The sequence below is a fragment of the Hemicordylus capensis genome, chromosome 6 (assembly GCF_027244095.1).
Source record: "Hemicordylus capensis ecotype Gifberg chromosome 6, rHemCap1.1.pri, whole genome shotgun sequence".
Lineage (NCBI taxonomy): Eukaryota > Metazoa > Chordata > Lepidosauria > Squamata > Cordylidae > Hemicordylus > Hemicordylus capensis.
Genome location: NC_069662.1, coordinates 19,713,024 through 19,847,851, shown reverse-complemented (window position 1 = coordinate 19,847,851; position 134,828 = coordinate 19,713,024). Strand labels below are relative to the sequence as shown.

The following is a 134,828-nucleotide window of genomic DNA, read 5'->3' as shown; positions in this document are numbered from 1 at the left end:
TCAACCAGGATTGCCCAGGAAATCTGCATTCTCACAACCAGTTCTATGGGGCTTCAGCAATCTTGTTTATCACTTTAAACAGGATCCCTGTAATTGTGAAAAAACAGTCCTAAGCAGTTTTCTCTTAAGCTGCTTCCTCTCCAACACTCTGATCCATATCCCCTTTGCCTTTGGATGCCATATCTTCCCTTTCCCTTCCCTTTCCCTTTACTGCAACTAGGCACCCCAAGCACACTCATGCTGCCACCCTAGTACATAAGATCATAGGGAAAGAGCTCCACTGGACCAGATGGTGTCACTCTAGTCCAGCATCTTGCTTCCCATGGTGGCCAACAAGCAGGACATGAAGGCAACAAATCTCCCCTAGTGTTTGTCCCCTAGTAGCAGGCATTCAGTGACATAAGGTGTGCCTCAGTACCTATTACTGTTGTTCTGCAGCATACTGCCCACGTCCAATCACCTAATTTGGCTATCTGGGAATGAAGAGTGAGAGGGAGCACTCTGCAGATGTACAGGCACCAGAGGGCCTATGCTAAAAACTCTTTGTTAGAGAACTCAACTCTCCAGTTCCCAGGTTCCCTCAGGTGAAGGAATGACTGTTAAGCAGGCCCAGTACATGGCCTCTTTGGGCAGCTGCTGGGGCTCCAACGTCCTGGCAGGGCCCACTTTAATCCTCATATGGGGGACTGAGCCCAACCCCATTTTGCTTGTGGCTATCTCCCTCCACCCCCCACAATACTCTGGAGCAATTAATGTCTGAAGCATTATGGAGGGCGGGAATGATGGCCCTGTGGAAGAGCAGAAGGGAGCCATTGGCCATTGCTGCCATCCAGGTAAATACCAGGTTTGTGATACGTGTGGCTGCCTTCCACCTATAGAAGACACTGGAGAATATCCCACTGGAGAACATCCTACCAAAAGCTCCCTCAAACCTGGGGCCAGCTTTGTTGTTAATCCATTATGTATGCAGTGCAGATGTGCCCTCAGAGAGAAAGAGAGATTGAGAGAGCAGGAAGGGGAGGGTGACATATACATTAAAATTAAAACAGGGCCCCATGCTGTAGACTGGGATTAAAGTTGGGTCTCAGGTCTGAAAAATTTGAAACCTGCTGTTCTGTGCTATTATCGAAGCTGCAGCAATTTACTATGAAAGCTACACAATCTTGTCCTCAATAGCAGCCATGGTCAACTGTGAATCCATGGCCAATGGTTTTGCCTAGGAGATCATGGTATTGTGAGTCTAATTGCAGTTCTAGGTAAACCATGGTTAAGAATATAGTTCTGGAGGAGGATGTACTGGGGTGCATGCCACCTTTGTCCACCAAATGAAGTGCAAAGCAGTCCCAAGCCTTTGAGTGCACAGGTTCCAAAGGATCTTGTGTGTCTTTCGGAACCTGTGCACTGCAAGGCTTAGGATGGCTTTGCACTTCACTTGAGCCACAGTTTGCAACCATGGGATGATATTCCGTGCAACAGAAAGAAAGCCGGCGTTAGGGGCTTGTCGAGGCTTCTGAGCAATGTGAAAGGCAGCCCTGACAGTGTTGCGTGACAAGGCAAGTTGCTCAACCAGGGGGGTAGCAAAGTTGGAGGGGGCTGGGACAAAGAGTAAAGATGAAATCCTGCCCTCCACCTTCTTTTTCAGAGGACCACAAGGGAGAGAGCAAAGAGCAAGCTGTCACCCAGTCGATGGGACACCCTCTCTTCCCTCAAGACCCCAGTGACATTTGACATCCACACACACCCCTTGTTCAATTGTAGTTACTCCTTTGTGCTCAACAACTTAAAACATCATTCAGGCAGTTGTGCAATGCTGTTTTGTGGGGGACAGCTGGTCTTGTGGTAGCAAGCATGAACTGTCCCCTTTGCTAAACAGGGTCTGCCTTGGTTTGCATTTGGATGGTGAACATGTGAGTGCTGTAAGATATCCCTTTTAGGAATATCTGGAGCTTTAGCTCAGTGGAAGAGCATCTGCATGCTTGCATACAGAAGCTCCAAGGCAGGTTCACTTAACAGCATCTCCAGGGAGGGCTGGAAGAGACTCCTGTCTGAAACTCTGGAGAACCACTGCCAGTCAAAGTAGATAATACTGAGCTAGATGGACCAAAGGTCTGATTCTGTGCGTGTGTGAAGTACAAACACATATATGTGCTTCCACTGGATGCTGCCAATTGTTAGAAAACGGGGTTTGCAAGCTGTTGTTTCAGCGAATCACGATCTGCGCAAATGCCAGCACAGACATTAACACAGCACCAAGACAAAAAATAAATATAAAAAGGAGGGTGGCTTTGTGTGACAGGCAAGGATGAAGTGTGTAAGCATGATGGTGGTGGGGGAGGCTTCGGCGATCAGGCATGTTGGTTCTGCGCTAGGCTCCTATGTGCTGAGGTAATAGCTGATGCTCAGTGCACATTACCATTTAATTAACTGGGCACCAGCTGCTGGGTTCTAAAGAACCCCCCCACCCCCCAAAAAGGAAGTTTAATAAGCCTACCAACTATGGCACTCTCCATACCTTCACTGCTTGCATTTGTCATATGGAAGGCATCATCAAGCAATTACTGCTGCTACCACGGCTATTACTATTATTACTAGCATTGTTATTTCCCCAAATGCAGTCTCCTTAATGTGCTCCGAGACATCAGCTGCCACAGTACTTCTGAGGCACAAAGAACATGCTAGCTTGTTGCTAGGGCAACATGGATGGCATAACTTATCTCACAGCTTCTGCAGGTCCCTCAGGCCCAAGGTATACCCTGCGTTTGGGATGCGAATATATTAATAAAGCCACACACGCAGAGACAGAAAGAGCACTCCGTCTGGCCCTTCTTTCCAGCAGCATGGCGTGTCTGCTCAGCCTGCATCTCACTACAGTGCCCCGGCGTACCCCACCCTCCAAAACAGCTGTCCTTCCTTGCTAACTCAGGTTGTTTTCCTCCATCAGCTTGTGCTGAGCTTTCAACTCTGCCCCCCCCCTTCTGAGTGGGGGGCAGTAGCACCAGATGCTTCAGCCGGCTTGTAGCTGCATGGATGAACATCCTAAAATCACCACTTTGCCCTCCACAAATTCTCCTTTCTTCCATTCCCTCCAAACCATAGCTCTGTGGGGAAATCTGCCCTTTGGCGACCACCAGCGGGGGGCCTTGGGCAATCCGGGGACAAGTGCCCCAGTATTGTTGCTAAGCAACCACGAGGCCCTTCATTAAAACAGGAATAATGCCATGTTTTCAGGTTTTGAAAAGTAGCCACTGTGACACAACAGACACTCATACATACTGTATAAGTTGACACCTTCCCGGATCTCATTTCCCTTCCAGAAATCCAGGAGTAATTTCCCTGAACTATGCCTGTGGCCTACATAGTATTATTATCCTACAAATAACTGAAAAAGCAGACTCTACCAAAGAAAAGAAAATACAAGCAATGAAAATCTCTCTGCCACTAGTGAGTCGTGACATAACACCTTCACAGGCAGGGTGCTTGGTTACTCAAAATTTTCTTAATTCAGATCAATTATTCCTTTAGCCTTCTTAATTCAGATCAATTATTCCTTTAACCCTCTAGGTTTACAGAGAGAGCTAAAAGGATGGAATCCTTTTTGTTTTGTTTGCTTATTTATATACATTATCAATGTTTACAAGAGGCCAGGTTCTTCCTGCCCTGAGGAGCATACAATCTAAAAGTTGAAATGCTAGAGGCAACAGAGGAAGGGGAAGGAGATGGCAGTGTGGTAAACAGGGGAAGTATCTGCGTTTAATTCAGGGATTGTATGTGCTAAAGACTTCATGGGAAAAGTGGGTTTTTGAGGTAGGATTTGATGGAAGAGAGAGGAGCAGCCTCACAAAAAGGGGTGAAGGAGCATGAGACCTTTAGGGGCTGCTGGCCAGCTCTTGCTTCCAAGAATAACCTATCCTTTTCCCCAGTCACCACAAGAATAGTAATGAAAAGGCATGGGTTCCCCTCAGAATTCAAGAGACATCCAGAAGGTGTGCAAAGTCGCTGCTGGGCGTGTGTAAGGTTGCACTAGGAAGGTGTGCTGCAGCCTGCAGCCGCATGTATACAGGGCGTCAGGTCTCGCTTAGAACGTGTGCGAAAGCTTGGCAAATCCTGCACTTTGTTGCCATCTGGAAACTGCCTTACAACAAAGTATGTGGAATAACTGCTTTCTTTGGAATGAGAGTGCTTGGAGTTATCATCAGCTTTCTCCGGAGTGCTAATTATTTTTTGTTGAAAAGCAGTATATAAAATATTGGTAGTCGCAGCAGCAGCAGTAGCAGTATAGCCCTGGGAACGGGAGGGAAGTGATTTGGTGCATTTTCACATGTGATACTAAGAAGCACCTCTTTCATCAAGCTTTTTCGTGCCATGCATATAAATCCGCCTAAGTAGGGCAGTGAATTCAGAAAAGAGGCACGGCCTGCACTCCACAACCATTGCAAGTTTTACAGAGTGAAAACACCTTTGGCTGCTCCAGCCCTAGTGGGGGGCAGGAATGTAGGAAGCTGGGACAAGAGGCCTCCTTGTTGCTGAGCTGGTGAAAGAGAGTTCAGTTCCAGCCTCTGCATCTTTAAAACCGTCAGACACACACACACACACATCCAGACTGCCTATGCACCCTGCAGCCTTAAAATAACCCTGATCGCCTGGATGAAGAGCGGCAACAGGTGCTCCACATAGTTGCCAAGGCCGCTGGAGTGGGGGTGAGGTAGCCTGCTGTTCCATCCCCTGCCTCACCCTGTCAAGCTGGGGCATTGGGTGGAGAGGTAGGGGTGGGGTGAGAGTGGTTGAGAAACTTTTCAGCACGGCTAGCCAGCAGTGCAGTGACCTAGATAAGACCCAGGAGAGAGCTGTGAGAAGCCCTCAAAGAAGACCAGGCTTAAAGCTTCGAGGGGGTTACCGTTAGGATCAGGCTAGCTACTTCTCAGGCAAAATAGATCCCCTAAAAAACCCTGGGGCAAGGAAAGGGGCGATGATGTGGCCTAATTTTTTCCTTCAGGATGAGGAGCAGCGCATGGCCATGCGCGGGCGGGCAGGGGGGAAGCGGCGCAAGGTGCTGACAGATGAGCAAGAGGGCAAGATCAAGCTGGCCTTTTTCGTGGCCATCGTGGGGATGACCCTGACAGTGCTGGCTGTGGGCACAGAATTCTGGGTGGAACTCAACACCTACAAGCAGAACCACACGGACGTCTGTGAAGCGGTCCACTTCGGCCTCTGGAAATTTTGCCACAAGAAACTCTGGGTGGAAGAAATAGAGAAAGAGCGAGTGACCTGTGGTCCTGCGGAGCTGCCTGGAGGTAAGAACAGATCCAATCATCCCCCAATTTCTCTTTCTCCCCCTTGTGTCCCCCCCATAAACACACACACACACACACACACACACACACACACACACAGAGTCCACAATCTGCATCCTATGATTCCATAGGGGGCCCACGGGCTTTATTCAGCTTGCCCAACCCCTTTCACTAGCCTGCTGATCCCCTTCCTCTGCCCTGCTCCCCCTCCTGCCCCATGTTTATTTGTTTAAAATATTTTTATTCCGCCTCTCCAGTACAATGCTGCTCAGCGTGGCTCACAGACAATAAAACTAATAAAACAATATAAAACAAATAAAATGAAGTTAAAAACAGAATGTAGTTAAAACCAGATCTACAAGTTTAAAACCCTACTAGAAATAGACAAAGAATAAAAAAAACTAATATGCCTCTCTAAAAAGATGGGTTTTTAAGTGTTTCTTTAAAATTCTGCGGGCTTAAATTACCCTCCACATCTTGATCTGCTGTACTTCCAGGGGACACTGGTGCTAATCCCTTTGACCATTTCTCCATGAGATACAACCATGGAAAAATACTGCTGTGCTCAGTAAGTATCATGCATAGCATAATAGAGAGTGGCATGCACAGGATGATAAGGAAAGATTATGGCAAAAACAGGGGCTTTTGCAGCTATGGGCAGGTATGGGGCACGGCCCACCCTCCCCTATTTAACTGAGTAACTGTGATCTCCAAAATCTGGAACCCTTCTGGGTCCATTTACATATGCTCCAACTATCTTTGTTGACCAGAGATGGTCCTCATATACCAGTTTCTGCCCCTGGCTGGCAAATCACTGCCCCATTTTTGTCCCTGTATTTTGCTTCTTGTTTAAAAATCGGTTATTGTGAATTGCTAACATTACCATCTTTCTGGGTTCAGCTCCTTCCTCAGGGTGTCTAACAAGGGCTCCCAACCCTGGGTCCTCAGTTGTTATTGGACTACAACTCCCATCATTCCCAGCCACAAATTGCAAAGGTCATTGTGGCTGGGGATGATGGGAGTTGTAGTGCAACATCATCTGGGGATCCAAGGTTGGGAACCTCTGCTCTATTACTGTAGTTAAGTCTTGGTGTGAGCAACTAGAGCTTTTTGTCTGTAGTGTACACAACCATATAAATGCACATGAATGAACACCAGGAAGTTTTTCACACAGGGCCTTTAAAGCCCTTTAACTTGTATCTCCTCTGGAATGGAGGGGGTGCGTTCACATATTGGCCAGATTTACCCTGAAGTCCCTACAGGTTATCGGGGAGCAGTTCACACAAAATTTAGGCACGTGAGTGTAGCCTAATTTATATCCGGGATTTAAAAATCCACTATTTGCATCGATTTTGGGGGACAACTTCGAGTTCACACTTAGGCTCCCAGTCAACCCGCTGTAAAGCCTATTGTGTGTAATAGTCCCAGGGAGCTCACAGCTTTCCATTCCACACTCTGCAGTTGCCCAGGTAGATTTTGAACTGTGGATAATGGATTGTAGGTCAGTTGCAGCTTTACTAGGATACCTTTCACCAAAAGAGATGTGGATCAATGGAAGGCAGGAAATTGGAGAATAAAGGGATGGGGCATACAGAATGTGAAGCAGAACATTAAGCATTATGTGATAGTGCAAAGGAGTGGGCTACGGCAGTGATACTGCGGCGTGGGCTATGGGGTGTGTGGGCTATGGGGTGTCACAACTTAAAAGCATATTCCTGGTTTTGTCTGTGCAGTGTTGGAGGGTATCTTAGTAGACACCTCCTTGCATACATTCACGCACCCCCAGCAATTGATCCCTTCTTTCTTTTCATCTGTTTTCACCCCCACCCCAACAGTCTTTCTTTCTTTCTTTCTTTCTCTCCCCCCCCCCCCGCGCTCCACCACATCTCCACCACTTCCACCAGGGCTTTGTATGAGTCAAGGTTCGCCACTGGAACCTGTTTGAAACGTCAGGCTTAGCCCAAGAAGTTGCAATGCAGAATGCCAATATGCTGGATATCTCCTGCTAATGAAGGGATAATCTCCTTGCCTCTGCTAGCATCTTTCCCAGACTCTCATTCCAGAGGGATACACTACACTGGAATATAGAATTCTTGCCCTGTCGGTTATACTAAAGGAGTATGCTGTCATTAGAAAGAGAATCCTCTGTTTGACATAATGCAGGGGCAGCAGGGGATGATGGGAGTTGTAGTCCAACAGCATCTGAGGGCCAAAGGCTGAGCATCCCTGACATACTGATCACTTGGGAGCCTGCATACAGCCCCAGAAGCTGAGTCTTCCCTTCCAAAGTATTTTTTGCTTATATTATATCAAAGATCATATATTCAATATATTTAGCTATATATGCTGAATTATTATTTTGCTATATATGCAACCTGACTACAAGAAAAGAATGCTTCTGGTTTAGTGTCGAGTGCCTGTCCTTCAGCATTGTTAACACAAGCAGCCCATATGCAATCGAGGTTAGGGGACAGGGTGTTTACAAAAGTCCTGTAGGGTTCGGGACTCCAGGCCTTCAATTGGTTATTCTTGGGCCTTCTTCTGTATGTGCAGTTTTTTGTTTTTTGTTTTAATAGTAACTCTCTAAACCTTTTACTTGGGGAGAGAGAAGGGAAAGTGTGCAAATAGTGTTCTGACCAACTGCATACTAAGAAATAGTAGTATTAAATAACTTTGGATGTATTAGGCTACTTGTATTGATGTGCTGGCTGTTCTACAATGATTTTCTGACCCGCTTTGGTCCCGTCACCAGAAAAATGTCTGCCTAAAGGTCCATGTAGCTTCCCTGCAGACATTAAAGTCTCCCATTATAGAAATTCAGAGATGCGTCCATTCATCTACCCGTCTAGGGGCCAAATTTCATGTTACGTTGGAGCTCCATTTCTGTAACTCCTGACATGATTTTCTTCTTGTAAAACCAGCTGCTTTGTGGTGGGGGGAGGATTTGAGTTAGGGCAACAGCACAGGGGGAGGAAGGTCCAACCCTTTTCCCATGCTGATTTCTTATCTTAAATTGTACCCTTAGTTGCAGAGGGAAAACTGACAGGCACTATTTTGTGCATGCAAATTTCACCATTCACGACTAATCGCAGCATGGAGGGGATTTGGACTGGGGCCCCACAGAACACAGGGAAACGGCCTGAAACCCTGCCCCCAACCACCGCACTGTGGCCCTGATTCAAATGTTGGATGTGGGGTAGGGAGAAATTCAGCTGCTTTTCAAGAAGAAGTTTATATTGAAATTTCCAACTACAGAGCACAGATGTGGCATAGGAACATACGTAGGAACATAGGAAACTGCCATATACTGAGTCAGACCATCGGTCTATGTTGCTTTCTCTGTCCATATACCCACCTTCCATTTTTCTTGGGCATGGCTTATCGTTAGGGCTGTTCTCACTACCCTGATCAGGGACGGAAGAGAACCCAGCCAGGATAGGAGAGCCGTGTGTGCTCCCAATTGGCAGTGGTGTGTTTTCAAAGGTCAAGGCAGGAGGAGGGGAGAGTGATCGTGCAGGAGCTGGGTAGGATGGGCATGGCCGAACTGCATTCTGTCGCCAGCATTTTTATCAAGAGTGGCTAGAAAGAGTCATCTTTCCCAGCTCCCTCACGATCACTCTTTCCTCCTCCTACCTCGATCGTTGCAGAAACATGACCACTAACCAGGAGAGCACCACAACTCTCCTACCCTGGCTGGGCACTCTTCCGCCCTCTTTTGCATCATGAGAACAGCCCTACGAACTGTTGTTGTCTCTGTTCAGCTCTGGCATGGGCCTCCTTTCTGACTTCTTCTTACACTATAATATGAATGTTGTCATTTAGTTTGATTTGGAAACTGACAGGGCAGGATGATGTCCTGCACAGATCTATTTTCTGCTTCTCTTCAGCCTTCTTTCCCCCTCTCCGGGTGCCCATGTGAAACAGAGATTTGGAAATAGAGATGCATTTCATACTGGTTTTCTCGTATGGCTGCATTTGGGCTACTGGGGCAGGTCATTTTCAGGACCTAATATGAGGAGTCGACAGTGACTCAACAGCACAATCTTTCAATATAAGCTGAGGCTCACCGTGGCTTTGCGCTGGAACCTATGAGCTCAGCCCCAGGTTTAGAAACCCTGTTTTTAAAAACCAAAGTTGAGATTCTCAGGAATTTGTATTGGATTCTTCATCTACAGACCAAACCCTCCATTTGACCCCCACCCCCACAAAACGCCCCCATATATATAACCCTTATATACAAAACAGCACATGTTCTGATTTTGTTTGCTAAGCTCTAATTGGAGGCATGGGAAGCTTAGAGTCACTATTTCTTCCAGAAAAGGGTGGGCGGGAGGGCACTCTATTGCTTATTGGCACGTGCTACTTAATGTAAATCCATGCAAGGTTTTCCATTGCCTGGTTTGGAGTTGAACGAAAAGAGGAACAGATGGCAAATGACAACAACCGTCAAAGGAAATTCTAAGCAAAGGCATATGCACTCAGAAAATCCCTGCTACTACAGGGGAAAAGTTGTTTGGGGGCGTAAGATGAACAAACTACATGGTACGCATGGAGATCTGTAACTGATGTCTTGACTTTTTTTTTTACTAAAGGCAGCCATGAGTGGCCAGGTGTGGGGGCGGAGCTAATTTGATTGGAGAATATGGTTGCCAGCCCTCCAGGATTGGCCTGGAGTCTCTTGAAATGGGCTTCAATCTCCAGGAAGTTTTTCACACCCAGCTTTTAGCTCCCATCTCCTTCAGAATGGAGGTGTGCATCCACATATCAGCCAAATTTACCCTGAAGTCCCTGCAAGCTATCAGGGATCACTTCACACACAATTCGGGTTTTTCATTGTGCATTAGAGTGTTGCCCAATTTATATACGGAGTAAAATATCCACTTTTTGCATCAGTTTCTTTGGGCAACTTCGAACTTGCAGTAAAGACCCCTGCTAACTGGGCAAAGAGGCACCTTTTAACGTGGTGATTCTCTTTATTTAGCAGGGGGAGAGTAACTGGCCCTATCCACCCCCAGCACAGTATCTCCAGTGACTGTTGCTGGCGTCTATCTTATGTTTCTTTTTAGATTGTGAGCTCTTTGGGGACAGGGTTCCATCTTATTTGTTTGTTATTTCTCTGTGTAAACCGCCCTGAGCCATTTTGGAAGGGCAGTATAGAAATTGAATTAATAATAATAATAATAATAATAATAATAATAAAGCGAATTCTAGGACATTTCCAGAAAGCAGGCTTTACCACAGGTTTACTGCAAGGCTTTACTAGTGCAAGTTCAAATTTGCCCCCAAAAAACCAACACAAAAAGTGGATTGTTTTACCCTGGACATAAATCGGGCTACACTCTTAACGTGCAATGAAAAACCCAAATTGTGTGTGAAGTGCTCCCCGAAGGGATTTTGAGGTAAATCTGGCCGATATGTGAATGCACACACTCCATTCTGGAGAAGTAAGCTAAAAGCCCCATCTGGAAATGCTCCAGGGAGTTATTCTCACATGGCTTCATGCTGCAGGGTAAATGTTGAGCGAAGCCACTTCGAATTACAGTTGCGGCATTGAGGGAAGCAGCCCCTCTCCTTTGCTCTCGGGTTTTGTTTTGATTCAAGTTCACATAGTGTTTTCCTTCTAGCCAATGAGGGGGCGGGGAGAGATTACTAAAGAGCTACATCTGTATTTGTAAAGAAAGTAGCCCTCTTATCATGCTAATGGTTCTACCATCAGTGCCTCTCCCTGTTTGCTCTTGTTTTCAGAAAAAGTAGCTTAAAACCAGCATTTTAAAAACCTGGAAATACCTCGAGATAAGCTAGAATTAGCAAGACAAAGCTTGTGTGTAGAGTGTGTGTAGAGTGGTGTATAGACTTGTGTGTAGAGTGGGTCCAAGGATCTCGAAGGGACTTCAGGGTAAATTTGGCTGGTGTGAGGACACACACGCTCTATCCCGAAGGAGATTCAGAGTAGAAGCCCTGTCTGTAAAGCCTCCTGGTGACTTTTTAAAAGTAATCCTTCAGATTTTAATGGCTTGATATTGTGAAGAATTTTGCCCCAAAGATACTATTCTGCTCTCCTCCCTTCACAGACTGAGTATTCCACAGGGCTCTGACAATGGGCTACTTTCTTAGCAATAGCAGGATACTGGAATAGATTTCAACACAAACCTAGTGGGGTTTTATGGAGAGAAACCTGTGATTTCCAATAATTCCTACCTCACTTGAAACTTCCAAACTGCACCCAAAAATCTGTCAGAGTCACCAACCTTCTGCAGCAGCCCTAATGAAATGAGACAATTGTTGCCATGTCGTTAGCCAAGAAGACAAACAGGGATGCAGCATTATCATCCTGCCTTCTCTGCATTCAGCGGTGGGAAGTTCCGGGCAATCTTTCCTGTTTCCTTGAGAGGAGAAAGAGTGCCAAAATTGTACAGCATCTATGTCAAAATCTGTTTATTTACAGCTTGAAAAGGAATGGACAGTGAGCCCAGGAGGCAGTTCCAAGGCAGAATAACTGGTGGGGAGTAATTTATTTATTTATTCCCTTGCTCAAGTTTCTACATCCTGCCTTTCTGTCCTAAAACAGGCCCCTTGAGGGGTCTAGCTAACAACCATAGTAAAAAAAATGGTAAAGGATAAAACATCATAAACTGTATGGACTGAAACAACAGCCGCAAGAATAAACAGAGCTGATATCAAATCATACAAGGGTGCCCTCCTAAAAAGCATTTAAAAATAATAATAATAATAATAATATAAGGCATAAAAAGCAGGTGTCAGCTGGATCTCATGTGGCAGGGTGTGTCACAGCCTGGGTGCCACCACAGAGAAGACTTTGTCCTGTGAGCCCACCAGCCTTAATTTAGATGGTGGTAATAACCTAATGGTGCAGTGGGGAAGTATCTTGCCTAGCAAGCCAGAGGTTGCTGGTTCAAATCCCTGCTGGCAGAGGCAGAACTATAAAGTCACATGACTGACTCCCCCAGCCACACACCCACCCGGGCTTCCTTCAGTTGTATTCATCCTCCGAAATCGATTGAGTGTTAAGACCTGGAGCTACCAGAAAAGCATGTCTTTCTCTAGTACCATTAAATGACTTGCATCATCCACAATTTACAAAACCTTTAAAAAAATAATTTAGGATGATGTTCTATTGTGGCACATAGGCTATATATAGGTATCTCTATCTCTATCTCTATCTCTATCTTACTATGCTTTTTGTTACCACTATACCACTATTCAGCCTCATTTAAGATTTCTTTACTTCATGAGCTAAGCTTCAGTGAGGGGGGCCCCATTTTAAAATCTTGTCTCTGGGCCCACTCCAACCTTGCTACGCTCCTGCCTGCTGGTATGTTTCCCCAGACTATAGGAAACACCGATATTGCTATGGGCAGCAGCAATATAGGAAGATGCTGAAAGGCATCATCTCATACTGCACGGGAGCTGCATCCACAGGAATTCCTTCCTTTCCAGAATTTTTAAGGATTGGAGCCCCATGCTCCATTATGTTTCCTTTGACATACCAAAAGGGTTTCTGTAACACTGGTATTGGCCTCCCCTGCTCTAGAGTAGTCTGAATTTCAGATTGGGTGGGGGGTAGGGTCCTGACCAGACAATGCATTTATAGATATTTCTTGGGAAGCTAGGAGAGTTTTGACAAAATCCGTCAAATTTCTTTAGATATCCTGCAAATCTCCAGCACTGATGAAGACAAGGGGCTGATCTCTGGAGCAGTTCTCATAGTCCACTGAAGAAACGTTGATTTCAGTGAACTTCCACTTATTTGTTTTCCACCCTTACTCCAAGAGGACCATTTGGGTGACTTTCAGGGGCAAGAGGCTGAAATTGTGATGAGGATATATTGGTGGTGCTCTTCATGGCCGCCATTATTTTTATTTCCCAGAAGCCTCTTCAAACTGAAACTATGTAGTGATGTAGAATCACTCTCCAAGGGATTGTGGAAAACAAAAGTAGTACCTGCAGACACCAGTTGGAGTACCACCGCCATGAACCAGGCATAGGCTAAAAACGGTACACTTAGGGGGCCAGTTTCAGCACCCATTGCACTCTCCCCACACCAAGCCTTAGCAGCCTTTCGGCTCAGCACTAATTGCCCTGCCCTCAACATCTCATCCCCATGCATTCCTGTGCTGACTTCTGGGGACCCTGCTGATATTTCACTGTGCTGCGTTTCTTCTTAGTCAAGTGTGAATTAAATGCTGATGTTTTAAATGGTCTCTTTGTTACTTTGCAGATCTACCTTTTGCAACGCCCGGTGCTTAATGCAGAGGGGGGCAGCTCGTGACCTTTGGTCCACATTTAGCCCATGAGACAATTTTATCTGCCACCTCTAGCAGCCATAGCAAATTGTCATCAAGTTTCTCCACAGTTTTAATCATAAGGAAAAGAAAAATGTTTTTTTTAAGTTTTCAGAAGTAGAGATATTGCAGCATTCAATGTGACTTCGGTCCTTAAGATGTTGGATATCATGTGTAATTAATATGTTAATTTGCATATTTGTGTGTAATGCTATGCCTAAGCGCCTGTGCTTCATAACTGTGGGGCCCTTATTGGTGTCAGCTTTACCACGGGGGTGGGTTCAGTTGCTACAGCAAAATACACTTCTAGCCCCCGGACTTCCCTTTGGGGGATAGAATTGCCCCCCACCCCCCACAAATATAGAAACCATCCCTCGTCTAATGTCATACCTCTGGACTAAAGATGATCTCCTTTTTTTCTGGAAGATCACATTCAATTTTGTTTGTAAGTCACTCAGAAATTATTGCCAAAAAAGCATGATTGCGTTTTTAAAAAAACAAAACCTGCCTGTTCATCAGCACTGTCCCCTTTGCAATTGTTAATGCCTGCCACCAGTCCCAAATTCTGGGGCAAAGGTGAGGAGTAGGAAACAGCTTTCCCCTCCTCACTAAAACCAGTCCAAACATTCGAACTGATTAATTTTTAAAAGTCTGCCTTACGCTTGTCTAAATGTATGTATATTTGATTATTTTTAATCAAATATTTGCTCCGATTATTATTTTATTTATTTATTATTTCTCTGTGTAAACTGCCCTGAGCCATTTTTGGAAGGGTGGTATAGAAATTGAATAAATAAAATAAGTAAGTAAATATTTTGCTATTGAATTTACATGAGATTCTTTTTAAGGATATGTGTGGTTTGAAGAGTTTTGAAAGCAAGGATAAGCATGAAATTTCTTCAGATTTTATGGATCATCTCTTTCATAATGTCTGCTTCTTTAAATGCAATGAATTTTTTGTTGGATGGTATATCTATATTATAAGCAGAAAGAGATTTTGTAGTATTGGCAAAACTCTGGCTGTGATTGGCTCGAGCTACCCTAACGTCACAGAGGAGAAAAACAGATCTCGAACTGCAATTGGCTGAGCAGGGGCGTAACTACTATTAGGCAAGGGGAAGCGGCTGCCTGGGCGCCCCCATGCCTCGAGGGCCCCCCCAGAGGCAAGTCACATGACTATATATTGTGAAGTGTGTGTGTGTATATCAGCGAGGGGCCCATTTTAAAATTTTGTCTTTGGGCCCACTCCAGCCTTGTTACGCCCCTGTGGCTGTGCTAGTCTGATCCTAGACTGCATAAGGGAGATGGAGGTACCCAGGGAAGAAAGAATGGATGTTGCGGAGGCCTAGGAAAGGAGGAAGCAGGGGCCTGAGAATGCAGCAGGGAAGCAGAGAAGACTATGAAAGATGGTGTGGTCCAAAACAATGAGGGGAAGAGGCAATGGCCAGAAGTAAAACCCTGAAAATGGGAGGAAAAGTGGGGAAGAGAACGTGCAAAGAGGAGTACATGATGAGAAGCTCTAGGCTGGGAAGCTGAAGTTTACATTAGGTGAACGGTATTATACCAGCTGAATCTTGGGCTGCAGGCCTCTAGGCTAGAGGTTCCCAACTTGGGGTCACCAGATGTTGTTGGACTTCAATGCCCATGATCCCCAGCCGCAAGGGCCTTTGGCCACTGCATCTCAGGATCCTGGGAGTTTAGTCCAAAAATATCTGGGGACCGAAGCTTGGGCAACCCTGCTCCAGCTAGGGCTGCCATACACTGGCTTTCCAAATCCAGGTACCTAATTTGCATATTATGTAAATTGGCTTGAAAATAATTTTTGAGCAGAATAGTGACTGCGTGTTTTGCTCCATAACTCCGCTTCTACAAGCGTGAGAGCTTAGCTTTTGGGGGGGGGGGGATGAAAGCTGAAATCCAGGAGAATCTGGGTGGGCTAAACAATCTGGGTGAGATGCTTAAAGTCCAGGTGAAACCCGGAATTTTGAGGGGCATGGCAACTCTAACTGCAGCTCACTTTTAATGCAGACACTTGAGCGGATTCCTGATCTACCTTTTGGGTAGGTGTAAGGGCCATTTCCCTCAGTTGTACAAGTGCTTCTGCCTAAGCACACATCCTGGAATTGCTACCACCAATCCACACATTAACATTTATTTACACAGTCAGGCAGGTGTTATTGACTGGTTTGTTTTATCCAGACATCGAGTCCTTCCCAAGGACCTGGGATGGCTGAATTTTGTTGTCAATGTTGTTGCTCTTGTTATAGATATCGTCGCAGAATATAGGCTGTTCCCAGTAAAGTTGCTTTTTGTATTTGGCTGATGGTGATTTCTGTGGCCCCTATGGTGTTGAGGTGCTCTTCAAGGTCTTTTGGAACTGCACCCAGGGCGCCAATGACCACTGGGATTATTTTGGTCTTTTTCTGCCACAGCCTTTCAATTTCAATTTGTAGATCTTTGTATTTTGTGATTTTTTCTGTTTCTTTTTCTTCTATTCTGCTATCCCCTGGTATTGCTATGTCGATTATTTTAACTTGTTTTTCTTTGTTCTCAACATTATTATTATTACATTTATATCCCGCTCTTCCTCCAAGGAGCCCAGAGTGGTGTACTACATACTTGAGTTTCTCTTTCACAACAACCCTGTGAAGTAGGTTAGGCTGAGAGAGAAGTGACTGGCCCAGAGTCACCCAGCTAGTTTCATGGCTGAATGGGGATTTGAACTCGGGTCTCCCTGGTCCTAGTCCAGCACTCTAACCACTACACCACGCTGGCTCTCATTATGCAGGAGATCTATGATAAGGTCTACAGACATGTTCTTTTTAATGAAATGCAGTCACAGGGAGATTACCAATCTGATCAGAGCAGTAGTGCTGGGAGGCAGTGTTCCCTCTAAGACGTGCACATGTGCATGCACTCATAAGTTTTTAATGTCTGTTCAGTTAAATTTAGATTCCGCTCAGATTGAATCAGGAAGGCCCCACTCTGAATGCATGTGCGTACACACTGCCTTGATACTGCCTCCCAGAACAAAACTCACTTTGTACACAAATGAAAAAAAATAGAGAGAACACTGCTGGGAGTTGTTTAGTCCTTTACTCCCCTCTCTCCTGATCAAAGTTTCTCCCTCTAAGCTGCTATTTGCCCCACACCTTGCATGTGTGAATGAGCCATCACAGTCCAAAGACTGTTTGGAGGATGGCAAAAAAGATGGTGAGGGGTCTGGAAACCAATTTCTGTCAGGAATGGTTGAAGGAGCTGGGTATGTTTAGTCTGGAGAAGAGAAGAAATAAGGGGAGGTGTGATAGCTGTCTTCAAATATCTGAAGGGTTGTCATGTAGAAGATAGAGCACATTTTGGTGCTCCTGAGGGCAGGATTAGAATAAAGGGGCTGAAATCACAATGAAGCAGATTTAGACTACTAGGCATCAGGAGGGATTTCTTAACTGATGGAACAGTGCAGTTCCAACACTGTTCTCAAGTGCATTTCTACTGTTCTCAGCAGTAGAACAGTCCATCTCGTGCATAGTAGGTTCTCCATTGCTAGTGGTTTTCAAACAGAGGCTGGACAGCCATCTGTCAGGGATGACGTAGCAGTTTCTTGCACCAATTGGAGATTAAAAGACCTACATGGTCCCTTCCAACTCTAACATTCTATGATTTTATGACTGCAGATCAAACATTTCTACTACCTCGTGCTGCAGATAGGGTTGCCAACATTTCAGCTGGCTGCTGTAGTGTGCATTTGACAGAAATTAATGTGCAGGATTTAGCAAATACTAGTGTTTACTCCCATGATGTGAGAAGCATCACCTGCTGATTTTTGGACATCAAGCTGTAGTTGTAGTTAAATAGCAATAGCACTTACATTTATATACCGCTCTATAGCTGGAAGCTCTCTAAGCGGTTTACAATGATTTAGCATATTGCCCCCCAACATTCTGGGTACTCATTTTACCAACCTCGGAAGGATGGAAGGCTGAGTCAACCTTGAGCCCCTGGTCAGGATGGAACTTGTAACCTTCTGGTTACAGGGCGGCAGTTTTACCACTGCGCCACCAGGGGCTCTTTAAAGGCACAAGAGCAGTTAAAGGCACAAGAGCAGGCCACAACTGTTCTTTCTGGTCAGCTGGCGATTTGAAGTAGTAAGTTCACACTAGAGAAATCAAGTTTTGTTGATGTGAATAGGATGACAGTGGCTCAGCAGGGGAGCTCATTTAGAGGCGTACCCCATGGCCCTACGTATGAAAATGTTCCCAGTCATTACATCTTCTCAAACCCAATATCAGCTGCTCAATTTGCTGCGTTGACACTCCAAAGGGGTGATCCAATCAATCCTATATTATTCTGAAAGGCTCACCCTTTTCACTAACACCGAAAAATCTTTCTGCTCCATTTCCTCATCACTGAATGGCTTTTAAATGCTTCCAAGCTAAATGGCTGCAAGTTCCAGGTGCAAACCTGGAGCGAAAAGGATGAAAGGGATCCTTTGATGGATTAATCCTTATCATTATGGGTAATCCTTTCCCTCAACTCCCCCAGCCACAATCATTGTTGACAAATTGGAGAGAATTTAGAATGCCAGACCAATGGAGGAGGAGGAGAGAGATGGAAGAAGCAGGACATGTTTAGTGTGGAGAAAAGAAGATTAAATGGAAGCATGATAACCGGTTTCAGATGTTTAAAAGGCAGCTGGGATGCATGAAGGAAGATGGAGAAGAATGATCCTTCCCTGGTTCTGAGGCTGTGAAAAGAAGTCTGGGCTTAGCTACAGAAGTAGGGAGCTTGGATAGTTGGGCTTCCCTACCCCCATCCCTGTGAACCTAAACTTAGACAGGTTACAGCAGCCACAAGACGGGAGGCAGGTTTGGGGCACCACTAAAGGGCAACCAATTGTCAGCTGTTATTGTCATTATATTTTCTTGGTTTACAAATACTTTTAAGTGGGGGGAAATAACAGCAATAGATTGGGGCAGCCTTCCCATGAGGCAAAGTGAGGCAGTTGCCTCACACAGCAGATTATTGGGGCACCAGCAAGGGGGCAAGATGCCCTCCTGCCCCCCATTTTTTAAAAAAGGGAAAGAGAGGGAGGACAAGAGGGCAACAGCATTTGGCACCCTGTCTCAGGTGCACTGGGCTCTTGAGTCTCCACTGTAATAGGTCTTTGCCTGGAGGTTCTGACAATATACATTTATCTACATATACACTTTACTTTCTAATGTCATGATTTCATGGGTTATAAAACTGATTTGGGGGATGGGGGCGTCAAGGTGATGGGAAGGGAAATAGTTCCCTTAGTCAACAGCCACACGTGGTTTTCTCTGCACCAGCAGTGTTTTAACCTCAATTTTTTTTTTGCTAAGATGGCCCCCCAAGGCAGCTTACATATTCCATTAAAAACTGTATTAGAAAATTATAATGAAAACACAGCAGTCACACAATAAAATGGTAGAATGCAACAACTATTGAAACAGCAATGAACCAGCAGGGAAAAATAACCACTGAAATCAGCAGCAAAATAAACCAATCCAATCAATCAACCATGCAAGCAAGCGATAGAGATCCCACTGATAAAACTACTAACTACGTGAAGCTCAGGCAAATTTCAGGACAGACATCGCTTGGCACCTGAAAGGTAACAAGAAGGTCGCCACACAAACATATCTAGGGTCGGAGAGTTGCTTAATTGGTGTATAACCACTGAAAAGGCCTCACTCTAACAGACACAAGCCTAAGGCAGTGGCACCAAGAGATAGGCAAATCATTATCTTAACAGGTGGACATAGGCGACAATGGGTGGTTTGTGGAGAACTGGATCACGGAGTATATACTGTTGGATGCACTCAGATTTTCTACCTCAGGGCTAGCCTTGACTGGCAATCGGCAATGCCATGAACTCATACAGTCTTTGTGTGCACACTCATTTGCAACATTAGCTTGCTCTCTTTTGCAGTCTATTTCATACAGTTGATCATCTTTCAACGTGCCTTTCATCAGAAAGTTCCCCCAAGCCAGTACATAGACACATTCAAACACAGCATGCCCCACACAAAGAACTGAGACGATGTCCATGGCAAAATCCCAATTTCTGCTGACCCGCTGCCAGGGCATCCTTCAATCGCACGTGGAGACAATTCATCTGAATGGTTCCTAAACAGGCATTCCAAACCCTGTTGAAAAAGAGTAGCGCATGTTTACGGTCCATTCAAAGGAACAGCCTCCACACACAATTGAAGGATGCCCCAATAGCACGCCTGGATATGCTTGAGTGATGTCAGGGCAGGCACACTCTTAGCACATCCCTACCCCTCTTCGTGTGTTTGGGCCATGCTCATGCGAACCGTTCCAGAGAGACTTGTACATAAGGAACCACCACAAATACAGACTCACAAATGACATGCAGCAGTGTTGATAACGCTTGTCATTATGACATGCTCTTGAGCCGCAGCCCCACAGCTCAGCTCAGGGCCGAACAAAAACAAAAGCCTAACCCTCAAGCAAAAAGGCTGAGGGGTGTGTGTGTGTAAGGGGGTAGGTTTCCCAGAGAAAGCCTTGGAAATGAAAGAGTGTCAGTTCTATCTGGACACTTTCCAGATTAGAAATAAGGCACCAGGTTTTCACAGCAAGGGGTGGTGATTGGGACAGGCTGCCGTGGAAGTGAACAAGTTCTCCATCAAACTGAAACCAGACACCCACCTAAAAGAGAAGCAGACAGGACACAGATGGACGGGGTTGGAGGTCTCTCTTGGCCTTCGTCTTTTCTCTTATATATACACACTTCCATTCTGCATTCAGCTCTCCGCACAAGGTCAGCATGGCCATACAGGCTGACCAGGGAACTGGCGAGGGTGGCACTAATCAAATTGATGATGATGATGATGATGATGATGATGATGATGATGATATTAATAATAATTGTTTACACAGTCAGACAGGTGTTATTGACTGGTTTGTTTTATGCAGACATTGAGTCTTTTCCAAGGACCTGGGATGGCTGAATTTTATTATCAGTGTTGTTGCTGTTATTATTATAGATATCGTTGCAGAATACAGGCTGTTCCCAGTAAAGTTGCTTTTTGTAATTGGCTGATGGTGATTTCTGCGGCCCCTATGTTGTTGAGATGGTCTTCAAGTTGTTTTGGAATTGCACCTAGGGCACCAATTACCACTGAGATTATTTTGGTCTTTTTCTGCCACAGCCTTTCAATTTCAATTTGTAGATCTTTGTAGATGTTATTATTTTTGTAGATTTTATTTTGTAGATGTTATTATTACTTGTTTACACAGTCAGACAGGTGTTATTGACTGGTTTGTTTTATCCAGACATTGAGTCCTTCTCTAGGACCTGGGATGGCTGAATTCTATCATCAATACTGTTGGTTATTCTAGATATTGTCGCAAAATATAGGCTGTTCCCAGTAAAGCTGCTTTTTGTAATTGGCTGATGGTGATTTCTGTGGCCCCTATGGTGTTGAGGTGCTCTTCAAGTTGTTTTGGAATTGCACCTAGGGTGCCAGTGGGATTATTTTGGTTTTTTTCTGCCACAGCCTTTTAATTTCAATTTGTAGATCTTTGTATTTTGTGATTTTTACTGTTTCTTTTTCTTCTATTCTGCTATCCCCTGGTATTGCTATGTTATGTAGCAATATGTAATCTGGTGTGGCAGACGTTTGTCTGTTTGTAGTCGGAAGTCCTATAATATTTTTGCATCTTCATTTTCGACAACTTTTTCAATTTTATGGTCCCACCAATTTTTGGCTACAGGTAGCTTGTATTTTTTGCAGATGTTCCAGTGTATCATCCCTGCTACCTTGTCATGCCTTTGTTGTAGTCAGTCTGTGCGATCTTTTTACAACAGCTGATTAGGTGGTCCACAGTTTCATCTGCTTCTTTACAAAGGCGGCACTTGCTGTTTGTGGTTGACTTTTCGACTTTCGCTCTTATTGCATTTGTTCTTAGTGCCTGTTCTTGTGCAGCCAGTATTAAACCCTCTGTTTCTTTCTTCAAGTTGCCATTCTTAAGCCATTGCCAGGTCTTGGTGATGGATGATGATGATGATGATGATGATGATGATGATGATGATGATGAATATACTGCTTTGCCACAAAAAGTGTTCTTAAATCAGTTTACAAGTTGCTCACAGTCTAAAAAGAAACAGGCAAGAAGCACCAGAAACAGCCACCAGTGGGACATCATGTTCAGATGAATAGTGACAGCAGATGTTCTCCCCCCGCTAAATATATGAGAGCCACCACTTTGAAAGATGCCTCTTTGCCCAGTTAGCAGGGGCACTAGCTAGTCTGGGTATATACTCTTAATTTGCATGGGGAGGTTCCTGCCTCACCCTGGTAACAAAAGATCTTAAGCCAGTCATGTCTAGGCCTTCCACTCACCCACTCACCCACTCATCCATCACTTCAGTTCTAAAAATAAAGATGCCAGGACTTGAGCCTGCCTGGAAACCATAATATCTGATATGGGAGCTCATTCCCCTTTGTCCCTGGTATTTGAGCACTCCCACAGCTCAGCTCAGCCTTCCCCAGACAGCAGGCTTTGCCGCAGGGTTAAGAGGGTTGAAATACTGGGAGTTACGGGGCATGTCAGATATTTTGAATTTGCCCAAAAACCCGACGCAAAAAGTAGAATTTTTTACCCCAGACATAAATCGGGCTAAGCTCCACTGTACAATAAAAAACCCAAATCGTGTATGGAGTGCTTCCGATAGCTTGCAGGGACTTCAATGTAAATCTGGACAATATGTGAATGCATACCTGCCCTTCCAGAGTATAATCATCATCTGGCAGGGCTCATGGTTAAACAAATGCATTTTGCACTTGCCGTCTTCTTTCTTATTCCACATAGTCCAGGGTTTGGGCCTTGACACTGAAAACAGATGGAGCTCTGGTGAGCCATGGCACAAATGAAATTAATCTGGGAGCATTAAAAAAAATTAATACAGGTTTTTAAAAGAGGTATTCTCTGCCCTCTTGTATGAGAAATAAGGGAAATGCTTCATCTTGGAAGATATTTGCTGCAATACATGTGCATCATCTAAAAACAGAGGAAGCATGCTTTTTTGTTTAGAACTATTTCCCCCATATGCAGATTTGGCTAATTAATCAACTGAAACACATACAAATAATTTACTAAGATTAATCTTAGCCCTGCAATTTAGCTATTACATTTACATTCCTGCCTAGTCAGTTTTCTTTTTGGGTTATCTCCACATCTATACTTCTCTTTTTCCTTCTCTTTATATATTTTAATTATTCCCACCGTTTAAACCGTTGACTCCAGTTTAAACCGAAAAGTACTTCTGGCTGAAATGAGTTGCTTTACTAGCCCTCTTTTGTGATGTGATGTCTTTCTCTGTCTGGCACTTTGCACTGCATTGCTTGCTCTGATTGGTGGCGATTGGTTCTGCCTTTTCATTGGTTGATCTAAGTGGAGGTGGATGGTTCTGCCTTGCTATGGGTGACAGGGCGATGGTGATGGTTGTGTTGATTGGAGCTTCGAGCTTCCTTCTGAGCTTCAAGCCTCCTCTTTGCATGGAATGCAGAAGCATGAGGGAGAATGCATCTATGGGTGATGTATTTTCATGCTTCCTGTCTCTTGTGCAAACCTGGACCTCTCCCCTCACCACCTGCGGCAAGATGCACAACCTGTTCCCAGTGGCTTTCCTGGTTGTCAAGAAAGATCTTCCTCAACCTTGTTACCTGACATGCTTTTAAAACAGAGATGCCAGGGTGGAAGAAGCTGGGATTATCCTGCATGCAAGGTATGTGCTGTGTCACTGAGCTATGGCCTCCTCATGTGAGAATCGAGAGGCCAGAAACAAGGGATATTGTGAACATTTGAGGAGAGGTGCTCACAAAAGCGAATGCCTTTGCTTGAATATCCATGATCACGGTGGACACAGGTCTGATCAGAGCCTGCTAAGACCCGGGCCATGCTTGCCCAGTCCTGCAAGCCTCTGTTGCTTTCTCCTTCTCCTTCTCCTTCCCCTGTGCAGAGTGCCTCCCTCCCCCGGAAACTTACCTTTGGGGGCAGAGGTGTCAGCAGAAGAGGGCAGCTACAGATAGTAGGAGACCTTTTCTCATCAGAAACTGGACCAGAGTTGTAAATCCCAGCATCCCCTGTACTGTGGGGAAATGTGATGAGCTTTCTCAGCAGAAATGGTGTGCAGAGCAATATTTTCTGCCCCAATCGCCTTTTCTTCTCCTCCTCCTATTGTTGTCTATTTCTGCCCACCCCCAATCGACAGGCACGAGTTACTGAGATCACAACCTAAAAAAAGAAGAGTCGGAGGAGGAAGCAGTGGTAGAGTTGAAAGAGGAGAAACTCTGCAAGGAACAGGAGATTTTTAAAAACAGAGCAAGTTCAGGTAGGAGATCAGTGAGAATGCCTATTATCAAAGCACAGACAAGACAAGCAGAAAGCTGTTCTTTTCAAGGGGATGACTTTACTGTAGAATCGATGGGCCTTCTTGTTACTGTGGGAAGTTTCTGAGAGAGGATTTGACAGAGCTGTAGAGCTTCCTCACTCCATAAATAGAATACACTTTTGGTGTTGGGTGAACTTTTCAATTCATACTAAGATCCTTTTGAATATTTCTCTTTTAGGACTTTGAAGCATTGCTTGGATTCTTTGTCAGATTTGTCTTCTTTATTGTTCTGTTGTTCAGTTTAAAATGTTTTAACACCAATTCCTTTTAACTTTCATGAGAACTTCATTTGTACATCGCAACAAATCAGACAAGTCTAGGGATAACTAGCATATAATAGCAGGAGAAACAGCAGCAACAGAGCAATGATTCAAAGCAGCAATAAAACCACCAGAAGCCATTACAAACTGATGCAAAACCGTTTTGTAAACTGGCACCTAAAAGCCATCTGATTCAGCAGCAAGTGAGTAGATAAGAGCTAGTAGTCCCACAGATCAGGCACCACTACCTGGTTGCTCCCCTCTCCTCTGATGGTTAGTGGACCCAGAACCAGTCTTCTGATGACTATCTTGGGGCACGTTCATCTGAGAACAGGTTGTTCAGCGAGCCAATGTGGTGTAGTGGTTAGAGTGTTGGGCTAGGACTGGAGAAACCGGAGTTCAAATCCCTGCTCAGCCATGAAGCTGACTGGGTGACTTTGGGCCAGTCACCTCTCTCTCAATCTAACCTACCTCACAGGGTTGTTGTGAGGATAACCTTGTATACCACTTTGAGTTCCCTGGAGGAAGAGTGGGGTATAAATGTAGTAAACAAACAGTAAGAAATCCTGCACTCGCACCTACAAAAAGTTGGTTTTGGAGTTGACTTCCTTTCACAACAATCAATGAAAGTTTCATTAAGAATCTGAGGTTGGTTCAGACATCATGTGGAACCATGTTAAAGACCGGCTCTGGGTGATGTGCTTGAGTCTTGGGAGTATGTGCTTCCTTGCCACAAATACCTTCAAGGAATTCTATTTCCAATCTAGGCTAGAAACAAACCAAGATTGGTTGTGACATCTGAACTGACTAATCTTGGTTTATTCTAACCAACTTCCCTATATTAAACTGCGATATGAATCCAAAATTTGAAGTGGGTTTCATATCTTGGTTATTTTAGGGAAGTTGATTAGAATAAACCGTCAGTTTAGACATCTCACAACCGATCAGTTTATTTCTAGCCTAAATCAGAAGTAGAATTCCTTGAAGGCCTGTGTGAGCAGAGGAGCACATGCTCCTGAGAGTTGAGTATGTCATACGAAACAAAGCTTTAACTTGGTTCCACGTGACAAGTGAATCAGCCCAGTGTTTAACAAGAAAGCATTTCTGCACATCCAAAGCAGTTGTTTTCGGGCATTTGGTCTACAGAATACTGACAACGCAGCCACAGAATCTGTTCTAACATTCTGAACCAGAGAAGAGATGCTGGCGGAAACGATTTAGAATACAACCAAGTATTGCAAGTGAGACAGATTCACATACTGAATCAGGTAATTTCAGTGTCATCACTATATGAAACTTGATTGATTAAGTGCTGTCAAGTCAGTGTCAACTCCTAGCAACCACATAGATAGATTCTCTCCAGGATGACCTGTCTTCAGCTTGACCTTTAAGGTCTCTCAGTGGTGCACTCATTGCTGCCATAATCAAGCCCATCCAGCTTGCTGTTGGTCATCCTCTTCTTTCGTGTTCTTTCCTTCAGCTTTTCCCAGCATTATGGACTTCTCAAGGGAGCTATGCCGAAGTACGATAGTTTGAGCCTGGTCATTTGTGCCTCGAGTTAAAATTCTGGATTGATTTGTTCTATGATCCATTTGTTTGTTTTCCTGGCTATCCATGGTATCCTCAAAGGTCTTCTCCAGCACCAAAGTTCAAAAGTGTCAACACTCTTCCTATCTTGCTTCTTCAAAGTCCAACTTTCGCATCCATAGAGTGTCACAGGGAAAACCATTGTCCGAACTATTCTAATCCTTGTAGGTGTAGACATGTCACGGCATCTAAATATCTTTTCCAAGGCCTTCATTGCAACCCTACCAAGTGCTAGTCTACAGCATATTTCTTGACTGCTGGATCTTTTACTATTGACGGTCGATCCCAAAATGGCTCAACATTAAACAGGATCAACATGAAACTTACTAACCCACAAAAAGTATTACTAGTCGACCTGCTCACAAATAGCAATATTGGTGCCAAAGCAACAGCTGGGGGTAGGGGAGCCCTCATTTTCATACAGTTTTCACAAGCACCCCTTCCTGCTTGCTTGGAAGTAATTCTTTCTTACAGCAATAGGCAAGTGGTTATTCACTACCCAAGAAGGTCATTCCCATGACCATTACTGGGGTGAAGAGGGCTGTTGGAGGGGAAGGCAGGTTTGAACCTACCTTCTGCCAATCAGTCATCCTCTGTGTGTGGCATGTGTGGCTCGCCAGCCCACATGATTCGATCTCTGGAGGCTGGGAAAATGAAGCCTGGCCTCCAGGTACCCCCAAATGCACCGCACAAGGGGCACAGTGCATTGAGGGATTTCCCCACAAGCCAGGCACTCTAGGCCTCTGGCTTTGTGTCTGCTCAGGTTGTGTGCAGCCTGAGCATACACACGACCCCATACCTAGGTAAAAGGTGCACTTGCACTCTTTTGCCCACGTAAAAGGGTGGCTAAAAATCCTGGGCTACCTGGGAAGGCAGTGCTGGAATTGGCCTCAATCCCAGTGCTTCACACAGGGGCGTAGCTAGGGGAGAGGGGGCCCGTGTTCATCCCTCTCTCAGGCGGCCCCCCCAGAGTGACAGAGACAATGAAGAAAATAGGGAGGGATGGAGCTGGAGGGCCCTCAGGAGCTGGGGGCCCGTGTTCTTTGAACCCTTTCGTTCAATTATAGCTACGCCCCTGGCTTCACACTAGTATCCATACCCAGGTAGTGCTGCCCAAGCCTGGGTAGGCTGTTTGTGTGAACAGCCTCCCTGTCTAGTTGACATGCACAAGCACTTGATAATAACCCGTCTCTGTGAATGCAAGTGTTGGGTGGCTGAACCACCCTAATGGCATTTTTACAAGTCATCCCAAAGTCATTTTAATTTATTGTCCTCAGATCTTTGGTGATAACACTGACACTCCAGCAGATTCAAATTACAAATCTGTTCACAGATGAACTTTCGACCGCAATAAAGCTTGCAACACCCCCCCCCCTCCAGTGTGTGAGGAGGGGAATAAACACTCCCATTTGCCTATTTTTGAAAGCTTATAGGTCTGTAGTGATAATGGTACATGGAGGGCCATCAACGGAATGCAGCCGTAGCTCAGTAGTTACACTTCCGTTTTGCATACAGAAGGTCCTCACATTCAGTCCCTGGCATCTACAGCTGAGGCTGGGAAAGACTCCTGCCTGAAACCTTGGAGAGCTGCTGCCAGTCAGTGTAGACAATACTGAACTAGATGGACCAATGGTCTGGCTCAGTATAAGGCAGCTTCCTATGTATGCTCCTATCCACCTTTCTAGACAGCCATCAGGCATTTTAAAACCTGAACTCCTGCTAATTCAAAAATGGTATTTCAGGACCAATTCACAGATACATGGTTATCACTTGATTGCTGTGCAATTTAGCCATGACTTCAGCCAAGTACACATATCATCCAGTGTTGCCTCAGTCATTTAATCATGGATAATTACTATTACACAAATTGTTGGTTGAATCAAATCACAGACATTCAGCTGCAAGTCATCAAATATTAAGTAACTGAATGATTAGAAATCCAGTGGTGGACATTGATGTGTGACCCAACATATACTCTGCAAAACCAAGATGCAATCTAAAAATGCAGTGTAGTACTTTAAAAAGGATGGTCTGATAATGCACACAAATTTCAATAACTCTCTTTAATATGGTATCTATATGCAAATATTCACTTGAAACTATATCAGATCTGTCAAGTAAATGGAGGGGGGGGATTCAAATATGAACCCTGTAGCAATAATTTACAAGTCAAAGTATCTCAAATTTATTCAGTTTTAAAGTTAATACAATTCAGCAAACATATTTAAGCACCTGTCTTCACCAGCACCTATTGGACAGTGTCTTGGCCTTCAAGTCATCATATTCAACATACATTAATTAAGGATCATTCATATCTTCTCCAGGGTGTTTTTCAGACACGGCTTTTAGCTCATATCTCCTCCAGAGTGGAGGGGGTGTGTTCATATATCAGTCAGATTTACCCCAAAGTCCATGTGAGCTATCAGGGAGCACTTCTCACACAAGTCAGCTTTTTCATTGTGCATAAGAGTGAAGCCCGGTTATAGCTAGGATTAAAAAAAAATCCACTTTTTGTGTCGGTTTTGGGGGGCAAGCTTCACAGTAAACTCACGGTAAAGCCCGTTGTGTGGAAAACGCCCAGTAGAAGAAAGTGCTGCTTCTCACATTTTCGAAGCACTCACATGAAGCTTTGAAAAATACTGGGATCTTCCAGCTAAAGCATAAAAACACTTTCTAAACAAAATGTAACTCAGATCTAAAACTTCAAGTGTTCTAAGAGCAGGTTCTCATCAAAGTTTCCAAATAAGACACACAAATAAGGGAGGCTGAAAGGCACTTAGTGTCTCATTAAGTAGGTACTAACCTCCCCACACTAACCCTTAGCCCTAACAATGGCCATTGATTTGGGCAAATGTTTAGCACCTCTCGACTTCCTGGCTGTTGACGTATTCCTGGTCTACCATGTTTATCAAAGCTTTTGACCTTTTTGATTGATTGATTGACCTGGCTTTTAAAAAAATAAATAAATTAACATCCCGCCTCAAATAAAAACACAGCTACATGACATAGCCAGACCAATAGCATGACCAGAGAAAATGACACTAAAGACGCAGCTGTTACCAGATTCGGCTGTTTTGTGAAGAGAAGTGAGACGGTTGCCTCAGGCAGCAGATTATGGGGTGCCAGGATGGCGGCAAGAAGCCCCTCTGCCTTCCCCTCACTTTAAAAAATAAGGGGGGGGGAGAGAAAGGAGGGTGCCTCAGGCACCCAGAGCTCTTGAGCCATCACTGGCCGTTACCAAAGAAGAAAAGAAAAGAAAAACCAAGCCAGAGTTAAATAGCAGATGAAAACCCATTCAACCAAAAGCCTTGCTGAAGAACCAAGTTTTTGGTGCTTTCATAAAAGAAGTCCTAAATGAATGCCATACATTTCATAAAATCAGTCATAAATGAGTTCATAAATGAAATCTGGCCTAGTGGATCTCTCCAGGAAGGGTGTGTTCCACATATGCAGCACCTATCGAAAGGGTCCTGTCCCTGGCCACTACCAAAATGGTGGGCCAGAGGGAGAACAGGGTTTGAAAAGCTGACCTTAAGGTCCAGGCAGAGTCATGTGGGCTTAGTTTGCCCGTAAAGCCATCACACGATGTGATGATGGGCACTACCTTAGAAGGCTTTAAAATGGGATTAGAGACATTCCCAGAGAAGGAGAGGTCTTTCAAGGGCTAGGTAGCAATTGCCTACTGAATGCCCCTTGCCTTCACGTTCTGCTTGTCAGTTTCCCTGAGATATCTGGTTGGCCACTGCCAGAAGCGTGATGCTAGACTACTACTATTACTATGAATATTTAAAGTGTGCCACCGAGTCGGTGTCAACTCCTGGTGACCACAGAGCCCTGTGGTTGTCTTTGGTAAAATACAGGAGGGGTTTACCATTGCCATTTCAGCGCAGTATGAGATGATGCCTTTCAGCATCTTCTCATATCGCTGCTGCCTGATATAGGTGTTTCCCATAGTCTGGGAAACATACCAGCAGGATTCGAATTGGCAACCTCTAGTTTGCTAGTCAAGTAATTTCCCCACTGCGCCATTAGGTGGCTTTCATAAATATTTACATACTGCTTTTCAACAAATATATCTAAAGGCAGTTTGCACAGAAAAATAACTAATCAGTCAATCAATCAGTAAGATGGTTTCCTGTCCCCGAAGGCCTCACAGTCCAAAAAGAAACACAAGGTAGATACTAGCAGCAACAGTCACTGGAGGGATGCTGTGCTGGGGCTGGATAGGGCCAGTTTCTCTACCCATGCTAAATATAAGACAGTCACCACTTTGAAAGGTGCCTCTTCTGTTCAGTAAGCAGGGGACTAGTTAGCAAACTATTAACTACTGGCTTTGGATCCAGCAAGGATGTTCTTGCATGGCTGCACCTGCTGTCCCCCTCACCAACGTCAATCTGCCCTCCAATTCCGCCTTCCCCCACATGTTGTTGACTCCCCTTCCACACGTTCAAGTGAACACAAGGATACATGGCCAGACAACCACACCAGCCACAGGGGGCATGGTCAGTAGGCACAGCTGCACTTCCCTTGCCATGCAAAAGACCATCCAAACCGGGAAGGTGATTATATTTGCATCCTGCAAACGTTATCCCATGGAATGGAGGATGGGTGCTAGAGCATCTGCTTAGCATGCAGAAGGCCCCCGTTTCAATCCCTGGCATCTTCAGGTAGTGCTGGGGAAAACTCCTGCCTGAAACCTTGGAGAAACTGCTGCCAGTCAGTGTAGACAATGCCTTGCTAGATGGACTAATGGTCTGACTCGATATAAGGCAGTTTCCTATATTCCTATGAATTCAAGGCAATGTGCAATATGGCAGTAGTTCCTGACCTTGGGTCCCCAGATGGTGTCGTAGTGCAGCTCCCATCATTTCCAGCCACAATGGCAGCCATTGTGGCTGGGGATGATGGGAGTTGTAGTACAATAACCTCTGCTGACCCAAGGTTGGAACCCCTTCACCACAGTTCCCAGGAAGTCTCCCATCCAGGCACTGATGAGATCCAGACTTGCTTAGCTTCAACAAAGATGCTGCGTCATCTGCCTTCAGGCCATACTTTTAGACCATGGATAGACCTGTGAAGCTGGCTTAGGAACTGCTGTTAGGCAGGGTGAGGCAGGCAGGAGCATCTGGAGGATCATTAAAAGTCAGCAAAGTTTTTGTTCTTTTTTGCTACTTCCATGGGGAACAACCATCATTCGGAAGTTCTATCCCAAGGTGCTTTCCAGTTAGCCGCTCAACAGCAGCAAAATGCTGCCATTCAGGCAAACCGCATTCAAAACATAAACAGCAGGGGGAGCAGTCTCGTGAAAACGAACAACCCAAAGAAACAGCAACTTCTTTACGCTGGATATACGATGTCATAGCACTATATCGCAGCAATTAAATTCGAAACAAGGCATTGGAAATATGAACGCCACCCTGCTGTCAGCATAGGGACTGCAGTGTCACAACACAGGAAGTGTGGAAGCACACTTCAGAGATACGTCCTGACCCTGTTGCAGGGTCTAATCTGGAAAGCGCCCAGGAATCAAAAGGTCTGGGGCATGGAAGCAGGGGGACAACTGTATGGCCCGAGTGAAACTGTGCAGCTTGAAAGGACTGAATTCAACAGCTAGAACATGCCCCACACTAAATGTACTTCTTTTTAAATTATTATTTTCAAAGGTTGGCAGGACACTTTGATCCCCATGAAGCAAGCTGGCTGTACAAGATTAGAAAAGATTGTCAGTAGTGTGTGAACAAGAACTCCTAGAGCATCTTGGAAGTGTGCTGGTGTCCAATGACACTATTGTGTATCCATATCATCACCACTAAAACAGTGCGGTGTAGTGATTAGAGTGTTGGGCTTAGGCCAGGAAGACCTGGATTGAAATTCCAGCTCCACCACAAATCTGAATGGGTGACCTAACCTGTCTCACAGGTGAGAATTAAAGAGCCATGTTCTCTTGACCAGGGGTCTCAAATTGCAGCCCTCCTGCAGATGTTGGCCTACAACTCCCATCATCCCTGGCTGCTGCCCATTGTAACGGGGGGATGATGGGAGATGTAGTCCAACATCATCTGGAGGGCCGCCATTTGAGACCACAGTTTTTGACACTGAGCTTTGGGGAGGAGCAACAGGATAAAAATGTAATGAATACATAAATAATGGATCAGAGGGTTACACAACTTTGACCTTCCAGCTGTTTTGGGATTACAGCTCCCATCATCCCCAGACACAGTGACCAAATGCCAGGGAATATGGGAGTTGTAGTTCATCATCTGTAGGAGGGCCAAAGTTGTGGAACTCTGGAGCAAGTTTGCAACTTGACAACTTGAGTAAGGGGAACCCAGGATTCCCGAGTTGTTTGGGAAGGGAAAGAGAATTCTGCAGTGTTTCAGCAGTCTTTGATCCGGACTCCTGGGTTCTCTGGGAAGGAATCAGGTGTGACGTAATGGCAGTGCCAAGAGCCAGGGCCCTTCTGTTCAGCTGTCTTCCATGGTTGTGTCCAGGAACTAACGGGTTTCTTTCTTAACTCTTCTTTTTTAGGGTTGGGTGACTGGGCAGTAACTCAATCATCAGCATGATCTGATGGACAGCTTGGAGCAGAGCCCGGGAAAAAAGGGATTGGAGCCAATTACTTGGCTAATATGCTTGGCTTATCTCCCTGTAACTGGAGCTGCCACTGCCTTTTGCTGAGCTAGGCCCAGCTTTGAGTCACTAACTAATAACCACTCCCTTTACAGGCCCCACTGGAAGATGTGTCTGGAAAGTGTGCAGACTCTGTGGCAAACTGCAGGGTGGCTACCACATAATGTGGGAAGCAATTCTCAATAGCCTTAGGGAAGGTACTTCCCTTCAACAAAGTCTGCATCACAGGGTTGTTGTAAGCTAACACTCTGCTCTGAGCTCTCTGGAGAAAGGGCAGGAGAGAGTTAACAAACGCAATTGGTGGCTGAGGAAGGGGAGAGAAGAGGTTTAATATGTTTTTCCATGTGCTTAATCTATGGTCAGTTTATATATTCCAGACCAGCTTATATATTCAGTAGAATCAGATAGAAACATTTACATAGGGACATAGGAAGCTGCCATATACTGAGTCAGACCATAGGTCCATCTAGCTCAGTATTGTCTTCACAGACTGGCAGCGGCCTCTCCAAGGTTGCAGGCAGGAATCTCTCTCAGCCCTATCTTGGAGAAGCCAGGGAGGGAACGTGGAACCTAGATGCTCTTCCCAGAGCGGCTCCATCCCCTGAGGGGAAGATCTTGCAGTGCTCACGCATCAAGTTTCCCATTCATATGCAACCAGGGTGGACCCTGCTTAGCTCAGGGGACAAGTCATGCTTGCTACCACAAGACCAGCTCTCCTCTCTTTCCTTTGGACTGTATCATTTCAGACTGTAGGTGAAGGGGTAAATATTTGAATACTCCACCCCCACAAAGAAAACATCCCATAGAAAAGTAGCAGGTCAAGGAGAAGGGTTCAGACCTTGAGATGGTATTTTTCTGTGGGCACAGAGGTGCATTCAAAAATGTGACCACACCTGGAGCCTTTCCAGATGGGGCTTTTAGCTCACTTCTCCAGAACAGAGGGTGTTTATTCCCTGCAAGGAGCCCATTGCTCCACCACCACCGCTGCTGCCGCCACACACAGCAGGGAGAGAAGGGGCACCCTGCGTGTGCGGTGGGAAAAGGGTGCTGCTGGGGGATGCACTGCATGGGCAGGGTCGCCACCAGGTTGGGGTGGGTGGGCAGCCGGAACACGGGCCACCTGTGCCCTCCCTATGCTACTGGCCAGGGCTAATAAAACTAGTCTCTAAAATGTGTTACAGCAGGGGTTCTCAAACTTGGGTCCCGAGATGTTGTTGAATTCCCATCATCCTTGGCCATTGTGGCTAGGCATGATGGGAGTTGCCAACCAACAATATCTGGGGACCCAAGATATTCCCTTAGGGAATAGAAAGACTTTCCAAGCCAATCCAAAGAGAAGAGGGGCTTGGTGACACTCTCCCCAGGGAGAGAGTTCCACATTGGTAGCCATTGTAACTCATGTAGGATTGGTATGATGCGTGCTGATCATTTTGTGCCTACTAACAACCCGATGGGAATTTTAAAACCAACCGTATTTTCCAAACTTTCTATGAAGGCAGCTCCACATGGAAAGCTTTGCAGTATTCCAGGCTGTATTTAAGTAGTGCATGAGTAACCAAGGTCAGGTCCACTTTCTCTGGGGAGGGCCACTGTTGACAAACCAGCCAAAGCTGGTAAAAGATAGACCTGGCTACCAACATCACCTGGGTATCCAAGGATAATGCAGGATCCAGGAGATATCCCAAACTGCATGCCTGTATACCACAGACCCATCCAAAGTAGGCCACACACCTCCTCAAGATCAGTAGAACTCCCCAATCACCATGCCATCATCTTGTCTGGAGTCAGTTTCAGGTTGCTCACCCTCATGCAGACCAGAACTGCCTCCAATACCAGCTCAGAGTTTCCACCACCTCTCTGGGATTAGCTGGTGGAAATGAGTGCAAGTGGCATATTGGTGGTAGTTCAGCCCAGATCTTTCCCAGCAGTTGCATGTAGTGCATGGGTGGCAAAATGGAACTGACGAACCTCACAAGTCAAAGACACTAATTCTGCAATTCCCACCAAGGGTATGGACAGGATAGTGCCTAGTCATTAGGTCTATATACGACTACCTCTAGCTTCAGAAGCAGGATGCCTCCTAATACCAATTGCAGGGGAGTGCTGTGTCCACTGCAGAAGGGGAGGGAGGAGGGAGAAGACCCTCTTCCTCTGCTCCTGATTGGATGGCTTCATGCTGAAGCGCAGCATACCCCTCCCCTCAGTCTGATTGACAGGCTTCAGAAAATTAGCACTGAGAACTTACATTGGAATTAATAGGACTTGTAAACTTGTTTCATGAATTACAGTGGGAGCACTCGTGAGTAACTTAATCTGGATGTGAGCCAGTGACTGGAGCAGCTTGTCTCATAACTAGTGTGTGTGGGGGGGGGGGGAGCGGTATGTGAGCTGAAGGTTGGCGACAGAAGGGGTGCACTTGTTTTAAAAAGTTTGGGAACTACAGAAGGTACCAGAGATCCTTGCCTGCTACCGCCTCTCGCCGCCACTGTATTGTTTGGTGTATTCTCAGCTGGGTTTCAGAATTGCATGCAGGGACTGTGTTTGCAACCACAGTTTAAAAGTAAACTACAACCACTGAGTTGGGCACACTGTGCAGAGCATGACGTGAAAACCTGTGCGTTACTAGCAATTGTAGTCCCACTGCTACAGTTAACTAACATTAAACGACCGGGAGCTATGATCAGATTGTAGTTTCATGCTAGTTAATCACGGTGGTGGGACTACAATTCTTGGGGCACTGCAGGTTTTCACAGGATCACCCAGCTCGGTGATCATCGTTAACTCTAGCCAGTCACAAGAATAGGCCAGCAGTGTTCCTTTGGACCATAATAATGCCTTACCACCACCACCACCACCACCACCACCACCACCCATTTCACACATTTAACTTTAGAGGGCAAAAACCATGGTAGTTCAGGACTGTAAAGTGGAAGCATTGCTTATTGAGGGAGCCAGCCATTGATGGGGGGTGGGGGGAGGAGCCTGCAGTCTGTAATTATAGCATATTTTTGTGCAATGATCTTTCATACAAATATCTTCCCCCCACTGAATTCTTTCTCTCTCTTCCCCTCCCTGCCCTCCCCCCTCACACACGCGCACACACTGCACTTGCTCTTGCTCTTCACACCCTGGGGCTACCTGGAATTTGTCCAGCTGCAGAGACTGCAGTAATTGCTAACGCTTCTCTCTCTGGGGACACAATTAAATCCACTCCACTGGGCAACATAAGAACTCAGAAAGGATGAGCCCTCAGGACTTCGGTTCAAGGAGTCTCTTTTTCTGCCAGCTACCCTCTCCCTCATTTACCAGGTTTTAGAAATTGCACTCGCATTACCTCGCTATGAACCAAGTTTGTGCTACTCAAACTGGTCTGCATGGAGACATGGACGGCTTGCCGAATCTTTGCCTCATCTCTTCAGTTTCTCAATTTGTCTGCTATTAAACTGAGAATTAAGATACACTAGCAAATAGCATGGAAAATTGCAGCCTGTTCACAAGTTACACAATATTTTCAGAACTGGGCAGCTCCACTATAAACCTCAAGCTCAGATTTTATTCCCCCCCCCCAAATGAGCAAGTTTATAGTCCTTAAGACTGCTTTATAGATTCCAGAATTATTCAGCACACTGCAGGTATCACATGTGTAAGCCTATCACACAGGGGCAGCCATTAGCTCCTAGTAACTCCTGGCCTTATCTGAAGTAGCTGTCCAGATGTTTAGACTTCCCTTCTCCCTCCCAGCCAATATTGCAAAGCCCGATTGGCTGGCTGAGTAGGGGCATAACTGTGCCACTTTTAGTTTCTCTCACTTTCGAGTACTCAGGGTTGCTTTTACTTTCTCTCCCACACATTTCTCTTAATTTTCTTTCCCCACAAATGTGCTGTCAAGTTGGTGTCGACTCCTGGCGCCCACAGAGGCCTGTGGTTGTCTTTGGTAGGGGTTTACCATTGCTTTCTCCCGCACAGTTTGAGATGATGCCTTTCAGCATCTTTCTCTATCGCTGCTGCCCAATATAGGTGTTTCCCATAGTCTGGAGAACATACAAGTGGGGATTCGAACCAGTAACCTCTGGCTTGCTAGGCAAGTCATTTCCCGCTGTGCCATTAACTGACTCTGCCTCCCCAAGCTGCCATTTTGTGACTGACTCTGCCTTCCCAAGCCACTATTTTGTGCTAGCAGATGGTTTAAAGCTGTGGTGGTGTAGATTTGCCCTAAGTATTTTACACTCCCCTCTTCCATGTGGAAAGTTGGTAAAATATGAAGCATCCTTGAGTGAGAACAGGCAAGTATTTGAACCTTTTAACTTAATTATTCTAGCTTCTCCAATACTTCAGAACAATGAGTTTGCAGTACCTACTGTTCTCTACACCCAGACACCCATCTTGCTCTGTGAACAAATGCAAATGAACAGAAAATACCAGACATAAGAAAAACGTATTATGCAATTAAAACAGAGTGTGCAAATTAAGCACACAGACAGATATTTCATCCTATCTGCATAGTTCGTCCATTGCACATCTTTCATTATCTCTTTTTTCTTTTTTATGACTTTTTCTGGGGGTGGCTGGGGGTGTGGCAAAGGCTGCAATCCTATACCCACTTACCTGGGAGTAAGCCCCATTGAATTCAATGGCTCAGTCGGGGAGGGGGGCACAAATGCTTCCCTTGGACCCCCCCCCCCCCACGATACCCATGCACAACAGCTTCCCTCTCTGCTTGTGTTTGTTTTAATTCAATTTTCTCCCTTCATTTCAGAAGCCAACTGTTCTTATTTCAAATTCTTCACCACCGGGGAAAATGCCCACATCTTCCAGAGAACTACGAAAAAAGGTGAGATTACCTTTTCTTAATAGATCCAGGAAAAAAGCTGTGTTGGACCTTTACCAAAAATCCAAGCAGAAACAGATAAAACCAAACCTCCTTTATTAGGAATAACTATGGCCCAAACTACATGTGAAGACAGCAGTAAGAAGCTAAAATGTCATGAAGGTGTTGGACTTGGACTGAAAACTTACTCTGGCTGCATTCATACATAACACGAAACTGCAATGTAAGGGGCCCATGGTTCTGCGAGCATTATATGGAAATGCAGGCAATTGGAGGTAGGCTTGGTGACAAAACTGAGGGTTCAGATTTGGAACTCCAGTCTGTTCCCTTGGGTTGTAGCAAGTTTTGTTGACTCGACCTGAGGTTGGATGTAGCCTGCAGTATGTCTGAATGCAGAACCACAGGCTATGTCCTCTGGAACAAGCAGTTGATTGGCTGTTTGGGCTGTCTTTCAGTCAAGAAGGAAGCCCACACAGCCAGTTCCCCCTCCGCTCCGCAGTATCACTGACTGCAGAGGGAGCTCCCCCGTCATCTGAATGCGGACAGCAGAGTGGGGGGGGGGGGGCACGGAACCGCAGTTCCATCTGTCCATTCGCACTACATCCGAATGCGGCCTCTGTGGGTTTTTTTCCTCTGCAGCCCTTTCTCACCCCTAGTGCTTCCACCCAACCAGATTCAATTCTGTTTTTTAGAGTCTGCCTGGCAAAAAATCACCTGAAGAGATGACCTATGAAACCTCAAATATCTTAATGGCTGTCATTTAGAAGAAGGCAACAGACGTGCTTTAGGTGTTTTAGGTCTCCTTAACCTTTTCAAGTGCAAAAGTGGGATGGAACAGTGCAGCAGGCTGCAATGGCCCAGGCTATTGCACTTTATTAACCCCTCCACAGCCGGAATGGTGTGAAAAAGCCAGAAATAGTCCCCTAACAGTCAATCTGCATCCTCAAAACAGATATATGTGCTGTAGAGACTGGAGAATAATATTGTAGCACTCAAATACTTACAATATTACAGTTTTATGAACGCTTTCAGTGCCAAAAATGGACCGGAACAGCAGAATTGCCTGAAACAGCCCAGAACAGTCACCAGACTGTCAATCTGCATCCCCAAAACAGTACAGTGGGCTGCAGACACTGGAGAAGAATATTTCAGCACCAAAGTATTTTCAATCTTGCATTTTTATGAACCCTTTCGGTGCCACAAATGGACTGGAACAGCACAACCACCAGAAGCAGCCCAGAATAGCACCAAAACTGTCAAGCTGCATCCCCCAAACAGTGGAATGGTCTGCAGACCCTGGAGAAGAGTGTTGCAGCACTAAAGTATTTCTAATCTTGCATTTTTATGAACCTCCTCAATGTCAAAAATGGACTAGAATTGTGCAATAATCTGAAACAGCCTGAAACAGCCCCTTAATAGTCAAGATGCATTCCCAAAACAGTGGAATGGATCGCAGAAATTGGAGAAGAATATTGTAGTACTGAAATAATTCCAGGTTTGTACTTTTATGAATGCTTTCAATACCAAAAATTGACCGGAACAGCAGAATGGCCTGAAAGAGTCTGGAATGGTACCCTAATAGTGAAGCTCCATTCCCAAAACAGTGGAATTGGCTGCAGACATTGGGGAAGAATATTTTAGCACTGAAATATTTCCAAACTTGCACTTTTATGAACCCCTTCAGTGCGAAAAATGGACTGGAATGGAACAACCACCTGGGATAGCCCAGAACAGACTCCTAACAGTCAAACTGTATCCCAAAAACATTGGAATGAGCTGCAAGTCAGAACCAATTTCAAGACAGCCATTTCCAGAAATGCACGTCAGGGGATATCAACTGCTATCAAATTCCTGTCTTCCACTTTGGTATTTGTGGTCCTTGTGCTTAATGGAAAAGCTGAAGTTCCTTACACAATATACAAATGTCCAAAGTGTTGTGACTGACATACGTGACAAAGGAAATAATCTTTGTAGAAGGCTGCACTCTTTTCCTTTACACAGCCTTAATTATCATGAAACTTAATCGTGGTGCTAACAGAGGAGAATTAGAAATGCTTTGTTTTTAATAATGCTAAGAGTAAAGATTTTTTCAACACAAAAATGTAGTTGCTGACATAAAAATATATTCCTTGATTCATGTTTTCAAAAGAATGTGGCTTCAGATACTAATATGCTATATCTTTGGAACAATGAAAGATCTTTGAAATATATCAGAGCATGTATTTCTTATTTGTAAATAGAAACATACCTCATAAAATATATAGCACTTAACATAGTCATAGAATCAATAAATGGGTTGAAAGACAGTTGTGTGCTGTTCTGGGCTATTTCAGGCCGTTGCACCGTCCGGTCCAGTCTTGGCACTGAAAGGATATATAAAAGTGCAAGACTGGAAATATTTCAGTGCTACAATATTCTTCTCCAGTGTCTGCAGCCCATTTCATTGTTTTGGGAATGTAGCTTGACTGTTAGTGGGCTGTTCTGGGTGGTTTCAAACCATTCAATTGTTCTGGCTGTGAAGGGGTTAATAAAGTGCAATAGCCCAGGCTTTTGCAGGGTATTCCAGGCTGTTCCAGCCCATTTTTTGCACCGAAGGGCTTAATAAAAGTGTTATATTGGAACTATTACAGAGCTACAATATTCTTCTCCAGTGTCTGCAGCCCATTCCACTGTTTTGGGGATGCAGCTTGACCGTTAGGGGTCTGTTCTGTGCTGTTTCATGCCATTTCACCGTTCCAGTCCATTTTTGGCACTGAAGGGGGTTCATAAAAGTGCAAGATTGGAAATATTTCAGCGTTGCAATACTCGTCTCCAGCGCCTGCAGCCCATTCCACTATTTTGGAGATGCTGCTTGACAGTTTAGGGGCCGTTCTGGGCTGTTTCAGGCCATTGTGCTATTTCTGTCCATTTTTTGCACTGAAAGCGTTCATAAAAGTGCAAGATTGGAAATATTTCAGTGTTATAATATTCTTCCCCAGTGTCTGCAGCCCATTTCACTGTTTTGGGAATGCTACTTGACTGTTGGCGGCTGTTCTGGGGTGTTTCAAGCCATTCTGTCTTTCCAGCTCTGAAGGGGTGAATAAATGTGCAATAGGCCAGGCTTTTGCAGGGCATTCCGGGCTGTTCCAGTCCATTTTTAGCACTGAAGGCAGGGCTGCACAACTCAAATGCCCTTGTGAGCCAGAACCATCCACAACTTGGCACGCAGGGGCTGAGATAAATGCTGCTCACATATTACATTAAAATTAAAAATATTATTAGTTACCTGTGGATCTATTCCACCTGTCAGTTGACCCATAGTTGTAACCAAGGATAGTGGCCAGAAAATAGGTCCTGTCCCTACTCAAGCAGTGTGGGCCCTGGAGTGCATGCCAGCCCCAAACAAATGCCAAGTTTTCCCTAAATTGGCATTGCTTTCAGGCTCCAATCTTAAGCATGGTTACATGGGAGTAAGCCTCACTGGGTACACCATGGAGCATATTACTGAGAAAACATGCATAGGATGGTACTATAAGGCAGTTTCTAGCTCCTGTGTTGCTGCAGGATTCCTGGGGGCCAGTAAAATAGTCCCTGAGGGCCGAATCCAGCCCCCAGGCCTTATGTTGGGCAGGTCTGTCTTAAGGAGGTAATAAAAGTGTAATATTGGAAATATTTCAGTGCTATAATATTGTTCTCCAGTGTCTCTAACACATCCTTCTGGTTTTGGGATCCAGCTTGATTTTTAAGGGGTTGTTCTGGCCCCCTTGTTCTGGCCCCCTTGTTTCACCTTGTTCCATTCCAGCATGTTCTGGCTTTCACCCAGACCCCAAACAGCCTGCCTCCTGTAGTGAGGGGCTCTCCTTCTCTCAGTTTTCAAAGAGAGGCTAGGTGGTATTGCAGGGTCCCTGTAACAGTTTCCTGCTCTGAGCAGGAGGTTGGACTAGAAGAACTCTCGTGTCCCACCCACAACTCTAAAATTTAACGAATGAATCAAATGTCCATGGTTTTATTTTTGTGTGTGTGATGAAGTGGTTAGAGTATTGGATTAGGACTGGAGGAGTTCCAGATCCCCATTCAGCCATGGAACTCACTGGAGGACCATGGGCTCACCACTACCTCTCAGCCTAGCCCACTTCACAGAGTTCTTTATTATTTATTTAGTCTATTTATATACCATCTAATTATTATACCTCAAGGCAATTTAAAAGCGTTGTGCGGATAAAAGAAATGGTGAGGGGGATGGGGGAACTACAGACATCATCCTCGGTGGAGGAAGAGCAGAATATATGTGTAAGAAAACAAATGAAATTCAGTGTTAGGACAGAGGCCTGATCTACACCTGCAGTGGAATGAGAGAGGATGTCTTACGCCAATTGGCTGCAGTTGTCACAGAACCTGACCCTTTTCTAGAGGCAATTTTGTAGTTAGCTATTGATAGTGAATACAATTTTTTTTTCTATTATTGAAATGTTGTTGTTGCTTATTTGTTCTGAAATGTGGTGTTTCTCCCTATGAACCCTTAATGCATTGTTTGATATATTGATGTTAATCTTTTTGCAGTGCATTATTTCTGTTACTGTCTTTCAACTTGTAAGGCACCTTGGGCACCATTTTGTGGAAAGGCAGCATATGAACACCTTTGACTGAATGAGGTGGTAGAACCCTGATGGAGTGGCTGTACCACTTTAGGAAGCAGGTGGGGAGTGCCATTTTTGAATGCACCCTTACATAATAAATTCCCTTCACAATTTTTTTTAAAACCTAACAAATCAGGGGGAAATGTTCTCGCTCAGTCCACTCTCTATTCAGTATGTTGGGTTTTTAATATGCAGAGAATATATTTTACGGAAGAATTTTAAAATTGTGTCATCTACCCGTGTCCTGAAGTGGTGTAGTCCGTTCTACCCTCTCAGGATCCTACCATTTCATTCCCACCTCATTTTGTTGCATATGAAGTCCTACCATGGATTGTGGGGGTAAGAGTGGCGGGGGGGGGAGATAAAACACCCTTACCAGTACACTCCTTTGGCCCTTTTTAAATCATATTCTTCACCCTATCAGTATATGCTGATAGGGAAGATCCACACACTGAAAGATGCAAGTTCGCTGCCGTCACATGTAGTTTGGGCCTAAGAATTTGTTGGGCGAGTAGTCAAGTCTCCCTTGACTTGTAAAAAACTCAACAAAAATTTAAGGAATAAAATATGTGTTCAAAGTAGGGCTGCCACTGGATTAAAAACATATTTGTCATTGAATCATATGTTTATTTTAGCAAAAAGAACAATTCTGAAGCTTTTCAGTACAAAGTTTTTCAGATGATGCACATGTGCATCATGCAGGCATCACTCCAGAACAGAGGTTCCCAACCTTGTCGTCCCTGGTGGACTACGGCTGGTGGACTACAGCTCCCATCATCCCCAGCCACAATGGACTCTGGATGATGGGAGCTGTGGTCCTATAACATCTGGAGATCTATGGTTGGGAACCCCTACCATAGAATAATTATTCTTTGATGTGTGCGAGAAGGAGGGAATGTGAGAGGAGGGAATGCCTTTTTGAAGCTATTCTCTCTCTCTCTCTCTCTCTCATAGATAGATAGATAGATAGATAGACACACACACACACAGCCTAGTTCATCAAGGCACTCTTTTAGTTGTTCAAGATGTCCCTTAATAGCTTTCTGTAACCTATGAATTATTGCAATCCTAGTTTAAAATGCTGTGCTGCTCTGCTCTCAGTCGTAAAACAGTGATAAGCCCCCTGCAACTAATTATGTTAAGACCTGCGTGCCTTGTTCAGAAGGTCTTGCATTACACCGGAAGATGCTAGGGTAGTTAGTGGAGGCTCTCCCTTTGAGAATATAAGCAAGCCGCTATTGAAATACATCTCCAGCACTTTCCGATACACAGCCCAAGGCCCACCAGGCTCCTGCCAAGTCTCTCCAGCAGGGCAGCCAGATTCCCTTGGCCCCTTTCCCTTTCTTTGTCATCACTACTGGACCGATGCCCGTCTCTGCTACGCACAATGGCTGACAGTGTTCCACCTTTGGCCATCGCCACACTGCTCAAGACACAGCAAATGACATTGGTCCCGCCCCGCCTTGAGAACAGAGCCAAACATAGGAAGCTAAAGCCCAGAGTTACCACCCCTAAAGTGTCCTGAGACCATGCCCTTTTGCTATGGATGTCACTGTACTTGTGCTTTGGGGTGTGTCTGGATGGGAGGGGGGATTGCTCAGAGCATGGAATGTGGAGGGAGGGAGAAGATGCTTGGAGGGTGGAATCTTGGGGGCAAGGAGTCCGGATCGGACTGTTGGATTGTTGGTTGGGCTGAGGGCAGATAGGATTCTTGGGTTCGGAAACTGGTCTACTCATCCAAAACTCTGTCAAAGAAAGACTGATTGATTAAGTGCCATCAAGTCAGTGTCGACTCTTAGCGACCACATAGATAGATTCTCCCCAGGATGATCTTGTCTTCAACTTGGCCTTTAAGGTCTCTCAATGGTGCATTCATTGCTGTCGTAATCGAGTCCACCTACCTTGCTACTGGTCGTCCTCTTCTCCTCTTTCCTCCAACTTTCCCCAGCATTATGGACTTCTCAGGGGAGCTGGGTCTTCACATAATGTGTCCAAAGTGTGATAGTTTGAGCCTGGTCATTTGTGCCTTGAGTGAATATTTTGGATTGATTTGTTCTATGACCCATTTGTTTGTTTTCCTGGCTGTCCATGGTATCCTCAAAAGTCTTCTCCAGCGGGTGGAGGCTTCAGTGATGACATTATTGCACACTCATCCTCTTCTGTGTTGTGGATTTTGGTGGACACAAGTATAGATATATTTTCCACAGCAAGGCTGTGGATACAACCCCTCCACAACGCATTACAGTGGTGTTGCTGGATCAGAGTGCACTCAAGTATGGGCTAAGGGGAGAAATCCTAGCATTTTCACTGTCTGGAAAGGCCCACAGGATCAGCTCCAAACTGATGTACTCTCAGTTTGGAGCACAAGTCCAGTTTCAATGGCTGGCAAAATGACAGCTACTCTAGTGGTTCCTATTTCCCAGAGACTAAGTTCCTATATTCCAACTCCATCCCTGGAAACCAACGTCCTTCTCTTTGCTTTTAGGGAGCTGCCTTCTTAAATGTTGACAGAGTAACCAGCACCGTCATTTTTCATGGACTCCCCTCCCCTGGCTCCCCTAGAAATAACATTTCTTTCTGAGCGAAGAGAGTAGCTGATTCTTGACTCTAGTGCACATACACATACACTGCATGTGCATGACCACTAAGGGCACCATGGAGCAAACACCACACCCCACCCTGCACCTGCCATGGTTTATTTTGGATGGTGATAGCATGTTATCAGATAATTGGCCGACAATCTTGACATTGCGCATGCACAAGGATGTTGCCCTAGTGCGAGGCTGTTGCAATAGCTGCTTGCACTAAGTCTGGAGCTTGTGTTCCAAACTAGTGTTGTGCTAGTGCAAGTATGTTTGCATGTGGCATGCCTCTGGTGTTTTAACAGGCTATTGCAGAGTAAATTAACACAGCAAATACTTAAGCTATCAGAAATGCGCTGGGAGGATGGAAAAGGAGTGCTCAGGCAGCAATCTTTGGCCCGGCACTAGAGGTGCTACAAGTCCTCATTTTAATCTGTGAAAAAAGAGAGACAGAATAGCATAGTGGTTAGAGTGTTGGACTAGGACTGGTGGGAAGACCCGAGTTCGAATCCCCATTCAATCATGAAACTCACTCAGTGACTCTGGGCTGGTTGGTTATGCATCTCTCAGCCTAAACTACCTCACAGGGTTGTTGTGAAAATAAAAATAAGCATGTACTCTGAGCTCCTTGGAGGAAGAGCGTGATATAAATATGGGGGGAAAAATAATGTTGGAGGGTATGTAATGACTGCTTTTTCTCCCCGACCTGGCCACATTGTAGAACTGAACATCACGGCTGCCGTTGTGTCTCTTCTCAGTGTCACCCTCATGGCCATGGGATCTCTCTGCATCATAATGGCTCTGAGCAAAGAAGTCGAATTCCTCCTGAAACCAGCATCCATATTCTTTATTATATCAGGTAAAAACATCTTGCAAAATGTTCCTTCCTTCCTCAGGTCTGCCCCTCTCGATTTAGGCCTCCCCATGCCACTCCAGCCTGAAGCAGGCTGAGCATTCCTTTAACCACTGTGTTCCCTAAAACAGAGGTAAATCATGTAGGCAACAGTTCCAGCTGCTGGTAGTGAAAATAAACCACACAATGCACTTCTGTGGGGTCCAATTAACTCTAAGGCAGTGTCCTTCCAGGAAGCTTTCCATATTCCTGGTTTGTGTCATAGTTCACAATTAAATGTTCCGGAAGGAAGGAAGTCCCAAAGGAAGGGAGGGGAACCTGAGCTTAACTCTTAGCACCATCTCTCTCTCTCTCTCTCTCTCTCTCTCTCTCTCTCTCTCTCTCTCTCTCTCTCTCTCTCTCTCTCTCTCCCCGCCTCCCTTCAGGCGTTATGGTGCTAGTCTGTCTGGAAGTGTTCCGGCACTCAGTACGGTCCCTTATCACCTCCAACGAGAGCATCCCACTGGAGTATGAATATTCCTGGTCTGTAGCTTGTGCATTGGCAGCTGGGTCGATCCTGATCTTTGGCGGAGGCTGTTTTATCCTATTGTCCATCCCAAGCTTGACCAAAAAGCCATGGGAGTACTGCATCAAAGGCAGAAACAACAGCAACGGTAACACTTCCTAGAAACCATGTGGGAGTGCATCCCAGAATATCTCTTTTTTTCATTCTGTAACACACACACACACAACACAAACACACCACATTCATACCTCCACCCACTACTAGGGGGCAGAAAGAACCGACCTTCCACCTCCTACGCTTCTGCCCTCTTTCTCCATCTGGACTCAGTTTTCTTTTCCTGTTTTGTGACTTGTAAATAGAACCTCTAGTGCTTGTTTTGTTTTAGATTGGGTGTGGGGTGGGGAGGGAGGGAAAGTAAGGAAATGGGTTCTGTTTGTGAATGAAGAGACAGCTGTGTTAATGAACTGAGAAATTACAGGGGGAGGGAGGATAAAGGGCTGCAGTTATAACCCAGTTTTTATAAATGGCTATTTTTAGCTCAATTGAGGGGCTGTGTGTGTCTTGGACTCTGTTACACCTGCACCATTTGGTCAGATCTGAACTGTCATCTCCATTCCCTCACTGGTGAAATTCTACACCAAACAAAACAAAACTCAGTTCTGCACTCAGAAAACTGATACCCTGAAAATGCAAAGGTATAGTATACACTATACTATATACGTGCATACATGGTCTTAATTTGTCTTCTCCATACTATTCCTAGATACAAAAATCTAAGCATCCTGCCCCTGGTTAGGCCTTACAGGGTGTCAGGGACACTCCCAGGTTATCAGGCCACCTGTCTAGACACTGATTGTGGGAGAATGTGAGGTGGCCGAGTGGATTGTACCACTTTTCAGTCTACAAGGGGTGCATAATTCTTTTGGCTGCTTTCCCAGCAGTAAAAAACAAATACTCTTTGCAAACAGAAAACTAACACAGCAGGAGGAAAGGTTCTAATCTAGACTTGTGCTTTCTGTCTTAGTTTTCTTTTGCATTTATTAATATTGGAGAGCCAAGGACGGCCCTTTGATGAGGCCAGGTGAGGCAGTCAACTCAGGCAGCAGATTATTAAGGCGTGGCAAAATGCCCTTCTGCCCCATGCAAAATGCCCTTTAAGGGGCAGAATAAGGGGAGGAGGGTGCACACAAGGGGGGCAGTATTTAGCACCCTGCCTCAGGCACACGGAGACCCTGAGCCACCACTGCAGGGCGCCTTCAGAAATTCAGTTTCTTATCTGCAGTTGGAAATGGCACAGTCTTTTCTGTTCTCCCATTCACCTGTGAGTGTAGACCAGGCCTCAAGCCTCGACGTTCCATAGTATTATGGCAGGGTACTATCATGAAACCCAGAGAAATTTGTTGCCAGCAGTTCCAAGAACCTAGGACAGATAAAGAGGTTCCGTACATTTTGACAGGTTTATTTCTGTCCGAGGCCTCTCCAGCCAGGCAGATGGCCTTGAACCTCCTTAACACAGATTTAGGAACAGAAATGCTCAAAACTTGAATTTGCTTTGCTAACATTGTCATTAAAATGATCCTAATGTGGAATGATTTCTTTTTTTAAACAACATTCCCAGTTATTTATAATGTTGGAAGTAACTTTTAAAGAAAAGAACGGTCTGGAAAATAAAGCAATAAATTCCAGGGGCGCTCAATCCAAGACATCTCTCCTACAAGCAAACTCCTCTCATAGAAGAGATGCCAACAGGAAGAGGAATCAGTGGTAGGAAACTCCCATTTGAAGAGCAGTGGCGAAAGGTTTTGTATGGAGAAGGTGTGAAGAGCTACTGGATCATGCCCTGATTTGGGAATGTCCATACAAAACAAGATTGCCCTTAAAAATTGCCAACAAGAAATAGAAGGAATTTGGCAAAAGTTATGAATAAGGTTTTAGGTTTTTTTAAGGAGGGGAATGTTTTTAAGTGCTTCTTACAACAATTATTTCAGAATTTGATATTTTAAAACTAAAGTCCTAGAAATATATTAACTTTGAATCTGGGCAATGTTTTTGGCTCTAGCAGAAACCACATAGAACAGCTGTTGGACAGTCTTTCATGAAACCATGAGTCCAGATAATTTGTACTACAGTCCTGTTATATCTTACAGTGATATCCCAGAACCAAACCCTGTGTGTCCTTAACTCTCAAGTCCAATCATTAAAGTTTACCCTCACAAGTTAAAATAGTCCACCAGATTAGTCAACCCGATTTTTAGTTGATTATTCTACTGATTAAGCCTAGAGATCTTTTTCATCATCTTTGGCGCCTGAACACTCCTAGTTGTACCAGACCAGTGCAGGAACACTTGTTTGGGGATTTGTATCAACAAAACTATCACTTCTTCACAAGAACCAGTTTTTTAAAAATAGCTTTTTGGCTATATGTTTCTTATTTCTGATGCTGGAGCACTTACCCGCATATTTAAAATAAAACAAACATCCTCCGATGAACCACACACACACACAACCAAGGTTCTCTCTCCAGTCATAGTATGGAGCCATTAAGCAACACCACTTTAATGGGGCAAGCATGAGCACTTACTAGTGTTGGGGGAATCATCTTTTCTCTTTTCCTTCCCACCATCACCTGGAAAAGCCCCAAATGTTCTTATATTTTAGGAATTTACTGACCGAGGGTTTGCTGTGAAAGAGACTCTAAGAAGTCATTGTTGAGCTGTCTGTTCTGCTTTGCATCTTGTGAATTTCTCCAAGAAAGATAGGAGAAGCCAAATTCTTCTCCTTGGTTCACTCCTGTGCCCCGAACATTCGTGTGTTGGCTTTGGTTGATGGAAAGAGACGACTGTCAAGTCCTAGCATCAGTGAGCCAGGTGATGAGCAGAATGCAAATCTAAGGGCAAGAAACCAAGCTTTGAGAGAGAGAGGGAGTGTTTCTGCAGTGGAGAGAGGCCGGAGACAGCAAGGTAGGGAGCTACCCAGAAAGCATCCCATGGAGGGAGATTCAAGTCCAGTACTGCGTGTGTGTAGGTCATGCCCCTGCACTCACTCCATGCAGAATTTAGAAGTGTGAGATTCAAAACGGAAAAACAAGATTCATTCTCATAGTCAATGTAAGAAGAAATGAAAGCAGTCATGGGAAAGGTATATATTCTTTTCCTCATGGCTTCAAATTTCCAAAGGCCTCTCACATCTCTCCCCTTGTCCACTATTGCATACCCTCTACCATTTCACCAATGAAAATAAAGGCATACCTTTGAATGCGTCAGCAAGCAACCAGCAAGATATAGTTTAGAATTTTCCGGGGGTGCCCTCAGTTCACATGGCTATGATGAGGCCAGGCAAGCCTGGCTGACAGGACAGGGCTAGGGTGACTAGGCAGAAAAGAGGATAGAGTTACCATACCTTTAACAGATACAGAGAAAAAGTTATTTCAGCGGGTGCAGCCTGTCACGAAGATGGAAGAGTTTGCCTTGCACAGTGGCTGGCTCCCTTTCACTGGAGGGTTTCAAACAAAGGATGGATGGCCATCTGCCAGGATGGCCAACCTAGGGGAGAGGGGCCTGTGTTCATCCCTTTCCCTCAGAGTGAGGGAAAATAATGAAGAAAATAAGGAGGGGTGGCCTGTGAGGCCCTCAGGAGCTGGGTGGCCCAGGTTCTTTGAACCCAACCGCTTAATTGTAGCTAAACCTCTGCCATCTGCCAGGGATGCTATAGCAGTTTCCTATACTGAGCTGGGAGTTGGACTGAAAGATCTCCAAGGTCCCTTCCAACTCTCAAATGCTATGATCCAATGAAAAGCTGCACCTGCTGAAGTTCCCTCTTCTGTGCATTTGTTAAAGGGACAGGAGCCCTGTCCTATTTTTCCCCGCTGGGGCTACCCTACAGCACAGATGTGCTCAAACTACATCTTAGAAATATATCCTAGTAGACTCTTATACACACTGGGCCCATTCACATGTAACACCAAACTAGAATTGAATGGGGCAGAAGTTGGAATTTGTGTATGTCCAAATGCGTGAAACCACAGTTTCGTGGCAAAGGCAGCCCACAGTTTTCCTGAACAAACTTCAGTTTGAAAGTGAGTTTTGCTGCTCACTTTGAAGGTGGTTTGAAAGCAGCAGTGTTATGTCTGAATGCAGATGCCACCATAACGGCAGTTTCATGCTGTTTGTGAATCAATAATCATAGAGAGGGCAGCTCAGACCCGCCCAGAAATGTGCCTGCTCCATGCCTGCTGCTCTTCTTGATGGCCTCCTCTCTGAGCACCTGCCCACCCTGTCTCTGCGCTCTTCAAGCTGTTCCCCAGCAACACGGATGCTGCCTTGTTCCATCCCAAGCCTCTAAGGCTGTCAAAGGGAAAAGTCACAGTGGGGGATGTGACACTTTACACTGTGTATCTTATTCCCCCTTCTGACAACCAGAAGAGAAAGGGGACAGGATAGCAAGACGGGCACTATGTGTTTTGTTCATCAAAAACAAACCAATAAAGAAGTATGTTCACAAGCACATGAACCACAGTGCCATAAACCAGGCAAACCAAAGAGATCACTGCAAAGATAACACATGGCAGGGCAGCCCCACCCAGGAATTCCTGAATGGCTTTGCTCTGTTTTTTGTACAATCAAGTTGGGCCCAGCCCCTTCTCCTTGGGTGAAGGCATATACTCTCTGGTGTTGCTCATGAGAAGAACCATCCAGCAGGATCAGTATTGCCTCCAGTCACATGAGCGATTCCTCCCGTGTGTTGATGATGGACCACTCTCTCATGAGAGGGAAAGGCCATGGAGACACCCATGCACTACTCATGAGAAGAACCATCCTGGGGTACACAGGGATGGGGCTGAATCACTAATAATGTGCCAAGAGAGCCCCTCCTGCCAAGGACCACTCTCTCATGAGAGTCAAAGGCCATGGAGACACACATGCAGCAGGGACGGCAGATGCTGCTCAGCCTGGTTGCTTGACACAACACTTTCCCTGTCTTAGTGACTGCCGCAACGAAGCATTCCAAGCAGGCCCCCCCCCCAACCAGGCCGGTCATCCATTGGCACACATCCATGTGTGGTTTTGCCCGAGACGGTGGCCCTACTTTCCTGGGAGTGCTTATAATCTGGGGTCCCGTCTCCCACAAGTCTCCGTGGTGGCCAATCTGCATACGCCAGTCAAAACCCAGGAAATCTGAATGAGAGTAAAGATCTATCCCCGGTCCCTGTGTTTCCCCAGTCTGCCCACCTGGTACTGCCTGGACACATGGGGCAACCACCACTATCCCTTGGGAGTATGAAAGAGTGGCCTGGAGAGGAGGGGGATCTGTGTACAAGTTCTTTTATTTACCAGAGAGAACGGAGGCCCCATACTAGTGGGGGGCCCTTGATTTGGATGCCCTACCTGTGAGAGCTTGGAGGTCTTGGAGCCTCTGGTCCTCCCCAGTAGACTGGCCCTCTCATGAGAGGGCTAATCCCCGGCCGACAAGCCAGCACGGGAGCAAGGGTGTGCTTGAATGTTCCTGGACTGCTTTGCTGGGGTCAAGAGCATCCTTGGTCACAATAGAACAGACCCCAGGATCCTTTGCCCTCTTCTCATATACATATTCGGTCCTAGGAAGTCATCATGATCCTTTCCCAGAGTAAAAGAAAAATAGGGCCCCTCAGCATCCCGCATTGCCAGAAATTGTGCTTGTGCAAAACTGTTTTGGTCCGGGGCTTTTACATGGGCAGATGTGCAATTGCAGTCAGAATACAGGTTTGCATGTCATTTAAAGGGATTTCAATGCCCTTTCCCTGCCAGGGATGGGTGGTCTGTTCCGAAAAAGCATGATCACGCTTGGCACACACCCTTGAAAATAGTGGCCAATGGTCGCTGCCCTGCAGACATTCTGACGCCATGCCCACGGTCTGGTGATGCAAGCGCTATATAACTTGCTCGGATGCAGCCTCAGCATACCAGGAAAACGGAGTGGCTCCCCTACCCTGAAACTGGAGGTCGCCAGGCTTTGGTTGGACGGACCTTTGCAATGTGATTCACGGTTGCAAAAATTAACCTTGGGTTCGTCTACCCATGGTTTGCTGTTACATGTGAATGGGCCCAGAAACTCCCTGGAAGGTGGGTGGAGGTAGTGGTGTGCACAAATGGTTTGTCGCCGAACCATTTATCTGTAAAGTACGAATGGTTTGGCACTGAACTGGTTTGCCTTGAACTGGGTCGGTTCAGCAGTTCAGTCACAAATCCAACCAGGGTTGGTTCAGTCCACGACTGAACCGAACCAAGTCTGGTTGGGGCAGACCAGTTTGGTGAAGAACAGGCGACCAGGGGGCAGCAGGAGGGGTAGCTAAGGACTTCTTAGCTGCCGCAACCACCACTTCCGCTTGCCCCAGCTGCCACTCATCCCGGCATCCGCTGAGGCTGGAACCGAGCCGCCACCATGTGGGCAGCTTGGTAAAGGAAGAAGGATTGCGCATGCTTCTGCTATGGGCAGAGACTTGTTTGAGGCCTTTAGGCTTCATAGGGTCAAGGCCTAGGGCTGAAAACAAGGGGTCTGGGGTTTTATGGGAGGAAGATGCCCAAGTTATGGAGAGGAGTGACTTTGGGGAGCAGGAGTCACTCCTTCATGCGTGGCTTCCCTCAGATGGATGCGATGTCAAGAGCAGAGACAGCTTTCATTCCTCCTTGTCAGCATCTCAGCCCGGGGACAGGGCGTCCCCACAGGAGGGAGAAAGGGGTTCTCCAGCAAGGCGCACAGCTCTCTCCTCGGTTATTCTGGTCCTGCCTTCAGCCTCTCCAGTTACACCCAGAGAAGTAAACAGGGCAAAGCAGCTTTTTCGGTCTCAGCAGAGTCGTCTGGAGCGAGGGACGGAGAGGCAGATCAGGAATACCACCCAGGAACCCTGCTTCCTAGCAACACCCAGGAGCCTTAGATTCGAGCACACCCACTGAACGGGGCTTTCTTATGAGCGGGGCTAGGAGACTGGGGCCTCCTCCTCCACCCCACTTCTCCAGCCTCACCCTATATTTGCCACTGCTGCACAGGGCCGTCCTTAGAGAAGCCTAACAGGGTGCAGGGCGTGGGGCAAATGAGCTCGCTAATTTTAATGGCAGCAACAAGTGTGCGGGAGGGGGGCCCTCCAAAGAGCAGGGCCGTGGTTAGTCACCCTGCTTGCCCTGCCCTAAGGACAGCCCCGTCTGTGCCTTTAACCGCTGCAAATATTCAACAGGATAGGTTTTTCCATGCACAGAGAAAGACAGCTGTCAAAAGGTACAGAGCCACACAAGAGTGTTTTTTTTTTTTTAATGTTATATAAGAACATAACAGCCCTGCTGGATCAGGCCCAAGGCCCATCTAGTCCAGCATCCTGTTTCGCACAGTGGCCCAGCAGAGGCCGCTGAAAGCCACAGGCAGGAGTTGAGGGCATACTCTCTCTCCTGCTGTTACTCCCCTGCAACTGGTACTCAGAAGCATCCTGCCTTTGAGGCTGGAGGTGGCCTTTAGCCCTCTGACTAGTAGCCGATGATAGACCTCTCCTCCATAAAGTTATCCAAACCCCTCTTAAAGCCATCCAGGTTGTTGGCTGTCACCACATCTCGTGGCAGAGAATTCCACAAGTTGATTATGCATTGTGTGAAAAAGTACTTCTGTTTGTTGGTCCTAGGTTTCCTGGCTATCAATTTCATGGGATGACCCCTGGTTCTAGTGTTATATGAAAGGGAGAAGAATTTCTCTCTATCCACTTTCTCCACACCATGCATGATTTTATAGACCTCTATCATGTCTTCCAGCAGTCATCTTTTTTCTAAACTAAAAAGCCCCAGGTGTTGTAGCCTTGCCTCATAAGGAAGGTGCTCTAGGCCCCTGATCATCTTGGTTGCCCTCTTCTGCAACTTTTCCAGTTCTACAATGTCCTTTTTGATATGTGGTGACCAGAATTGTATGCAGTACTCCAGGTGTGGCCGCACCATAATTTTGTATAAGGGCATTATAATATTAGCCGTTTTATTTTCAATCCCCTTCCTAATGATCCCTAGCATTGAATTGGCCTTTTTCACAGCTGCCACACATTGAGTCGACACTTTCAATGAGCTGTCCACCACGACCCCAAGATCCCTCTCCTGGTCAGTCACCGACAGCTCAGATCCCATCAGCATATACTTGAAATTGGGGGTTTTATGGTGGTAACCCTACCTCACCTTTTCATGCACATTCCTCTCTGAGAACCCAGGTGTCCCGGCTTCCAGCATGATCTGTTGAATGCCACTAAAAAATATTCTCTCCCTACAGAATAAGGTTGCCCACACCCCAAGGGGGGAAACCTGTTCTTATGCCTAGAGTTGCCATGGAAGAGAGGACAGGACACCTCTATACCTTTAAGAGATGCACAAAATAGGGAATTTTCTTTCCCCCGCCCCCCGCATGCGCACACGCGCGCACACACACGACAAGCTGCACCTGCTGAAATTCCCACTTCTGTGCATCTCTTCAAGGTACAGGAGGCCTGTCTTTTCCATATGACAATCCTGCGTATGCTTTTAACAGACACTGGATTTGCAGAAATCAGCAGGCAATGCTTTTCATGGCATGAGGGTGAACACTATCTCCTGCCAATGTCTGCAGATGAAACTGCTGTTAATGAGACAGGAGCAGAGGCTGGTTTAAAAATGCTGACAATCCTACTAAAAAATCCCCAAGACCTGACTTTCAACTGCACCCAGCCACTGTTGTAACCCATTATACCTCCTGCCTATACTTCATAGAAACACAGGAAGCTGCCTTTTACTGAGTCTGACCCTTGGTCCATCTAGCTCAGTACTGTCTACACAGACTGGCAGCAGCTTCTCCAAGGCTGCAGGCAGGAAGCTCTCTCTTGGAGATGCTGCCAGGGAGGGAACTGGGAACCTTCTGCATGCAAGTAGGCAGGTGCTCTTTCACTGAGCTTTGGCCCCATCCCCTGAGGGGAATATCTTACAGTGCTCACACCCGTAGTCTTCCATTCCAATGCAACTAGGGCAAACCCTGCTTAGCAAAAGGGACAATTCATGCTTGCTACCTCAAGACCAGCTCCATACATACCAGAGAATATTTATGGATATTTCCTAACTGTCACCCCTTCAGGGACACTATTTAGGGAAGACCGGCAGCCATATCTCAGACCACATGATAATTCCTCCACAACATTCATATCACACTTGCCAACCTGCTTGTTCTAGACACTGACTGGCTGTTATTAATTAAACAGGCCTGTGTCCTCCTAGCTACAGATTCCTGTGCATCAGCGGGGAAAGGGTGAAGGCTTTTTGTCTTGCAGTGATTACATTGCATGTAGATACAAACTATTTTTAAAAATCACAATACATATTTTTAGAAGACACACGCTGCCTTTTCTACAATTTAACTTGGATTTGTCCAAGGACAGATCTGTAGACTTTCCTAAATGCCGCCTCCCGCCTGCACCTCTGCTGAGAGATGAATGGGCTTCCCTCCAACTTCCTCTCCCACAGTGACTCTCTTGCATCTTAAAATGCTTTTGCAGGGAAAAGGGGGCGGGTCAGGGGTGCCCAGCTGTCTCTCTGTAGATCGAGGACTCGGTGACTAGAATGAGAATTCCCAGCCACTGCAGAAAGTGACGGCACGCCCTCAGAAACACACCACTCTGCCCGTCTCTTTCCTGCTTGCTCTCTCACTCACACAGATATCAGCTTGAACATCTGGACAAACATTGTACACCAACACACACCAGCCGGTTCGTAAAAGACACCACATGAACACACACACACCTCAGCCCGACTTCAGAAATATCCATTGGCCATGCAGACGCAGACAGTCAGAAACCCACACAGGCCCCCGTGAAACGATGTATGAATTGGCTTTCGCCACAGGCCATGGCTGACACACAAACACCAAGAGCTGATACAGCGGAGGAGCTACAGTAATGCCGGCTTTCTGTCATGGAAACCTCACTCAGGATCAACGCTGACTAATACTGGAATCGAAATGAAAACCTCTCATGGCTGAATTGCGTTAGCCTTTGCAAACTGAAATGTAAATCTGAGATGCAGCTGAAACATCCAGTGCATATCAGGGCAAGACAGACACAGTGCCCAAACAAAAGGCACACATAGCTAGGCTGCACGGGAAAATGCTCAGCGCACGGCATGCAGCATGATCTGAAGCCTGTTCCACCGGGAGTGAATCCCACTGTGTTCAGTGAGGCTAAGCTGTGTGACTGAATAAAGCGGCTGCTGCAGGACCTCTATGGCCATCTCGCTGGCTTGTCTGCACGCCCACATTCCTAGCCCACAGACTCGATATCCACCTGGCTCAAATGGCCCTGCCATTTCCCCTTCCAGCCAGCCCCTTCTGAGAGGCATTGTTTGCCAGAATTAATCTAGTGCTGCCTCTTTACCGGCCAGAGTCCTACAGCTTTTGCTCTCGCTCCATGAGGCGCTATAATGAAGCGGATGGGTTCGATGAACCCGGGCCCCCCAGCTCCTGAAGGCCCGCCAGCGCCACCCCTCCCTGTTTTCTTCCTTCTCTCTCTCACTCCAAAAGGCCACCAGGAAGAGGGGCAAACACGAGCCCCCTCTCCCCGAGCTCCGCCTTCTCTGGCTGCACCCCACTTGTCTGGGGCCTGCTGTCTTAAACAACCCTGCCCTCTCCCTTCTCCCCAGTGCACTGAGCATCCAGGGAAGCAGTTCCTCACCCCCCCGGTAGAGGGACCCAGAAAGACGGCCAGCAGCTTGGCCGGTGGGCTGCAGTCGCTGCTCCTGCCACCCGCCTGCTTTCACCAGGCAGTGAGGCCTACCTGTGTGGGATGGAGTGGCACGCTCAGCCCCCCCTCTGTGCCCGCCGTGCCCTTTACGCCAGCCTCAGAAGCACCCTGACGCAGGAGGCAAGGCCAGCATGAGGGCACAGACATGCTGCCCCTTGCCCAAGCAGTGAACGCTTTGTTTGCCGGCTGGGTGCCTTGGGTGAGGGGAGAGGGGAGTGGGTGAGGGGGCCCCCAGGTGGCCCCCAGACACTGGCAGCCAAGGGACATTTATCCCTGCCATTCAAGAGCTACTGTGCACCTGCTCTCACCTAGCCGCTGACTCCACCTCTCCCTTCTCCCCCCCCCTTACCTGGTGGGGCAATGTCCTGTTCCTCTGTTCCCCACCCCCTGCCTTTTCAAAAGACAGGGAGAGCAGGTCAATGAGCAGCTGCCAAGCCGTTGTGCAGGCCCAGGGAGGCAGGGCAGTCCCCCATGGCCACCTCCTCCCAACTGCCAACAGAGGTACCACCTCACCAGGCCTCGTGGGAGGGCATGTTATGTCAATCACGTAATTGGGAATAATGTGCTTGCTTTAAAAAAAGAAAGAAAAGTAAATAGAGAGACAGATCCCGATCAAGTCCACTGCATGGGGGTAGGGAGGGGGGTTAACTCTTTAACACTTCCGTTGATATTTGATCTGGGAGGCAAGCTCCCATTTAGGGATGTGCACGAACCAGAACTCATGGTTCGTTTCAAATTCGAACCAACCTGCATGCTGCCAAACTTCTTCGATCGAACCGACCGGCCAGTCTGGTCCATTTGACTGAACCAGTTCAGCTGTACTTGTAAAGGGGAATCCACTCGAACCGGGCTTGTTCGCAGACCAAACTGGCCCTGGTTTGGTCTGTGATCGAGCACCAATCCGGTTCCACATCGAATGGTTCCTACAGATCCCTACTCCCATTGGTGTCAGTGGGAGCTTTTTATCCTGGGCCAAATAGCAGGTAAAGATTTTCCTGGGAAAATACGACACCCAAACACAACTCTGCAAAATCCTTAAAAGAAGCGCTAGTCTGTGTGTGTGTGTGTGTGTGTGGAGGGGGTTAAGATTTTTCCTGAAGAATTTTAAGACATGAATGTTAAGCATTCAATACTTTGACATCTTGTTTCCCCTCAGTAAAATTCAGTATGATCCATATCTGGATGGACACACACACACAACACACACACACACACACACACACACACACCCCGTGTTAGGATGCATTGGTTTAGATTCTAACTAGGGGAACCTGGCCACTGCCCTAGGTACTGAGAAGGCCAGTCTCAAGAGAGGGTTCTTGTCTTCGCCAGTCTCCCCAAATGCAGACCTCTGGGGCTCCACCAAAGATACTCATTGCTTCTCTTCCATTCTGTCCCTGCAGGATCCTTGTCACACTGGGCTTCTCGTGTGTATATACAGGTGAAACTCGAAAAATTAGAATATCGTGCAAAAGTTCATTAATTTCAGTAATGCAAATTAAAAGGTGAAACTGATATATGAGATAGACGCATTACATGCAAAGCGAGATAAGTCAAGCCTTAATTTGTTATAATTGTGATGATCATGGCGTACAGCTCATGAAAACCCCAAATCCAGAATCCCAGAAAATTAGAATATTACATGGAACCAATAAAACAAGGATTGTAAATAGAACAATATCGGACCTCTGAAAAGTATAAGCATGCATATGTATTCAGTACTTGGTTTGGGCCCCTTTTGCAGCAATTACTGCCTCAATGCGGCGTGGCATGGATGCTATCAGCCTGTGGCACTGCTGAGGTGTTATGGAAGACCAGGATGCTTCAATAGCGGCCTTCAGCTCTTCTGCATTGTTTGGTCTCATGTCTCTCATCCTTCTCTTGGCAATGCCCCATAGATTCTCTATGGGGTTCAGGTCAGGCGAGTTTGCTGGCCAATCAAGCACAGTAATCCCATGGTCACTGAACCAGGTTTTGGTACTTTTGGCAGTGTGGGAAGGTGCCAAGTCCTGCTGGAAAATGAAGTCAACATCCCCATACAGCTCGTCTGCGGAAGGAAGCATGAAGTGCTCCAAAATCTCCTGAAAAACGGCTGCGTTGACCCTGGACTTAATGAAGCACGGTGGACCAACACCAGGAGATGACATGGCTCCCCAAATCAACACAGACTGTGGAAACTTCACACTGGACTTCAAGCATCTTGCATTGTGTGCCTCTCCATTCTTCCTCCAGACTCTGGGTCCTTGGTTTCCAAATGAGATGCAAAAGTTGCTCTCATCAGAAAAGAGGACTTTGGACCACTGAGCAACAGACCAGTTCTTTTTTTCTTGAGCCCAGGTAAGACGCTTCTGACATCGTTTGTTGTTCAGGAGCGGCTTGACAAGAGGAATACGACATTTGAAGCCCATGTCCAGGATCCGTCTGTGTGTGGTGGCTCTTGATGCACTAACTCCAGCCTCAGTCCACTCCTTGTGAAAGTCCCCAACACTTTTGAATGGCCTTTTCCTGACAATCCTCTCCAGGCTGCGGGCATCCCTGCTGCTTGTGCACCTTTTTCTTCCACACTTTCCCCTTCCACATAACTTTCTATTGATGTGCTTTAATACAGCACTTTGGGAACATCCAACTTCTTTTGCAATTACCTTTTGAGGCTTTCCCTCCTTATGGAGGGTGTCAATGATGGTTTTCTGCACAACTGTCAAGTCAGCAGTCTTTCCCATGATTGTGATTCCTAATGAACCAGACTGAGAGACCATTGAAAGGCTCAGGAACCCTTTGCAGGTGTTATGGATTGATTAGCTGATTGGAGTGGGACACCTGGAGCCTAGACTGTTGAACCTTTTCACAATATTCTAATTTTTTGGGATTGTGGATTTGGGGTTCTCATGAGCTGTATGCCATGATCATCACAATTATAACAAATTAAGGCTTGACTTATCTCGCTTTGCATGTAATGCGTCTATCTCATATATCAGTTTCACCTTTTAATTTGCATTACTGAAATTAATGAACTTTTGCACGATATTCTAATTTTTCGAGTTTCACCTGTACTCCCTGTGAGATAGGATGCACTGCACTGGAAACGCATGGAGACCAAGAGATACGTCAGCATGTTAGCACTGATATACCTCTCCATCCCTTGTTGTAGAAAATGGTGCTGAGACAGGAAAAGCGTTTTTGTCCTCTTTTGCCGTGATCATAAGAACAGCCCTGCTGGATCAGGCCCAAAGAGGCCCATCTAGTCCAGCATCTTGTTTCACACAGTGGCCCACCAGATGCCTCTGGGGAGCCCACAGGCAAGAGGTATGTGCATGCCCTCTCTCCTGCTGTTGCTGCCCTGCAACTGGTATTGAGAGGCATCCTGCCTCTAAGGCTGGAGGTGGCCCATAGCTATCAGACTAGTAGCCATTAATAGACCTGTCCACCATGATTCTGCCCATCTAGTCCAGCATCCTGTTTCACACAGTTGCTCCCGTGCAACTGGTATGTATGTATGTATGTATGTATGTATGTATGTATGTATGTATGCATTGTTAAATTTATATACTGCCTTTCATTAAAACAATCCCAAGGCGGTTTACAGCAAAATTTGAAAACAAGATTGTAAAAAAAGACACAATTAAAATATTAAGCTAAAGATATAAAACAAATCTGATTAAAAATTTAAAACAAAAGCATAAAAGCAATACAGAGTACAAAGAGCAGCAGCAGAGACAATCATATAAAAGCCTGGGTTGAAAGCCAAGATTTGGCATACTTTCTAAAAACTGTGATGGAGGCTGAGGAGCAGATACCCACTGGGAGAGCATTCCAGAGTCTGGGGGCAGCAACAGAGAAGGCCTTGTCCCGCGTGCACAACAACCGAGCCTCCCTCATTGTCAGCACCCGGAGCAGAGCCCCCTCAGATGACCTTGTCAAGCGGGCAGCAACCCTTGGGAGCAGGAGCATCAGGTATCCTGGGCCCAAATCATTAAGAGCTTTAAAGGTCAAAACCAGCACTTTGAATTGAACCCAGAAACAAACTGGTAGCCCGTGGAGCTCTTTCAAAATGGGTGTGATGTGCTCCTATCGGGCAGCTCCAGATAAAACCCTAGCTGCCATATTTTGCACTAGCTGCAGTTTCTAGATATTCTTCAAGGGCAGCCCCACGTAGAGCGTGTTACAGTAATCCAGCCGTGACGTGACTAAGGCATGGTTAACTGTGTCCAGATCTGCCTTCTCAAGAAAGGGATGCAGCTGGCGCACTAGCCGAAGCCATGCAAAGGCACCCCTGGTCACTGCCTCCACCTGAGCTTCCAAAAGCAGAGCCGGGTCCAGTAATACTCCCAAGCTGCATACTTGCTCTTTCAAGGGGAGTGGAACCCCATCCAGAACTGGTAAGATCTCCTCATCCCGATTGGCTCTACTACTGACCTACATTATCTCCAGATTCCATATCAGTTTATTAGCCCACATCCAACCCATCATGGCCTCCAGCCCCCGGTTCAGGACACCCACCGCCTCCCTAGGATCAGGTGACGAGAGATAGAGCTGAGTATCATCCACATTTTGCTGACAACTCAGTCCAAGTCCCCAGATGACCTCTCCCAGCGGTTTCATGTAGATGTTAAACAGCATGGGGGACAAGACTGAACCCTGCAGGACCCCACAGGCCAATGGCCACAGAGCCACGCAGTAGTCCCCCAGCACCACCTTCTGGACCATCCTGCCAAGAAACGGTACCGGGCCTCCGATCGCCGGAGGCCCGGTCTACCCGGCTTCTTCCCGGCGGGTAGACCGGGCCTCCGGCGAAAGTTCCATTAGATCCGGAGTCCTTATTGCGTGTGTGCGCGCGCTCAAGGCTCCAGTTGGGCCTGAGACTTTGGCAAGAGAGGAGCTCTGTTCGCGAGCTCCTCTCTTTTTTTGGCAAACAATGTGGTGAGCACTCGGGGGGGGGGGGGTGGGAGGGCGGCAGTAGCTTTTCTTTGCCCCTAATCCGCTCGCGGGGGGGCGGCGGAGGCGGCTGGGGCAGCTGGTTTCCAGCACCCCAATTATACAATAGAATACGGGCGCTGGAGGGGGCAAAGAGGCAGGAAGGGTAAGCAAGCCCTCCCACCCTTAAAGGAAGACCCCCCACCCGGACCCGGACCGGCCAAGTCCGAACCGGTCTGGAAGTTCAGAGGCCTTTAGAATGGCCTCCAGACCGGTTCGGACACACCCCTAGTCTCAGTCCCATATCCGGGGCGGAAGCCAGATTGAAAAAGGTCCAGATAATCCGTACCATCCAAGACCCTCTGCAGCTGGGATGCCACCACAAGCTCTATCACCTTGCCCAAAAAGGGCAGGTTAGAGGCATCGTGCCTCTGAGGCTGGAAGTGGCCCACAGCCACCACCAGACTAGTAGCCAGTGAGAGACCTCCTCGTGCCCTCCGAGGAGATGATCGGAGGTGGAGGCAAATGCTACTGATGCCTTTCTGAAGATGAGCTGCTCACCTCCTTGCTCAGCACCAACACATGCACAGACGGATAACCAATTTGATGAGGGGAGGTGCCCAGCAATGAGTCTGGGTTAGAGCCGGTCCTTTATTCTAGCAGGACTTTTGAAGACTGTGTGACAAGCAGAAATGCAGCCCATGTAACCTTCCCAGAAACAAAGTACAGGAAAAGCTTCACTAGCTTAATTTCTGTCTGTTGTTAGGCACAGGAGCCCTGCCGGCTGGAGTGGGGGAAGCAGCTGGTTGAAGTGTATGGAAGAGATCTGGGGTGGGGGTGGGGTGGGGGGGGATGATATATTGCTCTCTGTCCTGCAGCTCCCTCTGGTGGTCGTTGCCTTTCAGTACATCTGGAACTAATAAGTCAGGAAGGATATTTGTCCTAAGTTCAATGCCCATGTTAACTATCCTTCAGGGGACCTTGAGGAGGGCTAGAGAAAGAAAGAAAAACATTTGTCTTCAAGAAAGAAAAGTCATTTTGATTACGGTGTGTGTGTGTTTGTGTCCAGTTATCAGTTCCTTTCCGCTTGGATCCCCCCACCACCACCCATTCTTTTTTTTAATAACCTAGGGATTCTCCAACTTTCCCATCTCCATGTTGTTCAGCTGGAATCCCCTTACCTCCCAGAGGGTGGAAGTGCTTGGAGGAAGTAACTCCTGGCCCCAACTCTGACTGAAGCTATTCCTAGAGATCCATGCCCAGGCAACATTTGTTCACAACATCAAGCCGTTACAATCTCCAGGAGTACTTTCATTAGTCACCTGGTGATTGATGCTGATTCTTGGAGACTCCAGGCCAATCCCAGAGAATTCACAACTCTAGCCCCAACCTCTAACTTCACACACACACTCTCTCTCACACACACACCCCTAACACAGGATTTCAAACCCCCAATGTCCTGTCACCAGGAGAAGTGTGGACAAAAAGACAAGACAGCTCTGGGTTGGATAAATATCTTTTATACTGAAATGCATAGGTGAGTCCATTCGTCTATGGTACTGGCTACAAGGAACCACAAGCCAAAAGGGAAGATGTGGAGGATGTGATATTATTCCCAAGCTAGGGAAGCAGTCAGCAAAGAGAAAAGAACGGAGGCAGGAAACTGACGGAAGACTGATATGCTGGCAGGACTGGGGATTGAAGCAGCTACAGAAGAGTCAAGTCAGAAGGTCCTGGCCTGCATCCCGCTCTCTGGGTCTTGCTAAGGAGCCTGATTGACTCCCACTGACCCCAGGATTTCCGACTCCCATTCTCCTCTGCTCTAGCCACAGGGGGAAAGGGTGCAAGTGTCCTGGAGCCCAGGCTGGCTCCGGGCTCCACTCCTGGCCTTCTGGACCTCACCCTTGGCCCGAGTTGCTGATGGGCTGCCGGGACCCGGGAGAACCACCCATCTAGGGCCTCCATAGCTCCGTCTTGAACAGCCCCCGTCTCAGCACGGCCCGGTCACAGCCTCCTAGCTCCATGCAGTAAATAGCGGTGTGCACGGAACCGCCAACTGCGGTCCAGCACTGGGGTGGGGGGGTCCCTTTAAGAGCGGCGGGAGGGTTTACTTACCCCTCCCGCCGCTTTCCCGCTTGGCGCCGTAATTCCAAGAGTAATTGGGGTGGCAGGATACCTCCCTGCTGCCCCTTCCCCAACGTTGCTGGGAAAACTCCCAGCAGTCCTTTGTGCGGCGCACGCACGTCACAGAGACGTGCGCGCCTCTGTGACGTGCGCGCGTGCTGCGCAAAGGTACCCCCCCACCCGAACCGGACCACCCAGGTCCAGACCGGTCCGGAGGCTATTTCAATGGCCTCCGGACCGGTCCGGGCCCATCCCTAGCAGTAAAGCGCTCACCCATTACTGCCTGAGCTGCTTGATAAACTCCTCTCTCTACTTGCAGCCTGCCGGAGTGGGAGACATGATGAGACCCTAAAATTATGTATTCGGCTAGCATGGCTGTAGGAATGTGTCCAGGAAGGGCTGCACACCTTTGGGTGTCTGGCTGTTTTGAGACTACAACTCCCATCATTCCCGGTCACAGTGACCCATAGTCAGGGATTATGGGAGTTGTGGCCCAACATCTGTAGAAGGGCTGGAGTTGTGCAGCCCTGCATTAGGACGACAGAGGCGGAATTCAGCCTCAGTAAACCTCAGGGTGACCCAGGACAAGCAAAGAGGGCCTGCTGACTTAAAGGCTTTAAGATCTGAAGTCTTGTGTGCAGAAGGGAAGAGGAATGGCATCTTAATTTTTCACTTTGTACATCATCATGCCCTGCTAGGAGAATAATTATCTTGCTTTTCCCTTAAGTAACAACTCAAATCCACCTTTGATATTACTTTTCAGCACGGCAAAGTTGCCTTTTGAGCCTACTTTAAAAGCAGTTTGACATTCATCATGGATTTCCCACAAATGGCCAGCAGATGGTGCTGCATAATAGCGCATGGAGGAAGTAACCCAGCTGAAGGACCCATTTACAATTCGCAAAGACATTGAGAGAAAAGCTTTATAATCTAGACACAGAGGCAGGGGTGTAGCTATAATTGAGCGGATGGGTTCAAAGAACTCGGGGGGCCCCCCAGCTCCTGAAGACCCCCCCCACTCAACCCCTATTTTCTTACCTCCTTCACTCTGAGGGGCTGGGGGGGCAGTGAACACGGCCCCCTTTCCCTCCCCTAGTTACACCCTTGCACAGAGGAGGTAAACACAAACAACTTCCATTTTCTGGAAATGCCCATACGCATCACCAAACAAAACTGTCAGAGTATCTTTCCCAAGTCAAAAATCAAAAAGTGGGAAATTATGCTTATAGACTCCAGTCAGCTGAAAACAGCTCTGGAGAATTAGGCAGTGGGGCTGGGGTGAAAGTGCCATCTTCAGTTTACCACACCTCTGTTTTAAAGCTGGAATGAAGTTGCTAGGTGGAGCTTGGGAGAACAGATGCAGGTGCCTGGGTGTTTGCTTGGCGGGGTGGAGGTTTGAAAGGGAGGTGTAAATAAGTAAGTAAGTAAATAAATAAAAGTAGTAGTCATAGAATAGTCCATGCACCAGAGAGAAGAAAAAAATGCATTTGGATAGGAACATAGGAAGCTGCCATATACTGAGTCAGACCCTTGGTCCATCTAGCTCAGTATTGTCTACACAGACTGGCAGCAGCTTCTCCAAGGTTGCAGGCAGGAGTCTCTCTCAGCCCTATCTTGGAGATGCCAGGGAGGGAACTTGGAACTCCATGCAAGCATGCAGATGCTCTTCCCAGAGCGGCCCCATCTCCTGTCGTGTTCACATGTAGTCTCCCATTGAAATGCAAACCAGGGCAGACCCTGCTTAGCAAAGGGGACAGTTCATGCTTGCTACCACAAGACCTGCTCTCATCAGACCTCTTCTCATATCTTGCTGTGGTACAGAAGAAGAGAAATATTGTCTCCATGGTCATCATCACTTCCTTCCAAAGTCTGATTTCCAAAAGGTGAGCAGCTGATGGGGTACCATGTCATAGGCAACAAGGCAAAGGTGTGGGTGGCAGAGGATTGAGCCAACAGGACTCAGAGGAGCAGGGTGGGGTGGGGTGGGGTGGGGACAGTGCCACAGAGAACAACGCATCATGGAAGGGGAAAAGAGGGCACATTTGGCTTTCGTCTATTGCGGGGGGACAGGCATCCTAACTTTGTATGAGGTAAAAGGATTTAGGGTTCAAAGTTGGGGTTGATCTATCCTGGTTAGGATTACGACCTCACACGGTAGCAGATGGGGCTGGGAAAGCACCATGGAGATGAAGCTTAGGAGACTGGAAGAGGACAAGGAGTTGAGTGTGACAGGGTAATGGGAAGTTATTTGATCAATCAATGGGGGTGCCTGTTTTCTGATATTTTTCTGTTCTTAAAAAAAAAATCACTTCCAGGGAGCACATCCCCAAGATCACTTCACAAGGATGGGTTAGCAACATTTTAACTGTTTAAAAAACAAAATATCTTTCTGTAAACCTAATCAGGACAAACAGAACTAAAAGAGTGAAATTCACTCCAACTTTTTCCGTGCGGATTCAGGTCTGGTCTATGCCAGAATGAGGTGGCAGGAGTGCTGAGATGGTAGAATGGACAAGGACCACTTTAGCCTGCAGGTGGAAGAGACCATTTCTGAGTGCTCCTCTGCAAGTAAAATCCTGGCACATTTTGAGGAGGAAGGTCCTAGCCAACTAACGTGGAGTCCCCTCCATTCAACCCACTTCAAAACGCTACCACCTCATCCCTCTGCATGTGCAGACTCAGCTTAATGTATGGAGTCAGAATTCATAAGTCTTCTTTTGCCACTGGTCACATATCTACCTCATATGTTATTTTAACTTTGGGCTTCTCTAGTTAGCCCAATGCATTATTCTCCGCTAAAGAAACAGAACTGTTTCAAAAGGAACCCAGCAGTCAAAATCATACAGCCATTTATGGGGGAGGAGATGTAGGCTGAGTTACATTGTTCTGCAACATTTTCGCGATGCATTTGGATCTCAGTTTTTCATGGCACAGTCTCGTTGAACTGTGCTGTTACTCAATTCACGTCCCAAAACTTTGCAGCGTGGTGTAGTGGTTAGAGTGCTGGACTCGGACCAGGGAGACCCGGGTTCAAATCCCCATTCAGCCATAAAACTAGCTGGGTGACTCTGGGCCAGTCACTTCTCTCTCAGCCTAACCTACTTCACAGGGTTGTTGTGAGGAGAAACCTAAGTATGTAGTACACCGCTCTGGACTCCTTGGAGGAAGAGTGGGATATAAAATGTAAAAAATAAAATAAAATAAATAGAAATGTGGAAAACCAGGGCCACCCAGTAGCTTCCAGGCATGTTTTAGCCCCAATACACATCACAAATTAGGCAAAGCATCTATCTCCCTATTGCCCTTTACCCATTTTACAAAAGAAGCACAACAAAAATCAGCCTGAAGCTATCCCAGCTCTCAGCTAAATTCAGGTCATTTCTGGGCCACCTTGTCCGGAATTAACCTACCTGTTCATTAAAACTTGCTTTGGAGGCCCTGCTTTAGATTCCCTCACTGAGTACAGCACGGGTACCTGGGACAGGATGTTTTCCACAGATCCAGAGCCTGGTGCCAAAGCTCTGAATCCCCCTTCCTGTGAGAAATACAATCTGCTCACTTGCTGCTAAACCTTCGGCAGCAAATAAACACAATTTTATGTCAGAGGGCATCTACGACCCTCTGAGCTGCAGAGTTTTGTGTTTCGGCTGCTGGCCTGTAGTGGTATTGTTCTGCAGTTATTTGGCTAATTTGTTTTTTATATGTTTTCTTATTTGTAAGCCGCCTCAAGATGTGCTGGCATGGGCCTGTGGGATGTAAATATTTTAATAAATAAAATACAAACAAATACAATTTCTGGTCACGTGAATGTTATCATCTCTTCTAAACAATCCCGACAGTCATGCCTGGCACAGTTTGTTTACATGGATGCATCCTCAGTAAACTGGAGGAGGCTGGAAAGGGTCTACTTTGACTTAGGAAGAACTCTTATTAGGTTTTTGAACAGCACTCCATCTCTAGCTCCATCTAGAGAGACAAGAGCACACCCTCTTTCTTAACCTCACTGATTTGGTTTCACCTAATGGAGGGAAGGGAGGAGGGAAGCAACACATGGGAGAAGGCAGTTAACAAAAGATCTTCGGGGTTATCAAGTCACAGGGTTAGGGCTGGGCTTGAGCTGGAGTCATGCTCTCGGGAGCACAGTTCTACAGGCAAGGTCTGGTTGAGGGCCATTAGGGTCAGAGGGGTTACATTCTCACACTAGGGAGGTAGGGGAAGGGAGAATCCCCGTTGGAGAAAGGGGCATGCCAGTTGGAGAGAGGCTGCCACTTCGCAATGTGGAGGGGTGCACAAATTCAGGGTTGATGTAGGTGAACCCCTGGAATTCACTCTGGTCGATGCTCGCCAGGACCAGTTGGTCTGGAGGCGTCAGCGCTGGCGGTGCCCGTGTGAAAAACTTGTCAAAGTTTTCGCCGCTGCGGCCACACTGGAGTTGGCGGAGAGGGAAGAAAAGGGAAAAGGTGAATGAATAGATGAAAGAAATTAGAAAAAGAGAAAGAGAAAGGGAAGGAAAGGAAGAGGTACCTCTTAGTCTTTTTCTTTAATGACCATCCCCCCTTTTATTGTTTTACTTGCTAAAGTTCCAAAGGGCTAAGCTATTCGGACCACAATCCTATGCATACTTACTGGGGAGTAAGCCCTAGTGAACTCCATGGAACTTACTTCTCAGTAAACACACAAATGATTGCACTATAAACACTCCTGAATTTTTAACCAAGGTTTTTCCATTCTCAAACCTTTGAGTTTTGTTTGACCAAACTTTCAGTCTCGGGAAGAAGAAAAAATGGAAAAGAGGATTTGAAAATTGAAACATAACTTTGGAAAGCAAAATGACAAATGTTAAAGATTCTCACTTTTGCATTTAACTTTGGGACAAGGGGAGAGGGTATTGAGCCATAATATTTCTGAAGGCAAGGACATTTGGAAGTCATGACCCACAATACGGAAATGAAGCTCCATGCCAAGAAAAATCTGGCATTTGAGAAGCAAGTGTCCTCCAGTGTGTTGCAGTGGTGATAACGTTTTTCTCTTTGAAAATCCAGATAAGGGAGGGATGTCAAGGGAGATGGTAGAAGGATCAGAACCAAAAGGGAGATTGGTTCAACTACCACTTTTCTTTCTATGTGTCTGATAAGGGTTGTATGAACAGATGAGCATGTGGTACTGCATGTATCAAAAGGGGTTGTTGGGGAGTTTCGATATGAACAAGCATATTTAAGTGCATATGCCAACAGGCAGATGTGTTGTAATAGAGTAATATACATTACCATCACACCGTAATGTACATGTGAATAGTGCATGAATGTACATACTGTATGCATGCAGGACCGTATGAACAGCAGCTGTGGGGTGATATGAGTGGGTAGGCCTATATGAACAAGTATGGCGTATGCACAACAGATTGTGTGGGTCGGCTCCACTGAACGTGCCTCAGGGCACTGGGGACTGGAAGCTACTCACTGGCCTGGGGATGAAAGGCGGGGGGATTTCCAGCTGCTCCAGCCTTTCCCAGTCCATCCAGCGGAAAAAGCCATGCTCTCGAATATCTCGCTCCCCCTCTAGCCCTGAGCCCAGGCGCTTCAGGGGATGTTTGGTCAAGAACTGTGGAAAGAGAGAGAAATTCACTAGCACTGCCCTTGTCTTCTTCTAAGGGATGCAGGCACCAAGGTAAGATGGTCTGGCTTGGGAAGGAACTGAGTATTATCTTGGCAACTGTGTGTTCCCAAACCCATATTAGCCAAGATTGATTGATTGATTTTTACATGTATAGGTAAAGTATCCCTTCTTCCTCTAAGGAGCCCAGAGTGGTGTACATGGTTATGTTCCTCCTCACAACAGCCCTGTGAGGGAGGTTAGGCTGAGAGAGACCTGGCTGGCTCAGAGTCACCCAGTGAGCTTCATGGCTGAATGTGGATTTGGACTCAGGTCTCCCCCATCCTAGTCCAACACTCTAACCACTACATCACACCACCTAACAATGGGAGTCATATTATAATAAACGATAATGAGAATGTAGAGGCAGGGGGATGACACAGGGCAGGATAGGCAGGGGTGCACAGTCCTTCTTCTCGGCTGATTCTCCCCTGCAAATGCCCCTTCGAGCTGCTTTTCCCTCTTGTCCAGTTTTACTTCCCATTTCAGAACCAGGCTGGGGGGAGTCAATGAGAAAAGAGCTGGCAGGGAATTATTTACAGGGAGGAACCAGCACATGGAGGAAGGGTGAAGTACCCTCTACCTGCCCAGCCATTCCTTCCTCCTCCTTCCCGTCCTCCACATTAGAGTGACAAGGAAACGTGGCCATGGGTTCCCATCCCTGTGTTCCTCTTGGAACATCAAAACTCTGTCCTCGGTACCGCCATGAGGGAATGGGGTCTGCAGCCTTTTCCCTCCAGGGGGTGCCAGTTCTGATCCAGGACTCACCCCCTTGCAGATGGATACGGCCTCTCGTGAAAGAGATTTGGGATAGGACACCGTGTGCTCCATGATTGACTGGAAAAGTTCATCCTCGTCCTCTCCATCAAATGGCGGCTGTGGAGGGGACAACAGGTAAAACAAGTGTGAGGTATCCTCTTCAGAAGACAGATCACGGTGGGATTCAGTCCATGAAATACACTCTGCTGCTTTGGGAGTCTGGGGAGTAGCTACTCTGAGCTGCTGCACAGGAGTTGTGGAAGAAGCTATAAAGGACACACAAGTGAGTCCTATCTCTCGTTCTCAGAAATCCAGGCTTGAGGCCAAACCTGTACTGGAGGAATCACACACTTCACCCGTGGAGTTGCACAAGTGCACAAGGATGCACCAGGATTGTGCTTCCTGGTTCCACACTTCCAGGATTCTGTATGAAGGGAGAATCTCACACCTCTCTCATTAGAGCCTGAAACAGAGGCGGCCTTGGAAGTGTGGAAAAGACTATGCAACTCGTCTTGATTGAACATCTTCTTTCTATATCTCACATGAACAATATTCCTCTCTAAAGTGCAGTGCAATTCTGTGCATGGTGCAACGAAATGGCAGTTACTCTGTGCTCTCCAGGGATCTACTCTCAGCAGAGAGATCGCTCTGACCCCAAAACCTAGGAGCAACACCGCTCCCTCGAAGTAGGATTGATCTAAAGCCACTGAGCAGGCTTAGACACGGCTTCAACAACCTAGAACAGTCTGGCTTGGGATCTACAGGCACTGTACAGCCAGAGTCCACACAACCCAGCTCTAGACAACATATTATTCAGAAACAACTCAACAGTAACAAATGGCCTTTTGAGCCACATGGGGAAGAGTTTTGCAAGTAACCCTCCAGAACCTGTTAAATCAGACTGAAGCCACTCCTAAGTCTATTAATTTTATGAAGAAACAAGGGTTGTACGCAGAATAGGGAAATGGCGGAGAATAGAGAAATAGGAAGTAAACACAGGAATTCAAAAGAAAATACAAAAACATGAACTGACTAGCTAGCACTGAGCTTCACCTTAGCCTAGCAGTAGGCTGGTCCTTGGCCGAGGAAGCACCAGTCCCTGCAGCTTCTCCCTTTCTGGACACAAGTGGCAGCTAGTGACAAGGTGCCTGGTTGCAGGCAACTCAAGACTGTACTGGAGACAAAACGGAGGTGTTCTTGTCCCCTATTTTATAGTAATACAAAAGGGGGAAGGCTTTCCCACTCTTCCAGAGATAGACAGCTCTGGGATCCAAGCGAAAGAATCAGTCTATCTCTGATGTAATGCTGGCCAATCAAGGATAGAGGTTTTCCCTCCAAACTGGTGGTCTTTCCCCCTTAATGGGGCTGAACAAGCATATCTAAGCTGGCTATCTACTGTGAAAAAGGCTTGCGCCTGTAGTTTGATGGCCCTGTCCCCTCAATAACAAAAGTAAGAAATGGTTGGGCTAAGATGGGGATCTGTGTTTCGTCACACAAGGTTACACAGAAGCAAGCCCCTATTGAATTCAACAGGCTTTATTCCCAAGTGTGCAGGATTTCAGCCTCAGGCAAGGTAAAGTGTGCCCTCAAGTCGATTTTGACTCCTGGCGCCCACAGAGCCCTGTGGTTTTCCCTTGGTAGAATACAGGAGGGGTTTATCATTGCCTCCACCCGCACAGTATGAGATGATGCCTTTCAGCATCTTCCTATATCGCTGCTGCCTGATAGGGGTGTCTGTCTGGGAAACATACCAGCGGGGATTTGAACCAGCAACCTTCTGCTTGTTAGTCCAGCATTTCCCCGCTGCGCCACTTAAGGTGACATTTCAGTCTCAGACTAACCTTTTTTCTGATCAACTCTAGGATCCACTTCAAAATGTAGGACTATCCAGAGATCCACTAGGATTCATCTTCCCTATCATTCATCCCAAGCCTCTCTTATTAGGCCCATGCTCCTTGGAATCCAGTGCCATGGAAAGCAACCTACTTCTACTCTTATTGTTCTGCTGCAGGCCAAGTCAAGGCCTCAGCTGAGGCAAGGATCTGGGAGGTAGATGGATCTCAGGCAGCTCCAGAGGAAAAGGCGGTCAGGACCTTGGATAGCTCTGAGCAACCAATCCAGAGTGCTGGGTACAAGAGGCATCAGATGGATGTTGCTGCTGCTGCAGTGGATGCTTGGAGCAGTCTGCTGGTTTTTATAGCTGCTACCCATGCCCCACCCCCCTCCCCGGAACCTTACCCAGTTTCCTAAGCATTTATTCTAGCAGTGCTGCGGGACCTCTGCCTGGGCTGGCAGGTCTTCCTCTGAGGACAGAGGCAAGGATGTGTCCTCAGATCGTGAGGTGGGGGAGAGGGGGGTACTAAGCTCCGCTGGTTCTTCTGCTACGGGGGGTGCCAGTGATGTGCGGTCACCCAGGGTCTCGGCCATAGGGTCTTCCCGCCCTGTCTCATCCCAAGATTTATCCACTTCATTCCCTAAGTGGAGGGATCCAAGGCCATGTGCTCCCTGTGAAATTCCCGTGGGTACAGCTATGCGCTGGTACACAAATGGGTGATCTATCCCTAAGAACTTACCTCCACTGGGATGATTCTCTTATGCAAATCCTCTCTGGGCTGCTTTCTGGTCAGAGACACAAACACCACTCCCCCTCCTCAAGATCCAGCCATCCCTGAGATCAGTTCCATGAAGGTCCCGTGTTTTACCTGCTCACTTTAAAGTTTCGTCACTGGAACCAAGAGCAATCCCCTCCCCCACACCCCTACTCTCACCCCCCCCCCCAAGCAAACCAAAAAGAGATCCCTTGAACTGGAACAGACCCTGCCCACTCACCTGCCCAGCTAACATTTCATACAGAAGAACACCATATGACCACCAATCCACAGATTTTCCATATGGCTGGTAGGCAATAATCTACAGAAATGAGAAATGGAAGACTAGAATAAAGCATAGAATGTCAGGCCCCTTCCTAGGTCCTCTGGGAAAGGAATGAAGCCAAGTGAAGGATAAAATAAACAAGGCAGGGATATTTCTGATACAGGATGAGCTAGGCTGGAAAGCAATTGCCTGCAGTGAGGGGGCATGGCAAAATAAAGCTGGAAACGGGGAGGATTCCACCTCCCTTCACTGCCCTAGGGATTGGGGCTGTAGCTCAGTGGCAGCTTTGCTTGTAGGAGCCCCCAGGTTCAATCGCTGGCACCTCCAGTTAGGGCGGGGAGATACTCCAGTGGCACTCAAACCATGAAGTGCCACTGCTGATCAACAGACAATACTGAACTAGATGGACCAATGGTCTGACTTGGTATGAGGCATGCTTCCTATATTCCTATGTATGTATATTTCCTTGCAAAAATACGACTCCAAGCACATGAATAAAAAAAGAAGTCGTATCCAGTTGCATTCCAAGAGCTGAGTGTAGACATAAGAAGAGCTCTGCTCGACTTCTGAATACCAGTTGCAGGGGAGCAACTGCAGGAGAGTGGGCATGCCCATCTCCTGCTTGTGGGCTTCCCAGAAGCATCTGGTGGGCTACTATGGGGGAAAGAATGCTGGACTAAACACCATAGGCCTTGGGCCTGATTCTTCAGGGCTGTTCTTATATTCAGACCAGAGGTTCATCTGCTGCTCCCTGTGGCCAACCAGATGCCTCTGGGAAGCCCACAAACAGGGCCTGAAGATAGTCATCCTCTTACTCTGTTGATCCCCAGGAGCAGATATTCAGAGGCACACTGGCACTGAACCTGAAGTTTCCTTTTAGCCGGCACTGATTGACCTATTTATCTAATCTGGTTTTAAAGTAATTAATCCCATGGCCATCACAACATCTTCTGGAAGTGAATTCCATACATTGCTGATGCACCTTGTAAGAACAATTTCTTTTTGTCTGTCCCAAATCTACTTCTAATCCTTATTATTGGGCTATTCTGAGTTTTAGTGTCAAGAGAGAGGAAGACAGAAAGATACACCATAGATTTGTACAAGGGGATTACAATACAATTACAATAGCAATACAAATTCAACACACTTGAAACTGGGAGTCCAGAGTATTCAGAGGGCAGTAAGTTCAATGGGGCCTGGAAAGCAGAGTGCTAGAGGAAAGAATTTAGGTAAGATCAAACCTTGTATGCCTTTGGAAGGAACAGATTATTGTTTGTGGGATGGGAGCAGAAGGTTCTGTACCTCTGGAGCAATATAGTCAGGTGTTCCACAAAAGGTCCGGGTGGTAATGCCGGGGAAGATGTTTTCTTTACACATCCCAAAATCTGTGATCTTAATGTGCCCATCAGCATCCAACATTACGTTATCCAGTTTTAAATCCCTGGGTAGAAAAGACGGAATGAACCAGAAGAACACTCAGGCCCACTAGAGGGCTCTAGATTACAATTAGGATTCTGTGGCTCATGAGGACAATTTTGGAACAGGATCTTCTTGGCTATTAAGTTCCAATACTGATAATGGAAGAGGAATGTGTGACAGTGGCTTAAAGAGTTATGTAAGGGGAGGGGAAGAGGGGAAGGAGAAGGGCTGGAGTCATAAGTCCTGGGTTTTCAGGGAAAGAGTCTGATTTTGGAATGAGGCTGGAAGGACTGCAGTCCAGCACTCCTGCGTGTTCTGTTCAGGTGTAGGAAGGCATGCGCAGAGGATAGCGTAGACTCACCTATAAATGATTCCCTTGTTGTGCAAAAAGAATAGGCCAATAGCAATTTCTGCGGCATAAAACCTGCAACAGGAACCACCAGGGCAGAACAGATGGGGTGGGGGAGAGAAAGAACTGTGAATATCTCATTAAAAATGTCATCAGAGGAGTCTTTGTAGTTTGGAGATTGAAGGCACTTTTCATGTTACATTTGAAAGACACAGCCACACATTGTTTTACCCTTTATGTAATGTGTGCTCCAGGATTCTGGGAGTCCCCGGGGAAGTGGGGCACCTTAACCTGCAAAGGGCAGAGAATTCTCTCCCACAATGCCTTTGATCTTCCTGGGTTCACTGTGAGAGTGGTGACGCTGCTGGACTAGGGCAGAGGTTCCCAACCCTTCTGGCGGCATCTGGCGGGCCACTGTGTGAAACAGGATGCTGGACTAGATGGGCCGCTTTGGGCCTGATCCAGCAGGGCTTTCCTTATGTTCTTATGTTCCCACGCCCGGGTCCCGAGATATGGTTGGACAATGGCCATTATCCCCAGCCACAATGGCCTTTAGGAGCTGTAGTCCCGCAGCATCTGGGGGCCCAGGGCTGGGAACCCCTGAACTAGTGAACCCTTGGCAAGCCTCGGGGCCTTAGCAAATGCCTGACTTCACCGCCCTTTGGAGCAGGCCTCGTTCCTGTGAGGATAAAAGCCCTTTGATCACATGACCATCCTTGGGCTGAAGTGGCTCTTTATACAGAGAGAGAGAGAGAGAGAGGGCAACCCATTCCCAATCAGACATCCAAAGAGACTCACGTACATTGCATGAGGTTCCTTGAATTTTCCAACCTTCTGGATGTGATACATGAGGTCTCCTCCATTGACATATTCCATAACAAAATAGAGTCGATCCTAGAGGAGGAGGAGGAAAAGGAAGAGGAAGAGGAAGAAATGATAATAATATCAGGATGTGTCCATTACTGCAGACACACAATGCTCTCCCGCCCTACCACTCTAGGAAGGCCTACCATCCCGTGTCCTACAATAACTAGTTAGATTCCTCCAGTTTATAACGTTTTGATCAACTAAATTAGTGCCCTGATTAACTGAGCAGCATATTTTTAAAAATATATACAGTATATATTACTTTTAATCAAGTATTTATAAAAATTGCAGACCATCTTAGAAGAGGCATTTTGTGCAAGAGAGAGGGGGAGAATGCCTCTTCTAAAAGGATGCTGGAAGCAGCACACACGCATCATTTAAAAACAAAGGGTCTGTGCCTTTTCTTCCCAATTGCGTTCCCTTGCATGCAGATTTATGTGGGTGTAATGGATTGACCAAATGACTAAAACTCATAATTAAACAAGTAAGATGTCCTTAATCAAGCGACAGCCCCGAGCAGGCAGTGGTGGGGGGTTACCGCAGTTTGGAAAGTGGAGTGCAGCTGGGTCAGGAAATGTGGACGTTCCCCCATGGCCAAAACCCGCTTTTCCACCATAGTGCATTCAACATCGTCGTCTTGGATGATCACGTCTTTCTTAAGGATCTTGATGGCATACAGCTCATCTGTTCCGCGGCGCTCTGCCAGCATCACCTGTGGGGAGAGAACCCCAAAGACTTGGATGTCACTCTGCTAGGACCGTCCCACCAAGCACTCCAAGAAAACTCAGGAACTCTGACTCCTCCTCTGCCCTTCGCACAACCCATTAGACAAAACTTCCTGCACAGGTGGAAGGCAGAGGATACTTTTTAAGTGAGTGAAGGTGGTGTGGTGACAGAAGCCCTTGCTGACATCCTGACTAGCGCTGTACTTGCACAAGGCCATTGCACTCGTGCAAGGCTAATGCACTGGCTAGTTGTGCTAAGTCAGGAGCTTGTGTTGCTGATCAGTGTTGCACTAGTGCAAACATATCTTCAGTTGCCCAACAAGATGTGCAACCTGTGGTACACACTTCATATTTATTTATTTATCATGTTTATATACCCTCTGATATATGGATCTCTGGGCAGTGTACATAGTCCAAGATGCAAGAAATATAAAACAGAATAAAAACAACAAACAATTTCATAAAATAAAAACAATTAAAAACAGTTTAAAATTAATTGAGAAAACAGGCGAGTCTTAAGGGTTTTTTTTAAGCAATCAGAGATGGAGACGCTCTTGTTTTGGCAGGGAGCATATTCCAAAGCCCTGGGGCAGCCACAGAGAAGGCCCATCTCACATGTTTTGCAAGGAATTTTTGAACAACAGCATAGTTCCGAAAATCCCAGTGGTTTACTACAACTCCATAATCTTCTTGCACTGGTGCAATTTTGTTGGTTGCTCAAGCACAGTATTAATCAGGTCATCAGCCACTGTTTCCTGTGGTGTACAGACTCATTTCTTTTGCCCTATTGTCATCTTTATTCAAACAGGTCTTGCCGTTTTTGGAAGCACAACCATTTCTATCCTGCCCTTTCTCCAAGAAGTTCAAGCAGCATATTTGACTTCCCAGTACTTTAATATTCCCACAACCCTGTGAGGTCAGTTAGGCTGAGAGAGAGTGACTGGTTTAAAGTCATCCTGTGAGCTTCATAAGCCTGAAAACTGCTCACACCTTCTCTACACACACCCATACTCCATTGCTTCACAGCAGGCCCACCTTGCCAAAACTGCCTTTGCCCAGCACCATGAGAAAGTTGAAGTCGGAGATGTGGAAGCGGTTGATGCCAAAGAATCCACCGCGCTTGGAGTCCGTTGGGCTTGGGGACGGTGACGGGACGGGGCCATGACGAACTTTCTGCAGGGCACACGATGGCAGCAGAGAGAGGAAACACAAGACACAGAAAGATGTGAATCCCTCCTGCAAGCTCAGAGTAAAAAGTGGGAAGTGGCACCACAAATTGTATTGCATCTGTGCCACCACAGCAGCACACTAACTTATTTCAGACTGCAGGCCCCAGATATGCACACCTTTCATGATATTATTGGAACAGAGTCTGGTAAGGTGTAGTAGTCTTCTAAGGAGGACATGCTTTGTGCATGTGCTAGAATTCCCAGAGGTGAGGGGGAGTTGGGAACTCTGCATATGAGCAATAAAGCATTTCTGGTGCACGCACAGTTTTCTAAATATTTTTTAGAAATGGAAGCTCTGGACAGCTTGCAGGGAGGCAGGACACACAATAAGGAATTCCTCTATCTGAGGACCACACTATAAGTGATATGGGAACTTCATAATTGAAACTCTTCACATCTGAGGCCTGGGGGGAATTGCCGCCCCCCCAAAAAGGGGAGGGGCTTACCATCACCCCATCCAATTCCACCAAGAAAAAGATTTAAGAAAGTCAAATCAAATACTTTATTACAGTCACAGACAAGATGGAAGAATCCAAAGAAATCATGGGTACCTCGTAGAGCTCCAGAGGAAAATTGCAAGCCTGAAAGACAAGAACATCCAGACTGAAGCTGCTAAACAAGCAACTTCTGTTCTGTCCTATTTACTGGTTGGAAAGACCTTCCCAGGTTAATTAATAGCCAGTTTATCAAGTCCAACCATTTCTTCACCCTCCCTTCAAATCCTAAAATAAAAAAGTGATCCTTATTTAATCCCTCCATCCCTCCTTTGGTCACAGCAGTGCCCCCTAGCTGTGAAACTGTGTGTGGCTAGGCTGAACATGGCATGTGGCGAGGGAACAGGGTGTGAGGGGAGTACCAATCCAAGTGATATTGGGGAGAGCCACAGGGTTACCTCGAATTTCTGCAGCAGCCCACAGTTTTCTGCATCAGCCACAGGGACACTATAATATTCGCCCTCCTCCTGATTGAGCAATTTGTACCTGGGACAGTCACGTAGACAGGGACATTGGACATGGAGAAGAAAAGTGGTGAACAAGAAGAGGGACAGAGGAGACAGTGGTTCAGGGAGAAAGCCGGAGGAGAGGAGAACAGAAGGAAATGGGAAAGGAATGGTGGAAATAGTAAAGAAAAGGAGGGGTGTTTGAAGGGATAGACATTTGCATATGGGGATGGATGGATAATGGAATCATCAAGGCAAACAGATAAAAGCCCAAAGAGACGCAAAGACGGAGGGGAAAGAGAAAGAAAATGAGCCACCGGAGGTCACTGGAGCCACCCCATCACTCTTTTCCATCTTGGTTTCTGCCCCCCAGGATTTCCTCTTACCAGCCTTCTGCCGGGCCCTTGAAAAGCTCAGAGACCCCAAAGGACATGGCTCCCATGAAGTCATTGCGGGTCGTTCGGTCCCAATCCCACACCTCAATGGAGAGACGCCGCTCCATGTCGCCTGGCTGCAGAGTGCTGTGGAGAAGAAGAAGAAGAAATTGGGATCATGGGTCTACCACTGGTTGTTAGCCATGATGGTGATATGGGGGTTCCATGTGCAGGAACAGTCTGCCAATGGAGACCACCAGAGGGGCAAGAGCAAGGGAGGGCTATTGCCTTCAGGCCCTGCTTGTGGGCTTTCCAAGGCATCTGGCTGTCACTGTGAGAAACAGGATGCTGAGCTAAGTGAACCTTTGGTCTGACCCAGCAGGGCTCTTCTTAGGTTCTTAAGAGTTTGACAATCCAAGCCCTTCAACCACAGAGGTGACCCAAAATACTGGGGTGCCTGAAGCAAGGCATCAAATGCTGCCTTGACCCATGACCCTGGTGGGAGCTTTGGAAGTGGAGCAGTTGGGGAGGAGAGAAGGTTGCCAGCAGCCTAATCTCTCCCCGTGCTTCTTCTTGCAAACTTTGCAAGGAGTGTGAGGAGAGGCTCTCCATGCAAAGCTTCAGATTAGTCCCATTTAGGAGAGAGATTGGCCCGCACTGCATTGGCAGCGCAGCCAGAATGGCTTTCCTGCCTTTAAGGCAGGGAGAGTTGCTCCGGCCCACGCTGCCCAACGCAGCGCAGGCTGATCTCCTTTCCAAATGGGGATGTGCAGCCCCGTTTGGGAGGGAGACCATGTCTCCCGCGTCTGACGGCAGACACAGGGGCATGGCTAGTCGAACCCTGCGTCTGAAATCAGATTCAGGGGGTGGGGCTAGGGGGGCTGCCGCAGCTGCCGCCATACACAGGCCACTGCCAGCCTCCCTATGCTCCTACCCAAATTGCTGCTCCAATGGCAGCAGCAGGGGCCATCTCACTGCCCTGCTGGCATCCCAGTGATCTGCTGTGTGAGGCAACTGCCTCACCTCACCTTATAAAGGGGCCGCCCCTGCTTCACCATCTAGTAGGCCAGGCCATTGGGGTGGAGGACCAAGGGGATACATGCACTTGGTCTCACACATGGAGGAGGCCACATCACTGACAATCATGGAAACAATACTATGGACCAAGCAACACATTACCACGGGTATGTGCTTGTTTTCCTCCATGAAATAACAGCCCTGAGGGGAGAATCCAGAATGGGACTGCAGCAGGGGAAGGAGACAATAATCCTTCCCCCTCACACACATTATGGTCCTAATCCAGATCAGCTCCCCCAGCTGCTAATTGAGAGATGGAGATAGGACTGTAGCTCAGTGGTAGAGCATTTGCTTTGCATGCAGAAGGTCCAGGATTCAATCCTCAGTGTCTCTAGGTAAGGCTGTGAAAGACTCCTGCCCAAACCGTTTTGGAGAGCTTGATGAACCTATGGTCTGACTTGGTAGGAGGCAGCTTCCTATTTGCCCCAGGAGGGAAGCTTCCATTAGTGTCCAGGAGAGCTTCTCCCCAGAGCCCAGCAACATGCAATGGGCTTGTGAAGGCACATTTATCCACCCGGGCTTTTAATTAGATTTATGGAATTTATCATTGTTTTGAATTGCTTTAAGGTTTTAACTTTGTTTTTAATCTGTGATGTTTTATTGTAAACCGCCTAGAGACATGAGTTTTGGGTGGTATAAATATGCTAAACAAAAGAAAACAAACAAATAAAATACCTGGGGCTATGGTGAAGGTCAAGGGTTAAAGCCCATGGGGAACAGGCTTGTCATAATCGGTAGTTTGGCCCAACGTATCCAGTGTGCGAAAAGATCAGATCTTCTTTCTCCCAAGGCAGTAACACTGGTCAGGGCAACCCCAGGACCAGGAGTAATTTCAGTACTTTCCATGTGCCCTGTTTACTAAGCCGTGGACTTCAGTGGGGGGAATCAGTTCTTATTGTTCCGTTATTTGGCTTGCAAATTTAATCAACATGTAACCCATTAACTCCTTTCCTCCCCCACACTTCCAGGCAGACCAACAGCTTGGCTGGTAGCCCGGATCTCATATGCAGAAGCTGTAGCTTGTGAGTGAATCTGGTAACATATTTTTGCCTTTTTTGAGTTGTAAAATCTTAATATACTACTATATTAAATTGTGATGTCAAATATAGAGGAGTTTTGAAAAGATCATAATGCATATTTAGGTTTTTTTCCTCCCCACAGCCGAGACAGATTTCCCCCAGCTGAGAAGTTTAGGGGATGGGGCCGTAGCTCAGTGGCAGAGCATCTGCTTTGCATGCAGAAGGTCCCAGGTTCAAGCCCTGGCAGCATCTCCGGGCAGGGCTGGGGAATATTCCTGCCTGCAGCCTTGGAGAGCCGCTGCCAGTCAGTGTAGACAATACTGAGCTAGATGGAGCACTGGCCTGACTCAGCTTCCTACGTTCAAAAGAATGGCACTGATACAGGGTGCAATGATCAGGAAAGGGGCCATTCCAGTGAAAATTCAGCCCCTGAGCCTCTTAAAGAGGGCCTGTTCCAGGCTCGTCACATACACTCCAGGACTTACAAAATGAAGGTTTCATTCCACACTGGGTTGAGGGTGGATCTAACCGTCCGTGTCTTCTGCTTTGTGAGATTCTTGGGGTCAGGGATCAGCTTGAGTTTCACATAAGGATCGGAGAGACCGTTGGGATCCATCGGGATCAAGTTAAGCGCTTCGCCGACTGACAACAAAAGGGAGGGAGGGGGAGACGTGGATATGATGAGCTTCCAAAAGAGTAAGCGCTGGAGGAGAGCGAGAGTGGGTGGGAAGACAGGCCTCCTGCGTTCTCTCAGCGGGTTGTGGGGGGAGCTTCTCTTGGCTTCTGTTCCAAACCACCTGCTGTCAGCCACAAGAGCTGCTGTGGCAGCAATTGCTGCCCCCCTCATGTGTGGGGGGAAACACAAGAGAGAGAGAGAGAGAGAGAGAGAGTAGAGGGGTGGTGGGTGAGGAAATCCCTTCATGTCAAGAAATGGCAGCAATGGTTTTCTTGTCACCACCTACACGCTGGTTCCAAGAGGGAAAACAGGAGCGAGAAAGCATTCGGGAAGGTGTGAAAAGCAGAGGCGGGGGTGTCAAGTTCTACCACTCAGAATAGAACCCAGGCGTCCTGGCTCCCAGCCTCCACTCACTCATCCAGTCCCACTCGCCACCCAGGCAGATCCAAGCATCCAGCTCCCTAGTCACTAGCTAACCAAATCCATTTCTCCTGGCTGCCTTCCCTTCTGCAGAGTCCAAGGCAGCCAGCCTCCTAGGTTCCAGCCCCATCATCTGTTCCTGAGGTTTGTTTTTTTTTAAAAAGAAGCTTGAGACAGCTATGAAGAAAGGGGGCGGGGGCAGAGAAAACGGTGTGGATGCTGGGATACGAGCAGGACTATGTAGGCTGGCACAGACACAGAAGATTCTGCACCAAGACAAGTCCAGTACCAAAGGCAAACTAAGCAGACTCCTCTGACCTGCATGAATCAAGGCAAATTTGCATGGGTTGTGCAAATCAAGCAATGATGCATATATTTGCATAATTTACTCAATCACTGCCTGCAGCACAGAAAGGGAAACAATTATGTAGGACACCAAATTCTGACTCCAGACTACCGGCAGCCTGCATGGACTCGCTCTGCTCCACTCTTCATATTCTGAAGTCTCGCCTGAATATCAGAACCTGCCAGACCCCAGAGCCAGAATTCAATGACAGCAAGATGAGGATACCCATGGTCACTGGCACAGCTCAGGACCAGGGAGACTGAGGACATTAAGGGAGCCCCCTGAGAGCAAACCTCGTACAATGACCCACCCAGGGAAACTGCAGCATCAATGTGCTCCAACTGGACTCAGCCCAGCCCTGGACCCCTACTCAAATCATCAGCAGGACCACAACGGAGATGGCAACAGGCCCACCCCAAAGCTTGGACACATCTACACAGCATTAGAATCCCTCTAGTATGCCAGGAACCCATACCAAGGTGGGACAATCAGGCTATTGGTGCAGCGGGGAAGGAACTTGCCTAGGGAGCAAGAGGTTGCTGGTTCGAATCCCCACTGGTATGTTTCCCAGACTATGAGAAACACCTATATCGGGCAGCAGTGATATGAGAAGATGCGGAAAGGTATTATCTCATACTGATGGCAATGGTAAACCCCTCCTGTATTCTACCAAAGACAACCACAGGGCTCTGTGGTCACCAGGAGTCGACACCAGTGCAACAGCCTCCTCAGACCAGCACCTAGTTCTCTTCTGAATAGCCTCTCTTTTTTTCATCACTGGGCCTCCTGGACAGCTTGCCTGCCTTGCTCAAAAGACCAGAATGGAACACTACCATTATCCCAGGGCTGAAGCCAGAGTGCCTCACTACCCTTTGAGCACTGGTTTGCCTGACTTCTTGTTAAAGTGTTTTGATGAGTGACAAAGGTGCTTCCAAGAATGAGAGCTTGTTTTAAAAACAGGAACAGCTCTGGTTTAATGAAAATCAGTGGTGACTACTGTCATGCTTCACCTCTCAAAAGGTGTTGATGCTACGAACTATCGAAGTGAGCGTCCCGCTTTGCCCACTCAAGATTCCCTTGGGGCTGGGTAGATTTTTCAAGGTCGCTGTTAACTTTATCCATGCTTAAATGACCCGGAAATAAATCCTCCTTTAGCTACGACGACCATGAGCATGGAAGGGTGCTTAAGGGAGTGGGTAACTTCAAGAAGTTCTTACTTATTTAAGCAAAGTGTTCACTAAAAATAGGTAAATGCTTATGAACTTTACAAGTAACACATTTAAATGCAGTGAAGAAGAAAAAACTGTTCCTGTTTAGCTTGCATGCTTTCAGTGTTAGCAATTCATGGATATTAAAATAGACTCCGGCATTTGGAATTGGCAAGAGGGTTCTAGAAGTTTCTGTTAGCTGTGAGGAAATCACTAATTTTCTGTTCATTTATTTGAAGCCCCACCTGGGTGTTTTTCACACAGGGCTTTTAGCTTGCATCTCCTCCGGAAAGGAGGGGGTGTCTTCACATATTGGCCAGATTTACCCCAAAGTCCCTGAGAACTATCGGGGAGAACTTCACACACAATTTGGATTTTTCATTGCACATTAGAGCGTAGCCCAATTTATATCCAGGGTTACATCCAGCAAGGCTCCTCTTTTTATCAAAGTACAGTGAAAGCAATACCAGATAAGATCTCAAAAACCAGGAGTAGGGTCCCCAGTTAGGCATCTGGGTTCCAGTGCCCTTAATAACCACTCCATCCTCCTCTTGACTAGCAAAAGCAGAATAGATTGTACACAGAGAAAGTTAAACAGAAACAAGGGAGAAAACTGGATTCTGAAATGTATGGCCAAGGCTGCGTATGCACCACATTTCAGCAACCACACCGTTACAAGGCTAGCTCCACATGAGAAGAGCTAGGTTTATGGTAGCAAGCATGAATTGTTCCCTTTGCTAACCAGGGTCCACCCAGGTTTGCATTTAAATGGGAGACTACATGTGAGCACTGAAAGATATGGGGCCACTCTGGGAAGAGAACCTGCATGCTTGTATGCAGAAGGCTCCAGGTTCCCTCCCTGGCATCTCCAGAAAGGGCTGAGAGAGATTTCTGCATGCAACTTTGGAGAAACCACTGCCAATTTGTGTAGACCAATTGAGCGAGATGGACCAATGGTCTGACTCAGTATATGGCAGCTTCCTGTGTTCCTATGATGCACCAATGTGGGAATATGGCTGGGAGACGGAATAGGAGGCACTTAACTCTTTCATGTCCTGCTCTTTCCCCACTCCAAATTGCCTCTGTTGACAGGGGGTAGATTAAGGACAGGCAAAAGAAAGTATGCCATGTGTGAAGAAATTGCAACCACAAAGTGTGGGGATAGCTTTAAAAGAGTGATGGCTTTAGAAGTTTAGATGGCTGTAGAAGGAGGATTAGACAAATTAGGGAGGAGGATTGGGCTTTCAGCAGCTATTAGACATGACAGTGAAATTGAACCTCTATGTTCACAGGCAGTGTACCTCTGAATGCCAATTGCAGCGAAGAGAATCGCAACAGCTTTCTGAACTGGAGGGATAGTTAACTAGATTAGCCTTCGGTCTGATTCAACAAGGCTTTTCTTATGTTTTCCCACCACTGCCATTACCACAGGGGGCGCGCACGCACACACACACACACACACACACACACACACACACACTATGTTTACCTGTGTGGATACACATTTTGAATATATAGGGGGAAGGATTTGGATCAGACAAGCTGTGAATACGGATGTCAAATACCCCCTCCCATTATGCTTCTCCAAATTTCAAGCAACATTGTCTTTTCTTTTCTTTTCCTCACCCCCCCAAACATCAGGGCTTACTTATATGCCTGTTTATGCTGCATATTGTTTGTCTCTTAAGAGCAGAATTTAGCAGCTTGAACATCTCTGCCTGCTTGCTTGCTTTTTTTTCAAGTAAATTTCTAGTCCTCACAAACTTTACAAATAAACTTTGAACATTGGCTAGTGACGCCTGGACTTTCCTTGGCCAAAAAGTACAGTTCCAGGACTCCATTACATCTAGTTTGGTCCTCAATTCAAGAGACAATTAACAGAAGGCTAAAGCAACAGAAGAGTTCTCCCCCTTGTCTGCCAAAGCCCTGACAAATAAAACCACTTCAGCTGCCTAGATATAAGAGGAGGAATCAAACAAACATTCCTGGGAGGGCATTCCACAACCAGGTTGGCCATTACTGGGAGGATTCTGTTCCTAACCCTTGGGCAGTGCACCCTTTGATTAGAAAAGTGGCACACAAATGCCATTAATGAATAAATAACTCCCCACACAGGAGTGTCCAAAGCAAGGTAGCTAATGGAGATGTTAATGAATGAGCAGAATCATGTCCGAGAAAGCGGTCCTCATCTCTCTCCTCTCTTTCACCACCAACCCTTACCAGTCACACGGATCTCATCACTTCCAAACGTCTCAATGTTGAGCTGCAGGCGTCCCCGGCGTTCTGTGTGGTCCACCCCACACAAGCTGGGCACACAGTGGACACAGCGTTTGTGTACATTCATCTCACAGCCTGCAGTGGGCAACAGAGGTGGACGAGTCAGACGACAGGAGCAGAAAAATATTAGGAGCAAGACTGCTCCCTACCTACAAGGCTGCAATGATTAATGGACAAACCGGCTGGATTCACAGATCTTAAAAAAACAAAAACTTCTGGCTGGCTAAAAGTTATTCCCCCAAATAACTGTGCTGCAGATTTTAAGTTTTCTATTATTATTTTTGTATAAGAACTTAGAAATACTGTGGGCAGTAGGCATCATCTTAGAGTTTCTCCTTGTCGGATTCTGGTTTTTTACATGCACATTCAAAGATGGTGGCTGTGATCTACAGAGCAAGGATGCCCCAGAGCAGCAAGAGAGCTGCTTAGCAGAACCTTCCAGCTAACTGCACCGGAGCAGTAGGGAAATGGCAACTTTTGACGCCCTCCCAGGCCACCCCTTCCCCAGGAAGCTCTCTCTGCCACCTGAAAACAGGTTACCAGGAGCTGCAGAATCCTCAGGGACATATTTTTGGTGGCACAGAGAGCTTCCTGGGGAAGGGGAGGGAATTAAACATTGCCACTTTCCTGCTGCACCAGTGCAGTTATTTGGGAAGTTCTGTTAGGCTGCTCTCCCACTGCACCAGTGCATCTTTGCTCTGCATGTTAGCTGGTATCTCCCTCCTCCAGTCTGAAATGGAATAGTCCACTCTCCCACCTCATTCTACTGTATATACACAGTGGATCCCGCCCAATGTTAACTGTATATATAGATCCAGCCCAAGGCAGTATACCCACTGCCTTATTGGTCCACTTCATACTAATAACTGGCATTTATATAGAGCTTCTCCTAGATGCTCAAAGAGATGCGCAGACATGCTCCCTATCATTGTTACCTCTGCTAGGTAGTCCTGTATCAGCATTAGCATTAACCCTGTATTGCAGATATAGAACTGGCTGCAGCCTGCAGGAGAGTGGGTTACCCAAGCCTATCCGGTGCACTGATCTGAGATTTGAACTGAGAAGATTTCCAATCTGTTGCTTTGGCTCTTAACCATTATGTTCCAGCAGGCCACAGATGGAAAAGGCTTTTGCCCTGGAGAGCCCGTGCCCTAGTTAGTCTTTTGAGGCACCACAGGAATCTTTTTGATGCAATAGGCCACACAATTGTTAAGGGGGGAAGGGGAGGACGGTTACTCACAAGTGCATTTCATCCCCTGGTGAACCAGCCCGTAGAGCAGCGAGCCACAGTGATCGCAGAAGGTGGGGCTGCTGTAGCTGTGGATTTTAAACTTGTGCTTGTTCCGAGGATCCTGAAAAACATGAATGCCACAGCAGCACATTGGCAAGGAGGATGAGATCCAATGCACTGTTTTTGAAACATGCAGGAACCATGTTGGCCCTGCCCCCATCTCCCACCCACCCACCCCCGCCTCTAGAAACTTCTCCATGCGAGGTTTTTTGCGGGGGTTCTCAAGACCCTCACTCTTTATTTCAGTAGTTGAGTGTGAGAAGACACAAAAATTAAGAGGCACATGGAAGGCAAACCCATAGTTCTGAATGTCAATGTACAATGACTGTTTGAAATGAAGGCAAATTTTAGCAAGAGCTCTCATGGAATACAAGTAAGTACGTACAAAAAGAAGATGCATTGTATATACTGTAGTCCCAAAATGCAAGGTAGCCATGCATAAGTGCACATGTCTATTAAATATGCACACTTTCAGGCTTAGCCCTATGAAGCTGCCTTGTACTGAGTCCACCTAGTTCACATTATCTAATCAGACTGGCAGGAGCTCTCCAGAGCCTCTGGCAGAGATCCTTCCCATCACCTGCTACCCAGTCCTTATGCTGGAGATGGCAGGAACTGAACTAGGCATGGTTTTTTACATGCACGCTGCGACACAGAGCTAAGGCCCCTCTCCTTAAGAGTTTGCTCGAAGCCTCCAGACTGAAGTTGCTTCATAATGAGTCAGACCATTGGCTCATGTAGCCTGGTATTGTCTTCTCTGGCTAGGGGTTTTTCCAGACTACGAGATGTGCAATAGGTAAAGCGTTACAAAGAGTGACAGAATAGTGCAATGGTTTAAAATCGAGAGTAAAGCGTAGTTCAGTGCTTTGTCGTAGGCTGGTGGCCATTCATATTTTCAATCCATTGCAATGTGTTTTCAAAGCAGGACTATCCATATTCTCGTTGAAACGCATTTATCTGCCCCTCCTCCTGCTCCATTTGGGCCAATGGAGTTGCGGTGGTGGGGAGAGTGACATGAATTTTTTTTGGTAACTTCTTGGCTGCCTTGTGCAAATGCACCAGCAGGGGGAAGCGCCGTTCCAAAACAAAAATCTAACTTTGTCTTGCATCATTCCAGTTTTGCACAAGAAAAATCAGGGGGGGGGGGTTAAAAAAAGAAAAGAGAGGGAGTGGAGTGCATGAGGAGATCCTTTGGAGTGACAAAACAAGGGAACTGCTTATTGGGGGGAGGGAGCAAAAGGGAATCCTCTGGTGAGCCAGGAAGGGGGAAAGACAGGAACTGGCGCACCTCCAGAGAAATAAATAAATAAATGGATAGATAGGAGGAGAGAGGCAAAGGGGAGGCAAGACCTCCTCCAGTGAGGGCTGTGGGATTGCACAGAAGTAAATGAATCATGGTTCAGTTCAATGGGCTTCCTTTTAAGTAAGTGACTGTTCTCTCTCCCTGCCCTTTGCCTTGTAGTAAGCAAGTGGGATTGCACAGAGGTAAATGATTTAGTTCAACGGGCGTCCTCTTCAGTAAAAAGTGCACGAGAGAGGGTTGAATCTCCTCAGCTGCTCTCCCCTCCCTTTCTGTGTTGACAAGCTCAAATTATATTGGAAGCAAGCAGAGGAGGAGGAAGGTGTGGGGTTTGGGATCTGTGGGGAGGAAAGGAGGGGAAAGCCAAGATTTCTCCCTGCCTGTTTCTCTCCCCATAGCGAGGGGGCGGAGGAAGCAAGCATGGGCAGGGGGGCAAAGAACTGTCCATACTGCATCACACTACAGTGCATAAAATGTGGGGAAAGGCTCCCTACAACGGAAAAATATAGCTACTTCCCTGCAGCGGATTTACAACATTGTAGGGCAAAAATGCATCATTAAAATTGGCTTCAAAGCATGGGAAATATGAACGGCACCCTGCTTACAACGCAGTGACACCAATATGGAAACACGGGCAATATGGAGGGGCACTTAGCGGATACGTTGTGAGTATGTTGCAGCATGTAATCTAGAAAATGCCTAGCAGCAGTTCTCCAGAGCTGTAGGCAGAGGGTCTTTTCTTTTAACAGGAGACACTATGGATTGAACCCGAGACCCCACATGTACAAAGAGTGTGCTCTGTACTACTGAGGAATGAGTTGTGGGTATGTATGGTGGTCTACAAATGTAAATTCCTATGAATAAGTATGTGGATCTACAGTTCTACAACATACAATTCAGTGTGCATAATACTATGCAGAATAGATAGGCGGAACAATGAGGGGGCAAGTGAAGCTGTACCAACATGAAATTAAGTAAACAAATGTGAATACATAAAAATAAAGTGGGCTGTAAAGCTGAAGAACCTAAAAAGAGCCCTCTGGCTCAGACCAAAGGGTCATCTAGTCCAGCACCTTGATTCTCATAATGGCTAACTTGATGCCTCCTGGAAGCTCACACATAGAGCATGGATCTAAGCAATCGTCCTTTCCTGCTGTTGCTCCCCAGCAACTGGCATTTGATATTACACTCCCTCTAAACCTAGAAGTTCGACTTAGCTGTTATGGCTAACAGCCTAATGCATGAGTCCTCAAACTCTTCCCTCCTCCCCCCGCCAATGTTATTGGACTACAACTCCCATCATCCCAAATCACAATGGTCAGACAGTTGAGGCAGGGAATTGTGGGATTTGTAGTCCCACAAAATCTGGGAACTCCAGATTAAGGACCCCTGGCCTAATGAAAGATAAGATTATTATTTATACACCACTTTTCAACCAAAACATTCTCAGAGTGGTTTACATAGAAGAAGACAAACAAGAAGGTGGTTCCTTGTCTACGAAGGGCTCATAATCTAAACAAAAACACCAAAAGACACCAGCAAGAGCCGCTGGAGGGATGCTGTGCTGAAGCTGAATAGGGACAGTTGCTCTCCCCCTGCTAAATATAGAGAGAAACACTTTGAAAGGTGCCTCTTTGCCCAGTTAGCAGGGGTTACATCTTAGGCTGGTTCTCATGCCCCACAGCCACGTAGGAGGAGCATCCAGCTAGGCTCTAAGCCCCACACGCACTCCAGAGAATCAACCGTGTATTGGCAAAAACCATAGGAACATAGGAAGCTGCCTTCTACCAAGTCAGACCATTGGTCCATCTAGCTCAGGTAGGAATAGGGAAGAGTGATCGTGTACTGGCCGTGATCTGGGCAGATGGTGGCAGCCAACCCACCTTGTGCACCCAGCACTGTACTCAGGATGGACATCCATGCTGTCCTACCCAGTTCGCAGCGAATACACGATCACTTCCCCCTTCTCCGATGTTGATTTTTGTTGACGCATGACTATTTCTCAGGAGCAAAAGGAGCTTGAAGCCTGGCTAGATGCACCTTCTTCCCAGCTGTTGGTCATGAGAACAATCTCATTGCTTTGTAGGCAAAGCAAGGAGATTTTCAACAAGTGTGTGCAAGGGGCCTGCCTTCAGAGACACTGATGGAGTGTGCACAGTAATCCATGAGTGAGTCTTTCTGCAATGGAGGTGCATCAATGACATGAACATATGTGTCACACAAGCATGGATGTATGTGAAACTGTGTATTCACATGTATTTGATGTCTAGTCCATAGATGGTTATGTAAACTTGTGCATGCACAATTGTGTGACCATCACTGGTTCTTAGTCATGATGGCTATGCAGAACCTTCATATTCAGAGGCAACTGGGGCATCATTGGGGGTTGATCATGGGGCACGGGCCTTCAGATGAATTACTTAGAGCCCCAGATCTCATCAGCCCAGGGCTGTATAGTGACATTTTTCTTAGCCTGTCAGATTTCCTTACCTGGTAATGTTTTCTGATGAACATGAATGTAATTTTCTCTTACCCCATCAGATTTTCTTACCCAGTGATGTTTTCTGATGGACAAGAATGTATTTTTTTCATTACTCTCTCAGATTCTAGTACCTATGCAAGCTTTTCTGATAAGTAATGTTTTATGAGGGACTAGACTGAAATATTTTGGTACCCATTTCAATACCAGGGCAATACACATTTCAATATCAGGGCAAGCTTTTCAGATGGGTAATATTTTATGATGTACTGGACCATAATTTCTTATTACTCTGTCAGATTTCAGTATTTTTCAGTAATGTTTTCTGATGGACTGGATCATCATTGTTCATTACTTTGTCAGATTTCATTTTTTTTCAAGTACCCATTCACATTTCAGTACTGGGACAAGCCTTTCTGATGGGTAATGTTTTCTGATGGACAAGACTGAAATATTTCATTAACCTGTCAGATTTCATTATTGAGGTAAGCATTCCTCATGGGTGATGTTTTAAGATGGACTATACCATAAATTTTCATTACTCTGTCAGATTCCAGTACCAAAGTAAGCTTTTTTGAAGGGTAGTATTTTTTTTAATTGACTGGACCCAACTTTTCATTTCCCCGTCAGTACTTTTCAGTAATGTATTTTCAATAAGTATTTCAGTACTTTTCAGTAATGTTTTCTGATGGACTGGACCATAATTTCTCATTGCTCTGTCACTGGCATGGCTACAAATGGAGAGACTGAGCATGCTCTTTTCTTGCCAGTTTTCCAGGCATTTCACAGCACTTTAAATTTGCCTTAATAAACACCATGGTAGTCTGTCAGACTCCCTCTTTGTATTTCAGAGTTATCTGGGTACCAAATAACACAAGCAACAAAATCTTATGCTTTTCTGTAGAATTTGGATTTGTTTTGTTCCCATTTTGAAGAAGGTAATAAAATCTGACGGGAAATTGTGGACAGAAAAAAAGAAAGCAGCTTCCTTTAATCTCCACTGCAGTTGAGCATGCTCATTTGCATAGGGTGAAAAAATCTGACAGACCAAGAAAAAATTTCGCTGTGCCCAACTTGCATCAGGCAGCTCCATGACCTCTTCCAGAAAATAAATGCAGCCATGGAGGCCCTTGCCGGGGAGAGCGCACCTAGCCTCACCTACCTTTCTGCTGCTTCCACCTTCATACCGGTAGGTGTTGTATTATAACATTAGAGGCTTTAAAAAGCATACGTAATTACTCTTGGGGGGGAATATGGTTAAGTTTATCAAAAGGGCGGCTGTGGGCATCAAATCTTTTGAGTACCTAGCATCACGCCTGAGAGGCAATATATCCGAATACTAGTTGCTGGGGCGCAGGGGTGCCACAGTAAAAGAAGGCTGTTGCCTTCTTGAACTACTTGTACGTTTCTCAGGGAAACATATAACTGGCCTCTGCGGGAACTTATGCTATACATTTGGTCTGATCCAGCAAGGCTCTCCTTAAGAACAGAAGTGGGCGAAAGAAGGCAGACAAGACAAGTCCTCTCTTCCATTCTCGCTCCTTCCCTAGTATTCCAGGCCAAGGACACCAGAAATGGGACAGTGTCAGCAGCATGAAGATATCCACTCCCTTTGTCTGCAGTATTAATAGCAAGGAAACCGGGACGCTCACCTGGAGTGGTAGAGAGGCCCAAATCCTGGCTCCCAAGCCTTCCCCACAATGTTCTACCCCTTAGAATCATACACAAGAGCTCAGGAACTCTAACAGTGGGGATTACTTACATCTGTTTGGGGTCCTTTCCCAGCTCCTGGACACTCAAATGTGACAAATTCATGACATCTCTTGTGTAAAACAAAGCTGCAAACTGAGAAAGAAAGTGGGATCAGTTTGTTGGGAAAAGACAAAGATGGGTGTCAATTTTTTAAAAAAACAGATATTGGAAAGGAACAGGCAGAGTGGGGAGTGGGAAAGTGGGGAGAGAAGAAAAGAAAGAAGAAAATTAGTTATTCTATATTGAAGCGAACCCTGTGTCAGCACGATCGTACTCATCCTTGTTCTTTGGCAGCACATAACACCAAAATATATGCAGACTTCTGCTGAGTCACACTACAGGTCCATCTGGCCCAGTATTGTGTGTATTCTGACTTGCAGTGGCTCTTCTAGGGAGTAGGTAAGGGTCCCTTTCCCAGTTCTTCTCTCATCCCTTTCTTTTTAATAGAAGAGTGATCCTGAGGACATCTGCCCTTAAAGCATGTGCTCTATCACCAAGCTATGGGCCCCTCCCCACAAGAGTACAACCTTGTACTCCAAGCTAAGTACAGAAACCAGCACCCCCTGGTTTGTACACTCGCAATTGCCAAGGTAGCCTAGAATTTCCTGCTCAGCTTTAAGCCTTAATTTAAAGAGCGGGGTGGGAATCCTACCTTTTCACCATTTAAACAGGAATATGCCAGGGTGGTGCTAATAAGATAGCTTAGAAGTGAATTGATCTTAAGTATAGACCTGTGTTCCTTTCATGTTCCAGGAGGTTTGCACAAAAACCTAAGCTGCTGGAACCCACAGATGGAACAGACTTTCTAGCAGGTGGGGAGAGCCTGGGTGGATAATGTGTGGGTGCAGGTGAAGGGGGTGACTTTGGTCTCCCCTCCCTTCCCCTCTTTCTCTCCTGCTTTCAGCATCTTCAGGCCTGAGATTTGTAAGATGGGTCTCCATGGCAACAGGCGGGGGACGAATCCACAAGTACCCAGGCACAGCCGGGGAGGGGGATCGGACCAAGTCAGTGGAAGGGGAAGAGTCAGAAGAAGGGGTCGGGGAAGGTGCTGCTCAGTGCACGACCTGCAGAAAGAACCCAGGAGTCCTGGGTCTCAGGCTCACCCTGCTCTAAACATTTATACTACCCTTTTCCTCCCTCACAGAGAACCCGAGGCTTTTTCTCCAAAGCATCCTGCTGTAACCCATTAAAGTACAGTCCTCTCTCTGAGAACCCAGGAGTCCTGCTTCCTACCCATCTCCCTCCCTGCATTAGAGCTGTCTCCTGTAGCTGGGCTTTTAACATTGCCGTGATCTGCAGCAATTAGCAGGCAATAATGAGCATCTCCTGCTAATTACCGAAAGCACCCAAGCAGGCCAGGCCTGCTATTTGCTGGGAGTTGGCAACCCTATCCCCCAGTCCATCGCTCTCTCGCTCAGTCACTTTTGTAAACATCTCAGGGTTCCCAAGGCAACGGATTTCCCAACTAAGTCTTTTGCTGTGGTGTGTGCCATGATCCTGGACCAACAAGGGAAATATAATGCAGGGACAGCGAGACCTACAATACAGGAGGTGTGGGCAAGGTGGAACTTAAGTGCTGCCAAGTGTGGGTTATGGCAGAGCATGCTCAGAACCAGAACTCCTGGGTCCTCTAGAACACATGTGAGGCCTAATGAGTTACAGCCCAAAATGTGTGGGGGAACAAGGATTCTTGAATCCTTAGGGTTGTGTGGGGGGGATGTGTCCTGGGAACAGTAGCATATGAAATGGGCCAGCAGTTGATTGGCAGGTAGTGATGAAATTGGTAAGTGGGGAGGGGGAGAGAGAGGTTGCTTAGCGATCTCTGTGGCAGCCGGTAGCGTGGTTTCTTAGCAACCAGCAGGTCTGGACACAGATAGCTGAGGACGTGTTTCCCAGAATGTAATAAATTTGGGGGAAGGGGGGAGATCCTAAGCCCACAAGCTGCCTGTGGTTGAGGAGGAGAGCCTGAATCTGGAAAGTGGTGTAGGATAACTGTAGTATAAAATTGGGAACATGTAAACATGGCTGTGAAGGGTAGGAGGTCTTGGAAACACATTTCCAAGTTTCAGCAACTCAGAGAGGTCATCCACACAATCAAAAACTGTGTTCTAACCAGGTTTGGAAGCTGTGTGAGCTCCCAGATTTCGGTTGTGTGGAAGCCAGGTAGGAGGAAAACCTGGGTAGAAGTTATTGTGTGGAAGCCAGGTAGGAGGAAAAGCTACCCAGGTTTTCCTCCTACCTTGCTTCCACACAACTGAAAGTTGGGAGTACACACAGCTCCCAAACCTGGTTTGAACACAGTTTTTGAGGCTCTTCTCAGGATTACTGAGAAGAACCTCTAGCAGGGTTGCAGGCAGAGTGGGCTTAGCCCATTCTCCCTGCAGACGAGCAGACAGTCTGCTCTGGGCGGCCGCAGTGGCCACTCACATGACTGCCATAAAAGAGCCGGCCGAGGCTGGGGAGTTTGGGGGCTGTGCGGCCCCTGGAAGTTCCAGCATGCCCTGTGCAAGTGCGCAGGGCATGCTGGAGAGAAGACCCCTGAGTCGGGAGGCTGCTTTTCAGCCTCCTGGCCGGGGGTCTCCTCATAAGTAGCCACAGCACGGAGCCACACCCTGGCAACTCACAAGCAGGAAAACCGGGTTTGCGGAGCACTCACTCCGCAAACCTGGTTTAAGTGCCAGGCTACATAAGTGGGTGACCCGCTTAAGAATCACCAGGCTCAACTGCGAGCCCGGTGGTTCTCACAATGGGACAAAATCGGGCTAGCAGCAGCTAGCCCAATTTCATCCCATCGTGTGAATAGCCTCTTTGATTGTGTGAATGACTTCAGAGAGGGCTGGTGTCAATCCACAAGTGAGAATCTGCCCTATTCCCACTTGTCCAGAGAAAATTCAACAAGGGCACAAACGCCTGGACAGGGGTGCAGATTCCTCCCTAAGCATTCTCCACTCATACTACTGAATTTCCCCCACCAAACCTAATAATCCTTATCTTCAGTCCCCAAAGCATATTCTTCTTCCCCAACCCTTTCCTCTCACACCAAAAAAATTTAAGCGAGGAGTTGCTCTTCGAGCTTTTCCTTTGTCTGCCCCTCTGGGTGTCAGACGTGCAAGATCAGAGATTTAGGAGCATGCCTCTGCATGAGACTGAATGAGTGTGAGATAATATTGCATACACACGAGTGCAGATCTAGGTTAGGGAGAGGGAGGGAGAGAATATCCACGTCTACGGGTGTGCGCACCTCCTGGCGAGTGTAAGGAAGTCTGCACACAGAAGACTGCATGTGCCTTTAGTGCAGGACCAAGGATTGCTGGCGCCCCAGGCGAAGCCTGACGCTGGTGCCACCGCCCCCTGCACTCATGTAGGCAGGCAGTCCGTGATGCCCACCCAAGCGCCCACTTGCTCTCTTCACCACCACCTCCGTCTGCTGTTCCTGCCACTGCCGGCTGCTTCTGGGCAGCCGGACCAACATATTATAATGATGTTGCTGCGTGACACAGCAACGTGATTATAATGCACCAAGGCAGGCTGGCTACCCAGAAGCAGCTGACAGCAACAGGCATAGTGACCAGAGGCAGCAAGGAGAGCAAGTGGGCAGCTGGGTGGGGGACAGGGATGGGGAATGCCGCTCAGTCGCCCACCCCAACGATGGGAGGTGCATGTGCTCATGGCGGCAGGGTCACCTGCATGGGTGACACATGACCCAGACCATGTTGGCACCCCTCCCTGCTTAGCACCCTGGGCAACTGCAGATGCTCTACCACTGAGCTACAACTTCATCCCTCTAAGAGCATGGCCTTTTTGGCTGTAGCATCGACTTCGTGGAAGGCCATTCACCAGAGGCTCACATGGCCCCCGCTCTTCATGCTTTTCAGTGGTTTAGACATGGATTTTTCATGTGCTTTTGGTGGGTGATTTTGAAATTAAGCTGTTTGGCTGATGGTATTTTTTGATGGTCTTGTGCGCAGACTGTTTTGTTACTGTTTATTGTGACAATGCTTTCCTTTCTGTAAATTGTTTTTACCAACAGTGTTTTAAGCTTTGATAAACTTTGGGCTTTCTTTTGGCAGGAAAGATGGGAAATAAATATTGAAAAATAAGATAAAAGAATTAACCTTTATCCCTGTGACATTTTTACCTGCTATTTAAAATTGCACGCGCGCACACCCAGCTGCTTTTCAGCTCATGAGTTCTCCATGGGCTCACTTCCTTTATGTTAAGGATGGGAACATACATTTGAAATTATTATTTCACACATAATGGCGGCAAGTAAGTATGGAAGAGTTACCGGTTCCCGCTAGATACATGCTCCCACTTCTACCACCATTTTCATGTTATCTGAACCCAGAAATGTCGAGCGGAGAATGTCAATGACCAACCTCAGCCCAGCATTTGCCTGACATTCCTAACCACCATTTGAAGTTGGCTTGACAATGTCAGGCTGAGGTGGGTCACCGACATTCTCCACCTGACATTTCTGGGTTTGAATGACACAGAAATGGCGGCAGGACCATGTGCTCAGTGGGAACCAGCTGTTCTTCTGCATTTGTTGCTATTACGTGCATTTTAGCAAGAAACAAAGGGGGAAGAGGTTAACAATCCCTTCTTCCCCTACTCCACAGCTTTCTGCAGGAGACGGCAACCTCTGTGACAGCATTTTGTAAAAGAAAAAAATTGTGGGGGGCAGGGGTGTAGCTATAATTAAGTGAAGGGGTTCAAAGAACACGGGGCCCCCAGCTCCTGAGGGCCCCCCAGATCCACCCCTCCCTATTTTCTTCATTAGCTCCCTCACTCCGAGGGGCAGCTGGAGAGAGGGGAGAACACGGGCCTCATCTCCTCTAGCTGTGCCCTTTGTGTGTGTGTGTGTGTGTGTGGTGGTGGCGGAGGGAGAACAAGATGTGACTCAATAGCATGCACCATCTCATATCACTTGGCTCTACCAGTTAGGGGAGGAAAGAAAGGAGACGCCAACACAAAATGAAGTCTCAAATTATGCATGCATTAGGCCAAATAAATCATTTCCCATGTACATAACAAAGAACAGCCCTGATGGATCAGGCATAAGGTCCATCTAGTCCAACATCCTGTTTCACACAGTGACCCACCAGAAGCCTCTGGGGAGCAAGGGTATGTGCATCCCCTCTCTCCTGCTGTTGCTCCCCAGCAACTGGTATTGAGAGGCATCCTGCCTCTGAGGTTGGAGATGGCCCACAGCCATCACACAAGTAGCTATTGATAGATCTGTCCACCATGAATCTGTGTAAGCCCCTTCTAAAGCCATCCAAGCTGGTGGCCATCATCACATCCCATGGCAAAGATTAATTATACGCTGTGTGAAAAAGGACTTCCTCTTGTCAGTCCTAAATTTCCCAACCTTCAGTTTCATGGGGTGACCCCTGGTTCTACTGTTGTGAGAGAGGGAGAAAAATTTTTCTCTGTCTACCCTCTCCACTCCACGCATAATTGTATACACCTCGATCATGTCTCCCCATTGTTGCCTCTTTTCCAAGGTAAAGAGCCCCAGATGCTGTAGCCTATCCTCAGAAGGAAGGTGCTCCAGGCCCCTGATCATCTTGGTTGCCCTCTTCTGCACCTTTTCCAGTTCTACAATATCAAGATACGGTGACCAAAGCTGTACGCAGTACTCCAGATGTGGCCGCACCATAGATTTGTATAAGGGCATTATAATATTAGCATTTTTATTTTGAGTCCCCTTCCTAATGACTCCTAGCATGGAATTAGCCTTTTTCACAGCTGCCGTGCACTGAGTCGACACTTTCAATGAGCTGTCCACTATGACCCCAAGATCTCTCTCCTGGTCAGTCACCAACAGCTCAGATCCCATCAGTGTACATGTTAAGTTGGTGTTTTTTGCCCCAGTGTGCATCATTTTACACTTGCTTACATTGAACCACATTTGCCATTTTGTCACCCACTCACCCAGTTTGGAGAGATCTTTTTGGAGCTCCTCACAATCCGTTGTGGATTTCACTAGCCTAAATAGTTTAGTGTTATCTACAAATTTGGCTGCTTCGCTGGTCACCCAAATTCATTATGAACAAGTTAAAGAGCACTGATCCCAGTACCAATCCCTGGGGGAGCCCACTTCCTACCTACCTCCACTGTGAAAACTGTCCATTTATTCCTACTCTGTTTCCTGTCCTTCATCCAGTTACCCATCTACACATGAACCTGTCTCCTTATTCCATGATGGCTAAGTTTACTCAAGAGCCTTTGGTGGGGAACTTTATCAAAAGCTTTTTGGAAGTCCAAGTATGGGGCTATTCTGACGATCAGCAAAAACCGGGCTAGCCTCCACTAGCCCAATTTTTGCTGATTGTCAGAACCACCGGGCTCACAGCCAAGCCCAGTGGTTCTGGAGCGGCTAACCCGCTCCTGTAGCCCGCCCCTTAGCACAGGTTTGCGGAGCGAGCACTCCGCAAACCCGGGCTATCCGCTCGTGAGTAGCCGCGGTACGGCTCCACACCACGGCTACTCACGAGTAGACTCCTGACCGGGAGGCAAAAAGCCACCTCCCGGCTCGGGGGTCTCCCCAGTATGCCCTGCGTGCTCACGCAGGGCATACTGGGGCTTCCGGGGGCCACGTGGCCCCCGAGCTCCCCAACCCCCGCCGGCTCTGTCTCAGAGCTGGCAATCATGTGGGTGGCCAATCCGGCTGCCCAGGGCTCCCTCCCCGCCCATGAGCGGGGAGAGCGAGCTTAGCCTGCTCTTCCCGCTCACAGCCCCAAACCGGGTCTCACGGATCATGAGACCTGGTCCAATGTCAACTGGACCATGTACCTTTCAAGTCTCTTCCCTCTTCCTCCTAAGACCTGGGTTCTTTTCATAAGTTACAGTTTCCCACACATAAATCAGTTTCCATATAGGTCAAAGCAATATATTATGGCATAACAATTTGTGGTTTGTGGTGGGGGGGGGCAGTTCAGTTATTAACACAGAGCACCTGTTGAGTGTGAGTGTGAGTGTGAGTGTGTGTGTGTGTGTGTGTGTATAGAGAGAGGGGGGGAAGGAGCTGCGGGGGAGAGAGAGAGGCTAAACTCACAAAATGTGAAAGGCATTTTTCACACACACAGTGGACACCTAGCAGGGAGCCAAAATGGATTCCAAGAGTATGGTTTGAAGGCATATAATAAATATGCAATAATGTAAAAAATGAATAAATAGATAAATATAATACAGCAACATTGCTAAAGCTAAGCAAGCCTGGGTCTGTTCAGTGTCTGGATGGGAGACCATCTGTATTGTATACCAAACTTATTTGAAAGTAAGGATAGACAGGGCCTTCTAGGTGTAACTTCTGGCTAAGTTTGAAAGTGTGTGTGGGGGTAGGGGGGTGGTTTTGGCAATTGTCACTTGTGCACGTGTCCTTCAGTGTGTGTTTCCAGCAGGACAGAGTGCCTGATTGAGACAAGACACGTGTGTGCCGGTATGCTAAATATATTGTCTTATGGTGCATGCAAGCAAGTATTGGGGAAGCTGCGAGGAAGGGCATGCAAGCTGAAGGCAGGTGCCAATGTAAGAGTAAATCTGGAATGAAATGTCAGGTACTAGGGTAGCGGAAGAAACAGAAGCATACATAAAATACAAAGAGAGAGAGAGAGAGAATTCACAGCCCTAAAATAGATGAAGGAATCTAGTTCAGCGAAACAATGAAACCTGGCTCAGGGGCCGTGTGTGTGAACTGCCTGATTAAAAAGGGAATTGGGGAAATTAGAAGCAATGAAGCCCAGCCCCCACACCATCCACCTCCCCTCCTTGATAAGAGCCGAAGAGTGCTGACTCCTAGCCTGTCCACCCCTTGTTATATTCCACCCCTCCTCCATGGAGCACAGGACAGCCGACATGGTTCTCCCTCATCCTTATCCTCACAAAAGTACTGTGAGATAGGTTAGCTTGAGAGAGAGCAACTGGCCCACCATCACCCAACAAGTTTTGTGGCTGAGGAGGCATTTGAACCCAGATCTCCCCTGGTTTGAGTCCAACACTCAACCCAGTCCTTGCTTCCAATTTTCTTGTCCTCAGTAGAGAATTGACACCCTTCCCCCACCCCCCACCAGCGGAAGTCCTGTGTCTTTAAAAGCTACATAACAGTCAGCAATTCAATTGGTGCAGCTTCCCTTCTCTGTGCTGGGGAAGGTTACATTTGTAAAATATCTTCTTGTTATGACGGAATGTGGTTGTTAAAAGCACACACCCTTCATTTTAAAAAAAAAATTACAACCACCTCATTTCTAAAAACAAAACGGGACTTGCTGATCCCAAATTCTTCTTATCTAACCCCAATAGACCTCACACCCCTTTTTAGGCAAGCAAGCTGACAGGAGAAGAGTGACTCTAAGACTTTTCAGAGTGTACACATCCCCCAAGTACTGACAGTGTTCCCATGTTATATGGGTTCAAAGAACAACGGTTGTGGCTTCAGCCCCCATGCCTTCTTTTTAATAAAACTGTAATTCCTTCCCCTCTGTGATCCTCCTGCACTGCACACTGTATGTGCTATTGTGCTTTCACAACATGGGGCACTCTAATCCTGAAAAGAGAACAAGCCCAAAGAGGAAAGTCAGAAGAAAGTTCTTACTTAAGCACTGCAGTCCCTGCTTGCCAATCCCCCTGCAAGAAAAGCAGAAAAGAAACAGGTTGTTAGCTTACACAAAAGAGTAGGATGGATGCCAGTTTAAAGAGCACTGAGTAGCAAATTTCTGTGACCTTAACATACACATTCATGCAATGGGGTGACGGCGGGACGGGGTGTAAAGCCCAGTTTCCTACAGTATCTAAGAAGAGAGTCATGTCTAGTGGACAGAATACATAGAAGAGACGTGGATTTCAAGAACACAATATTATCTTGAAAAGAAGAGTCCTACTGTACCGTGAATATACAAGGTGATGCCCATTTACTCTGAATCAATTAAACTGGAATAATGATAATCACACATACACCCTCTGTTCCATACTCAGTCACACAGATTAGAATCAGATAACAACAGAATCCACCATTTTGTTACCCTGAGAGCCTAACTAAATGCAATGTTTTAATCACACTGTTGGGCCCTGCATGTTTTTTTCTGCTAAACAGCAGCTGGGATGGAATCAGGATCAAGAGGACAGGGGCACACAGGGTGAGTGTGTGCAAATCCTTTCCCTCCATCCCAATCCCAATTTGGAGCCCTGTATCTAATATTTGCTGTTCCCGTTGTGATTTTGCCTGGGTGGTTTAAGAGCATTTAAATGAGCATGCACTTTTAGATGGAAGCAACAAAGGCTGGGACGGCCAAGATTCCTGGATTCGCTGTTAAATATGAAATTAAATATGTCAATTAGTTAAATCCCCCCCCCCCCACACACACACATCATCATCATCATCTCTAGCTTCTGACAGTGCCAGTTTCTCTGTGTTCCACCAGGCCCTAACAGATGCTGGAAGATTTGGTGAAACTTATTTCATCATGTAGAGCGGCGGGAAGCGGGGGAGAACAGAACTGTACATCTCTCTGCAGTCATCAGAACACTGATTGCAACTTTTTTGAAGGTTCAGCAATTGGCTTTAATTAAAAATGCACAGAAGGAATAGACTATCCAAGCAGGTTGTGGCAAGAGCAACTCAGAACACAAAGAAAGGGGGGAAAGCATGAAGCTAAAGGAGTGAGTTACAAACATATTTGCTCATTGCCTGCCCTGCACCCACTGTGCTTTGTGGTAGATTTTGAGTGTAAGGTACTTTGCAAGCTATTCTTAGCTGAAAAGTGAGGAATAATAATAACAACATGTTAGTAGGATGAAGATTTAAAGAATTCTTGGTTCTTTGCTAAAGGGAGGAATCTGGATTCAACAGTGCTGGTTTCTCAGCAAACAGGAAGGAAGGAGAACAAACTCCTTTTCCCCCTGACAAAGGATATGTCTCTGCTACAGAATTAAACCAGTTTAATCGTAATTCCCAGTCCCCAATAAACCCTTGAGAATTGCAGTCGCCAAGAAATAATTCCAAGCATCACCAAATCACAGTTTTCAGAATTCTTAGGGGGAAGCCATGACAGAAAAACTAGTTGCAAATGAATATATATTTGTAGTGTAGATATACCCACACACTCTCCACCTTTAGCAGCTGTGTGACGTGCAGAATTCTGGTAAGTGCAGTTTTTCACCATACAGAGCGGTACTTGTCAATTTTCTACACAGCAGGAAGCTGTATGTTAAAGGCCCAGAAATCTCATCAGGAAGGACAGGCAGCAAGCTTACAAAAGAACCAGGAGGGGGGAATCTCCAGGTCAGAGAAGCAGTTGGGATTTACGTCTGTTTTTTTCCTTTCAGATTAACTAAACCAGAATAACTACCACTTCCAAGTTCCATATTCATGATCACCAATACGTAGCACTGAGAGCCAAACCTTGTGCCGGGGAGCGCTAGTGTGGCAAAAGAGAAATTGATTAATTAATTCTATTACTAAAAGTACCTGTGAGCCCAAAATACTCACTCACAAAGGAGACTACTGACTTCATATCTGGATGAGTTCTGGCCTTGTCTTCTTTCCAGTCGGCTTCTACCAGTAGTGGATAATTCTGCTGTCTCTGCAATCGCTGTGATTAAATCATTCATATACAACAGGATTACCTGCCCACAGAGCATGCAGGCACAGCAGGATGGTCCTTCTATGAGGCAAGTTGAGGCAATTGTCTCAGGCAGCAGATTACTGGGCCATCAATGAGGCAGCAAGATGCCCCCACTTTTTTAAAAAAGGGAATGGGAAGGAGGGTTTGAACAAAGTGGGGGGGATAGCATTTGACACCCTGCCTCAGGCACATGACTGCTGCCCAGAACAGAGACCAACACAGAGTACGATAGCAGGTGGGTACAGATGTTATTTAAAGCAGAGGGGTAAAGATATTATCATGGCAGACCCAAGAGTTTAAAAAACAAATTCTTCTTAAGTGGAGATGCATGATGCTGCTCCTCACTGCCGCATCCAGCTAGTACGGGGGGTGGGGGTGGACTTGTGTGCTCAGCCCTTGAGACGGGCACGGGGGAGGGTGTTTTGGCTCCCTCAGCACGTGACGCGTGCCAGCCAATGGGTTCAGAGGAGTGGCTGCATAAGTAGCCGGCTCCCTTCTGTTCGCTTTCGGTTGCTCTGGGGGCAAAGCACCCATTGCTGCCACCCCAGTTCAGTGAGGATTGTCCAGTTGCCTTTTGGGACCAAGTAGGGATTTTTTGGGGTCACCATTTATTGGTCCTGGTGTAGCCTTTTTTCACCTACTTCTCACTGACTCTAATTGTTAGGTTGTCATTGTTGCATGTTTGGTCACTTTGCAAGTGAGCGTGGGTTGGGGTAGGTTGTCTAAGTCCGGTGTCTGGGTGGAGGACCATTTAGGGCAATTAGGCAAACCGAGGAACAACCTTTGAGAGTTTTGCAGCCCTTGGGCTGAGATCTGCCTCTACTTGGAGGCTGGCTGGCGCCCACCACTCAGAGTTGTGTGGCCGGGGAGAGGTGCGGGCTCATTAAACTCCCCTCTGTAGGCTTAAAGCCTCACGGTTGTGGTGATGTCCAGACTCGGCACTTGAATCAACACCCAGTCCTTCACCCTGTGGTGGGCAGTCCTCCTTTGAGGCTGACCCACAGAGGGGGTACCCACACTCTAATTGTATATACCTTGTTGCAGATTATTAATAAAAGTAGCCCTAGTTCATCCAATCACATGTGTCTTGTCGTTATTGGGCCTGGATGTGCAATTTAAAGCACACAGCATGGGGCAGAGTGAGGTGTTGAACCCTTCCCCCACTCGTGTGTACCCAAAACACCTGTTTCTCCTCAACCGTTTTTCTCTCATTGGGGCTCCAAGAAAAAAACCCTCCAGGAGAAAAGTAGCTGGGGATAAACAGTTTCTGAGGGAGGTAGGGAAGGGTTTAGGGGAAAGGATTCAGAACCCCTCCCCCTGCAAATACTATTCTTTACATTTTCATCATCTACATATTATAGGGTCCTCTTCTTAAGTGGAGTAGCAGGGAAATGCTTGACTAACAAGCAGAAGGTTGCCGCTTCAAATTCCCACTAGTATGTTTCCCAGACTATGGGAAACACCTCTATCGGGCAGCAGCGATACAGGAAGATGCTGAAAGGCATAATCTCATACTATGCGGGAGATGGCAATGGTAAATCCCTCCTGTATACTTTTAAAGAAAACCACATGGCTCAGTGGGCACCAGGAGTCGAAATCGACTTGACTGCACACTTTACTTTATTTACATATTATAGGAATTCAGCATGACCTCCATTTCTGACTCGGGGTCATGCTGTCATAACATTTAGTTTACGTACTCTAATTTTTCTGGTGTAATAATAATAGAGCATGCTTCCAACTTAATTTTAAAAAACTGAAGAAGACACACACACACACACTTTTAACCCCCTGTGTGCGGGTATGAATGGTTAGCTGAAATACATTTTGCAGCAATTACTCCATTCCATAATATGCCAACTATATGTGCCTAAGGGGCTTTCTGTCAGGCCTGAGTGGGTGAATCTTGCAACAGCAAATACAACCAGAAGCATCAACCCAGAGGTATTTTAAGAAAATGGGGGTGGTGGAAGGAAAATAGAGCTCATTTCTCTGGGTATGACAAATGTTTGGGGAGGAGCAGTTTGTGTGTGGGGAGGGAGATCTTGAAGGAGTAAATCTCACCTTCATTTGGGGGAAGAAAGCGTGAGGTGGAGGGAAGGAGGAGGGTTTGGTTTCTCAGTGTGGTTATTTCTGAATACTTTTTTTATCTCCAATATTTTCCTCAAGACTCTGGTCTGTGTCTTTTGAGTTTTAATATCCCATGGTGTTCCAGAGATGGATCAAAGCAACACTGTGGCATTACAGCTCTTAAAATGTGAGGACAAAGACAGAGCTGGAGGTGGCCTGAAAGGATGCTGAGATATAACCCAGAATTGTAGATTCTGAATTCTGGGCAAAGAATGAAAGAAGGAGAAGCAGATACTGCCCCTCAGTTAGTAGGCATGCCAACTCTTTTTCCTGTCAGAGCCTCTCTGCCTTGCACAGCTGCCTCATGACAGACATTTTAGAGCTGCTGTTTTTCCCACAGTAGAAGAGCAAGGAGGGGAGAAACCTCAAAATCACTTGATGTAGATTAATTAACAAGACTGAGAGGATAAAGATGGTCCTCATCCCAGTTTCTTATCTGTAGTTTCTCGTTTCTTCTTCTCTGACTGATTTGCAGATGATGCCAGAATGAGAACCTAGGGTTTAAATACACCAACAACCCAAGACAGGAGGTGGACCACGCAAATAATATGTCCAGGTGATGAAGAGGAAATTGTTCCCTACAAACTCCTGGGGAGTGTGGCCTGGTCCAAAACTAAATCTGTGCACCACACCCTCTCAGGGAGGTTGCCTCATATCCTCACATGAAAACCACAGCTGCTTTAGAGTAGAGTAGCCTGTAGCAGACAGTTACCCAGTTGTGTGATCACATTTGGAGGTACAGTACCCCAATTTCTTATTTGTGATTTTACTGTGAGGGATAGAGGCAGGGGTGTAGCTAGCTGTAATTGAGCGGATGAGGTCAAAGAACCCGGAAGGCCCCCGCTTCTGAGCCCCCCCCAGCTGCACCCCTCCCTATTTTATTCATTATCACCCTCTCTCTGAGAGGCTGCCAAGGAGAGGGGTGAATACGGGGCCCCTCTCCCCTAGCTACACCCCTGGATAGAGATTATTCGCTTGAGAGTGTGTGGCCACAAAAAGAATTTTTGGCTATCTACAGGAACCCATAGGGACACTGTTCTTCTAGCATGGGCATATGATGTGGGGGTACTCCATAGCCTATTTCAGGGTGCATACATATGCAAAACCCAGTTCTTGATTCAGGTTTCATATTCTGCACCACCTGCGCACAGGGAAATGAGAACTACCTCAGCCTTTTACTAGACATGTCTTAATCTCATCCATTAGTGGGGCTGAAGGGGAGATTTATTTAATCATTTTTTCATCCAAGATTTCTAGGCTGTTCTTTGCACGGGGGCAAGTGTGTGAGTGCTTTTTAAAAATATCTCCAAAACTGCTCATAGCCAGATGTTCACCCCACATAGACACTTCTGATTTTGCTGGGGCATGCATAATCTTGAACAGCAATGCCAAAATAAGCAAGCGCATGTAGGGTTCACACTGGCCCCCTTTCCTGTGCTTTTAACAGCAGCTTGCTTTGCAGACATTGGCAGGTAATATGCATTGAAATGTTTCACCTGCTGATGTCTGCAGATCAATGTGTTATAAAAGGGAAAGGAGCAGGTCAAACTAGATGTTTGTTTCCTACTGAATAGGCAACCCTAACTAAGCATGTGAAAAATCGGGCGGGGGAGGCCGCAGGAGAGAAAATACATGTTGGAAAGATATTCCTATTTGTATAGATTGGTGAATAGACAGAGATCTAGAAGTCCACCTGTTCACTTGGACATAAGTCCAACAGAACTTACTGAAACATAAATATGTGGAGGATTACGAAAGAACAAACATTCATTTAAAGATAATCTCTGGCAAAAGGTGTGCAAGGAGGGGCAGGTTGGCAGTTGGGGCAGAAAAAGTTACCAAATGTTTGTCCAAACTACTATTGCTAGGGTCAAGAGGCATCACAATGCAAGTAGTACATATTTTGTGATGTTAGCGATAAAAAAATAGAGCACACTGTAGAAACATAAGAAAACATAAGCCCTGCTGAATCAGGGCTTATTTTCAGTCCCCTTCCTAATGATTCCTAGCATGGAATTAGCCTTTTCCACAGCTGTCATGCTCTGAGTGGACACTTTCAATGAGCTGTCCACCACAACCCCAAGATCTCTCTCCTGGTCAAGTCACCAACAGCTCAGATCCCATCGGTGTATATGTGGTTGGGTTTGTTTGCCCTAATATGCATCATTTTATACTTGCTTACATTGAAGCACGTTTGCCGTTTTGTCGCCCATTCCCCCAGTTTGGAAAGATCTTTTTGCAGCTCCTCATAATCTGTTGTAGATTTCACTACCCTAAATACTTTAGTGTTATCTAAAAATTTGGCCACTTCGCTGCTTACCCCAACTTCTAGATCCTTTATGATCAAGTTAAAGAGCACTGGTCGAAGTACTGATCCCTGGGAGTCCCCACTTCCTACCTACCTCCATTATGAATACTGTCCATATATTCCTACTCTGTTTCCAGTCTTTCAACTAGTTACCGATCCACACATGAACCTGTCCCCTTATCCCATGACTGCTAAGTTTACTCAAAAGCCTTTGGTGGAGAACTTTGTCTAGATCTTTTTGGAAGTCCAAGTATACTATGTCAACTGGATTACTTTTATCCACACGCCTGCTGACACTCTCAAATAACTCAAAAAGTTTAGAGAGGCAAGACTTGCCCTTGCAGAAGCCAATCTGGTTCCCCTTTTCTTCTGACCTTTCCTTCTATATGTTTAACAATTTTGTTCTTAAGTGTGCTTTCCATTAATTTAGCCAGCACCAAAGTTAAGCCTGTAATTTCCCAGATCCCCCCTGGATCCCTTTTAGAAAATCGGAATTACATTGGCTACTTTCCAGTCCTCTGGTACAGAGCCTGATTGTAGGGACAAATTACATATTTTTGCTGGGAGATCTGCAATTTCACCTTTGAGTTCCTTCAGAACTCTTGGTTGGATGCCATCTAGTCCTGGTGATTTGTTACTTTTCAGTTTTTCAAGACATTTTAGAACATCTCTTTTCACCTCAAATTGGTCCAGTTCTTCAGCCACTAAACCTGAAAAGCTCAGTTCCGGAGAAGGTATATGGTCAGTATCCTCCGCCGTGAAGACAGATGCAAATACCGTATTTTACGGACTATAAGACGCTACGGACTATAAGACGCACCTAAATTTTAATCCAGTTTTTCAGAGTTTTAACATATTAAACTGTTAAAACGTATAAGATGCACCTGAATTTTGACAGATATTTTTTGATGGAAAAAGTGAGTCTTATAGTCCATAAAATACGGTAACTCATTTAGCTTCTATGTAATCTACTTGTCCTCCTTAATAATCCCTTTCACACCCTCATCACTGCCTCCCTGGCAGATTTTCTACTTCTTATATATTTTTAAAAGTTTTTCTTATTCCCCTTGACACTCCTAGCTATATGCTCCTCAAACTCTCTTTTTGCATCCGTTATTGTCTCCTTGCATTTCTTTTGCCAGAGTTTGTGTTCCTTTCTGTTCTCTTCATTTGGGCAGGATTCCATTTTCTGAAGGAAGTCTTCTTCCTCTTTTATAGCTTCCCTGACTCTACTTGTTAGCCATGCTAATGTCCTCCTGAACTTGGTGGCGCCTTTCCTCCTTCTTGGTATACATTCCAACTGCGCTTCTAGTATTGTGGTTTTAAATAAGTTCCATGCTTTCTGGATCGATGTGGCCCTCCTGGCTTTCCCTTTCAACTTCTTTTTTACCAGTCCACTCATTTTTTAGAAGTTTCCTCTTCTGAAGTCCAATGCATCTGTGTTGGACTTCCTTGACAATTCTCCATTTGCATACATGCTGAATTGGATCACACTATGGTTACTGCTGCTCGATGGTTCTGCAACTCTGACATCTTGCACCAGGTCCTGAGCACCATACAGGATTAAGTCCAACATCACCATCTCTCTGGTTGGTTCTGGGACTAACTGTTCTAAGACAGTCATTTAGCGCATGCCTAGAAATTTGGCCTCTCTTTCATGACCTGAATATGAAATTACCCAGTCTATGTGTGGGTAGTCGAAGTCAGAAAGATACATTTTTTACACAATGTGTGGTATTACTGCCCAATGTGTTGCTTTGTTTGTTTGCTTGCTCACTGCAAACCACTATATTTTCTTACAGTGTGGCTGCCTTGAGAAGGCTGCTAGAAACACTTCCAAGTTAAAATGCAATTTCTTCTACACATCAGTGCAGCTATACTGAACATACAGAGAAAAAAAGGGAAAGGGAGGAAGGGATTAGTGTGAGCTGCATAAGGCATTGCTAGATTTACAAATATACTTCATGTCAAAGTTGTGTGCAAATCTCACAATGCCTACTACTGTCTAGAAACACTCTTTTTCCTTCACTCTGCATGTTCATTATAGCTGCACTGGAAAGCAGAAGGAGTTAAATTTTGATTCAACGTTCAGTTACCATTTACTCTGGAAAAGCAAACTGCTTTAAGAGTTGGCAACCCTACAACTTCTCTTTACTTTATTGCTGAATATTCAGGTGAGACCTTTCAGCAGCTTTGGTTGGTGAACCCGCTTACAATCCCTCTCCTCTGGACAAGAACTGGATACTGTCAAGCATGCAGCAGCAATCTCTCATTTTGATGATTGCAGTGCACTTTGGGGTTAGGCTGCCCATGGAAATAGTTTGGAAGCTTCGGCTAATCCAGAATAGAACCAGTGGCGTAGCTGCCATTGAACTGGGGAGGGACAAATGTCCCCCAGCTGCTGGTGTCCTGGGGCTGCCTGGGGTGCTCTTGCACCCTCCCCTTGGACATCAAGCTGGAGCAGGATAAAATATTAATAATAATAATAATAATAATAATAATAATAATAATAATAATAATAATAATAAAAACAGCACTCTCCAGCAGGTAAGAGGGAAACAGGTGGCACATCTGTGCTTCAATGTGGGCCATGTTTCCTATACTGGCTTGCTTCTTCTGACACCCCTGCAAGAGGTGACTGGTGCAGATTTGGGGGTTGAATGTCACATTCATCCTGAACAAGTAGGCAGCAGGGCTGCAAAGGCAGTGGCGAGGGGCCATCTCCAATCTTCCTACGCTCCTAAATAGAACAGTGGCCCACCCATCACTTGGCATAAGTAGGAAAGCACATATCACCCCAGCCATGGCCCATTTTCACTGGCTTCCAATGAGTGTCCAGGTCCAATTCAAGGTAGCAGCTCTTACTTTTAGAATCTTGGTCTTGTATACCTAGGGGAGCACCTTCACCATAAAATCAACAGGTGACACAGCCTGCTGCATATCACATCTAGCAGGGCTGCATCAGTGTTGGTGCTTCTATTTAGAAACTCGTTCCCAATGGAAATCAGGCTGGCCCCTTCACTATATGCTTTTTGCAGCAAAGGAAACTATTTCTGTATTCTTAAGCCTTGCTGGCCTTCCCTGAATGACAGTCCACCCCTATCCATGTTTACTTGAAAGTTAATCTCCCCGAATACAATAAGTAGCAAATTCCAAAAAGGTAACCACGATGTCTATTGCAACAAGAACTATGAAAAGTCTTGTGGCACCTTGAAGATTATCAGATTTATTGTGGCAGGAGGTTCTGTGGACTAAAGCCCATTCCATCAGATACAAGAAGTGTTATCCTCAGTTGGCAGATCTGGTACACTCCAGCAGTCCTTATTTACCAGAGGTAGTCTCTATTTTCTGGACAATGTTCCTGGTAAATCACAGCTCTTATTTTGTTACTCTTTAAGGTGCCCAAGACTGTTTTTATTTCCAAGTTAGTGTGCCTAGCATTACAACTTGGTCTTTTGTTTCTGGAGCTAGGCTTTGTTCTTGGCTTGCTTCTTTTGCTTCTTGTATTTTAGTGGATTACAACTGCTTTTTATTTATTGCATTTCAAATTGTTAACCTGGATGTGGGTTGTGTGTGTATGTGTGATTATACGTTGCTTTGAGCACCCAAGCTGGGCTACAAAGGTGACCCAGGTTTTATAAATTAAAAAGTAACATAGATGTAAGGATGCATTCTTGTGTATGTGGTGAGCCCTGACAGTCACATCCTCAACTGGGAATGGAAATGTTTGTATGTCATCAGAGTTAGTTATTATAAAGACTTCTATGCCCCTCTGCTATGTGAGGCATGAATATTGATGAGGGGTTTAGCATATTTTGTCTCCGCCTGACACTAACTCCTGACGCTGCGGGGGTGCAGATGTCAAAGCTCCAGGTTTTGCCACAAGCTGACACACAGATGCCTTTTCATCTAACTTCAAATAGTGTTTGATGCCTCTTCCCTAAGCTTTTCTCCTATTATCAGTGGCCCTCCTTGCTGTTTAATTTATATATATATTAAACAACATCACTGTACATGGTGCTTTACAATGTCTACACTTGACTATATTAATATTAATAATAATAATAATAATAATAATTTTTAAAAGGCCCCTGCTTGGAGGAACTTACAGATATAAACTCTGACAGAAGGGGAGACAACAGAAGGAAGAAGAGAAACAGCCAAGGTTAACAGTTGGAGGTGGGGAGTGGGAATATATGTGCAAATGCAGTTATACAGACTTAAGTTTTCTTTTTGTTGGAAATAAGGACTTGGGGAATAAACCAAAGGCTTTACCAGACTTTGAGGGTGAATTTGAAGGGGGGAAAGGGAGAGAGAGGTTGCATTGCAAAAGGGTTCTGGGATAGAGTTCCAGGCATAAGCACTTTTTATCAGCTGCAGCTTATACGACATTACTCACAAAAGTGTCTTCACGGGGTAGCAACTTCAGGTCAGGCCTTCTTGGTAGCCACCTCTAGTTATGGAACATACTCCCCATGGGTATAAGAGATCTATGATCCCTAGAGGCATTAAAGAGAGCCGTGAAGACCTTTTTTATTTTTAGGCTTAGCTTTAAAGAGTATTTAAATGGTTTTTAATGATTTTAATGAGTTGTATATCAATATTTTAAATGGTTGCGTTTTTTTAAATTGTGAACCTCCCTGAGACAATTTGGATAGGCAGTATATAGATGAAATGAGTAAATAAGGGACAGCAATTGTCAACAGGACTTTAAAATGTAGGTTGCACTCCTATGCAAATTCAGCACTAAACTACTGTGCTGTGTCTTATCTACTGTAGATAAGACAGCATATGGTGCATGATGGAATCTCCTGTGCTTTTTTAAAAAGTAAAAAAGCAGTTATGAGGGCCCAATCAGATTGGAGTCATGGTGCTAAGGGAGAGAATGGGGCTTACCTCTTTCTCTCCACAATTTCCTAGATTTAAATAGATCTCCTCTCCCCAAGGAAAAAAATATCATGTTGTTGTTGTTGTTGTTGTTAATCCAATTTCTATACTGACCTTCCAAAAATGGCTCAGGGCGGTTTACACAGAGAAATAATACATAAATAAGATGGCTCCCTGTCCCCAAAGGGCTCACATTCTAAAAAAAACACAAGATAGACACCAGCAACAGTCAGTGGAGGTACTGTGCTGGGGGTGGATAGGGCCAGTTACTCTCCCCCTGCTAAATAAAGAGAATCACCACGGTAAAAGATGCCTCTTTGCCCAGTTAGCAGGGGATGTATTTATGTCCCTCACTCTGTGGGGCAATATCGGTTTGGGAGGGCAATTTAAATCAGGGAAGCAGATTAAAGAAAGAGGTGGGCAATAACAGCTTTGGGGGGCAATTTAGACCAGGGAAGCAGATTAAAGAACGAGGTTACACACCCACACAGACAGTAGGCCACCGAGATAACCCCGGGTAACTGCTGGTGTGTTTCCCAGGCTATGGGAAACACCTATATATCGGGCAGCAGCGATATAGGAAGATGATGAAGGGCATCATTTCATACTGCGCGGGAGGAAGCAATGGTAAACCCCTCCTGTATTCTACCAAAGAGAGCTCTGTGGTCACCCGGAGTCGACAACGACTTGACAGCACACTTTACCTTTACCTTCAACTGGGCAAAGAGGTACGTTTTAAAGTGGTGACTCTTTTACATTTAGCAGGGTAATATCAACTGTCCCTATTCATCCTATCATTGGTAGACCCATAGCCAGCCTAAAAGTTCAAGGGGGTACTAAAAGAAAATAGGGGGGCAGTTTATCTGGCCTTTTTACAACAACTTGTAGGCTGGACAGAGGCATTTATTTATGAAAATTGGAGGACAGGGACGGGCCCTGACTTGAGACCCCCTGCTGTCAACTCAGTGATTGTTGCCAGCATCTTCCTTCGGTTTCTTTTTAGCCTAATTTCCAGTAGACTTATGAGATCACCCAGCATTCCATGTCTGTGTCCGTCCGTCCGTGTGTCCATCCCCCACTATCAACTTCGCAGTGTCTGGAACAATATGAATCAAATTGGATACAGTTGTCGGGCCACATAGGGACACCTCAACGGTGTAGTTTGTGATGATGTCATCCACCCCGATTCAAGATGGCAGACCATCAGCACCAGCTGTGGGCAAGCAGGCAGGGCCAGCAAGCAGCAAGTTGCCTGCGTCCCAAGCGGCAAAAGGCAGTGACTTGGCTCTGGTTATTTATATTCTGTTTGGCTTCAGTAGTTTCTGTCTTTGGGGTGTTTGTTTAAACTCCCAGAATCAAGAATTCTATGGTGACCAGGGCCTTGGGCTTCTTAATCTGACTAAGCTTTATTATTTAATGTATGTAAGTATCTAGTGCCATCTATGTATATGGCACTTGACAGAGTATGAGAAGACAGAGCCCTGCCCTGAGGAACTTACAATATAAAATTCAACACAGCGGCAGCAACAGAGGAATGGGGCAGGGGCAGATGGAGATTGAGATGGAGATTGAGACTGGGGAAGAAAATGCATTTATTAGAGTTACATGTACTTACGCAGAGTATGGGGATTAAGGGGTTGTGCCAAAGGTATCATGGGAAAGCTAGAAACATAGGAAGCAGCCTTATACAGAGTTGGGTCATTGGTCAATCTAGCTCAATATTGTTTGCACTGACTGGCAGTGGCTCTCTAAGGTTTCAGGCAGGAGTCTTTCCCAACCCTCACTGGGGATGCCAGGGTCAGGATTGAACCTGGGAGGAACCTTCTGTGTGCAAGGCAGATACTCTACCATGAGCTACAGGCCCATGTCCTAGAACTGGACTTCAAGGAGAGACTTGGAGGAAGTGAGAAAGATAGCATCACACAGGTGTTTTGCAAGGGATTCCAAGCATAAGGGCAGTCAGCAAGAAAGGGCAGAGCCAACTGAAGATGCAGAAAGAGACCTACAGGCAGCAGGGGTGGTGGAACTGGAGGAGAGAAGGTCATGGGTAGGGATGTATGGGACCAAAAAGGAGAGTGGTCGAGGAGGTGGGCCTTAAGAATGAGAAAATCTTATCAGATATTCAACCTAAAAATAGTCCCTCTTTCAAGTATAGCCCATTCCCTTGTGTTCTTCTATCAGGTACAGTGGAATGCAGATACGTGTGTGTTTGTGGGGCGTGTGTGTACTATTGATTATATATATATATATTTTAATATATATATTTAGAGAGAGAGAGTGTGTGTGTGTATAATGGATTGTTCATGTTAAAGGATCCACCCATAACAAGCAGAAAATGTTATGGACAGTTTTTTGTGACAGCAGAATTGTGTGTCAGAACACATTTCCATCAGTCCTGCTGCCTTCTGGAATGGGTTTGAGGAAAATATGCTTGAGAAAAAGGAGCTTCTGTAAGCAGCAAAGAGCATCAGCAAGAGGGAGAGGAGAAATAATGATGGTGCATTGTTCTTTAGGAATATAAGCCTTAGCCTTGTTATTTTGTCTGTCACACCCACTCTGAAAGCTCAAATTGCCATGTAGAATAATAAAGAACTATAATGACCGTTAGGCAGAAGAGACTTGCTTTCCACTCCATATATAACAATTAAATACATATTTTTTTTTAATAAACATGATTGCGCTATTATTGCAACAGGTCCTGTGATGTCCTACACAATCTTCTCCTCTGATGCATTTTATGGATGGCTGGATCACAATTTGATAGATTAAAACACATCAACCCTACCACAAACATGGACCTCTTAATCCCAGAACTAGAGGCCATGGAAGGAAAGTCTGCTCACTTCTTTTCCCTCTGCTCGCCTCTTTCATTCTCATTCTTGCCACAAAAAAATCCTAAGAATTTCCATAGCTGAATCACAGGAAGTAATATGAATTATTCAGAACTAAACATGTTACGCAAATACATTTAATTTGCATAATATATTCAGATACAGAACCTGGCTTCCTGGAAGCAGAATTTTTATAGAAAGGAGGGGGCACAGAAGGCAAGTTGCTCTGTCTGTGGGGCTAGAGGCCAAAAGCAAAGGTTCTACTGGAGGAAATAGGACTATAGGGTCATAATTCTGGGAGAGTAGTAGGGCCAGAGCATATGGCATGGTTTATGGGGCTATCAGATAGAAGGTTAGGGCTAAGTGGCTATATTGTATGGAATTATGGGGTGATGAATAGAGAGAGACAGAGCTAGGGAAATATGGTGTCACTAGCTGACCTGGTGCAGAGCATCTGTTCCCCTAGTCCGCCCTGTCTCTCCTCCCTCCCTTCAGCCCCAGTCTGTTCTCCCCCTCCCAGTCTGCTTTCCCTTCCCTCCCCTTCCCACCCGTTGGCCCGGTACTTTGCTTCCCCACCCACAGGCCTGGCCAGAGCTTTCTCTCCCCAGCCGGCTCGGTGGGCACTTTCCCTTGTTGCCCGCAGCCGGCGGCAGCATACCCATGACTATCTGGCAGCTGTTCGCAAATTCTCGTGAGAGCTGCCACGCATGGGATTAGCCACGGGTATGCCTTAGAGAATTAAATATATAGAAGATAGGATTGGGGGACAAGGCTGTGAGTACACCTACAGTATCACAACCCCAAGATCTATGGGCTTATAGGGAAATATTATGGGGTAACAGGATTATAGGATTAGATTCATCTGCTAGCAGAGAGGTACATCAAGTTGATGGACATATATGAAACTCTTGTTTTGAGTCCTGGCACATCAAGGATGTGTCAAGTAGCTGGGTGAGGACAGATCCCTTTAGCGGTAGTGCTTGATTCAAGACCCCTCAATGGACGGTAATGCATCTAATGAAGTAGGCTGTAGGTCCACAGAAGTTCAAGCAAAAATAAATGTTAGTCTTGAAAGCCCCACAAGACTCTTGGTTGCCTTGAAGGCAACCTTGCACTCTTCAGCTCACCACGGGCTGAGAGTACACATTCGGGGCCCAAGGTTACCCAAATTCTCCGGCAAAGAACACTGAAGTCTGGGACCTGCACAAATTTTGCATACATTTGCATGATTTATTTTGCTTTGTTTGTCACAGGGAAGGTCAAGGAGTTACACAAGGCATCAACGTTTCTAATCCCCTGGGCATTTTTCACACAGGGCTTTCAGCTCGCATCTTCTCTGGAATGGAGGGTGTGCATTCACATATCGGCCAGATTTACCCTGAAGTCCCCGCGAACTATTGGGGAGCACTTCACGCTCGATTCAGGTTTTTCATTGGGTGTTAGAGTGTAGCCCAATTTATATCCAGGGTTTTTAAAAAATCAACTTTTTGTGTCAGTTTTTGGGGGGCAACTTCGAACTCACAGTAAAACCTCGCAGTAAACCCGCAGCAAAACCTGCTGGGTGAAAACCACCCTGGCCACCCAAAATCCTACTGAGCCCCACTCTGACTTTAGAAATTTCACAAAGCATTGCTTATACACTTTCAAAACTACCTTCTCAGCCCTGAGGACTAGAAACTTACTTTTCATTTACATTTCAATAGGAAACAAACACTGTCTCATGGTACCCACTAGAGATGTCTGGACTTTCTGGATCTGGAGAGACTCTCTGAAGACAGACAGCCCAAGCATGCGGCAACTCTTTAGGGGGAAGAATTGTCAGGTCACTCAGTCACAGGTTGAGGGCAGCAGCGTTATGCAAACAGCACTACGGGGTGATATAGTCAAAGTGCAAGGCACAAAGAGAACAGGGTTATCTCACCAGATGAAGTCGGTGCAGTGGCTGCAGAAAGTGGGCTGCTTGAAGAAGCGGGCGGTGAACTTGTGGCTCTTCACCTCATGGATGACCTTCTGGCGTAGCGCCCCCTTGCGGCAGAAAAGCGGCTTGGTTAGGCATTCAGTCTCCGTCGGGGAGCTCAGCAGCGCCATGGTGCCCCCCGGGGGAAGCCCCTGTGCCCTGACCCACAAAGACAAGGGTGGTCAGGAGGAAGGGAGGGAGGGATGGAGGAGGGCGCTCTTCAAACGCGACTCAGGGAAGGAATGCAGCAGGTGGAGAAAGCAGTAGATGACCGAAGGGAGCAGGGGGAGACAGACCGATGCCCAAGATCACGCAATGGGTGAGGGAGGGACAGGTGGAAAGTGGAGACCTCGCAGGAGGCGGAAAGGAGGGGAGGACCGGAGCGGAGGCGTGTGGGACGGATGGAGAGCAGGGAAGAAGAAGCAAGGGTGTGTAGGGAGGGTTAGGGGAGGAAGGGAGACTGAGGCGCTGTGGATGGACAGGCAGACCGGTAGACAAGAAAGCGATGGACTGAGTGGAAAAAAGGAAGGAAGGAGGGACAGTGATGGGAGGAAAGCGGCAGGCGAAGTGCTCGGCGGCGGCCGCTCCAGCGGGCGAGCGAGGGAGAAACAAACAGGTTGTGGATTTGGGCTGCCGTGTCTTTTCCTCGCTCAGGAATGGGAGATTTGGACGGGGGAGGCAGAGGCTAAGCGGGGAGGGGGAGGGGGAGGGAGGAGGAGGAGTCAGGGTTTAAAGAGGAATCGTTCGAAACGCAGCTCCGCCACGGTCTACTCTTTAGCCCATGAGATTTCTTGCTCCCTCCTGAAAGAAACATTTTCTGGGCAAGAGAAAGAATCTGACAGAGATCAGTTTGGGGAGGAAGAGGAAGAAGAGAGAACCTGAGAAATTCACTTTTCCCTTCATTGGGATTGCAGAAGAGTGACAGGTGTTAGGCAAAACCACAGATGTTTGGATTCTCTGGGAAAGCAGCAGTGAGATTTAGGAAGGTAGAGAGGGATTCATGAGGTCTCACAGGCTGGGAGCCACTGTGCTGCAGGGTGTGGGCATAGACCACAGAGACCTGGGTTCAAATCCCTACATAGCCACAAAAGCTGTACTGGGTGGCCTTCCTTGGACCATTCATGTCCTCCCAGCATTACCTACCTTGCAGGGTTGTTGTGCTGACAAAAATTGGGCGTGTGTTTGTGTGTCTGCAGTCCCGAACTCCTTGCAGGAACAGTGGAATAAAATGTGATAACATAGAGAGGTCTCCTAGGGATGCTCACTGGAAAAGAGCTGGCCAAAGGCAGTGGGGGAGTTGTAGTATGATTCCTGGAGGTTTAGGACATCTGGTTCCATCTCCCTCTCCTGCCAATGGTCTGTTTTCTTACTCGGGAGTTCAGAGTTCCCTGTGACAATTGTAGAAGGCAGCCTGCCCTTTGGCACTGTCCAGGACTTGTTAATTAATAACTCTGGACACAGGAGGGGAGAGATCATCAGATCTCAGACATAAGAGACCATCAGATCCAAGAGACCATCAGATACCAGACATAAGGCTACCTTAGCCCCCAAGGCAGAATCTGGGGACCCAAGCTCCAGACTGTCACCCAGTAAGCCCGACAGCTTTCCCAGGGAACCCAGGAATCTCCCCCATCACCCACCATGCATTTGGACCCCACACTGCTTTAATTGCAACTGGGAGTCCTGACCCTTGAGCTTTCATTGCACCTGCCTGAGCACCCAAGAGTCCTGTCCCCAGACATTTCTGGGTCTAGCCAAGGAATCCAGGCATCCTGACATCATGCCAAGGCTCTCTTCACTCCTGCTGCTGGTGGTTCTCTGTCTCCTGTACTCGGAAGGCACCAGAGAAAGGAGAGGTGAGTCCTCCATCTGATGGCCTCTCTTTCTGCTCTCAGTTTTCCCACCTGACTTTCTGCCTCTGGGCAAAGACCCCTGCTAACTGGGCAAAGAGGCACCTTTTTAACATAGTGATTCTCTTTATTTAGCAGGGGAGAGTAACTGGCCCTATCCACCCCCAGCACAGTACCTCCAGTGACTGTTGCTGGTGTCTATCTTATGTTTCTTTTTAGATTGCAAGCCCTCTGGGGACAGGGAGCAGCCATCGATGTACTTATTATTTCCCTTTGTAAATCGCTTTGGAAACTTTTGTTGAAAAGTAGCATATAAATAGTTGTTGTTGCCTCCTCCCCCCACTCCCCCATTCCTTATTTTCACCCCTTGCAACTATATCTTGTCTACCCCACTCCCAGTTCAACTTAACATTAATGCCAGTTGAGCTGTCAGTTACCAGGGATGGCTCACCTGTACAGGTAACCCAAGCAGTCATTTGGGGCAGCAATATAAATCAGGGCACCACTGTAGTGTGTACCCCAGCATCAGCTGCAAAATTGCAAGGCACAGGACTTTGGCATTTGGGGCAGCACAATGCCAGCCCAATCACCTGCACCCCTAAACTGGGACAAGAGAAGAGAATAGGCTACTTCCTTCCTCCCCTGGAGATGAGTCAGCTGGAAGGAAGATTTGCCATCCATTCATTTCCTTCCACCTCTGTGTCTTTTTCCAAATGCAGCTTTCATTAAAGACTCAGGATATCAAGACTGGGTTTTAATGCCCATGCACTTGCAGTTGGTTTTCAACACATATTAGGATGTTAGGACTGTCAGCCTTCTTCTCAAATCTGTGCTGAGTCCAAATATCTGTCCATTAACTTTAAAAATATATATTTCTGCCTAAGATGCCCACAACACAGAGATACATCCATATACATTTATATAGTTCATCCAGTCTTAAAACTCAGGATACATAACTATAATCTCTAAAATAAGCAACTGAGTTACTATTAAAGGCTGAGCCCAAGACCACCCCAGGAAAGCCTGAAATTGAACCTGTTATTTGAACCTGTCAACTTACCTAAGTTTGAATCCCACACTACAGCCTCTAGGCTAGATGGTCAGACTGTCCTTTCTTTCCCATCTAACTTCCATTCACATATCTTTTAACTACTCCCACCACATTTTTCTCTCTCTTTCTGCATTTAATCTCTAAAACAGGAACATTATGCCTATTTCTGTCCATCTAGTCATCATTGTATGTTTAATCAGTGTATCCATCCCTCCTGATACCATCTCATACTGCTTTCCAAAACATTTAGTGCCATAAAAGCACCATTCTCACTAATTCGCTTGCTGCTAATGGCTGGTGAAAGTGAGATAGATACCAACATCGTTGTTCAAGTTCATAGATCTGTTGCATTCAGACCAGACCACACTTTCCTCATGCACAAACCATGCCAATATATTCCCCTTCCACCGGGAATTTCCCTTCTCCCTTTCCCACCAGCTCACATGTCTGCAGTGAAGAGTGCAGTGAGGCATAATGTGCTTGTGGAATAGATATATCAATACAGCAATTTGTTCAGGGGCTCGTAGGACGCAAGCAAGGCAACTGGGGCACACTTTGCAGATCATAGGAACGCAGGAAGCTGCTTCTACTGAGTCAGACCACTGGTCCATCTAGTTCGGCACTGTCTACACTGACTGGCAGCGGCAATCCATGGTTTCAGGGTCAGGGTAACCTTGGCCAGGGCAGGGCCTTTCCAAACCCTACCTGGAGATGCCAGGGATCAAACCTGGGACCTTCTACAAGCAAAGCAGATATTCTACCACTGAGCTACAGTACCATCCCCTCATGAGGGTGGTACTGATTGCTTTCATTTCTGCACAGCTGAACCAGCTTTTCCACAGACCGCTTGACTGACAGGCAGATTTAATCACCGTTTATGTTTCATCTATTTGGTTTGTCGTTTCATATCGGATACCTTTTACTTTATTCCATTCATTTGCGGATTATATATGCAATTGGCTGGTTAGCTCCCAAGTGGCTTACAATTAAAATCTGTACAAAAGGTGCCATATAATGAGAGAGATGTTACCTTTCCGTGTACTGCTGGCCACTTGGAGCTGTCAAGGTCATACAGGCGTGCACGAAATGGAATAAACAATAAACAATTATGCATGTGCATAAATAGGTAGACCAGAAAAAAATGTACCTGTGGCTAAAAGTCAGTTTTACATACCAAGAATAGTTTGTCTCCCATCTGGTGGTTATCAGCAGTAATGCAGCTCTTCTTCTCCTCCTTCAAGTTTAGATTTCGAAAAGAATGAAAGGGGTCTGCATAATTTGCTTAGGGGACAAACTAGACCTTATGTTAAATGTTTATTTTGGTCCAGCATATATATATTTTTAAAGACTAAATAGCAGCTGCCGGGGGGTGAGGAAGAATCAGATTTGGAACTGTGGCATATAGGGTGGGGTGTGTGTGTACTGAACGCTTTCCCGCCATGCCACAGTAAAAATTAAAAAACCGCACCCATGAAGCTGTTATTGGACTGGGAGGGAAGTTTCCATTGGTGCCCGAGGAAGGCCTTCCCATAAGACTGCAAATATCCCTCCTTTGTGTAACACCATGTCCCTCCACCTCCCACCCAGACAATTAACTTGCAGTCTCAAAATCTGACAACACTGATTCAGTTACTCCTTATTAACATGGGGTGTGTGTGTGTCTGTCTGTCTGTCTGTCTGTGTGTGGTATTGCAGTGACTGAGATGAGGTACCAAATGCTGCCTTGCCCTGTGATGCTGATTGCGGGGTGGAGGCAGCACCCTTTCAAAAGAGACCTTTGCAAACTTTGAAAGTGGGGCAGGGGGCAGGGAGGAAGAAAGGTTGCCAACAGCCACCTCTCCTCTCCTTGTGCTTCTTGCACACTTTGTAAGGAGAGGCATTCCTGGCAAAGCTTGCCAGGGTCAGATTGGTCCAAAAGCGACAAGGCCGGCGGCGGGGGGGGGTGTGCATCTTGCTGCCCTGCTGGTGTCCCAATCTGCCACCTGAGGTGGCCCACCCCACCTCCTGAAAGGGCTGCTCCACCCTCCACTAAGCCCTGCCATACTCACAGTGAGCCTGACAGGCATTAGGAGGTTAATACCTGCTGTTTTCTACATACCAAAGGGCTTTTAACAGCTCAGGAGAAATCAAGACAGATTTTTTTGTTTGTTTGTTTTTTGGCCAGGCTTTCTTGCATATGTATGTGGGTGAAGTGGAAACTCAAATCCATATGAGAAACCACAAGTATAGAACCAGGGATGATAATCATTCATTCCCTACAGAAACCTGAGGATTGTAGTTTGGTAAGGCTACATAGAATTTCAAAAACATCCCTAGCTCTCTTCACAGAACTACATTTCCTAGGATTCTCAGTAACTATTTACTTATTACATGTTCATCCCACCCTTCTCCCAGGGACCTCAAGCACACGGTAGGCTGGTTCTCACAATAGGAAACTGGATGGAACATGCATCCTACCCAGCTTCAGGAGCTGTGCACGCTCCCAATTTTTGGTCTGTCAGCAAAAATCTAGGTAGGAGGAGGTGGGAGTGATAGTTGTGTGTCAGGTGGGCACAGGCTCTGATGACACCATCCTACTCAGCTCTTTCACCCAGCATATTATCAAGGGTGGATGAAATGCCATCAGAGCCTGTGCCCACCTCCCACACGATCATGCCCCCCTCTTCCTACCTAGATTTTTGCTGACAGACAACCAAAATGTGGGAGCACTGCTCTGGACGCAGGGTAGGACTCTTATACTACCCAGTTTATGGTCACGGGGACTGCTTTGGTTTCTCTCTTTCCCTCATAACAACCCTGTGAGACACTATAGGTAAGGATATGCGTTTCACACAATGCATAATCAACTTGTGGAATTCTCTGCCACAAGATGTGGTGACAGCCAACAACCTGGATGGCTTTAAGAGGGGTTTGGGATAACTTCATGGAGGAGAGGTCTATCAACGGCTACTAGTCGGAGGGCTATAGGCCACCTCCAGCCTCAAAGGCAGGATACCTCTGAGTACCAGTTGCAGGGGAGTCACAGCAGGAGAGAGGGCATGCCCTCAACTCCTGCCTGTAGGCTCCCAGTGGCATCTAGTGGGCCACTGTGTGAAACAGGATGCTGGACTAGATGGGCCTTGGGCCTGATCCAGCAGGTCATGTTCTTATGATAAGAGATGGCAGTTGGCTCAAGGTCACCCTCTCAAGCTTTGAACCCAGGTCTCCCCAAATCCTAGTCCAGTGCTCTAACCACCGCACCATGCTGACTGTGGTAACTCAAGCTACAGCTGAGCCTATATGCCTGTTTTCCACACTGCTTCTACATGCCAAACATTGGAATGGTGCTCCTGGCCAATGGAAATCTATGGGTGGAAAAACATCCTAAAATAAGGGGATGCCAAACAAAGTTAAACAAAAGGTCATGGAGAACAGCTAGTCTGCTTACATAATCAGCAATCTCTTGAAAGAAGCTGAAAGGAGCACTTTTCCCACAGAGCTATGTATATTCCATGTAACAAGCATTTTCAAGATGAAGGTAGATGAACCTAAACTGCAGTAAATGTTGGGCTTTTGTTCCAGAGAGGATGAGGATTAGAGAAAAAGTGAGTTATAAAGCATTAACTCATGCATAAGATGACTGAGTGTTTCAATTTTCTACATAAACAAACAGATGACAGCGCCAGTCAAGGGCTGTCTCCTTGTGAAACTGGATTATTATTATTTTTCAGGAACTCCCATAACATTACTCTTAAGCTTGATGGATGAAATTTTTTGCTCCAAAACACAAGTCTACTGTGTTTTGTTGGTATTCCACACCTAGTTCTGCTCTTCCACATCTAGTTCTGCTCTTTTTTACCACAGTTGTTTCAGCTTCTGTTAGTTACTAGTTACTAGGGCGTATCCACCAGTATCTGGTAGGGTGCTTTTTTGTGGGGGGGGGGAGTGGGGCAGAGGAGGATTCCCACAGGAATCCATAAAGCTATCTAGAAATCCCTCAGAGCATGGGGGGGGGGCTTCCCCCAGGCATCGCATGGGCTCGTGGTCAGGAGATACTTCCCTCACCTCTTTTCTCCCCCACTCCCTGGATATTCCCAACTTTGAGCATTTCCCCTTATATTTTATTTCAAACAATTCCCAAATGTATCAAAATATTCTCCGAGACATTGGTTTGGCTTTATGCATTCACAGTTTGTTGTGGCGGGAGATGGCAAAATTAATGGCTTTTATCTATATCTATATCTATATCAAGCATTTATTCCGAACTGGAAACACTTTTTTTTTTAAATTTGTCATGATCTGGCTCAAGTTGAACAGATAAGAATAGTTTGGGTTCTGTTATAATTTGTTGGGGGGGCGGTGAGAGGAACGGTCTGGTTTTCCATTCTTATGAAGGTTCTGTCTGACACATTGCTTGCTTGGCAAACCTAAATGAACAGGCCCACATGGTGAGAATCAAGGACATTGCAGGGGTAATGAGGCACAGCTTAAACACTAGGATGGCCAGTCGTTGATTGTTCAGTTTATTATTTATTATATTTCTATACTACCCTTCATCCTGAGACTCCAGTTATTATTATAGTTTTATAACCTGGGGCACACCTAGCCTAGGGAGTGGAACTGAGTTTTCTGCCTCTGGCACAAAAATATTTCAGACCATCTTGCGGAGGAAAAGGGAAGGTCTTTCTTTGCTTCATTTCCCCCCACTACAGCATCACAACCCGAATCCTTTGGCATGTAGTATATGCAATCACCACCTCTTCATTCCCAGATCTCCTTCTCCTACATGCTTTTAACCACTCAGTCTTTTTTTCTTTTCCAGTCAGCAATGTGACTGATCCCAAATGCCCACCCCGGAAGAGAAACATGGCGGCACTGACAGGGCAGACTTGTCAGAGGCCCTGTGAACGCCGTGGCTGCGCTAAAAGTAGGACATGTGTGTGTGACGGGGAATGTGGAATGAGCTGCATTCAGTCAGGTAAGAGGAAGTTATAGGAGACAGGAAAACAGAACACAGATGTTCCTTCGTTTAACCACCTAGTCCTCATGCAACCATACATGCACACTGAGAACCTAAGCATAACGTTTTCCAGTGTTCTTCCCATCTGAGCCTGCCTTAACCTAACTCACTAGCCACCTTCCAGGAAAAATAAACATATTAACATATGAAGCTGCCTTATACCAAGTCAGTATTATCAACACTGACTGATAGCAGCGCTCTAGCTGGGTTCTTGCCCAGTTCTAATTGGACATTCCAGGCATCAAACTTGGGACCTCCTCATCCTGAAAAGCACATTCCTTATCCCTGAGATACAGCCTCATCTCCTTATCAAATCCAGGAGTGTGGGCTGCCAAATACCTCAGTCTAGAGAATGTAGAGATTCTGACACCCAAACCCCAACCAAATAATCTTCATTTTCATTCCCCCAAATCCTAGGACCTGCAGTTCCCAAATCCTTCACCCTTAACTCACATTCTTGTGATATCTGGTTCATAACTTTTCCCATTCTTTTAGCTCACTACCCTTCATTAATTCATTCCCTAGCTATCAGAAACTCCCGCTCCACTGTCACCTCCCAAATAACCCAGGATTTGGTTTCTATTCCTACTATCCCTGCCCTTAATCCCTAGCCTTCCCATTATTCCTCTTCCAGACTACTCCGAAGTCCTAACTTCTACATTCCTTTGTCCATTCCAGAGAATTCAGGATCCCTGATTCCAGTGCCCATTGCTTTAACTCACAAATCCCACAAGGGCAGAAATCGAGGCTTTCATCCTAGACTTCCTGTTCCTTTCTAAAGCACTGGTTCCCAGTTCATCGTTCAATATAGCCTACTAGGCTCTCACATTTTCTTCCATCCACTAATCTACCAGTTCTTCCCCCTTCATGCCCACAAAGTTTTGTTTACTCCATATTTCTTTCTGTGTTTCTCCAAGGCTTGAGTTGCCCATGGCCAGTAACATTTGAGAATGCCGAGGCCAATCTAGCTCAGGACTCCAGTAGGTTTGGGGGCTTCATGGAGGTGATGTGCAACCCTGGTTTCAGAATGGCCAATGGACAGGAAGCAGCAACCAGCCGCTGCCAAGGAGATGGGAGGTGGAGCTTCACTGCACCCTGTGAAGGTAACCAACCATTTCCTACTCTATCTGGAATTACCCAGAAGGGCCAATCACATAACTGTTACTACTACTACTACTACTACTACTACTATTATTACATTTATATCCCGCTCTTCCTCCAAGGAGCCCAGAGCGGTGTACTACATACTTAAGTTTCTCTTTCACAACAACCCTGTGAAGTAGGCTAGGCTGAGAGAGAAGTGACTGGCCCAGAGTCACCCAGCTAGTATTATGGCTGAATGGGGATTTGAACTCGGGTCTCCCCGGTCCTAGTCCAGCACTCTAACCACTACACCATGCTGGCTCTTCAAATGCCCTTCAAACAATCCAATACTATTACCTGATGTTCAGTGCTTCCACCAGATGATGAGATAATGCCCCATGATTGATGCAAAGGACTATACTAGCACATACACATCATGCTTTCTCTCTCTCTCTCTTTACCAGATGCTCTCAACCACTCATCCCTTTGCAAACCTCCACCAGAGATTGAAAATGGATTCCATGAAGATGGTCCCTACAAGACAGGGAACGAAGTGCATTACTGGTGCGACTATGGGTGAGCCAGTTACTCCATCTTCCTTCACTGGCAACTACCCCAACACACACACCTATTATTCCACATCTTGACTCAAGTGGAAAGTGTGAAAAGAAATTAAACTCTCCCTTCCAATATTGTCCAATTTTTTCAACCTTACAGATACCAATTAAAGGGGCCCGATACCCTCTTATGCCAGGAAAACCAGGAATGGTCACCCGTTACCCCAGCCTGCCAACGTAAGTAGTCACGGTTATAGTGGGGAGCAGAGTTTCCTTCTGTTTCCTTGGTGTCTTGTTTGGGATCAGATGGAAGTGGTCTCTTCCTTAGCAGCCCAGGTCCACATATATCTCGAACAAGGGATGAGTAGGAACTTTACCTGGGAGTAAAATGTAAACTCTAAGTCAAAGCTAGCTGAATGCCTATTAACATGTGCCTCATTCTGTCCTTCCACAGAGCAATATATCCATTCATTCACCCTTTTGATGATATATGCCCAATCAGGGGCGGACCTTTCATGAGGCATGGTTAAGCAGGTGCCTCTGGCAGTGGATTATTGCACCAACAAGTCTGCGAGATACCCCACCCACACCAGCTGCCGCCAGTGAAGCAGCTCTTCAGGGCTGATCTTACCCTTGTAAGTTTTCCAAGGAGTGTGAGGAGAAAGCTACCCTCCTCTCCTGACACCCCTTGCAAAGCTTGCAAGAAGCACCATAAGAGGCTGCTGGCAACCTTCCCACCTTCTCACCCCCTGTGCCACTTTCAAGCCTGCAAGTGCCCGATTTGAAAAGGAGATGGCCTTCATCAAGGCTATGGCATGAGGCAGCATTTGGCACCTCATCTCAGGTTCCACGGTACCTTGGGCCACCCCTGTGCCCAGCCATCCAGTAACATCTATCATCCTTCCACATATAATTTCCTCTATATACACATGTATTGATATATACATTCAATATTTACCTGAATCCAAGATTAGGTTTTTTCCAAGTTCTTTGATGTTAGAAATTGATGGGTCATCTTAAATTCAGAGTCCCCTTCTATTCAGGTAAATACGGTAAACATCCATCCATTCACCTTCCATCCACTTGCATATTTGTTCTACCTGTTTGCTCAGTCATGCATTTATAGAACTTCTATATTCATTCACACACACAAGCGCGTGCACACACACAAAATAATTCACACAGTTATAGCTAGGGTATGAGATGCTCCTACCCTCATTTGGGAGGGTAGTGTTCCCTCTAACAGAGATTCCCAGATGTTGTTGACTACAACTCTCATAATCCCCAAGCAAAAGCCATTGTAGCTGGGGATTCTGGGAGTTGTAGTCAACAACATCTGGGAATCCCTGTTAGAAGGAACGTTGTTTGGGAGCTGTTCACACTCCCAATATTTGATCATCTGCAAGCAGAAAACAAGGATGGAATCTCCTTCCATGTTCATGTGCTAAAAGCAGCAGCAGGGTTGTGGGGTGGGGTCTATCCTACCCAGCCATTGTATCCAGCTGCTGAATGAAGTCGAAGGAAATAGGAAAAGTCTTCTGACCCAGCTGCTGCTGAGTGCATGAGCATGGAAGGAGGTGCTGACCTTGTTTTCTCCTCACAGACGATCAAATATTGGGAACATGTGCAGCTCCCGAACTAGGATGGGAAATGTCTCCCACCCTAGTGATCATCGTATGAGCCACCCTATAGCCAGAACTCCTACCTGTTTCTCGTTCCAGCTGTTTATTGCTCCCGGCCTGCCAATGTTGCTGAGGCAACCCTAGTTGCTGTGCACCAGTCTGAGTACCCAGTGGGAACAGTGATCTATTACTTGTGCAACAAGGACTTCTACTTAGATGGCTCCAACAGAGTCGTCTGCCAAGAGAACGGAACCTGGTCCCAGCTACCTTATTGCAGAGGTACCTTCCCTTGTATACTCTCCAACTTCATTTTACCTGTCCATTAAATCCCACACCTGCATTCCCCTGACAACCAAAATGGCAAAGAACCAACGTCTACCACAGTTAACAAGGCTGGTCTTTCTTTCCTTCTCCAGCCCGCTGTCCCATCCTCGCCAAGAGGAGTCGGATAATCTACCAAAAACACAAGCTCTGGTTCTATGAGATCCCAGAAGGTCTGGTCCATCACGGAGAATCAGTCACATTTTTCTGCCGTAGTCAGAACAAGACTTGCAGTTTTAGGGCCGAGAGTCAGTGCTTTGATGGTCAGTTGGAGCTGCCTGACTGCTATGATGGTGAGATCAAACTCAAACACACATTTTATTTATTGTTATGTATTATTAAATTTATATACAGCCTTTCATTAAAACAATCCCAAGGTGGTTTGTTGAAACATGAAACACAGGGGTTTAATTTACTACATGGAGGGCAAAATGACTCATGAAGGACCGTTCTAGTAATGGCTTAGTCTTAATGATTAGATGAGACAGCCATGTTCAGACACAGCATGTCACTGAACAGCAATTGCTGGGGAGGACCATAGCAGGGAAGAGCTGTTGTGTTTACATCTTGCTTGTGGGCTTCCCAGAGGCATCTGGTTGGCCACGGTGGGAAGCAGGATGCTGGATTACATGGACCTTTGGTCTGATTCAGCAGGGCTTTTCTTATGCTGTCAAGAGAGCATGTCTGCACCAGATGCCTCTCCTAGGATATATTCCAGAATATTCTGGGCACCACAGGTGCAGTCTAAACCTCCCTCCAGGCAGTGTCCCTGATTAGAGGTCTATAAAATCATGCATGGAGTGGAGAAAGTGGATAGAGAGAAATTCTTCTCCCTTTCACATAACACTAGAACCAGGGGTCATCCCATGAAATTGATTGCCAGGAAATTTAGGACCAGCCAACGGAAGTGTTTTTTTCACACAACGCATAATCAACTTGTGGAATACTCTGCCACAAGATGCGGTGACAGCCAACAACCTGGATGGCTTTAAGAAGGGCTTGGATAACTTCATGGAGGAGAGGTCTATCAACGGCTACTAGTCGGAGGACTATAAGCCACCTCCAGCCTCAAAGGCAGGATGCCTCTGAGTACCAGTTGCAGGGGAGTAACAGCAGGAGAGAGGGCGTGCCCTCAACTCCTGCTGTAGGCTTCCAGTGGCATCTAGTGGGCCACTGTGTGAAACAGGATGCTGGACTAGATGGGCCTTGGGCCTGACCCAGCAGGGCTGTTCTTATGTTCTTAGAGCTCCACTTCCAGATTTTGTCATAGAGAACTCCAGTACCTCACGAAGACTCTTTTCATTGGCTCCTCATCAAACTAGAGTAGCCCAGGGCTCAGTCCCAGGCCCAGAACTCTTCAATATGAAAGGAAATTCTCATCAGATTTGCAGATGACACAAAACTGGAGGGACAACTCAAGGGCAGATCTATCATTGGGTGAGCATGTTCAGACATGGGCCGCCCAATAGAGCCAGGACTGGGGTGGGTGGGTGCTGCTTGCCTTCACAGTCACTTTGTCCACCGAACTGCCTGCCTCTCTCCCAGTCACCAGCAACAAAGAGCCGGTGCACGGGCTAATGACATTAAGTGTGCCAAGTGATGACATCATTACAACATGTGCCAAGTGATGACATCATTAGCTTACGTGGCAGAGAGAGAGAGGTGTGCCAGCTTTTTGCTGCCACAGCAATGGATAGAGAGGCAGACAGGTGGCTGCAGAGAGAGGCAGGTGGGCAGGTGAAGGCTAGATGAAGGTGGGCAGGTGAAGGCAGCAGGGAAAGCGACCAAAAAATCTGGTAGCAGGCCTCACCCACGTAGCTATGCTAGTTGGACAGCTAACCCATCTTATCCTCACAGAATGTAAAACTAGGCTGAACTCAAATGCAGAAGTGTAGGATGAAGGATACCTGGCTGGGCAGTAGAATATGTAAAAAGGATCTCAGGACTGCAGTGGATCACAAACTGTACATATGCCAGCAGTGTGATGTAGCTGCAACGAAGGCTAATGCAGTTTTAAGCTGCATTAAATAGAGCCATAATTTCCAAGTCATGATAGGTAGTTTTTCCAGTTTATTCCACATTAGTTAGGCCTCATCTCAAACACTGTGTCCAGGTTCGGTGCTGCACTTTAAGAAGGATGTAGACAGTTTGGAACAGGCAACAAAGATGGCCGGGGGGGTCTGAAAAAATAAGCCTATGAGGAAGGGCTCAAGGAACTGGATATGTTTACCTTGGAGAAGAGAAGGCTAAGAGGGGATATGATAGCACTGTTCAAATACCTGAAGGGCTGTAACACAGAAGGGGGCAAAGATTTGTTCTCAGCTGCCCCAGCAGAGAAATCTAATGGGCTTAAGTCACAGTAGGTTTGGGCTGAAAACCAAAAGAGCGGGTTTTTCTCCTTAATTGTAAGAGCAGTTTGACAATGGAATCAATTGCCAGCAAGGGGCTCTCCCTTGGTGGAGGTCTTCAAGCAGAGGCTGGAAAATCATTTCACAGCGATGCTCTAGCCTACAAGCCCCACTCCAAGTCTACGATTCTATGAAACAAATTCCCAGCTCTATGCAAATGCAATAATTCTTGTCACCATTAGAGCAAAATTGTGCAATCAGAAGAAAGCACACATAGGAACTAGAGTATATTTGCATAATTAATTGCAATTGTAGAATCCATGGCTTCTGCTCAAAGAACTTGAGATGAGAAATACCTAGCATAAAACCATGGCCATCCTGTTTTAGATACTCTAGCTTCACAGAGGACTTGTATAATGCTCCGTTGAGTGGATGGGGCCTTGCACGGAAGGGCCATTTTGAGAATATTCTAATAACGGCTTTCCTGATCACTTCTCTTTCTTCTTTCAGAGCCCACCTACCTGCAATACTATCTGTTTCCCAAAAGAGTCGTATCTGAAATACCAACTTGTTGAGCATCCTATAATCCATCCTTCAGTGCTCCAATATGATGCTTCCTTCTCCTTCTTCTGGCTGGACAGGCATCCTGGAGATGCAGAAAAGACCATTTAGTTATTTAAGTGACACATATGCAAAAACATGAAGTGGAGCAGCTCATTTGCGAGTTCACACAGTTCTACCATTCCAAGAATCCAGTCCTTTCCTTAGCATTTCCCACAACTTGGAATCATCCATTCCTTGAAAGCAGGGGGAGGAGGAGAGATACTATTTCAGTTCAATCTACCTTACCTAACAACAAATTCCAGTATCAGGTTTTGTTTCCTTTTGTTATTACATCAACTATAAATTGACCCATTCCTTATGCTGGAGGGAATATAGAAGAGGGGTCAAACAAATCCACCCCGGAATTTGGAAATATTTATTCCTTGAGAGGGAGGAGAGGAGACAGAGCCATACATACAAATCTAATCCAGTCTATTCCAGTGCCAGGGTTTTTTCCAGTTCCCCTGGGACTTTTACACACAGCAGGCTTTACCATGAGTTTACTGGGAGCCTTACTGCAAACTCGAAGTTGTCCCAAAAAATTGAGACAAAGAGTGGATTTTTTTACCCTAGATATAAATCTGGCAACACTCTTAACATGCAGTGAAAAACCTGAATTTTGTGTGAACTGCTCTCCAATAACTCACAGGAACTTGGGGGTAAATCTGGCTGATATGTGAACGCACCCCCTCCATTCCGGAGGAGATTTGAATTAAGGCTTTTTTTAAAAAACCAATGTGAAAAAATTCCTGTTATGTTAAACCAGTGACTCCCAAGCTGTGGTTTGTGTACCCTGGATGTATTTGAGGACTCTGTTGGGGGTACCATGTAGTCCCCTGTAGACCAACCTCTATCTGTTCCAGGACTCTCTCTCTTTGTCTGTTGCTTAATTTTGAAGTGAAACATCATTGCACTTCTTTTTAAAGTTGCGGGTACATGCACCTAATGGCGCTGTCGGGAAGCAACCTGCCTAGAGAGCAGGAGGCTGTTGGTTCGAATCCCCGCTGGTGTGTTTCCCAGAATATGGGGAACTTCTTTATCAGGCAGCAGCGATATAGGAAGATGCTGAAAGTCATCATCTCATACTGCGTGGGAGGAGGCTATGGTAAGGTAAAGGTAAAGTGTGCCTTTGAGTCAGTGTCGACTCCTGGCGACCACAGAGCCCTGTGGTTGTCTTTGAACACAGAATACAGGAGGGGTTTACCATTGCCATCTCCCATGCAGTATGAGATGATGCCTTTCAGCTTCTTCCTATATCACTGCTGCCCAATATAGGTTTTTCCCATAGTCTGGGAAAAATATACTAGTCTGGGAAACATAACAGTGAGGATTCGAACTTGCAATCTCTGGCTTGCTAGTCAAGTCATTTCCCGCTGAGCCATTAGATAGCTCCAGGCAATGGTAAACCACTCCTGTATTCTACCAAGAAAACCACATGGCTCTGTGGTCGCCAGGAGTCGAGAGCACAATCTTTAACGTGCAATTACCTGAGGTTTCAGGAGGGTCATGCTATCAATCAAAATTTGGGAACAGAATATGACAGCAGCCTGGTGATGCTGTGGCAAACAACGAGGCAAGCCAGAGTCAATCCTAACATTGGGCAGATTATAAAACATTTATCCTGGGGTCGAAGGCCTTCTGATGGTATGTGCATACTGCAGAGAGAAGGGAAGCTTTATGAAAACAAAGCGGATGAGAAATAAGACACTGAGGTGAGAACAGGCTTAAAGCAGATGCTTCTTAACACTCATGTAAACTGATTTGTATATAATAAATTGTGTACTTGTTATATATCAGTGTGATCTTGTGCTCACTATACACACTCTCAGAGAAGCAAAACAGGCCTCAGACATGGCAGTGCTGCTGGTGGCTTGAAAGTTGCCACTTTTTCTGACAGGGCTTCTGTACCTTCTGTACCCCTGCTAACTTGGCAAAGAGGCACCTTTTTAAAGTAGTGAATCTCTTAAATTTAACAGGGGGATTGTAACTGGCCCTCTCCACCCCCACCACAGTACTTCCAGTGACTGTTGCTGGCATCTATCGTATGTTTCTTTTTAGATTGTGAGCCCTTTGGGGACAGGGATCCATCTTATTTATTATTTCTCTGTGTAAACTGCTTTGGAAACTTGTGTTGAAAAGCGGTATATAAATATTTGTTGTTGCTGCTGCTGTTGTTTAACAGCCACACAACAGGAAGCCTTTCATCAGGTGAAGTGAAGTTTTCCCACTGCTGGCTGGTTTCCATGCTAGGGGAAAGGCTGCACCTGTTGCATTTCTGCATTTAATGCAGCTGTTTAAGGCATAATTGCCGCAGAAACTACAGGGTGACAGGCTGCATGTTGCTGTGGTGTTCAAGCACATATACTTATATGTGTGTGCACTGGAGACAGGAGGCGTCCACTCCTAACTCAAAAGCGGCATATCTATAGGCCCCATGGAGAGAGTTCAGTCCTGAAGTACGGCCATTCTAGGAATTCATACACACAACAGTTTTACGAGGCATCCCCCCAAAGGCAAAATGAAGGACAGTGATTTAGCAGGGAGAAAGGTCAGAAAAATCGGAACTTGCTCTTGGTAAGTGGAGACATCTAGCACAGGTGCCATGTACACCATCCTAGATTCTGAGCAGAATATACAAGTTAGAAAAAATAGATAATGGAAATTGTGGCAGTTGCCTGTCTGTCCCCAAGTGCGCCCCAGTCACTTTCTGGCTGTTGCTAGGCAACATGTTGCCTTTCCCTGAAGGTTGGCGGTAGAATGTGGAACCAACTCCAGCCCTTAAATGGGAGCAGCAAAGGCAAAATGGCACCTGTGGGAGGAGTCTTGGGTCCCTGTTAAGGGCATCAAAATGTCTCCAGCCCTTTTATACATGAGGTCAACACAACCCTTAAATGCATTAAGAGGGGGGTGATAAACATTGGGAAAGGGAG

The 134,828-nt window shown here is 46.3% G+C and overlaps 3 protein-coding genes across 10 annotated transcripts; 2 read left to right on the top strand and 1 right to left on the bottom strand.

Annotated features, from left to right (window-relative positions):
• The first annotated feature begins 3,405 nt into the window (after positions 1 to 3,405).
• CACNG6 (calcium voltage-gated channel auxiliary subunit gamma 6) lies at positions 3,406 to 46,441 on the top strand. 6 transcript variants are annotated; one of them, XM_053265480.1, is made up of 5 exons: positions 3,406 to 3,441; positions 4,994 to 5,291; positions 37,272 to 37,346; positions 45,263 to 45,400; positions 45,820 to 46,441. In XM_053265480.1, exons 1-5 carry the CDS (start codon positions 3,421 to 3,423, stop codon positions 46,059 to 46,061), a joined length of 774 nt encoding a protein of 257 aa, XP_053121455.1. In that variant the 5' UTR covers positions 3,406 to 3,420; the 3' UTR covers positions 46,062 to 46,441. The 6 variants fall into 6 exon arrangements, with proteins under 6 accessions (XP_053121455.1, XP_053121452.1, XP_053121454.1 ...); XM_053265477.1 differs by lacking the exon at positions 3,406 to 3,441 and adding an exon at positions 4,036 to 4,143; XM_053265483.1 differs by lacking the exon at positions 3,406 to 3,441 and adding an exon at positions 4,310 to 4,661.
• A 16,625-nt stretch (positions 46,442 to 63,066) lies between these two features.
• On the bottom strand, positions 63,067 to 118,140 carry PRKCG (protein kinase C gamma). 3 transcript variants are annotated; one of them, XM_053260347.1, is made up of 18 exons: positions 117,429 to 118,139; positions 101,323 to 101,354; positions 92,734 to 92,816; positions 87,142 to 87,253; positions 85,845 to 85,976; positions 81,460 to 81,616; positions 78,891 to 79,025; positions 78,457 to 78,544; positions 78,116 to 78,145; positions 77,371 to 77,508; positions 76,149 to 76,322; positions 75,546 to 75,637; positions 74,756 to 74,818; positions 74,278 to 74,416; positions 72,931 to 73,011; positions 70,111 to 70,218; positions 69,151 to 69,291; positions 63,067 to 68,116 (listed from the first exon to the last, which is right to left on the bottom strand). In XM_053260347.1, the coding sequence occupies exons 1-18, from the start codon at positions 117,593 to 117,595 to the stop codon at positions 67,886 to 67,888; spliced, it is 2,103 nt and encodes a 700-aa protein (XP_053116322.1). In that variant the 5' UTR covers positions 117,596 to 118,139; the 3' UTR covers positions 63,067 to 67,885. The 3 variants fall into 3 exon arrangements, with proteins under 3 accessions (XP_053116322.1, XP_053116323.1, XP_053116324.1); XM_053260348.1 differs by lacking the exon at positions 72,931 to 73,011 and having other exon boundaries at positions 117,429 to 118,140; XM_053260349.1 differs by lacking the exons at positions 101,323 to 101,354; positions 117,429 to 118,139 and adding an exon at positions 90,983 to 91,056.
• Positions 118,141 to 118,205: 65 nt separating this feature from the next.
• On the top strand, positions 118,206 to 133,689 carry LOC128329342 (beta-2-glycoprotein 1-like). The gene is made up of 8 exons (XM_053260350.1): positions 118,206 to 119,320; positions 125,167 to 125,322; positions 126,282 to 126,467; positions 126,912 to 127,023; positions 127,165 to 127,241; positions 128,726 to 128,905; positions 129,043 to 129,240; positions 131,806 to 133,689. Exons 1-8 carry the CDS (start codon positions 119,245 to 119,247, stop codon positions 131,868 to 131,870), a joined length of 1,050 nt encoding a protein of 349 aa, XP_053116325.1. The 5' UTR covers positions 118,206 to 119,244; the 3' UTR covers positions 131,871 to 133,689.
• Positions 133,690 to 134,828: the final 1,139 nt, after the last annotated feature.

Bases quoted from the DNA above. Each gene is read 5' to 3' on its own strand.
- LOC128329342 (XM_053260350.1), top strand. From the start codon at position 119,245: ATGCCAAGGCTCTCTTCACTCCTGCTGCTGGTGGTTCTCTGTCTCCTG. The intron at 127,242-128,725 runs GTAAGTAGTCAC...TTCTCGTTCCAG, and splicing joins CGTTACCCCAGCCTGCCAAC to CTGTTTATTGCTCCCGGCCT. The intron at 129,241-131,805 runs GTGAGATCAAAC...TTCTTCTTTCAG, and splicing joins GCTGCCTGACTGCTATGATG to AGCCCACCTACCTGCAATAC.
- PRKCG (XM_053260347.1), bottom strand. From the start codon at position 117,595: ATGGCGCTGCTGAGCTCCCCGACGGAGACTGAATGCCTAACCAAGCCG. The intron at 81,617-85,844 runs GTAAGGGTTGGT...TTTTGTTGTCAG, and splicing joins TGATGAGATCCGTGTGACTG to TCGGCGAAGCGCTTAACTTG. The intron at 78,545-78,890 runs GTAAGAGGAAAT...TGACTGTCCCAG, and splicing joins AAGGGCCCGGCAGAAGGCTG to GTACAAATTGCTCAATCAGG.
- CACNG6 (XM_053265477.1), top strand. From the start codon at position 4,051: ATGTATACAGGGCGTCAGGTCTCGCTTAGAACGTGTGCGAAAGCTTGG. The intron at 37,347-45,262 runs GTGAGATTACCT...GCCACATTGTAG, and splicing joins CCAGAGAACTACGAAAAAAG to AACTGAACATCACGGCTGCC. The intron at 45,401-45,819 runs GTAAAAACATCT...GCCTCCCTTCAG, and splicing joins CATATTCTTTATTATATCAG to GCGTTATGGTGCTAGTCTGT.